General features: G+C 44.5%; 3 protein-coding genes across 6 annotated transcripts; 1 reads left to right on the forward strand and 2 right to left on the reverse strand.

The window, feature by feature from the left end:
- Nucleotides 1-5,431: 5,431 nt before the first annotated feature.
- PTEN (phosphatase and tensin homolog) lies at nucleotides 5,432-54,987 on the reverse strand. 3 transcript variants are annotated; one of them, XM_075717621.1, is made up of 9 exons: nucleotides 54,886-54,985; nucleotides 38,589-38,673; nucleotides 35,017-35,061; nucleotides 29,969-30,012; nucleotides 26,357-26,595; nucleotides 20,772-20,913; nucleotides 18,312-18,478; nucleotides 9,989-10,213; nucleotides 5,432-8,996 (listed from the first exon to the last, which is right to left on the reverse strand). In XM_075717621.1, exons 1-9 carry the CDS (start codon nucleotides 54,962-54,964, stop codon nucleotides 8,811-8,813), a joined length of 1,212 nt encoding a protein of 403 aa, XP_075573736.1. In that variant the 5' UTR covers nucleotides 54,965-54,985; the 3' UTR covers nucleotides 5,432-8,810. The 3 variants fall into 3 exon arrangements, with proteins under 3 accessions (XP_075573736.1, XP_075573734.1, XP_075573735.1); XM_075717619.1 differs by lacking the exon at nucleotides 9,989-10,213 and having other exon boundaries at nucleotides 54,886-54,987; XM_075717620.1 differs by lacking the exons at nucleotides 26,357-26,595; nucleotides 29,969-30,012; nucleotides 35,017-35,061; nucleotides 38,589-38,673; nucleotides 54,886-54,985 and adding an exon at nucleotides 23,600-23,630.
- Nucleotides 54,988-62,467: 7,480 nt separating this feature from the next.
- Nucleotides 62,468-80,931, forward strand: ATAD1 (ATPase family AAA domain containing 1). 2 transcript variants are annotated; one of them, XM_075717775.1, is made up of 10 exons: nucleotides 62,468-62,492; nucleotides 64,644-64,819; nucleotides 66,559-66,657; nucleotides 66,952-67,072; nucleotides 68,699-68,899; nucleotides 70,034-70,140; nucleotides 74,189-74,278; nucleotides 76,458-76,508; nucleotides 79,708-79,844; nucleotides 80,394-80,931. In XM_075717775.1, the coding sequence occupies exons 2-10, from the start codon at nucleotides 64,658-64,660 to the stop codon at nucleotides 80,512-80,514; spliced, it is 1,089 nt and encodes a 362-aa protein (XP_075573890.1). In that variant the 5' UTR covers nucleotides 62,468-62,492; nucleotides 64,644-64,657; the 3' UTR covers nucleotides 80,515-80,931. The 2 variants fall into 2 exon arrangements, with proteins under 2 accessions (XP_075573890.1, XP_075573891.1); XM_075717776.1 differs by lacking the exon at nucleotides 62,468-62,492 and adding an exon at nucleotides 63,122-63,140.
- An 8,483-nt stretch (nucleotides 80,932-89,414) lies between these two features.
- Nucleotides 89,415-106,369, reverse strand: PAPSS2 (3'-phosphoadenosine 5'-phosphosulfate synthase 2). Its single transcript, XM_075717358.1, has 13 exons — nucleotides 106,337-106,369; nucleotides 102,524-102,629; nucleotides 100,070-100,305; nucleotides 98,058-98,196; nucleotides 97,676-97,794; nucleotides 97,440-97,553; nucleotides 96,895-97,006; nucleotides 94,859-94,879; nucleotides 93,262-93,467; nucleotides 92,103-92,238; nucleotides 91,031-91,299; nucleotides 90,053-90,282; nucleotides 89,415-89,556 (listed from the first exon to the last, which is right to left on the reverse strand). The coding sequence occupies exons 1-13, from the start codon at nucleotides 106,367-106,369 to the stop codon at nucleotides 89,415-89,417; spliced, it is 1,863 nt and encodes a 620-aa protein (XP_075573473.1).
- Between the last annotated feature and the right edge of the window lie 22,166 nt (nucleotides 106,370-128,535).

Consider the following 128,535-nt stretch of genomic DNA (forward strand, 5'->3'; position numbering starts at 1 on the left):
ACCAAAGACACAAATACACAGGTCCTGACTTCTCGCTGTGCTGCAATCTTGCAGTCACCCACCAGAAGAGCAGAGGAGCTGGGCAAATTAACTGCAGGGGAGCTGATCTTGTTGACACTGGCTGGCATCCCCAATTTCAGTCCTTCGCAGCAAAGCAGTGAGGATCCGCTTCTCTCTGCTTGGTTAACATAGCAACTGGGCACCATGGGGCAACATTAACAACAGGCTGGCATAAAGTAATTTATACTTCCACCACCAGCATCAAATTGCCTTCCAGATATTGGTCAAGAGATGCTCTGCCAAAGCTAAGATTTTTATCAAACAGGCAGGGTTTTATCCTATGCAAACACAAAAGTTTGGCAGATCTTATCTTATTCCCCTACAATAAGATCTCCAGATCTTACTCTCCTAGAACGTAAGTTTGCCAGATGGAGCTGCAGAGATGAAAAAGGCAAAGTTTGTTCCCTGCAGCATCTTCCTTCTTTGCTTCAACCTTCAGGGGAAGCAAGGGCATCCCTCGCAGTGCTGCAGCACAGACCCAACCAGAAAAGGACACATGGACTTCACCCTTGGGTGCTGTCCCTTCGCCTGCTTCAAGGGAAGATGAGTCAAGAAGCTGGCAACCAGCAAACAGCCTCTGATGGGCAGAGAGACCTCAGATGGACTCAAAGCAGGAGACTATTCAATGAACTCAGGAAGAAAGCAGGGAGTCAAAGGAACAGTTCACAGCACCTTATCTCCCCGTCCCAAAGCTTGGTGCCTCCAACACAAGGAGCAGAAGTGAAGAAGCAGCAATGTTGGAGTCAAAATCCCCATGACAAAATCAGTACAAGGTATGCCATGCTCAGGAGCAAGCTTTCATCAGGGGACTACAGAGCCACCTCAGGGGCCCAAGACCTGCATTGCTCTGGACGTATGCCAACCTCTAAGCAAGAACAGCAGACACCTCCCAAGGAATGTGTTTGCAGAAGATAAATTGGCACAAGGGATGCTCAGGGTTGACTTAGCAGCACCGGTCACAGGGTATCTTTTTGGTGCACTCAAGCAACAAGATTCAGAGCTTAAGCTCTTGTTGAAGGATTGGGAAATGGCCATCATCTGGGGCGTGGAGGAGCCTCCAGGGCATGAAGAGATGTTGGAGTGCCACTGGTGAGAGAATGAAATTCTCTCAAGGAGCACATGGTTCAAAAGGAGGCCTTTGAAGAAGACATCAGAAGCCAAATGGTGACACAAAGATAGCAGCATGTCAAGAAATAATCAAGCAGCAAAATACTTTCCACTCAAGGAAAGCAACCTGTATGGCACCAGGTGGCATCCCTCCATGCTCAACAGGAAGAGGGGAGGACATAATCCTGGAGACACATTGCAAGAAGCAGCTTTCCAGGTTCATTTAGCAGGGCACAAATACACAAGCTGTGAGCTCGGGTTCCTGTACAAAGCTATTCCTTCCTTTCTACAAAAAAGAGCTAAGTTGAGCACCAAGAGGATGAACAACCCTCTGGGGTTAAAACAATCCCAACCTGGCAGAAGCACCTCCCTCCTCTTCTGCTTTTTATTGTTACTCTGTATTTTCCAATTCAGTGGCTCCCATCTGCTTCCAGCCCTTTCCTCTTCCAATGGGGCTGCAGTTTATCCAGGATGCCATCAGGCCCTCAGCCCTCTCCACCACGTCACAGCTGCAAGTTGGTTTGCCCCAGCAGCCCATCTGTAAGTCAGATCTGAGCAATACTGAACCTTCAGATGGTCAAAAAAAAAAATCACACACCAGAGCTACTTTACTGCATACCTGGATTTTGAGAAGCCTTGTGAAAAAGCCATGCCTTCTAAATATTAGCACTTGGGAAGAAGGGAAATGGCTCTCCTTTTCACTTGTGAGTGGATGTTATCAGTCTACTTTCACTCCTGTGTGATCTTTAACACAAGCTCTTCACCATCCTCCCACGCAAATGCCAACTTTTTCCTAAGCTGGTTGCAGTCCTACCTACAGTCTATAGCTGTCAGCCATCCTGTTTCCATAGTTTCAAACACCTTTGAAGCAAATGAACTCCAAGCTAACCCCTCGAATTCACCTCCCGCCTAAACTCAGCCCTCCAGATGCCTCTCAGGCACCTCTCATCAGGCGTTTTATACCATCTTTGCAGAACCTCAGCAAATCTGTCTAAACATGTGCCATCGCCCCTTTTCTCACAAGTTCCATGCCTCCACCCATGAGGTTTCTCCCTCCCATTACCAAATCCTACTTTATATCAAAGACTTTGCCTTCTTAGCCTTGAAACTCATTAATTTCCATTTAAAACGTTCATTCGTGCACATATTTCCATTACAGAATCCTTCCCAGTTTCTTCTGCCATTTTCCTTCTACCGCAAAAACATTATGGAGGACGGGGCACCCATGATATCTGTCCAGTCTGCTCGAATTTCTTAATCCAGCATTTCCCACCTGCTTTCAGCCCCTTCATCTTCCAAACCCCACATAATCCTGATACGATTGCTAGTTTGTCGAACGCCAAAAAAAAGCAGAGCCTTAGGCAGCCTGAATTACACAAAGGATAAAGTACAAACTTCAGCCTCTAAAATACCATCTTTTATCAGCTGAAAACTCTTACATGAGCAGGCTCTGAAGCAGGAAAAGGATGCCCCATGAAGGCAAAGTGCCATCTATTTTCACCATCTGGAATTAGCTATGGGACACAAGGTAAGTATCAAGCACAAGAGTCCTCAAAAAATAAAAATAAAACCCACTAGAACCCTCTTCTACTTTGCTGTAGTCAGTACAACCCATACAGAAACATTTGCAGCTGGAAAACATAGCCCAGCAGTTAATTAACAAGTTTTTTTGCACAGGCTGCTCATCACAAGTCAAGTACATGTGCTCATCATTCCCATTAGGCTGAATAAATGTGTGCAGGTTCATACAGCGCATCAGCAGCTCACTGAGGCAAACGCATTTGCTGAACTTGCACAACCCTGCCATTTTTCAGAGCTATTCTTTTAAGAAAAGCAAAGTAAAAGCGTTTCTCCTTACTATACTTTCAGAGTAAAGCTTTGTATACAAAAAAAAAAAGAAACAGGCAGAAAAGAATTACCTGTCCTATACTGTAACAAAGATAGCAGTGGCTAAAAAGTTTGAAGGCACAGAAGAAAAGCAGAAAATAATACACAGGAAAATAATGAAACACCATAAAAAAGCCCAACCATAAAAAGTCTCAAGCGCAGGGAGCAAGAAATGTCAAAAAGACAAAAACAACAAGTATGGGTGTTTATTCTAGTAGACACATCAGTTCAAAATAAATGGATTTTCTCATCTGCTTAGCACAAGACACTTTCAACTGTATGAAAAAAGGACCAGAACTACCAAGAAGGACAAATATGGGAAGAGGGGGGTTTGAGAAGATACCAAAGAATAAGGCTGAGAAGAAACCAAAGAAGCAGAAGTAGCAAGCCATTCATATTATGGTTTTGAGAAGATATATTCCAAAAACCGAGACAGATCGTTATTTGATCTGCCCTCCCTTCGTATCAATAATCTCAACCTGCAAGGCTGGTTTGTTGGGCTTTTTTTTGGTTTTTTTTTGGTCTGCCCCTCACAGGGGTCCGACTGCACCTGGCTGTGCCTCCTGGCTCCCACTACAGCCAGAAGACGGACACCATCAACCTCCCCGTGGCAACGGGCCAGGGATCACAGCAGCACATCACCTTAGGGAATCTGGTTAGACTAATATAGAAACATTGTCACTAGCGGATGTCATCGCTCATTTCATAACCAAAATGCCAACCAACTGCAAAAAAAAAAAGTGTTTTAAAAGAGTCTGCTACCAACATAATTCCTTCTTAAAAGAGCGTAATTTATAACTCTGGCTGCAGTTTTAAAAAAAGATGCAATTAATTATTAACAATCACTCCATGGCTGTCTAAAGAGAGGCCCACATAAACCGAGTTGCTGTTTGCTGCCGACGTCAGAGGTAGCAAAAGCTCACCAGAGCACCCGCTCCAAAGCTTTCAGCGGAAGACGTGGTCAGAGGAGACGGAAGCTGCAGGTGCAGGGATGAAGCACATGGGAGCACCCCCTGTACAGGCACCCAGCACCATCCTGGGAAGTGCAATCGTCATGTTAGTCACCAGAGCACTCATACGCATAGCCATAAATGGAAAAAATGAACATTTTTTTTTACAGAAGCAGCTTTTAGCTGCTAAGGACTGGAGCATGGGACTTTTAGTCAACAGGACAAGAGTATAACTCAAATACAATACTCTATCCACATTGCAACAGCACTTTTCACCTGTCTTCAGACTAGAATCTCTTTGTGTGTATATCTATATATAATTTATAGAAGCTACTCAACATATTGAACACTGTCCAGACTGTCTTCCCTAAAGCTTCCCATCCTTCCTTCCTACACCTTCCCATTCTACTTTCATTTTCTGGATGCAAAAGCAGCTTAGCCAAAAAAAAAAGGTGTATTAACAGATGGGGTAGTACCACCTGCTGTTTTATTGAAATGGTGTAAGCCCTTAACTGTGGTGTTCACCTGAAAGGGCCAGACACAGCCGGCAAACACCCATAAAGCACCAAAACTACTTTCCACATCTCTTACCACCAAAAAGCAGAACGGGCCACAGCACCAAACCTCTACTTGATATGCCCATTTTTTGGAGATGCTCAGCCAGATGTGATACAGGGCTGACATTAACACTAGTGGGAAGGAAGGAGGAATAACAAGTTACCCGAAGTAACCTAATTCAGCATCCCTGGGACACATGCGATGCAGAACAGCACCCTGGTTCCTCACCATCACTAGAAACGCAGAGGCTATCCACTGAGCTATCAGTCTTTCTTTCCTAGAGGCTCAAAGTGTAACCGTAACACAAAAGGAGAACGCCACGTATGTTTTAAGTAAAGTGCCATCTTAAAGTCTAGTCTAAAAATAGATGAGCAACAAGAATAGACGACATCCCAAACTACATACTCGATATGTGTTGAGCATGCTTTTTCCACTGGGGAAAAATGCATCTCATTGCCAATTTAAAACTACCTTAGGAAAAGACTTCTCAGGTTTGACTCTCATCTCATTTTGCTGGAGATGCACTGGTTGACATGAAAAATAAGGAAAGAGTTCTTTTACTTGGAGACTAAAAATGGTTTAGTGCCCCAGGAAAGTGCTCCTGCATCTCACTGCAACACCATCATGGTAAAGGGTTAGATGTCCCTGCACACAATCTGCACTTCCGGTACCTACACTTGTTTAAAGCTTCTGAACAGAAAAGGGTTTTAAGTTGCAGTTCTCTTAAAACCCCTTGGACACACAAGGAACATCCTTTGCTCTAATGATCATGCTCAAAATTTCATGGCTTACAAGCAAAATATTTTAGCTGACCATTTCCATACTCAAAATACTTCAATAAAACACCCAGACAGTGACAAGAATGAGACTTTAATCAGTTTTAAGTGGAGTTTTAACACTAAGAAATAAAGGGTTGTTAAACACAATAACAAACGGACATCTGATTTGTATGAGGCATTATCCTGTACATGTCATACTTGGTTTTTGTGTATTCTCAGTGCATAGCATTACACACAGAGCCACTGTTGCACAGCACAATAGTATTTGAAGAGGCTGAATCAAAGTAAGGCTGCTTAACAGACTGATTTTTTTTTTCTTTTAGTATCTATATATATATATGCTATATGAAAACAGACTGAAAATTTGAACTGGCAGAGAAAGGCAGCTCTGCCAAACACTGCAGTTGGAGCCCCTTTTAGTGCACAGTTCCACCCCATCCATCTGCATGCATGACACTTTCTAACAGTATTTAAAAGGTAAACGAGGCACTTTGTGGCAACCACAGGCATCGTTAACATATTGCACACATTCGTTATGACTAAACATGGAACTTGCACACTAGCATCTTTTTTTAAAAAATTTTTTTTTTTTTGAAAGCTGAAACATTTGATGCTGCATGTAAACTCCACTTCAGTTTACAATGTGTGCCACAGGAACGAATCCAGATGCTATTTGTACAACTGCCCTTTAATAGCTGTGGCAAATATTTTGAGTGGGGCTACCAATGACTAGGGGATGCTTCAGGGCCTAACAGTAAGCTCTTACCGAAGTGATGCCTTCAAGTAGTTTCAGACATGTAAGCTGTTGCACATCCAAAAAGGTTTAAGCATACAGTCCAGAAACTCAAGGAAAGATTACCTACAGAATGCAGTTCAAGCTAATTGTGAATACTGTCATAAATAAAGTTTTAATAAGGACTCAAAAACCTTTCAGTCATGGTAATTCTTGTCAACATCTATGGGGGTGGTAACTGAAATAAAGTATAGGAGAGTATGTATAATATATATTTATATATATATATAATATATATAATGCCATTTTTCCATTTCCAATGACTACACCATAAAATGTAAGCAAGGCTTCTCAAAGACATCGAAACATTCAAAAAAAAAAATCAAAACCCTCATTCCAACCTTCACATTCCAAAGGAAAAATAACAGTGCAAAAGCCCATCGCGTCATGATTTCCAATCCGGCCCTCAGCGTTACATACCGGAACCGCACCAATCCAATTTTTATCATCCAAAGTGGGACACGCAGCAGTGTCAATATCCAAATACTTTTAAAGCATGAACATTTTTGTTTATTAGCCAACACAACTTTCAACTGTTAAAAAACAGACAAGGTGAAACATGATTCGAAGGGTAAGAGTTAAACATCACGTCCCAAGGTAACCAGCTCCTGCTCGTCAATAACAGTGGGAATAATGAGCGCTGCAACCAGCAATCTTGATCCATTAAGCTATTAAAGTCTAATTAAACCTATAAGTCAGAAAATATTTATCAGCTTTGTTAGAAGTTAGAATCATGAATCTGATGAGCAAAATTGACCAGATACCAAAATAAAACAAAATAAAAAAACCCACAAAAGCACTTTATACCTTTGTTTACCAATAGTAATTACTGGAAGTCCTGCCTTGTCTCATTCAAATTCTCACCATTAATGCTGTTGTACAGGGCCCTTACAGATTCCATACACAGTTGTTATCTAGGCAAGAACACAGCTAATGAACTTCAATGTCAGCACCAATAAGTTAATTAAAGAAGGGGGGGGGGGGGGGGGATGTATTACATTCTAAAAAAAGTGTCAATTTGGGGACAGCTATTCATGGCATACTTTAGAGAGAACAATTTTGTCAGCTACTTCACATTTGTATGCAACAGTAGTTGTACTCTTAAGTCATCTGCAGTCTGGGCATACCAATTATATACCAAAAATGAATCTCAAGCCCTACTCCTGGCTATATCCCTCCAAATAATACAACACCGCCAGTTTAGAAATCTAATTTGTTGGGTGGGTTGTTTTTTTTTTTAAATAGCAAACAATACATTTGGGACAAGCTCTGGTTTTTAAAAGTACAAATCTTCATATACAGTGTTGAGAATTTACTGCAACACTGGTTTCCTCTATATCATGCCTAATGTCTGTTTTTAAAACATCGTAGGTACTGAGTATTCAAGTAAAATTCCCTAACAGTTAATGACATTTTTTTAAAAAAGTGTGCAAAACTGCAAAACTCACTGTAATAGAATGTGTAAGGTCAAAGGGGTGGAACGGCTGACAGAGGTTTGATTGAATAAATGCATCATAAATCCTCAAAACAAACACTAACCTGGAGAATCTCCAATCGAAATTTCCTGTGCACCATTACAAAATATTTTTATATTAATGAGAAAAAAGCTTGCAAGGCAGCACATGAAGTATTCACAGCAGGAATATGATTGAAAAACTAATAATATAAATGTAAGATGCTGACTGATGTATGCAGTAATAGCATCTGACTTTTAGCACTGGCCTTGATTACACAGGAGATGGAGCAGCCATTACAATTCAGGAAAAAAAACAACTAATAAATCATTGTCAAATTTTGTAACAATTTGTTTCAAGCTCGTATTTTAGTTGATAGCCTCCACATTTGTATGGTTAAGTCATTGTTGCTGTGTTTCCTTTCTGTGACCCCAATAATTTTTCTCCCTTCATTTGAGGGTCTTTAGGATGTTGTGAAGGTTCATTCCTGTACCCCTATACAGAATCACTCTCTCTAGCTGCCTTTTCTAGCACCATTACACTTAAAAAAATAAAATGCACAAACAACAAGCAGTGACAGCGGCGACTCTTCAATTGTCCAGGATGAATTACGGTAGCATGCTAAAGAAAGGTGCATGTAAATAGCCGGATATGGTACACAGGCCAAGCTCCAGCAGACTACATTCCTTTCTGAGCATTACTTTCCATCCCCCATACAAAATACATGCATTAGAATGTAGTAAAACCTTCTAGAAACATCTCTTAGCCAACTGCAGACTTTTCTGTTGCCACACAAGTGCAAAAAAAGGGGCAGGATGTGAACCTGTATATTTTCAAAACTTCGTTTGGTGACAGAACACAAAAGGAAAAATTCCTACGTATACACATTAGGTCTGTCTCCACTTTTATAAAACTGGAATAAAATGGGAAAGTGCCATGTTTATAGTTCCTAATTGAAGTTTTAATGTCCTTTTGACACAAAAAGGTATATACATATAAGAGCTACGTAACCTTTTTTTTTCCCAACTGGACAAGTGTCAAACCCTGTAGAGATTTATAGGGCAAAACAAGATTGGTCAGGAAAGAATTGTTCCTATCATTGGTAATCTGACACTATGTCCTTTTGCCATTTAAAAAGGTCCTTTTTTCAGTTTATTCAAGTTTGTCACTCTTCGTGGTTGTTTTTTTTTGTGTGTTTTTTTATCTCTGATAAAAAAAATATTCAGACTTTTGTAATCTGCGTATGTTGATCTTCATCAAAAGGTTCATTCTCTGGATCAGAGTCAGTGGTGTCAGAGTATCTATAATGATCAGGTTCATTGTCACTAACATCTGGCGTTACAGAAGTTGAACTGCTAGCCTCTGGATTTGATGGCTCTTCTACTGTTTTTGTGAAAAATAGCTTCACCTGGGAAAGGAAAAGACAACATTTAAAAAGGGAACCTGGACTTTAACCGAGCACAGGTAACAATGCAATTTTTAACAGCATGGCTCCTTTCACTGTACTGGATCACATCAGTGCTCCTCTCTCTACTCTGGAAAGAAGGAAAGAAACAAAGAGCTCTTCTGAGGTTAGCCAGCCTCTCCACTACCACCCCTGACAAAATAAGGAACTGGCAAGCAGGTTTTTCAAGCCCAGCTGAAGGAGCTCTGCATATCTGCACCAACCTCTGGTACTCTTGAGTTATAGCAGCAGGACATACCACTGCGGCAGGCCATGCCACACTAAGCTTTTTGACCGTCCTACCTTCTAGACCTCTGCGAGCACAAAAAGAGATAGCAGTAAGAGTGCGTAAGAATGAACAAAACACTCTATAACTGGTGACATGTGTGTGAAAAGTCTGATCCATGCAACACTCCAACAAGCAGCTATGACCATTACCTTCAAACAAGCACTGCTGGGGTGCAACTGACATTTTATGAGCAAGTTAAAAACCACTGAAGTTCTTAAAAATGCCTTTTTCATTTTTAAAAACAGTGCTGGAAATGTCTCATATTCCTCAAAGCTAAACTCACAGGTTAAGGTATTCCCGTGAAGTGGGCACCTCTGCAAATCAACTCAGCAATTACAGTGTAAAGGTCTGAGCTCATAGCAATGCAGCTGGTACAGGAAAGATGCTATCTGGGTCTCTGGGTCTCCTACTACTCATCTCTAATGGCTCTGATAAATACCTGAAATGACCTGAAGCCTTTACTCCCAGTCTCTCAACATCTATTGACTTCCCCAAAAGCAGATAAACTTACAAAGCTAGAAGCTTTGCTAAGTGGTAGCAATACTAATACATGAATTCAATTTCTACATCGACAGCAGTTTCAAATGGTCCCTCCATAAGGCAAGACAGACAAATCAAATAACATCATGCAGCTTTTCAGCTTTGTTTACACATAATATATACTGACCTTGAAGTTTGGAGAGAAATATCTGTTGGCTTTGTCTTTATTTGCTTTGTCTAGATCGTTTTTTGTTAACGTAAGGATTAAATATTCCTTATCATTATCTGAGCGCTCTGTACTGAAAATACCATCAAGTTCCTGATCTGCAACTAGACTTCCATTCTCTACTTTGTCTGAATTTTCATCCAGTCCTATGAAGAATGTATTTACCCAAAAGTGAAACATTTTGTCCTGGGGGAGGAAGAACACAAAGAACAAGCTTGCTTTAGTATTCACTAGTGGCACATTAATATCATCATAATATCATCAGCTAATATCATCAGCTGATCAAAACCAAACCGGTAATATCAGACAAAACTTGTTTGGACAACAGTACGTCATTGGTTACACTGCATGCAAAGACATTTTCACCAATTCTCCTAGGCAATATGCAAAACTGCATTAAATCAAACTCAATTTTAAGGAATTAAGCTGTCAGAAGTCACTCCTTATCCAAAGTTGGTTTTAAAACAATCTATCATACCTACAAAAAAAAGCAGATGACAATAAATTAAGCAAGAGTTAAACTTGGCATAAAACAAGGCATAAAGAGATTTTTTTTTTTTTGCTCATATCTCACCAAGCAGTAGCCAAACCCAACAGACAACCTGTGCGAACCAACTTAGGCGAGTAGTGTTTATCAACAAAGAACAACCTCCTCCATAGCTTCCCACATAACGGAACACTTTATTTTTACACAGAAATAGCGCTAATTGAGCAAAACCACCCTACAAATGCAGGACTCGTATCGGAGTGGATTAATTACTGCTTTACAGAGGTGGTTTCTACCAGTCAGATATTTGCTGACCAGTACTAAGAGGAAGTCTGACTCTGAAAGTGTCTGCTGTCATTCTACTCAACAGGAAGTTTTTAATGAGAAGATGAGGCATTGTGAGTTTAAGTATATTCAACTTAAGCCGAACTTGACAGATGACCATCAACAGCCAGAAAGGTACAAGTTAGATTATCCACTATAACAGTGCAAGACGTATACCTGTACAAGAGGCAAACTATAAATGTATCTGTGATTTTACAAAGTCACTGGAGAACTAGCTGGTATCAGCCAGTGTTTTACATGCTTATCATTATGACTAGCAGCGTCTATCTCCGTATGTGCTACTGAACAAGCAGCAATGTTTTGCTCTTGGCTAGTCAATCTCTGAAGATGATATGCCCAGGAACTTCACCTTTAAGCTCTCGGCTAAACAGCTCTGTAGGATGCACTGAATGCTCTTGTTTTAGTTCTCCATCACTTGCCATACTTTTGGCAGTCAAGAGTTGATGTTTTCAAGATCAACTAACATTAGCAGGTTGGTCCTGACAAGTACATTAAGCGCTTCAACTGAAACCGAGCTACATTTACTTCCTTTTTACAAATGAAACCTTCTATTTTATTCTTATTTGAGTTTTCAGGCAAAAGATCCAAAATGCAAATGGCCAGTCTTCCCACAATAGTCAGTATTTCTGCATTTCTGCTAAAGCTGCAGGGGTGACAAAAGCTAGCACACACCAGAATCTAACATTCCTTGATATTATACAGGACCAGAACACAAACCAACTCCTTCTGAGCTAATTTACACATTTTGGTTTACCAGAGAGATCTAATTCCAATTTCTTATGGGAAAATCCAGGTCCTGGCCCATCTTCCTAGCTATTCACCTCTGCTGGTAAGCAGGGGCCAAATCAGAGGTGGAACAGAAGTGGTTCCAGTGTGCATCATATGAGCGTGCCTCCCTGCTGAAGGTAATTTGGCACCAGCAAAATACCACATTTTCCTGGGCCAACGAGAAGAGCTGAACTACTATTTAACTTCTATTCTTCTTCCTCACAAATTAATAAAAACATGTGAGCACACAAATACTGGGAATTCAGAAGTGTCTGATGAAACAACTTCTACCTGCCTTCTCTACCAAAGGTCAGTAGACCCATTTTCAGTATTTTAGGTAAAGCATACAAAACCACTTCCAGCTTGCGTGCATTTCTAAGAGACCTAAGAGACCCCCAACCTGTAAGGAAGTGCAGCGGCAAAGACAAAAGTTAAATAATTCAGTCAGAAACACTTCCGGTTGTTAAGTTATCCACTTCAACGCTTGCCTCTCCAGTACCTTTGGGAATCAAGTTAATCTACCAAATTAACATGCTGTAATTAACAGTTGTCTTGAGAGACTAACATATGTTTGCCACTGCCACCAAGTCCCTTCAAACCATCACATCTATGAAGAAGCCTTGCCAGAGCCCATCCATACAAGGCAGCAGTCGGGAGGTTCTTGCCAGGCCCAAACTGTGCATACACTTAGCACCCTCTTCTTCACTAACACTACCTCAGAAAGAGTCTTAAAAATGCCTGCCCCAGGATCTGGAAGTAGAGGATGAACATCCTGGGCAAAAGGGTTTATTCTTCTGTAATGCTCAAACAACTCATCAGCCTGCCTGCTGATGTCTTATAAAGGAAGTGGCAGTAAGCAAAATCCCCATGAAGACATCTTCAGGGTAACCTGGTCCAGGCTTCTCCTATGCCCAGATGATGAGTCCCTCAAAGATACATAGTCCTCCAAGGGAATGGGATGGCTACTTCTGCTCAAACCAAAAGACCAGTTCAGGTCAAAACAGAAACAACCAATGGTATCAGCTTTCCAGCTACAGAACAGGAGGGATGTGGAGTCCAGGTGCCATCTGTAATAAACAGCAGGAAAAGGCAAGCCCGAGCTGATGTTTCTTCCAGCACACAACAGCTCTGTAAGCAGGTGGACATACCACCTGCAGTCTCACCACTGGTGACGAGGCCATCCTTCCAGCAAGGATTCGGAGAAGAAAGTGCATTTCCACACTATGATGACAGTTAAGGGAAATCCCACCTCTTGTAGCTGGGGTGATGGTACTACCATGTTTCATCCTTCAGGACCACAATGCAGAAGCACCAATGCATTTTGGTACTGGTCCTCAGTGCCACCCATGATACCTCCAGCGAGGTCCGCAGAGGGGAGGACAAAGCTGATGAACATGCCACAGCAGACAAATGGAAAATGGCTTACACCAATAGTGCTGAAGCAGCTTTGGAGGAAAGCAGTGCCAAAGCAAACAAGGCCACTGGATGTAAACCAACTGCCAGCAGAAGCAGAAGGCAGAGTCTTATCATGCCTCACCCTGAACTTCATCAGGTGGAACAGAATCAGGAATGATTTACTTGGCACTTAAGGGCCTGCCTGAACAAGCAACTGCGGGGACTCAGTTTTTACTGATAGAGTCTGGAGAAGACAAGACAGATGACAAACTTCTCACTAGACATCTTTTAATCTGTTTTCCTTGGGATAAATTTGCAGAGGTCTTCAGGGACTCAAACTAAACAACACAACTTGGCTGAGCTGGTCATTTATCCTTTTATCTCCCTCCAGCTTTTTAAAGCATCAAGTTATTTCCCTTCCTTTCCCACTACACTAATTTAATAAGCCTAATAAACTAAGTTAATGGGTACTGGAAGATGGCACGGCCACTCAAATTAAGGGAAGACTTGGTCATGTTTTTTGGAATTAGCTCTTAAGGTTGATAACTGTGTCACTGCTTTCACTGAAAAACAAAACTCATTATTCAAAGTTTGGATTCAGCCAGCTTCAGTTGAAGCGTCAAGCTACAAAATATTTCATGGGAGACAGCGAAGAAAGCTGATGTACTATGGGCCAAAGATAGGAATTTTAAAAATCAAGGCATGAACTGAATTTGGGCTTTATATAGCAAATCAGAATACCAGATCAAGTGCTCACAGGAACACAATTTAATGAATAGGCTTCTGAAAACAAGTATTAGCTAGAGGCTTTTTTGAATGTGTTTTGCTTCACTTCCAGTTACATCACAGGCATCTGCCTTAAAAAAAAAAAAAAAACCAACGAAAACACAACACATAGATGTACTTCTTCCCATAGCCAAATCTGTATCACAAAATCTACAGTGCAGTATCAGACACTTGAGTCAGAAGCTGATTTAATCACACCATTTTGACATACAATACTTATCCCTACCTTGTGCAGTTTTTCAGTTCTCAGACTGACAGAAAAATATACCTCACTCTAGAGCCGGTATCTGCCTCTAACTGCAGACTGAGATCCAAATCCGAGATCATTTAAACCATCAGCTAGGAGCTACTGTACCCTCCTGAGAGTTTAATTTTGCAGAGGCACTTATAATCACTTTGCAGCACCAGCTAAGGGTTTTGGAGATGCTATCCAGCAATCAGAAGATTGGAGATCATGTTTCAACCTGCTCCATGCTGGCCTCACAGCCTTCCTGTAGTCATGGCTGGTGGAACTTCTTGTACCATTTTCAGACCAACATTTAAAGTCTTCTGACATTTTCAGAGTTCATTCTTCAGTGTCTGCTAAACAGCAATTGCCCAAAGTCCTCTTGAACTGTGTAGCAGATCTTCTCATCTATACAGACCCAGGAGATGAAATGGCATACCCAACAGCTCAAACAATGCTGTCAGCCCTGCCTACACTAGAGCCTGGGTATAATACAGCAGTGCCTCTTACAAAAAAACCCACACCAACAGTTCCCTCTCATCTATAGGGGGAGGACTCCTGGAAAAGGTCTCCTTTACCCCCAGGCTCTGCAGGCAGGAAGATTCTGAGATCTTCTGTATTATTTTTAAACAAGACTCTCACTGAACCAAGTGATATAAGGATACTCTGAAATACTTCATCATGTCAACATCAATAACTGGAAGAAAAAGGTTTCACAGATACATGGAAGCAAACCTAGAGAGCCTACAGCAGCAGTCTGAGATGGAAGAATAGCCAAGCTACAAGTCGAGAAACAAAAACCTATGCTCAAAAAACCTACTGAAATTACTAACTTCTACGCATCAGAAATTCGTGACTCAAGCCTCAAGCCATTTTGTTCTCATATGAGCATGCATTTCATTCTTGAAAGGAAGTAGCTACATCATACTGAAGAAACGGTCCAAGAATAAACAACTTTATTAGACAAGAAAAGACCAAAAGTTGTGGACTTACTGATGCCAGGTGGCACAGATTATGGAAGAGCTGTAACAGGGTAACTTTTTCAAAGCAGTCACCCCCTCTTACCAACATCATCTCACCAGTGCCAATAATCCCCTGGCTGAGGTCAGCTCTCACTAGCCACTGAATTTGCTTAAATTAAGTTTTACCATTAAAAAAAAAACAGGACACTTGACTGCTTTAAATTTCATATTGACACTGCAACACTACGTGCTGAAAGTCACTTGGTCATTCAAGTTTGTTTTGTTTCATGCACAATAATTTTATCCAAAGAGAGCTTGATCTAAGTTGAGGAGGACCCTCCATACCAGACAGCTCTGCAGATAATGCAGAGGATTCTTCAGAGGGTTAAGAAATTTGAAAGCAAGTACAGGTGAGCAAATCCAAAGCACTTCAGCTGAGATCTTTGGTATCAAACACCAAACCAGACCCAGCAGGAGGACACAAAAGTTTCCTTTATCTCCAGAGACAAGACATAGCCACTTTCCAGTCTGAGACCCAGAATGGATCGAGAATTAAACTTTTAATTAATGTTGTTAGTTTTCTGACTAGGTTTCTTATGCAAAGTTAAAATGCAGGCTGGTAGATATGTGATGCCTTTAAGTGTGTGCAAGAAAACTTGTTTAGCAGCTACCTATAAACCTGCTAACAGAAAACCTTGGAAGAGCAAGAACCAGTGACGGGCAACAGACCTGTAATTCCAGCTTTCATAAACACACGTGAATAAACCAGAATCTCTGAAAGATAAGATCCTGTTACTCCTAATGATGCTGTTCCTCATTAATTAGGTGATCACTGCATAGAAGTGATCCTCTCCAAAATGCAACAGGTCTCCACAGTGGCAGGCCCTCTCTTTTGGGGTTTTGAGTAAACACTGTGTAGAGTCAGTTTATCTAGAAAAGGAATAGGCACACACATGAAACACCTGTACAGAGAAATGTGTTCAACTTTGTGCCAATGTAAGTTTTCTGCCACAAATATTCACCTTTTCCCTACTCCCATCTTAGTCACTTTACATAGTAAGTTGCCAAAAGGACTGTGTGGAAGGATCTCCTCTAGTGCCACAGCACATGTCAGAGATGAAATATTTCACTAATTCTCAATATGAAGACCTCAGCAGTGGTTTCATAAAACTAACATCCTTACATCCAAGAAGATCCATGGACCCAGTCCCAGATGCCCTCAATTCGTGTCTGCATTTACAGTAGAGCTAACAGAACTGTGTAACACCATATACCTACTTTCTTTTGCCCTCCATTCTTACACAAGTTTGAGGGCAATTAGACACTAGATTCAACAGATCTTCGAGCCAGATTATCAAGGTGGTTTCTTTACAAAAGACTTCCGCCTGGTGAAGGGACAGTTTCTCTCTCTCAGAAAAGCTTGCAGATGTGGAAAGAGCAGCTTTCACCATCTCAGCATTTCTTGGCCCAAGCAGTCCAAAAACACTGAGAAAAGGAGCATCTCTGCACTATCTGTAATGCACAGAACCTGAATAGTTAGGGTACTCGATAAGAATAGACAAAAAGAAAAAAAAAACCAACCAGCTACTCAGAAACTACAAAGAGATTCTTAAGAAATGAAACCATGGCTGATATGACACTCCGAAACGAAACTACAATATAGTAACACACTGCATTTTTACAGACAATTTTACACACTCTTGAAGACTGAATTTATACTACAGAAACTGTATGTGATAACGAGGAGCACTAGTTTATGCTGTCACTGGATCTCAGTGCTCTCTTATAAACAAATACAGGAGTTCATTCCTGGTGCTACAGAGCCAAGATCCAGCACCTGAGCCATGCACTGATATTTCAGGGGCTTACTCAGGGAGAGGCAGGGCAGCACAATGCTTCCTACAAAGTCCATTTGCAATTCACGTGTTACGGAAGATGGTAAAGAAATGACAAATTCACAGTTAAGGTAGGACAGAGACCGGATCAAACAGGACCTTGTCTCAGATGTTTGGGTTTTGTTTCATCTCCTCCCTGCATGCCTCATGTCTGGCCCACAGTACTTATCTGGGCGCTCCTTTACAAGTCCGTTCTCAAAACTGGCTCCTGTGCATTGCAGTTTTAAATGTCAATAATTTTAATGTTGACTTAAAGTGGAATTTCTACTTTTAAAATGCTTTGTTTTACAGTTCTCTGTACTGCATATAGCCACATTGACCAACTAAAACATCTCATTAAACAGGCACAAGAAGAAAATATTCCCTTTAAGAAACTGTTTATAAACTTATGCAGACATCAGCACATAGCAAACAACAGAACATGACATTTCCAGCTAATGAAATTACACCATTGAACTAGTTAACGAAGCCTTGTAACTGAACAAACCCACAAAATAGTGTGCATGTGTATTTACACAAGTATCTAGTAGGTACAACCTGCATGCACAGTTATAAGAGACTGTTATCACTTATGTTATCCACTGCAGTATTTTCTTATTTTCATGCTTTGCTTGTACACAGAATTCACTCAATGAATGCTCTTAAATTTTATAACATCCATTAAATAGTGAACAACTATTCGTAAAGAATTTTAAGTAGTAAATACAAAGGTAGCCTTTAATCAACATGATCTCATCCTCACCTTTCACTTTGGTAGATGCAAGCTAGAATTAATGCACCAGAATTAATGAAACTCAGTGACAAGGCATTCATCTTTAAGAACTCACTGACTTTGGTGTCAAAATAAGTTCTAGATTAATTTTTTCCACAACTGAAACACTGATAAAATTCTCAGTTCTGAGTGAATTCTCTAAACATTTAATGTCAAGGCACTGCAGCTGGGAACCAAGAGATGGCTGACTAGATTGCAGAGGTACTTTTTACAAAGTGCGTAGGAACTCAATTATCTCAGAAATTCAACCAAATTTGACAGAAATCAGCCAACAGCACACAGACAGGATCTTCTGTGCCTGTGCCTGCTCAGACCTTAGGAAAATTTAGTGAAGAAAACAGCTGGAGTTAACTTGCTCAGTATGCAAGTCTATTTTTAGAATGAGAATGTTTCTTCCTCAATTAGATTACTCACTACTACCCAAATGACTGCAATACATATCCAGTATAATTTTTATCCAACCTTTGTACTTAATCTTACCAACTCTCAAAATATCCAGCTTTCGTTTTGTGGTAGACTCTCTCCTTGGGAAAACTAGACATCAAAGAATTAAATACTGTGATTACACATCACTGAAGAATAACCAACATCCCAGCCCTGCATCAGGATTGGCTCAACAACATTTTCCAGAAAAGCGAGAAAACCAACCTTTTTCAACATCTTGTTCTGTTTGTGGAAAAATTCCACTTTGATATCACCGCATACTGGCAAAGGTTGAGGGAATTCAAAGTACATATACTTGTCTTCACGTCTTGAGGGTCCTGAAGGGGAGGTGAATATCTTTACCTTTAGCTGGTACACCACAAACTGAGGATCTGCATGGCAAAACAGAGTGTCTCTTTGTAAGAAATGCTTTAAAGTGTCAAAAAAGCACAATATTAGTATCAGAATCACAATCCTGAGCTATAGTATTTTCAAAGTTAAATAAGCACCTATTAAGAGTTAAGCACTGCAGGGCATCAAACTTTGCTAGAAGTTACTGGAAACAACCTAACATATTTCTGTCCTTTGTAGCCATACTCTCAGGCAACCATAGGGTTCCTGGAAAGTTGCTGTTTCTTTTTAATATCATAAGAAATAACTATATGAAGCAATAACTTCCTGACTTTTCCTTGCATATTGCCTCTAATCTCTATATTATATGGACCTAACTGAGGGGTTTTATTCTCTCTGATCTCTTCTTCAAATTGCAGAGGGGGTGGTCATGTCAGCACAAACTGATTTGTACTCTTACACAAACAGAACTGTTACACAAACAAAAACAAGGAAATTTAACATTAATATACAAGCCAGCCAGCACCAACAGACTATACAGACACAGACAGTTAAGTCTGTCCTGTAAATCACCATCACCAAAAAAAGTGCCTGCCATGGCATAACTTCCTAAATTAAATCTGCAGGGATAACAGCTGAAATGATGAGGGTCTTTTGGTGCAGCCTAAGCAGATTTTCTTTGGAAACTGCCAGACACCAGCATGAAAGCAAGAAATATTAAATGAAACTTATTCGAAGAAATCTTTCTGCATTTGCTCCTAACTTTTCTGTTAGTATCAGCTGCAGACTGCTCTCTGGACAATACACACCGAACCATACCCTGCCGTCGAGCATGTAGCCACCCTGAAACCACCCCTGCAGAGCTGTGGAAGTCCCTCCCGAGCATACCCAGGCTATCTTGCTGAACGGCCTAGCTATAAAACTGCTACTTATCTCCCCCAAATCCTCAGAGCCGTGAAACCCTGTCATCCCGTCATTTTGCCTGAGAGGCACGACTCTGCTCCGTCAGTGACTTTAAAACAGAAGGAAGATAACAAGGAAGTCAGATTTGAAGTTATCATGTGTTGGTAGAATTACTACCACCGCAATAGATAACATGACTAAAGTAACACAGACCATTGGTTTCACATTCTGAAAAATCACTGAAAACTCCACAGAAACGTAAAATATTGCAATACACAAAGATGCTGAAGTTGATAGTTACTCTATCTTTCTCAGATGCTTAGCAAATCTTTTGTTTATCCCGACATCCTACTGTGAAAACAGCATGCTAACAGCCTGGTAGGGACAAACAAGTTAACACTCACGCGAGCAATTCATACTTGTAGCTCGATTTCGCAAGTATAGCACAGTTTATCCAAAACATTAAATAAGTGGTAATTGCAGAAATCTGTAACCTCCACACCTCTACCCTGGAGGCAGAGGTTTTTTGGCAGAGGCTCCTCCCTTCCTCCTCCTCCTGTAAATACAGCCAGCCCGACAAGTTGCTCGATTGTTTCTTATGTGTGTAACATGTTCAGGTACTGTCTTACAACAATATTAACAGTGCAATTATAATCAAAGCCACAGGAGGCACTGGAATTAATTACACATTGCAGTAATCCCCATAGCAAAACCATTACAAAGACTTTTTCCACTAACAAAAAATTAACACGCAACACTAGGCAGTTACTGCCCTGTAACGCAGCCCACAGAAGGACAGAAGTCAATTCATATTTATACTTCAAAGTTCCAAGGAATCTGCTGTTCCTTACTAACACACTGTGTATCAGCAAACCAGATTAATCGTTTACAGGTGTATTAATACTCTGGAATAACCTTTTCTTTATACGGAGTCTTATAGAGTTAATTAGATATTTACCCAGTTGAACCGATTTTTTTTTTAAACGTCATGGGAAGAATGACATTGGTGCATTTGAAGCCAACACACCATTAAGCAAATGTTTTTCAGCAATTCATGTTTCCCAAGAGTTGCTACATTAAAAAAAAAAAGGCTTTTTATAAAAAAGTAAGGAGCAAATATCCAAATATATATATGGCATCATTTACCTTCAAACCATCAAATCCTTCCCAATTTAAAATTGTAATGAAACAACCACGCAAGTCCTTCACAGACCTCAACTTACTACACCTGGGAGGATGCTAGCAGATAGACCACACTAACCCAGCGCATTTTGGAATGTGAAGTGTTTAGGTATGATCTCCTCCATCAAGGTGTGCAGCTCTTCGTGACACGTTCCAGAATGGTAACCGTCACATAACCAAACCAAGTTCAAAGGCCAATGTGTTTCCTTACGAGAGCTAATGGAGGTTAATGGGGTGCTGGGTACTTACTGCAAGTTCCGCCGCTGAACATGGGAATTGTTTCAAACATCATCTTGTGAAAGAGCAGTGCCACTGGTCTGTAATCCAAGTGATTCTTTAACAGGTAGCTATAATAGTACACGTAGCGTCTCTGACTGGGAATTGTCACTCCCTAAACAGGGGGAAAACAAACGTCAAAAAACATCACGACCATTTATTAGCATCACTGACAGAGCTCCTGCCCGTTACCTCAGAATATAACTAAAGGCAAATAAACCACAAATGAAAAGGTAGCTAAAGCACCTGGAATAAACCATCGTGATTTATGCCGAGTATACTCCGCAGCAGCTACACTGGAGACCAGCACACAGAGTAAAGCATCTAAGCTGGCTGTACCTAGAAAACAGGGAAGTTCTGCACTGCATTCTACACTGCACAGAAACCCAGCCACACAGGTTTTTGGTACAGTAACTTGTGACAACCCTCAGCAATTTCTTCACTGCGGACCACCCTGGGCACCTTAAGGACTAGCAAAGATACAATAGACCTCCAAACCACCCCCAAAGACAGCTTCTGTATGCGTTCCCCTTTTCCTCAGACATGTGTCCACACCTCTTGTACTCATCCTGCAGAGTGTTTAAGAGGAAGCTGTTTGCACTCATTATCTAACACCAGGCAATTAATTACCAACCAGTCCCCAGCACGCAACAAGTAGGACACTGGTTTTCCAGTTACTTTAGTACGTATCACCAAACATCCACCTCAAGCAATGGGGCAAAGAATGCAGACTCTTGCATATCTTAAAAACAACCACCTCGGAGACCCTGAGGGCCATGTAAAAGATGGTTTCATGCTGCTGCTTATTTTTGGTGTGAGGAGTGTCAGACGTCAAGCAGGAGGTGCCTTGAATGTATGAATTTTTAAGCACCAATACAGAAATTACATTTCAACAGCAGTTTAAGTCAAAAGATTCTAATTTTGCTTGCTAATATCACTGTACTCAAGACTCACAATATCTTCTGTTACAAAATGCCCTTCTGAAATGTTTTCACAAAAATCAAAACCAGAAAGTTTCATTAATATAGGCTCAAGAGCCCAAACTGTTAAATGAAGGACTTCTCAGTTTAATTACCACTCTGAAGTCAACGCTTGCTTTGAGAACATATAACCAAAGAACATTTTAATTACTGATTTTAAATCAAACTTCAAGTAAGGGAATAGTTTTAAAGCTCTTACAGCTAATATTTTCAAGCAAAAGAGAAAAAGGTGAGAAAGAATTTAATTCCCTAGAAAATGCATTACATGGTTTATAACAACCCATACTATATATTTGCAACAGCATCAGTAAGTAAAATTTCATATTAAAACTAAATGTGAAATTGCAATAAACTGGAGATAACCAAAGCTTTTCATATACAAGTCTATGAGCATTTTGGTCACAAAACCTAGAACACAGTTTTTCTACAAACTGTTAGTGCTAATACCTGCTTCACCTTGCAACAGCCATAAGCTAAGAATGGCCAGAGTACTTTTAATTTAGTAAGCATCTATCACTTCCTGCCTTTATTTAAAAAAAAAAAGTTGGTAATTATAGCTCGTTACCACTTCAGCTGCTTCTAAATTACACAAGACTTTATCCCACAGCACTTGTACAATGACGTTCTTAAGCAGCCTTCTACAGAGACAACGGTTTTGGTTCAGATGTCATCTCAGTAGTTATCAGACCCACTCCAAAGTGGAGCTTTAAAGTTTGCTTTCCTGGGATCTGAGCTTCACAACTGAGAAAATCCCAGCCTCAGAACAAGCCATCAGTAATTTGCCAATGCTGCCAACCAGAAGCAAGCCATGTAGGTAAGGAAAACGCATCCTTCTCTGCTCATAGCTTCTCCATGCCGTAAAGGATGTGCCTGCCCCACAGAGAAACCCCAGCACACCTTATCAGGACAACCAGGGCTGGGACCAGAACAAAGGGAACACAGCTATATAAAGTGATAGTTGATCTCAAAGCAAAATCAGTTCTCAGCCAAGAGGGCAGTTTTATCCCTCCAGCCAGAGATTTTTACCCCCTGGAGACACAGCCTTTACCCTGAGATCCTAAGAACCAGCCACAATGCAGTGGAACAGAAAGTTCTCCGTTTTCCAAAGGTCTGATTTCAAAGCAGAACACTTTCATAACAAGCTAATATTCCGAGAGGTACAATCAATCCCCGCTTACTTTTACTGAAGAAGAATAAAGAACACGGAAGCAGTTTAAGTATTTCTTCCTCAAGAAGCTTACATTTCCCATCTATCACCATCATCAGTTTTTTAAATGGACTTTAGATAAGCTTCTCTAGTCCCTATGCCAGAGTTTCACAGAGCACTGCCGAGCTGTGTAGACATCACAAAAATTGTCAGGTGCTGCCTCAGGTTCTCCTCTCAACGTAGTGCAGGCAGTATTATGAAGAACAAAACATTTTTGGAAGTGACATTCCTACATTCATTTTAATAACATGCCCTACCATTAGAGCAAAGCTAAAGCTGCAGCCACAGACTAGGCTTACGGCATCAGGTTTAGCAGAGGTTGTCACCGAGTACATTGAACAAAGAGCCATCACAACTGATCAGCTCCGACACATCAGACATTGGATATCTACCCTGCTCAAAGAGTCATTCTGAGACTTCCTCACACAGAATAATTGGTTTCCATTTCCTGTTCCGTTACACCACTATTAGGAGCTGTTCCTAAAAATGCAACAGTATGATGGTCAAACAATGCTCCCGAATGGATCATCTCCAGCTCAAGCACTTGACTAGCTGTTCCCAGCTGATACATATCTATTGAGTAGACTACACTTCCTTCCAAGACTAATCCTCACCATAAAACCTTCAAGGCAGAAGTGGGAATAAATAAAGACCTTCTCCAGCTGTAGGAAGGTAAGTCATCAGTCTTCATCATCACAGTAGTATTTCAGTGTCCATCTTAAGGAAAAAACAGGTGATAAGCTAACCATTTCAAACAATGAAGCAACAGCTTTTTTAGAAGACCTTTAGGGGGGTTTACTTCTCCCCCAGCTCTGAAAACAGGCTGGACAATTACAGTTCTTTATGCAATTTCAGAAAACAGTTTGCCTCCCTTGGTTCAAAGAGAAAATAGAAATCAGTCCTGTTCTACTACAGTGCTGGTGACTGAGAGAGACAACCATTTAGCCAATACTTTCTAATCTTTATCATTCCCTTCTGAAAAAGGATCTTCCCACTATGATGAGCTACAGAACTCAAGAGACAGCTTATAGGAAAAAAAACAACCCCCCCCCAGTTTTTGGTCAGAGACAGACTTTTAGACTCAGTTCTGCAATGTCCTACTCCCCACTACCTTTCCCAGGACAACAGTACATTAACAGACTATCTAGGCACTGTCAGCCTCATCTACAACAACTCTCACTTGATATTGCAAAGGCCTCTGGGAAGCTTCTTCTCCCAACAGGCAGCTGGGAAAAGCTTGCTACAGAAGTACTAGAGGTTGTTCTCTTGACCAATTAGTCATAGTTCCTCTTGCAATTAGACTCACACTTCCTGCCGGCATGGACTAAACCCTCTCGAGAATCACTCTGCCATGCACATTAATAGCAACAGTGATTTTAGCTACACTATTCTGAGCAGCTAAATACAAACTGTAAACCTTGTGCTTGCTTTAAATGAGGAAAATTTGGTACCTAAAGCCAGTTTTCCTTCAGCATGCATATGTTGGTCCAGCAACAAAAAAAAAAAAAAAAAAGAAAAATGCATTTTCTTGTCCCTAGGGGCAAACAGCACTGTTGATGCCTCATTTACTTTGAGTTCAGGAAGTCAGTTATATAAAGGTGTGGTGAAGTGTCAAATCAGAGAGCAGCACTTGACACAGAACACCGAAATACGGGCCACAAGGGAAGAAAGAGCTCCCAGAACCTACCTGCACTGGAATACCTGTTTATAAACACTACTTTAAAGGATTATGTGACTCACATGCTGCCCACTGTCCACATAAAGATAACCACACTCAAGTGGAGCTGCGGAAAAAAAAAACTCTTCCAGCAAAGACATCAAAACCAAAACAAAGTTGATGGCTACAGACAATATTTACAGTGAAGCTAAACAAGGCTCTCACTATTTCTGTTTACTGAATTCCCTGTTACCTCAAACATGCCAGAGGTACCACTGGGGTACTGATGAACACTTAACTGACCTTACCCCCAACACACTAATGCACAGAAATACTTCCCCCCCCCCTTTTTTTCCCCCCAAAAGGGAAACTGAGGAACAACACGCTTCACCGTGTATTTGTCAAGCTTTGTAGTTCTCATGGTATTTTATCCAGCTCTGTAGATAATCTTTATCAGCAGGAGTAACCTACACTGTATATTCATCACACAGCTCATTCCTATTCACTATCATGCATCCTTACCAAAAGCCACAAAGGTTTGGTGGGAAACCTTGACACTGTCTCTGCTCTAGTATTACACCACAGCTATCTTCTCAGCAGTACATGGAGTAACAGCTCCATCTTGTAAAGAGAGCAAACTAAGAAGTTATTTGCTCCTTCCAGTGAATTAACAGCCAAATTCTAAAATTCCTTATGTCACACTTCTGCTCTCAAGAGCCTTCAAACATGAAGCTTTGCGTATTAGAGGTCTACACACTGTGAAATTAATACTTTACATAAATATTAAGGGAACACAGAGAGCTCTGTACTTCTGTAGGCTGGAAACTGGCCTGCCAGGATGACCCCCTGGGCTGCTCTACCAACATACACAAGGAAATGATGGAAGATGAGCAGGGAAGCTTGCTGAAGTGACCTTGCAAGGCACACCTTATTATATTTGGAGAAGATTTCAAATAAGGACGTTAAATTCCCATTAATGAGGCATAACCATGCCAGAAATGTCCAACATACAGTTACTGCTAAGTCTGTCTTTCCCACTGACAAGGTCTTAACAGAAAGCTCTTGTAGCCATGAACATCACTTCTCTGAAATGAGATCCTCCCATTTCTCCTCAGGAGAAGTACAAGAAACTAAATGGCAACACCTCATGAAGCAGGCTCTGAGGCCGCCAATGTCTGGGCTTAACTACCCTTTTATTGGAAAGGGGCACCCAACAACAGACTGATACACCCTTCCAGTAGGGATATTCAACTGTAACACACAGTCACGACTATGCACCTCCAAACACCACCACAGAAACTAAAAGAACCTGAGGAGCTGAACAGCTCATCCATTCAGGCAAAACAAGCTAGAATAATCCTCTTATTTGGTCCAAAAATGCTGAACGAGAAAGTTCACTCGTCAACCACCCATTTGATGCAACACACAGCAGAATGCTATTTAAAAGGCTGTTTAAAATAAACTGTCCAGATCTTCTTGAACAGGAGATGGAAAAACCAGACTGTTTTAGTGTTGTGACTAATTGCTACTGCTGCTTAGGAAAGCTTTTTCATTTAGAACAACTGCACTGATCCAATAATGTTAAAGCTAAATCAAACCAGATATCACAACTGACAGAAAGTATTTCTTAAGGGGCTTGACTATTCAAATTGACCTCAAGTAGGAAAAGCATAAAGATACAGATAGCAGAACAGAAGAACAGAAAATAGCTCACCTTCTTGTCTCTGGTCCTTACTTCCCCATAGAAATCTAGGGCTTCTTGAGCCTTTAAAAACTTGCCTCGATGCAACAAATATGCACATATCATTACACCAGTTCGTCCCTTTCCAGCTTTACAGTGGATTGCTGCAACATGATTGTCATCTTCACTCAGCCATTGGTCAAGATCTTCACAAAAAGGTTTGATAAGCTCTAGCTGTGGTGGGTTATGGTCTTCAAAAGGGTACTGTGCAACTGCAATGAGAAGAAGTCATTTATCAAAATCTCAAAAGGAAATTACACCAAGCTCAACTAGACAGGTCAACTTTGTGACAAGCATGCAAAAAATTAACTTTCTAAATAAAGCGCCCTGTCTTCCATGTAGATACGTAGTTTGTAGGTTTTTTTTTTCCAGTATTATTCAGCAACATACTGCATATATATGCATTGCAGACATTTCTCTAGTAATACATAAGCAAGCATCCTGCTACTTGAAAAGACTATTTCACACCACTACTGGAGTGGCACAGACCCTGTATTGTACATCATGAAATTTCTAGAATTTAAGAGTGCATTGGCACAAAGAGTGACCTTGTGAAAACCCATTACTCTAGCAATAATTAGACTACCTGCTGAGAGAAAACAGGGCCAGACCTCAGTCACTGATCAGACAATAGGAATTTTGCTGAAAAATTCTGAGCACAGTTAGGTCTACGTTGGGAACAAACTCACAGAATTTCCTCAAAGGGGTTTTGAAACAAAAAACTGCAATTTCCCTATTAAAAAATGGTAATCAAGAAAGAAATCTCGTGTAAGGCACTTGCAATACTTATGGGTTTTAAAGTCAAACCACTGAACGAAGTTGTCCTTTTTCTTACATGCACATAAACACTTTTTTCCATCTAGAGACGGAAAGAATTTCAAGTGAGCACGCAGGAAATGAAAGAAAACTCAAGAGAGCAAAAAATAAGCAATAAGCAGAGACAAGCACCCAAACCCAAACCTCTAACACCTCAGATAAGATGACAGACAGTGCCATGCTGACTGGCAGAATTACATAGGGCTGTACTAGTTTCACCAGGAGAACAGCACTTCATAAAGTACACCCTAATTCTCAATCGACAGACTTGGGATCTCACAAATACGAGTCTGGTTCATTTAAAAATTCTCAGCTAGAAACACCATTTCCTTTTCCAGTTCGAAAATGAATACATTTCATTTTTTAGCAAGTGTTTGTATTCGTTTCATAAGTGCTACTCTCTTGTCACACACGCAAGGCTCCTTTTGATGAATCCCCAGGGACTTAAAGAGCAGAAGTGAGGGATGAAGTTATGGAACTGCTAAATTACTGCAGCATAAGTCTGAAGCCTTTCAGAGGATCTGCAAGGACAGTTTATTCACTCACAGTACAGACCACCCACTTAATCTCCCAGAAGACCAAACATGGAAGCCCGATAAAGTGAATAATCTTTGCTAAAGAAGCAGCAAAGGTTAACGAACATGAACATAACACTAAAATTCTTCCACACGGAAGATCCAAAGACTCCCCAAATGATTGCTTTATGCGAACTTACAGAGATGCCACTTTTTGCAGCAGATGTAAATGAAAGGAGGAATTTATTTAGAAACCCCTAAGAGAAGAAGCTGTTAGAAGACACTGCGAATTTGTCCGTACAACTTTGAGTCTATCTTAACCACATCCAATAAGGTTCCCATGAAAAGGGGACAAAGTAGTCCTGAAAGAACAGCCTGAAAAATACCAAGTAGTAACAGCATGCTGAAGATGCTCTCCAAGATTTGGGATCAAAGGCAAACCTTGCGGTATTTTCTTCAAAGATGGAATGAGGAACAGATGAAATGGGTGCCCTGTGATGGTGCAGAGGGATTAAGAGTCAGAAAGCAACCTTAGGAAACATTAAGCTGCACAATCTTGAGCTTAGAGGGTGCAGGTCCTCCACAGATTTTGGTTCCTAATACAGCATGGAGAATGGGTTTGATTAGTCTCTCCAAGCTCCTAGACGTTGCAAGAAAAATCCCATAGCACATAAAGAGGGGAAAAAAAAAAAAAAGGAAAGCCTGTGGCAAAGCAGAATGCAATTTCCAGCATCGAAGTACTTCAGAAACTGCAAACAACCTAGATAGAAAGCTAGTGTCCAAAGAAGATGAAGAGCTTTCAACGTTTGGGTTTGAATTGGATGCAAGAGCATCCAAGTTGAATACTGAACTACTATGGTGTTTCATGCTAAGTGTACAAATAAGAAGTTCCCTTTGAAATTAATTCACTTCAGAAGATTCTGAAGTAGAACTGCTGTTCCTCTGCTAAGGGAAGTCTGGAATCACCCATTTGGTTATCTAAGGTAACTAACTTGGGGATGAAAAGGGAAAAAAATGGCAACACGAGCTCCTTGCAACAGTTTTGTCTTACACTGAGGAGCTGTGAAAGGTGCCGTCACAAACAACATTTTGGGCTGGGACTGACAGTGAAGGGATCTGAGCACCCCCATAGCATAAATTAAAGCAAGCGTATGTTCTGGACATACTAGAAGCATGTCCTTTTCATTTACACCTTTTCTCCTCTTATGCAAAGTATTGCTTAAGCAGATCTTAAAATACTTTTTTTTCTGGCTTGTATCTATTGAGTGAGGTTTCAGGACACTGTCATTCAACATTGTAAGAGCAAATCAGAAGTGAAGATGACTTCAAAACTAAAATTTCAGTACTTCTCTATTCAGGCATTAAAGCAGCCAATTACATTTTGGTCATGATCTAAACACTCTTTACAACTAGAGGGATGGTTTAAAATAATAATAAAAAAGAAGTTGAGCCCTTGCTATGATGTACTATTAGCCAGTAAGACCAAAAACTAAAACCTATGGATCTCCTACAATTACATACACACAAGTGCTCCTTCTCTACCCAGCCATTCTGAAGCATTGCATGAAGAGGAACTATAAGCTCTACTACTGTGCACAGAGATGTTCCTCTGCACAAAGAATAAAGGTAAATCTGTACTTATTTATTTATTACCTGGGGAGTTAATACTGACAAAACAGGTACATCAGCTTCCACTCACCAAGGGTCTGACCAAAAGGAGCCCCTAAAAGTTTCCCCACTGCTTCCGGTAACTCTGCAAAGTGTCTAAGAACCAACTCATCTCAGAGAGGCATCACATTGGATTTTTTTTTTTTTTTTAAAAGCAACTGAAGGTTTGTTCCAGATGTTCAAGAAGTTGTTTTATATGAACAGTGACAGTGGCTTAAGTGTTTTCTATTTTTATTCTCAGTGATGCTTCTGCATAAAAACCAGACTTCTCCAAGCTTCACATCTAAATTTTAGAATAAGTTTGCATACTGAATTGAACAGAAACTTCTGAATAACCCATTCTGCAAAAATTTTTGCAACAGTAGACTTCCGATTGCCTTATTAGATCTTGATCTAGTTAATTGTCAGGAACATACTTTTTTGAAAGCATCAATATAGCAAGTTTCTCCAATGACTCAAAGCAATCTGACATCATCCCTTGTGACCAAGTCTCCTGCATTACTATTCATCAGCTCCTCCTTTATACCTTCATCCAGAAACACTGAAGTTTAAAGAGAAGAACACATGCTAGACAGTGAAAACGTACCTCTGCAGTTAAATTTGGCGGTGTCATAATGTCTTTCAGCACATCTAAAAAGGAAAAATAGACAAGAGTTCAAGACAAGTCTCTGAGGCACTCCCAACATCTGTCACACCTTGGAACATACAGATCAACATACAGGAAAATCATGTATACCCATCATCTTTATGATTTAAAACTATAGCTAGAGGTTACGCACAGAAAAGCTGTTTTGTTGCAGATGTATAATGTTGCTCATTAAAATATCAGTTATTTTACTAAAAAACAATTACTTACCCTATGGTAACTGTGGTCCATCAGTATGTTTTAGTCTGCGTGACTCTCAATGGAGACATTCAACCAAGTGATACAATACACTATTATTTTTTAATAGTGTAGTATTAACAGCTCCAGCCACACAAGCAGCTTTATACTCCCCCACCACACACACACAAGAGAGTAGATGGCTATGACCTTCATCCAATAAACTCTGAACTCAAAACACATGTCAAGATGCCTCAACAACAACATGGGTGCTAGGGGCAATGGGGATCACAAGGACATTTCAAAGACCCTCAGCTAGTGCAACCTAAGCAAGCAATCTTCCTTCAGTTGCAGGAGCGCAACAAGGCCACCACAGGCAACTGAAAGCACTGCTGCATATTACAATGAAGATCACTTGTATCAAGCAGAGATTGCGATACTGCTGTCCAACTTAGCATTTGTTCTTGAAATCAGGTGGAACTCAAAAAAAATCAAAAGGCCAGTCAGCCAGTTTTCCTCTCACAGACCGTGGAAAATGGCGTAGCTGCTCTCTGCAGGCAAAATGATGCTCCTCTACACAATGCAAGTGAAAATGCAGTTCAGAAAGGAAAATGAGAACAATCATGCCTCAGAACTGTCTAAAACACAATGATTGGGAGTCATTTCAGTAGACAAAACACATCTAGGTCTTCTGTTCTGATTATAACCTGTACTCTTCGTAGGGTTCAAATACCCACACCAGTTTCAGGACTGGTACAAACTTATCTTTCCTTAGTAGGTGTGTTATGAATGCAGCCTTTGGAACCATATGGAACTTACTTGACCCTTTCAGACACGCAAACTTTTAAGCTCCTACTTGTACGACTGTTGCACATAACTGAAGCCTTGCACGTGCTGCATTGAGCTTTGTCCATGAGACTCATACACCAGGGACAGAGGCAGGTCTGCTGGGGTTGCACGTGCACTCAGCGCTTCCTTTTCTCTGAGTACCAGAGACTTCTCGACTCTAGCCTCTGCTAGGGAAAAGTCTGGCAGTTTTTACAGCTCTGATCACATTGCTGACACTTTCTCTGGGTCAGAAGGGATATGGCACAGGTTGAGCTGGCAGCCGGGACTCAAAAAAAAAAAAAACAAAACCAAACCCAAACCACCACACAACAAAAAAAAAAAAAACCCAACATTATCTGCACTTGAGCCTTTGAGAAGAAAGGTTAGACACGGTATGTACACCCAAGATGGAGTCACCACACCCGGAGCAGCCACCAGTGGTGCTGGGCAAAGCCTATTACAAACTAGTCAGCATCTGAACTTTGGAAGTTGAGCCTACTAGAAAGGCAAGCAGTTAACACAAAGCATCTTATCCAAGAAAGTTTCCTTCTTCCTTTTAAAGAAACACCCAGTTCAAAGGGGTAGTAAGAGATGAAAGTCTTCAAAACAAAAAATGTCCACATATGGGCAAAAAAAACCTTCAAATTTTGAAGTTTGAGAGGGCATCAAGCAGAATACCGTAAGGGATAAAAAATAGTTTTGTTGATACCGAGGATAGAAACTGAGCACAGAACACAGCTAGGTCACTCTTCATGCCCTCTTATGGGAGCTGTACACAACACAGGGCAAATGCAGAGCTCCAGAGATGGCTGTACAAAATATACTCCCATTTCATCACACAAGAGACACATGTGTATGCAGCAGGGATCCCACCGACACACACTTTGGAGGATGCCTCCATTGCTTAGCATTTCAAATGCATTTTTTTTTTTAAAACACTATTAGACCTGTAATACAGTCAGATCCCCAGATGAAACCTGAACATTTTTTTGGACTGGGGGGCATGGGTGGGGGGTTGTCATGGTTCTTGTAATCCTCCTTTAGGATCTAAGCGAGTTTAAAGCAACCCAGATCCTAAGTGCTGCCAGCCAGGTACCTTTCTGATCGTAACAATGATCATAACCATGATGACAGGACTATGGGCTACCAAAAAGATGGCAGCCTATGCCAAAGCTCAACGTCATGTACACAGAGGTACAGGAGTATGCACGTAAAATCCACATCGTTCATTATGTCTCCTTTCTTTAACTATCTGCCCGTAGGACAGTTAAAAGAAATATACTGGAGAAGATGGAGATTATTACAGTAGGGGAGGTAACAATTTGGCAGTATGTGAAGTTAGGAAATGAAAGTGGAAGAACATGTTAAAATAAAGAAGAATACTTAAGAAATAGCAAAGGGTTGAAGAAACACATGAGAAAACCAACACACAAGAAACAAAATGAAATTGATTGCTCAAACATTCACTGGGAGGTTAAAAGCCAAGATGTGAGGATGAGGCATAAATGACACAGTTTAAGCATCAGTTCAGAAAAATCTCTCTAAACACTTTTAAATAAAACTTCTCAATACATGTTATTATCAACTTCATGTAACAGCTACCTTAAGGGAACTCAAACCCCATGAGAGTGAAGTAATTCTGAATATAATCACCTAACTCCTCTGAACTCCCACCTCCTTTTAAACACAGACAATACGTTGATTATTTACAAAGGATCAGCTTAATCTAAAAGAGATGCTGTTCTCCAAAATACCTGAAGGCTGCACTTTCTTCTCATCTCATGACCAAACATTGCACTAATTCACCTAATGACATTTATGTACTTAATGTGTGTATAAATTTTGCCCACCTAAAGATAAAAAGATAACCTGGCCTCTCTAAGCAGAGAGATACAGTTTAAAAGCTATGCTTTCCAAGCTGTGCAGTAATCTCTTGGATCTTCATTTGCAACTGATCCATGCTTTGGGGAAGAAGAAAACCCATGCACTTTAACAGGACATTTTCTCCTGCAAAAGTTTTCATCTGAGGGTGAATATAGTAGTTTTAGGAAGTTTCACCTGTGATTGTTTTGAAGTTAGCAACAAGGAAAATCAATTGGGGGGGGGGGGGGGGGGTGTCTTGCACCAAAACCCAAAAGTTAAAGTTTTTATATGAAAAACTTAAGACAAAAAACTTTTGGCACACCTGGACAAGTTCTTTGCACAGTTGAAAATACATGTATCAGCAATGTAAATGTGAAAAGCATTTGTCTCATCACAGCTCTTCTCACTTAAGAACTTTAAAGTTGTTCCTGTGTAGGGCTGGGGGACCAGTTTTTGCTTTTTTTGTCTACAGTAAAATGAAGCTGCTAGCCTACAGCAAAGTGGAAACTTTTCAAGCACCACCTCGGTGCTTGAGCTACTTGCCAAGATGCACAGAAGTCTTACTAAACTCTTACTTTCTGACCAAGCCTAGAAGTTAACACACAGCAACCTACTGTTTTACCTGTGACCTCTCAAGCCAATTCAAAACAAGCAGCTCAGTATCAGGTGGCTCAGCAAACCCTGATCTTGTAAGTGATACCAGAGCCACACTTCCAGCAGCTGACAGCTGAACTTAGCCCCAAGAACCAGGAAGAAATTAAGGTGTATCTGTCCTGTTCTGCTTTGCTCCCCAAACCAAGCAGAAGCTCTCAGGAGGCTTCAGGGGGGTCTAATAAAACTACAGTAGTTACAATTTTACACGCTACAGCTCTCTAGTGCTGAATGCCAGAAGATTTCAAAGGAAGATATCCAGAAAGTTACCTCTTTGGAGAGCTGCATATACATGCAGAAGGAGCTACTGGCTATTCTAGGAAGCACTGTCCTTTCCACCCATAAGTGCCACCAAGACAGCATTTATTAAAAGGCTAACATTCTGGAGAGCTTCTAAGCTGAAGAAAACAATTTTGGTATGGAACTGTATGATAGGTGTCCAATTAGTTTACTTCAATGCATATTTTATTTACGTATCTTTTCCTGTCCCATCTTACCCCAGACTTTACAGACAGCTTCAATAATGAGTATTACCAATTCCTCAGCTTCTAGTATCACTTTGCTGCAACATCAGCAGAGTTGCTTGATGCATAATCATTCAACTAATTTAGAGGCATATTTAAATACTTATTTTTAACAACTGACAGATTACAATGTAATGCATTGCTTGGATTTCCATACTACAGTAATTTTTCCATTAACCGCAGATGTTGAGAAACATATTCATTTAAAAAAAAATAAAGCCTTAACAGCTCAGAGAATCAGCACATCTTCAACTTAGATTTCTGGGAAAAAAATGAGGTGTAGGAAAACCAGGACCTACTTTTCAACATCAGCTGACATCACCAAATAATTTATACAAATGAAATTAGCCAAAGCTAACACATAAAGATGATCAAGGAATAACAACAACAACAACAAAAAAAAATCCCTTCTGTAACAAGAACAGCTTTCTGCATAACTAAATTTTCAGAGGAAAATGTTACACTTACAAAAGTGAGAAACCACCACATTACCAATTGCTACAATAGCTTTTTCAAAGTAATAAACAGGGACAGTCAAGAATAGTGAGGAAGCAAACAGAACCTGGGTACCAATACAGCTTGATAAAAAAAAGAAAAAAAAGGAAAATATTCATTTGGCAATTTCTTCAGTGCGGACATTAATACATTAACAGAAAGCCTGCTGTGAATTACTTTTCACTTTTTAATCACATGGTACAAGCTCCAGATGGGCTAGATGCCAAGTCATTTAAAAGCGTTCAAGTAATATGAATACACACCAGCATTTCATTTAACCTCACTCAGCTCCACTAAATGAAGTAACAGTGCTCTCAATCAGGCTTAATTGTTTTAAGAAATATGCAAAACATCTCTAGCTCTGCTTCAGTACAGCAACAAGCCACTTTCACTGTAAGCTATTTTTAGAAGTCATTATTTTGGAAAATACATCTATAAGAGCATACTTACAGATTGTATATCTTGTAATGGTTTTTATGCTTTGAATCCAAAAACCTTAAATAGAAAAATAAAAGACACATATTAATAAACACTGCAATAATGGTGACCTTAATTTGCAGCATCATTAAAGCACCATTCAGCATGTGCAGTTCTGCATTCCAAGTCCCAGCTGGCCCTGCAGCGCCTCAAAGTCAAGGAGGCAGCGTGTTGCAAACCTCACTCATACAAATAACCCAGTAGTATGAATAGGACTACTTATGCAACTGAGGAGACCAAGATCTGACCTGCAACTGAAATATTTATTGTATGGACCAATCCGCCCTGATTTCTAAGATACCTGCACATCAATATATGAAGCTGAGGAAGGGTTGTTTCTTTTTAGAGCAGAAAGCATCGATTACACAAGGTATCTGTACACACTTACTTCCAATTTAATCACCTGTGCAAAATACTCTGCCATGGTAGCATTTCCAGTGAAAAAAAGCAGTTAAAACTTGCGTATTCCAGTTAGAACAGCCAGAATCATTTATTTTAATACCAGGTTTTTAAAATGGCCATTATTTGCCACTGAAGTCCGAGGACACTGCCCGATGATATTCTGGGTTCACAAAGGAGGAGGAAGACCACTATACTTTTTCATGCTCACACTCATTTCATTTTCATGCTCACTTTGTAACAAGAACTTCCCATACAAGCCTCGGAGAGCCAAACTGCAAACATGATTCATCAAAATTGCCGTGATTATATATGATGTGTCACCTGGCAATGTTCAAGAAGAAATAACATACAAATGTTTACACTTAACATCATCAACAGTGTGTATCTGCACATCAGCCAGAAGGAATTTAATTAGCCATGACAGAACATGCTGTTCAAATTGAAAAGAAACACTAGCTGCTAAAATCCTGGAAAGCTCAAGCAAAAACAAGCTCTGGTTATCAGTCACAATATTCCAGAAGAACCTAGAAGAACTCTGTGGTTAAACCAGTGTGTTAAAATAAGAACAGATGTGAACACTCCTCGTGCAGCATTGAGTATGAGATTCCAATTTCATCGGCAAAAATATTTCATGACTCCCACTGGCTCCCCTGTTGGCAGACTTGGAGAGATTGAGGAAGATGGTGGATATGGCCGTTTGCTTCAGGAGACGTCCCAGCTTGTTTAAAACACACTGGAGAGCAAGGAGAGCTGACTCCGCTTCTGCCAATAATACCCACAAAGCTGAGTATAAGCTTTCACGCAAGTATTTTTCTAAGGACAAAATTCCATCCAAAACCTCTCAAAGCATCAGCCACAGGAGACAGCCAGCAGTCCAGGTCATACTTCTCATACAGTATTAGCATTAAATTTGTCAGCATACCAGCTATTCAGAAAAAGTGCACTGGTGTATCCTGGCTCAATACCAATTGCTCCGGAGCTCAAAACACATTGAATTGCTGCCTAAAAAGCTCCTGGAAAAAAAATTCCACAATTAAAAGACGACAGGAGCAAATAAGGACCTGCTGACTGCAACATGCAGAATGCTGCATGATCATATTTTGTGCATTATTCTTGTTTAAAAATAGGGGGCAACAAACATAACACTACTTTAGCATCAAGTTCCCTACAGCCACTTAATTTATCTCTCTTCGTATCTTAATTTGGTTGATGACACTGTTTAGGTGATCACTACTCCTTTTGATCAGAGTGTTTATGGGCAACTTAATAATTCTATAGTCATTCCCTTCCAAAAGTCTAATTTACACATATCTACATACTTAACCAATAAAATATATTGTCCTTCATAGAGAAGCAACTGAAATCAATGCTGTCAGTGGAAGAGGGCCTTCAAAGACTACTGCCTATTATTATTTATTTGGATTATTCCCATGTCATTTATTCCAAGTCCAGCCTTTGCCCCTATCCTACAATTTCCAAAGGTGGAGTCCATCAGTCCATCAGGGACCGCGTATTTCAAATAGCGGATGCAATGCCCACATCAACTTCAAGAAAACGTGGCTCTGGCTGCTGGTAAAGAAAGATGGCTAGATAGTCTGAGTTTGTTGGACAGCCCTTAACTGTCCCAAAAGGACAGCAAAAGCTTTTTCTTGTGTGCAAGCTGTGTGCAATGACACGATTAGAACACACAACTTCACGCCTCTTGACAATTCTAGCAGATGTACACACTCTGCAAGAGTATTTACAGATTGCTATGCTGAACCTCGCTGATATGACCAGCTCTGGAAGAGTGACTTCTCCTCACTACCGCGTGACAGAACAAGGTTGCTTCTGCAACCCTGGTCAAATCCAGCCTCTGACATTTTCAGTACTATTCGTGGATAGCGAGCTTCATCATGATGGTTAAATATGCAAAAACAACCCCCCCTCGAACTCATCTGAAGCTAACTGCAGCTGTGCAGGGAAGTCACTGCCTCCAGATGACTGGTTCTCAGTTGAGGGTTACAATTCCTCCCAGTGTGAGAACCGAGGAGCTGCCTCAACTCATTTCTGTACGAACCTGGATGCAAACAATTACCAGTGAAATTCAAGCAGCGCTCATTCTGCCTGCTAGCGATGATGAGAAAGTTTCTGTGGCATCTCAAACCTAGGAGCAGCACCTTCTCGTTCAGATACACCTACTCCTAACTTCACTGCATAACCATGCACCTTAATGCATTATCCCCCCCATCCCCAAATATCAAGTCTCTTGGAGAGCTACAGAACTTATGACCTCCAATGGCCAAGATCTCAAAAGCATCACACATAACTTAAATCAGCATCAGGATCCTAAAAACACTAACATTTGGCAGCTTCTGCCAAGTATTTAGTTTTTAATGCAACCTCTTGCACTACATTCTCCAGGTAGGGTGTTGACTAAACAAATTACAACGATGCTCCTAAAACACTAAGTACACCATCCACTGTTGTATCCAGCAGTTCAGAGTAAATAACTTTATCTGATGTTGAAAATGACAACCTATAGGGGTTGTTTTGGGTTTGTTTTTTTTTTAAAAAAAAAAAAACACCAAACCAAAATATGCTATAAAGCATCACCCACAATAATAAATTTTAGCTGATTTTTCCTCCTTGTCCACAATTATTGAATGCAGCCAGATGTAAAAGCCTTTACCTAAAGTCACCTATATTTACTACTTTAAATCAAAATTAACTTATCAAGCACTTCATTTATCGATTGAAGAAAGGATACGGGCAAACAAATTCTGAAATGCCATCAGCTATCTGAGGAAACTCTCAACACAGTGAACAGAGGCATGGACTGACAGCTTTCTAAAAGCAAAGAACCTCCTTTTACTCCAACACAATTTACTGATGTCAATTTTTCACACTAAAAAGCAGATTACATGCATTTGAGATCAACCCAGAACAGCAGCCTGGCCTAAAATTCTTGAAAATATCATTTTCATTGTTTCCAACATTTTTCAGGAAAGCTAATAAGGCAAGATCTATGACACGCAAAAATCTTGCCATTTCTACGAGTCAGAACACACATCTTTTTCTTAGCAGAACACAAATGAGTGCAGAAAAGGATACTTAAGATTTACAAGAATAAGTTAAGGAAAAAAAAAAAAATAAAGCCTTACCTTACTACATCGTCAATGTTGTTCCGGTATACTCCTTCAAGCCTCTCCGCAGGAAAACCCATAGCAATTATGTTTGGATAAATATCTGAATATACAAGTTATGGAAACATGTGGAAAGCATATGAAATTTCTACAATAGCATTAAATGGGCATTAATCAAATGTTTAACTGTATCAAAGTCAGGGCAACAATTCTGACCAACTCCCATATGCAAACAATTCAGCTTTATATATTCAGGCTTATATAGGGATCTTTTCCAAAAAAAAAAAAGGGGGGGGGGGGGAATCAGGAGGGAAACTTTTGAAAACATGGTACTTTGACCACAGCCACTGTTACAGAGACCTCTTTACATCTCAGATAACTTACTAGATGTCTATGCTGTTGGGCAGCTGATGGTTAACATCCATCCATAGGAAGGCAATCCACTAGAAAAGCAGAGTCAAGTAATCCAATTCAATCGTACATCATCTCACTAGAATCACATAGATGCTACATACTGGTCTTTTGCTACAGTTTGAGTGGTGTATTAAATCCAATGGCAAACTACTAAAATAGTCTTGTGTGACTACATTGCAAGATGTTCCAAAGTAAAACCCACGTTCAAGTCCCCAGTGATTCCAAAATAGGTATACCACGCAAAACAGCACAACAAACAAAAAAGTGCATTTCAGGCATGCAAGCCCTGGCAAGGGTACATAAACACTCATGTTTTTATCACTTTCCATGATTTCTACATAACAGACCACTATAGCAGCTGCTAAGGTAGCTCTGAATGCCTAAACATAAGATACTGTAATAGATGGGAATGTGCAGATCTGAAAAGGATTATATATCCTGTTTATTAAAAAACAACTTTCCCACTTCTGGAAAAATATTCTAGTTTCTTATTCTGAACTACCTGTAATCCACTTGCCAAAAGCAACCCAAGACAAAGAACTTAGGAAGAGTACCTCTTAGCAAAACCAAATTAGTACTAAGGAAAAAGGCCAAATAAGAAAATTGTAAGTTTACATCCAGAGCTGACATAGTAAAGAATTCACAACAAACTGCTAGAAAATTACTGGTATATATTTTCCTGGTGGTGTAATGATATATGGTTTTGTTTTTTTTTTTTTAAATAGAACTCAAGAAAGAAAGTACTCCCAAGTTTTAAACATTATTAGAAATGATAATGTAGTGAAGAAGCTTCACTGAAAAGCAAAACAGAAATGAAACTAGCAGCTCAAAAACAGACCATACCCTACCGCATTAACATACTCCTCCTCAAACTAATTTTAGATGGAGTAAGAACAAAGCATGATATGTTTGAAGTTGGCCCTGCTTTAAACAAGGGGGCTGAAACAGGTGATTTCCAGAGGTCCCTTTCAACTTAAATTACCCCACAATTGTAAGAACTGTTTTTATTTTTATGGTTAAAATACAACAAAGCTCCAAAGAGTAATCATCAGAATGGAAGACATTGCAGCAGCTTCCAAGATATTAATATTCCAGTTACTTGTACACAAAGAAAAGCCTGAAGTAGGCTACAAACTACTTTACTCCATCCTTGCAGAATTTCCACAAGTGTAAATACTCACAGGGAAGCGGCATGGACCAAGGTCTGCATTTACACAGTTAACTAGAAGACTTAAGAAAAACATTAAGAACTGAATACACGGAAATAATGTTTTCGACTCTCGAAAAAAGAATTAGCACTTACTATGTTGTAATCCAAGTATTAATAGACATTGGTCCGCTTGGACTATTCAAATGATGACTTATGCAGACAATGAGAAAAATATGAAAGCTTTTGAGAAATCCAAATAAGTATCTGTAACTGCCTTAAATACAGACACTGAAAGGGGTTCACATCTGGTTTCCAATTTATTCTGTACTTGTCCATACCCTAAAAAAAACCCATTATCTTGAAAAAAAAAAAAAAAGCTGCTTAACTTTGAGAGCTTGTGATAACTTCAGATACTATCAAATCGCATAGATCTTAAACTTTGAACTTCACTCTGAATGTATTTTACTCCGCAAGCAGTCCACACCTCTGTTAAATTAACAAAAGGCACTATATAATTAGCAATGTATTTACTATTTTATCAGTTACTACTTACCATAAGCACAAGAAACTGGTTATAAATCATGTGCACCTGCTCTATGCCTATTAACAGTGAATTACCTGACTTTCAGCTAGCACACCACATCACTCCCCTCCTCATTCCCGATTTCAACGTGATTCCTACCTACTGCCAGTTCTGGCATTTATACTCAAAAACACCTCCTTTTCTGTCCTGCTCTGAGCAGCAGGGCTATATAAATTACCATAGCAAAATAATCCAGTATATTAGCCTGCTTTCCACAGCACTTCTCTGTCAAAGACAAGCATTCATGCTAGCAACAGGGGTAAAATAAATTCATTTTGACACACCACATCAAAACAAAACTCAGTTTCAACTATAGTATCACCCATGAGACAGATGCCTAAACTTCACCAAATTACCATGTAACTTGCTTGCATTTCTATTTGCAATCGTGAGCTTTACTACACATTTTTTTTCACACATTTCAGCCTGCAGTTTACGTTCAGATGCTTGTCTTCTGCTGTTGGCTTTTCCTCTCCGAGAGGCTAAGAAACAAGACACTTTCCAGGATTCCCAGCTGGTTCAAGATGGAAGCGAGAGCAGACAGACACCCCAAGCGAAGGGAACAGAACATCTTAACAGCAGCGTTTCCAGTTTGTAGGCTCACAGACTTGTCCAAACACCAAAGCCTCAAAACACGCAGGCAGAGATAAAAAGTTCCAAAATAACTGGGGCGGTCTCACGCTTTCGGAAAGCACGATCCCCTTTTGGCTCCCGCATCTCATGTGACCCCTCTCCCCCTCCCTCGCTTCTCAAGGGCGATGCACGAGCAGTACATGCACAGCTCGCATGCATTTCTTCTTTTAAATAGGAGCAAGCCAGCAGAATTGAATGCTTAAGCTTAACCGTGCATTATCACAGGTGCATTTTTAAACCCAGAGCTGGTATTGCAAAAGGTGTTCCACAATATGCCAGTAAGTAAAGAACATGGAAAAAAGACTTCAAAGGGGGGCAGGGAGAGTACAAATCAATTTACTGATGCCGATTCAGTAAAAGTGTATGCTCTGGGGCTTTGCAACCTGCGACAGCATAAAACCTGAAGTGTTGCTGAAAAACAAATATCCAGCAGTGAGCCGGGGAGGGGGGGCTGTTTATAGAAAAACATGATTGTTTTTTTTTAAACAGGCAAACCAATTTCTCCACCACCTATAATATAAGCGTCCTGAAGTACCTTACTTATTATCTCAAAGTATTAGACTGGAATGCGATTCACACGCCACTGCTGACTCACTCTTCTGTCTGCAACAGATCCGGCGTTAAAGGACACCGGCCACAGCGAGCAAATGACACCCTTCCACGGCACACATGCGAGGCTGCAGGCTTCACATGCACCGAAGGAAAGCAAGTGACAACTATGACAAATGCATTCGTATTGCCGGTGAAATCATTTTATGTCTTTTTAATATATATTTCTGACAAGCACGCTAAAGCAGCATGTTGCTTTGAAACTCTCTTTTGGTTCAAGTGACTGAAGAATGCCTTTTGCTTTAAGGAGCAATGTAAGATGGAAGAACAGAGTGGAAGTGCTGTTGCTGTTTGCACAGATGATCTAAATCTCTGAGCAGAAATAGCAGTTTCGTCACGTAATCAAAAGAGCTGCCATAAAACCCAAGCTCTTCCACCCTTTCCTCTCCTGTGAAAAGATGCCCCAAGATCTGCAGCAAGTGGGGGGGGACGGCTGTTACTGCATGGGTACTAGCTTGCTTTTTTCCTGGTACTGAGGAATGAAACAGTCGTCCTCAGGGACAGCCTACGATCACTGCATGGAAGGGTACAGAGCCGAGCCAGTTTACAGGAGCAACCGTCCACTGACCATCATCTTCAGCAAGTTCTTCTATCACCAGCCACGCTCGGTGGTTCAAAGACACCGCTTTTCACACCTCACTTCATTTAACTTTGATTTCCAAAGCTGAAATTAAGATAATGGCTACCAAGACGAGATTTCTTACAAAGGAGCTTGGAAGCTGGGCTTACATTCAAAGCAAGACTTCTGAGTCATCATGAAATTGGTAATGACACTGATAATTTTAGAAATCTGGAAGAACTGATGATTTAAAACGTGCAACAAGTTCATTATCAATTCCAAGCTTTTTTATTTTTTTTTAAAGATGGGCAAATGAAAATGGAAAAATCCTCAGTCATTAATTGAGGCAGTTCTACAACACATGCAAAACAAAGTTAACCAAATGGTCCTAACTACCAAAATTTGAAATGGACTTTCTAAAAAACGTAAAATAAACCCTGCCACATTTTGCCAAAGTAGCTCTTTCCTAAGAAACACATTCCCAGAAATGGTTTCAACAGTTTTTAAAGCACTCATTCCTTTTCAATCTTGTAAACATGGAGGCTGGGATTTTAGTTAGCCTTCATAATAAAAAAAAAAAATACATGAGACAGACTCATGATACACAGCAGCAAAACACTAAAATGCCATCCTCAAGTTCATACTTCTTACTAACTACAAAACTTCAGCTTTCAAATGAACAAAGACAACTATGCTATACCCAAGGAACCCTAAAATGAGAGCACCCAATAATTTGCTAAGTTACCAAATGCCACAATGAAAAAGCGATGCTCAGTCAATATTGAAGACATACCAAAGCAAATAATCCATACGCCACTACAGAAATGCCTTTGCTCTAATGCTGTTCACAGATTTAGCAAAACACTGTTCTTAAAGCCTAAAATCATTCCCACATGCTAAAGATGATAGTCTTTCCAGTTGCTATGAGAAAAATCCTGTATCATTATGCAAATCAGCAGTTATAATCACTTTCAAAAATAGCTGTCTATATATTCACATTATGCCAAGATCAAATTAAAGAATATGCAGTATACACTTGAAATTTTACATACATATACATATAAAAGCAAATTACTCGTGTTGGTCCTATAACTGATTCTGCTCACAAATTCAGCCTTTTTCCTAATAATGGAAGGTGGCCAAAAAAGCATACCAAAATATTTACCAATTGTTACATTCTTAAACAGCCACAAGAAAGTTGCAAAAATAGACAGCTATAGCCTTTCCTGCAATCATCAGCATTCTCAATTAATATCTAGAATGTGAGTCATTAGAATTTCTAAGTAATTTTATGAAGCCATATTTCAAACAAAGTATTTAATCCCTTATCCTCACTCCGCTCATGAAGGCGGCTATAACCGAAATACAGAAAGCAAATGACCTAATCTTCCTATTTTATAAGCATGCTAGAGCATGCGGTGCTTAAGAATTTACATACAGCTTTACTTTTTAAACCCAACACTGACAACAGATTTTAAATCAAAAAGCAAATAAAAAACAACTTTAAAACTATTAGCCCTTTACAATCAAAGGCTTCAGGAAGACCTACCAGGCATTAGATTTCATCTTTCTTTAAAAAGCAAATTTGAAACAAGCTGAGCGTTCCTGAAGCTGTGAATGACAGTCACTGTTCAAGTCATGGTTTGGAGCTAAAAGACTTACTGCAAAACCTGAACCTGACACCTGCAAATCAACGGACAACAGTCCATTTTTCCCGACCCTCAGTTTCCAGCTTCCAAACATGAATCTTATTTAACAAAGAACAGATTTAAATTGGTGGATCTATGGCCTGAAAAAAGGGTGACAAGCACCAGGAATGCAAATTTTCACTTCCAGTTCAGGCAAGCAAGGCATGTACTTGTTTTAATCCACTCCTAAACAGCCCACTCCTCATTCGCGCGCAACCTGCTGTCAGTTTTGCTTCACTACGCATCACCCATCACCCTCCTGGCTGCGGAGAGCCACAGCGCAAAGGAAACCAGCCTCTAACATGGGGCGGCCAAGCTATCAACTGCTAAATCCCATTTGATAGTGATGCCGAAGAGCAGAGGAACAACATGACTTTGAAGTCTCCGAAAGTTGCTTTGTTGTCTCAATTTGCCTGCAATTTTCAGGAACTCTGACTTCAGTAACCATGCAACGTGGTCTAGCAGCGCATCTGGCCCTACCAGCTGTGAAATGTTAGCGTGCTAACCTCAAGCCCTTTAACTCCAGCTTAAACAAGTCCGTATAGCAACAGCTAGGAAAAAAAAAACCACCCTGTTCTTGCTGTTCAACAGCTTGACAGCCTGAAGCTACAGGGGGAGTGTTATGAGAAGTGTCCACACTCCATCCTCAAACAGATTTAAGAGTTCTGACAAATGGCCAAGCTCTTATTAGTGCCATTTTCTCGACAGCATCCCTACCAAAAAAAAAAAACCCACCCCAAACAAAACCCACCCAAAAAAACCCAAACAAAAACAAAAAACAACAACAACAAAAAAAACCCAAACAAACAACGCATCGGAAAATATACCCAGCCAAATCTAGAAAAGTTTCCTAGCATATATACTGTTTAGCCTGCACACATGCATACCTTTTGGGGTTATTTTAAATAGGCAGCATTTCCATTAGCCAGCATGAAACGCAAAGTAAGTTTACTATTTTTCTATGAGTCTGGATAATCAGGAAGTATAGAGGAAATGAACAGGAAGAAAGTTCTTCAGAGCAAAGGAGGATTCCTTGTAGCCAGCCAGCTGCACTTGCCAACTCTACCATCTGTGCCTTAAAGAACAAGAAAAGAGACCAACTCAGATGTGGCTGAGAGAAACATTTTATGATGTAGAAGAAATGCATTTAACCCCTTAATGCTCAATATTTCAACTACAACCCTTTTTTTTTCCTCCTCCTCCTTCTTTCCTTTTTTTAAAATTTTTTAATCTTTCAGCTTGTAATTTAAATGCAGCAACCTAGACAAGGAACAGCAAAACTGTAGCTCCTTCGTATCCAGGAGGCAAACCTGTCCAGATGAGGTCAAGGGGCTATCAACAGGTCTGGAAGGGAACTCAAATTCCCACAGCACGAATTAGTAAATCAGAAGAAGCTTGAAGATGATACTGCCAGGTTGTCTCCGGAACCAGCTACATCCTCAACTCACTTCCATCCCATAGCAGTGCTTTTGGACCTGCTTACTGTATTGCATTTGGGAAGTATTCCCAGATCAAGAGTCTTTCCCTTCATCTGCGAGGTGTATGAAATGTGTCCTGGAGCTCTCAGCCATATGGAGGCTTTGCTGAACAGCTAATAGGATCAAGATTGGAAAAAAACCACACATAATCGACATAATAAGCAGACAGTAGGGTTTTTTTTGCAAAACACAGTATCAACCTCATAAACCTCACAGCATAAATACAAAAAATGGTAACAGAGAAGCACAAAAGAAGATGGTGTCTACCCTATAGAAGAGCTTGTTCTGACAAAGACTGAAAAAAAGATGCCTTAAACTTCCATTTCAGCATGGTTTGGACTCACAAAAAAAGATAGGGAAGCATGCAGATAGTGAAGGAAACATGAGCTTGTTGTGAAGAGCTGCAAATCCCTCTAAAATAGCTGATGGTATTACAGGGCACAAAAAAGCTACCCTTCCCATCAAGAAAAACCCAAGAGCAAACAGGAGCATAACAAATGATGCAACAGCACACCGTATTACTCGTATAAAAATTGACAGAAAGAACTCTTCAGCTGAGGAGTCAAAGATTGGGCCTCAACTCCTTACTCAACTTCAAGTCCAGGTCTACAGCACTGAACAAAACCCTGCAATCCCAACAAGTTTCTAGAAGTGAAAACATGCAGAGATGCAGTTAAGAAGGCTTTTTGTTTCTGCTCACGCTTTGGGAGAAGCCACATCCCATCTTACCATACCTACCCTGGCACCCCAACCAGCTGCAGCAACACACAACAGCCCGAGGCCAAGAGCTGCATCAGTGGCAAAGGACAACTCTACGAGCGAGGCTGAACATCTGTCCTCAAGGTAACATGTCTGCTGAGTGGATCTCTCAGTAAGAGGCAATGTATACAAGAAGCTTGACTGTCGCATCTCAGTTTGAGATTTCCAAAGCGGCAGATTTACCTATTTTAACCCACGAACCAAATTCAACATGCACTCTTTCAAGGCAGAGTACAGGACCTCCCTAGTACGTGTTCTCAGCACACTAGCACACTTCGCAAGATCTCCTTTAAAGAATCACCGATGTGTACTTAAGCATATCCTAACCTCAGACACCCACAGAAAATACAAGAATTTTATTCAGTAAAAAAGTCAGCACAGAGAGTCACTACTTTGATATTTACTGACAGGAAGTGAAAAATGGCTCAGTCTCAACTTTTTGCAAGTCTGAAAGGACAACCAAAACTTTCAGAGTCAAGGGAATTTAAAACAGCTATCAGGCTGGAGGACAAATATGTCACGCTAAAAAGCTTTATAAAACATAAGCTACAAAACCTAGGATTTGTATGAATTTATCAAACCTTGATTTGGGGGGGCAGGGGTGGTGGTGATCCAAGAGAAGATAAAGGCAAGCAGCAAAACAAGACACAAGGCCATCCTAATCGTTTCTCAACCAATGAGCCCCAAGTAGGTAATATTAATTTCATTCTAATGAGATCTAGCGTCTTTCTCCTCTAAATGTTAGTACAAAAAAAGGACATTACTTCTCTAACTCACCCACACAAGAAATTACAGAATAGAAAATACACAACCACTTCAATTCCAGCCTGATACATACACAGGCAATGCAATGAATTAAGCAAATTAATCATGCAATTAAAAGCTATTATTCTACAGCTCCACAAAGGCAGAATTAAGTTTATAAAGACATTTCTTAAGCACTTCACTACAAAAAACTGGATATTAAGCAGTTTTTATGCACTGCTGCACGTTGGGGCTGTGAAGCTGGGACTTCAACTTTAAAGGGAACAATGCCAGCTTTTGCAATAGTCATCATCCCAAACACAGAGCAGTTTAATTTTTTAGCTGCACAGTCAATTACCATTTGAATCACAGAGCCTACTACTTCAGTTACGTTGCCTAAAAATCATTATTAAGATAACCTAGATTTATGCAGCATGATACACAGCCTAATTGCACAATTATTTACTTCCATTCTCCAAAAATTCTTTTTTTCCGGGCTTTACAGGTGAGACAGTAAACGAGGCAGATGATGATAGGAGCAAAGAGGATGCTAGCTTGAATTAGAAACTGGAACAAGGATTTGTTTACATCTGAAATATCAATCTGGGACTAAGATACATTCAAAAACTAACAGCAATCTCTGAACCCAAAGTAGAATCAGCCACCCACAAAGTATTCGTGTTTCAGAAGAGATCCTACTCTACAGGGCCACTTATGAATGTTCCCATATTTTCAAATAAATTCCCTTCTTACAGTCCGGAAATCACCATCCCAGTAACTCGCACGAATGCACAAACATGCACAGCTTTAATCCCCAAAACCTTCACAGAAGCGCGCAATCAACAGAGCCCACAGCTACCCTAGTATGTAAGATGAGGCATCAGGCGTACCCAGCAATCACTACTCTCAACTCCAGGCTATATCCCATTTACCCCCCTGAAAATGCTATGCAATAATTAACCTTCAATATCCACCCTACATTAGGCACAGTAAATGAATACAAGTGACATGTAGCTCCAAGTTCCAGATTACTCGCTGGGTACTCGAACTAGAAAGAAGGTGGGCTTTAAAAAGGAGTTAGTTATGACTAATAACAGCAACTTTGGTCTGTAATGTACTAAAGGGATTTGACAGCTCAACTGCCTATTCCCTCCCTTTTCTTCCAGTTTGTCACAAGACAACTATTCTCCCTTAAATCACTATACAAGAACCATTTTCTTGTTTAAACACGTTGTCAGGGAGGACTCTAGGCTAAGGTACGAGGGGTATAATTTGTCAGCTTATGCAGTATTAATGTGGCAACAACGTTAATCCATTAAAAATATAATTTCATTTAAGAAACTATTCAGAGATGCACAACTGGCAAAAGCCGCTTGGTAGACAGAATCTTTATATATAAAATTTCAACTTTGTAGCCATTACATTCTGAAGTTTAGTTTTGGCATAGCTTTACATTTTTTAGCACAGGGGTTTTTAACATAACGTGTCAATAAAATACATTCTTTCAGTCATATTATTACTGAAAAAATTGTACCAATTGCTTCCACAACAAAGAGAATTTATGTGTCCAAATCATCCTACAAGGAAGAAAACCGAAAATACAGTCACATCTCTTCTGGAAGAAAATGAGAAAATTCTGTACTCCTCTACACAGTGTTTTAACAAATCGTTTAGCAAATACTACCTTCCTCTACAGCAGTCACTGTACTTCAAAACCTTTCAGTAATAAAAGTTCTTAAATGAGATGCATTAAGTGTAGGACTGGATAGCACAGGAAAACCACATTTTTGTCCCAAAGAAATCTGCTGACCACCAGCCCAGCAGCCATCAACAGCCAACTAATCTTTCCACATATATTATATCTGCAGCAATAATAGCCATTTCAAGTGTTGCATAAGCTCCACACTCAAGGCTATATCCTTTCCCTAAATATGCCGTAACTGCCTCATGAAGTCAGTGGAAGTCACATGTAATTATCTTGAGGACAGAAAGGCCTTCCTGACTTGCACAAATTCCTAGAAAGATGCAGTTCCAAATTCATCAACCTTCTTCAAGACTCAAGTTGGACCCAGTGTTGATGCATGGCCAACCAGTTACACCAAGTGCTAACCCAAGAGCTTAACGGGTGGGATTTTCAGAAGTCCTCAACACTGACCTAACCGCCCCCACCAAAGTCACTGACCAGCCTCAATAAAGATAATTTCTCAAGGGCCTCAAGTGCCAACACCTCATGAGTCTTACTGTAAGAGATAATGAAGATGAACTTGGATTTTTCCTTAAAAAAAAGAAACACTCAGACCCAGTCTCAGCCCTAGTAAAGCCTGCACTTTATTCAGCATTACCCTCTTAATGTTTAGCAGCAAAGCTCTGGATGTTCTGAAAACTACACACACTTAACTAAGCTTACAAACAGATTTCAGCGAAGATTAGCTTCAGTTGTGTTTCTTCTAAAAGGTCACTGTGTAAGAAAATTTTATAAAGTGTCCACATTAGCTGTACACATTTCTTTCCCCACCTTGAGAAGAACATATAGCCATCACTTCAAGAGCAGAGCTACATGAAACCAAGAATCAGTTTGCAGCTTTTGGCAATTTAAAAGTGTGCACAGGCAGTTATTTTTTAACTTCGTGTTTAGCTTGTGCAAACAGTCTCCAGCAACGCTGCACACTGATTAAAGATTTGTGATGATGCAAGATCAAGTAGTTCATTAGGAAGCCTGCACTACATTTAAGCGAGCGCAAAGAGATGAGCTGTAATTTGCCAAGCATCTTTTAAGTCCGTTTCCGAGCAAGTGCAGTCAAAAATAGGGCAGAAAGGGGCTGGGGTTACTTTGAATGGATGCAGCGAGGGTTGCACAACAGAGCGCTTGCTCGAATGGTGGGGGTTTTGTGCATAGGTGTCAGCTGTCAAACAATGCTATCCACAAATATGAACGTACTATGGCAATATGACAAAGGTTTTTTTTTTTTTTAGGTTGTGAGGAAAAGTAAGTGATCCAGCACATCTCTAACCCCAGAAGAGAAAATGCATGAACACACTTGCATCTATCACCACCTTGCTTTCTCCATCTGGACAATTCTTTATCCTTTGTAAGTGCAGAAAGATCAATCTTCTCAGGATCAAACACATCCTACAGCATGCAGGTAACGGAATCAAACTTGAAGAAGTCCCCAGCCAGTACCGTTTTACTGCTGCCTATTCAAACAAACTTCTTAGATGAATTCAGAGCAAAACTGGCACTAATTTTCTTGTCCAAAACCCAAGATCGTCCCAGCCTCCAGAAGCAAAACGAGTCTGTCAGGCTCTTAACACTGCTAAGTAACATGGTTTACTCCGGAACAAAGAAATACTTTTCCACCAATAAAATGCGTTGCCAGTTGGTTTCTTCTAGTTTCTTCTAAACCCTTACTAGCCCTCACTGCGCTTGTGTGCAAGAAAAAATTGTTACAAAACATCTAACAAACTTCAATTTTAAAATGAAACCAAATATTTTAAAACGAGTGGCATTTCCAACTCGGGCTCTATTTTTAAACGTGGTATGTACCTCATGCCACTAATTCATTTTTTTTCCTGGAAGCTGAGCCATTTTGAGTGAAGTCACATAATTTAAAGTTTCATTAAAAATACAAAGAGTTTTAGGACAGTGAATAGCATAAAGGAGTATGATATTCTAGAGAAGCTTCCACTCGCAATTTTAGCGTTCTCGGCCTTTCATTATACGAGATATTTACAAGTCTCACATGTAGTTTAAACTGCACCCAACATCTAATCTTTACTGAATATTGCTGCAGTTTATATGACTATGTAGGTCACGAGCTACACATGCTTCAATTAAGCATCAGGGTAGGCATGCCCTACCCTATACTCAGGCTACACGGCCATTTTCATGCATAACAGAAGGCCTGGGGAAAAAAAAAAAGTTTTACCAAAGCTATACTGGGCACAAGAAGCAGTTACAGGATTTCTTTTCCACTTCAGCCTCAAATAGTTAAACCACTTGCTAAACTGAGTTATGCACAGACCTCTTAAGGCAGAGGCAATCAATGCAACATGCAAGACTTGCATGTGAGCATTCTCTCTTCACTGCTCCCTGCAGTAAAATGGTGAACAACCAAGCTGCACAGTTTCAGAAATACCAAAGATTATAGTGCCTCAGAAAATATACTGGTCATTGCATCATAAAGAAATGCGGCCATCTTGGAAGAAAACCATTAATCCAAAAACTTTCCTTCTCACCCATTTGCACCAAAAGGTATCCAGTGTTACAGAAATGAAATAGAAACCCAAATAAATCAGGAATAAATACAATATCTGAAATAAATGATTAAAAAGCTGGTTTAATGTCTCCACCTTTAAAACCCTTTCCTCTTCTAATTTCAAAATACTTTTTTTCCAAAAGGTGCATAAGAAGACTGTTCAGAGAGAAAAGAACCTTTGATTAGATGAAAAGTAATGTCAATATGTTTTTTAAAGACACTGGTTTCATAATTAGCACATAAGACTATTCTCATATTGTGTACATAAAGCTATCCATTTTGAGAAGTCCCTATTTCCCTTTCCTAAAATCCTACATTACCCACACGGGAAGAATTCTTAACCAACTCGTCAGGAACTGAGAGTCTCAAGCACAATGAACTGGACCATACGTACATCAGTGCCAGTTTCAAAAGGATTTCACACAGCCCAACGGGGGGCAGGGGGGGAGGAAAAAAAAAAGAAGAGGTCCTCGAAGGGGACTGTGGCACTCCAGTGCCTAACCCAGCCTGCCTTTTGGCACTCAGGTGTTCCCTGCAATGCCTTGGGAGAATCAGCTGTGACAGAAATATAAAGACTGCCAGTCTCTGTCCACCTGGGACACCAAGACACAAACCCTCCCTCAAAGATGGGCAGAAGAAAAGGCAGACCACAGAATATGGGCTGGAGATCAGGCACCTCACCCGGATTCACCGTAGATTCATTTTATTCTACACCTCCCAAAGCCCAGGTAGTAATCACCAGCTACTGAGTATTTTGGAGTCACCACCACTGAACTACTTGTACAGAAATATTTCACCGCAGGAGGAATGCACACCTCCATTTCCCATATCCCAGCTAAATGCCCAAATCACTGGGCTATCCAACTTGCATCAGTCTTTCTCTTTGAGCTTGACAGAAGCAGCTACCCTGAAATAACCAGTAATCTGTAGCAGAGGACACTCCTACAGATATGGGTGCACAGGGAAGCAAAGCTAACCAACAGCAGAAGTGCAGCTGGTAGCTCGTTTCGGTCTCAAAATTTTAAGCTCCAGCACATGGTGAGAAGCACCTTTGAGAATTTAAACCCCAGGCCTCCTACCATGCACCACATGCCTTCCTGAACAGCTCACTTAGGTTTCAAGTTTTCTCTTTCTTCATCTAACATTGCATGGTTGGAGAGCTAACTCCCAGCTTGGTACTCTGTCTACGCATCTAAGAAATAAATAGGTTATTTTCCAGCTACTAGGTACGATAAAGCAACAATTCCATCAAAGCCCTGCAAAAAGAACATCACTGAGAAGCCTGCGCAAAGTGATAAAAAATATTAAGCTTTCACTTCTGTAGCAACGTCAGCCTTCAAGCAAAGCCATTATACTGTACAGGCGGCAGCCTTCATTAATTAATTATCTGTTCAAAATGTGCAGCTACCAAAAAAAAAAAAAAAGACTGTGAATATAAGATTCTTCCAAAGATATTTTTGCAGTCATGAAAAAAGAAACCACCTTTTCTATAAATTTCATTACAGAATTGCAGCCAGCTGCCCCTTTTAGGAAAAACTAGCCTAAGCCCAGCATTCAGCGGCCTACTTCTAATCTAAAATTCTAAGAATAAAATTAACGGACAAATAAGTAAAAAACAAGCAATAAACTCCATTTGGCATATCATTAGCAACCTTGAGCAAGAAAATCCAGGTTCATCATTCACCAATGTTCTTGCCAGGAGCAGACCACTAGTTAAAAAGGTCTGGTTAGCTCAAAGAAACCCCTCCCTACCAATGGCACATCTGGGCAAAGATACCTGAAACACCAAACTCTTCAACTGCGAAGCCAAAAGCTCATCATTTTCTCACCGCTTAACTCTTTTCATAACCCCAAAGTTCCCGGCAAACTCATCACTCAGAGAATCAAAAACTCTTAACTCAGACTTCTGTCGTTAAGTCAGCAGTAAGTGCCGTGCTGGCCTGTGTCAGCATTACAGCTGCCCTCGTCGCAGGCCAGCGAAACAACCGAGTGCAAATGTTTAAAAACGCAAGCCTAATATTATATTTTATTAGCACCACGAACAGAACGCAGGAATTACGTGCTGCTGCTTTTTAACTAAAACCTCAGCAGCCACCAGCTAAAGTCAAGAACCTTTTCAGGCCATTTTAAAGCCACCAAAATTTTAGGCCAAGGCTCGATGCAAAAGCACGAGCTCTGCGCCAGTTACAGCTGTTATCGGTTTTGATCCTGCCCAAGAACCAGATTTATTTGTAGCACTTGTTATGACATGAGTGTAATTGCTCCAAAAGCCAATAAATTTCACCCTGATCCTGCTGCAGACCAGAAAGAGCTCGCTCTACAGGGACAAGTCTAGCTCTGAATACTACTGTCAATACTCGATTTTTCCTAGGACAGTTCCAACTTTGAAGTGAGGGTCTCGCTCCAAAACCTCTCTAACACAGTAATGATCTTTCTCCACCATGAATACCATGCCTACAGCACAGCCCCCACATGCCATTAACTCTGTGAGGCGTTCAAAGCTAAACATCTGCCGGCCGCTGCTAGAGCACATCTGTCTGAAAGGCCACCAAAACGATACACTAGCAACGCTTCTCTACGGTTTGACTCATTAGTCATAATTGCATACTAATTACATATTCCAGAATTACACTCCTCACAATCCTCCTCGATGAGACCCAACGCGCTCTCGTAACACATCCTCGTGTCTACTGTAGCTGAGCTTATGCCAAATCGCGGTTCACGCGCTGCGTTAGGAAAAGAGGGGGTTTGGTTTTGGGGGGTTTTTTTGGATTTGGAAGAAGCGATTGCCACCTCTTGCCATCGAGAACCTCGCTGTGTTGTGCTGCAACCGAGCGGGAGCTCTGCCTTACTGAACGTATGAAAATCGGGGCAGAAGACACCAGCTTCGCCTCTCCCGCCGCGCAGGCTGAAGCAACCCAAGTAAAGCGATAGGCCCGCCACGATTACATTTGCAATTCAAGACGAGTTACTAGATCAAAAATAAAAAGTGCCCTGGACGGGAGTCACGGCGGGACAGCCTACGTGAGCCAAAAAATCGTCACGGCCAGAGGTAAGCGGCAGAGCCGCGTCGCTCCAGGGCAGGCAGGGGCTCCCCGGGCCCGGGGGGGGACAGCAGCTCCGCGACACGGGGGTGGCAGCGGGCAGGCCGGCCGGCTGCGATCGCCACGGAGCGCTAACGTTAATCCTCGCCATGGCGGCCGAGCTCCCGTTAATCTGCCCGGCAGCCGGGCCCCGGCTCGGCGGCCGCCCGGACAAAAGGAGGCCGAGGCGGCGGCGGCGGGGGAGGGCGCGGCGGCCCGGGCGAGCCCCGGCGGCAGCCGCCGGCCTCCCGGCGGAGCGGCACCGGGAAGCGCGTTAGGTAACCGCCGCGCAGGTCTGATGCAATAGCTGTACGTGCAGCGCCCGGTGCCGGGCCCCGTCCCCGCCGGGAGGAGGATACAGGTCAGGTCCAGGTCGAAGCCATCCTCCTGGTATCGCCTTTTGTTCCTGCTGACGATCTCTTTGATGATGGCGGTCATGTCTGGCAGCCGGGGGCCGCTCCGGGACAGCGTGCAGGGGCCGGGCGGCGGCGGGGCGAGGGGCCGGGAGGCGGCGGGCCGGCGGCCGCCGGGCGGCCCCAGGAGCGGGGCCTGCTGCGCCGGCGGCTCAGCCCCAGGCGGGCCCGCCTCCCCCCGCGGCGGCAGCAGCGGCGGCGGCTCCCGGCGGCGGCGGCTGCCCCCTCCTCCTCCTCCTCCTGCCGCCGCTGCGCCGAGCGGGGCGGGAGCAGCGGCGGCGGCGGCCGAGCAGGGAGGGTCCGGAGCCGGGCCGAGTCCCTGAGGCTGCCGCCGCCGCCGCCGTCTTTGAGGCGAGCGAGGCGGAGGCGGAGAGAGCAGCTCCCCGGCGCTCCGGGCCCCAGCAATGGTGACAGCGGCGCGGGGCGCCCCCCCGGCCCGGCCCCGCTCCGCCCCGCTCCGCTCCCCGCCCGGGGCGGCGGCGGCGGCGGCAGCGGGCCCGGAGCCGCGCGGTGGGGGCCGCGCCGCCGGGCGGGCGCTCCGCGGCGGGGCGGCGGCGGCAGCGGCGGTGGCTCCTCAGGGCGTGCGGGCCGGCGGCGCGGCCTGGCTCATCCCCCCCGGCCTGCTCCGCGCCCAGCAGCGCCGCGCCAGCGCTAGACTCCCATCATGGCTGCAGCTTCCGAGAGGGCAGGCAGCGCCGCCCCGCCCCCTCCGCCGCCTCCGCCGCCCCGAAAAAGTAGTCCCACACGAACGGCAGAGCGCGCCGCCGCCGCCCCTCCCCGCCGCCGCCGCCGCCGCCGCTCGCCCCCGCCCCCCCCTCCCGCCCGCCCCGCGCCGCGCCCCGGGCCCCGCCGCTGCCGCGGGGTGCGAGGAAGCGGCGGGCGGAGGGATACGGGCGGCGCGGTGAGGCGCCCCCGCCGCCGCCGCCGAGCGGCGGTGCTGCGACAGGTCACGTGGGCGGCCCGCTGCGCTCGCGACGGCCCCTCCCGCCCCGGGCGGAAGTGGCCGGGCCGGGCCCTGAGGTGAGGAGCGGAGCCGGGCCGGGCCCAGCGGGCCGGGCCCCGCCTCGCCTCCCCCGCCGGCTCAGCCCGCCGGGAGCCCGCCCGCACCCCGAGGGCAGCGGGAGCCGGGCCCCTTCCTGCCCTCTGCGCTGCCGCCGGCGCTCGGGGCCCGCGGACGGGGCTTTCCCCCGCCCCGAGGTGCCCGGGCCGGGCGCGGGGCCTGCACTTGGGGGGGGCGGGGGGGGCAAGGGACGCGGTGCGGCCCCGCGGGGAGCTGGGGGGGTCAGCCCATCCCCTCGTCCTCCCGCCCGCCCCCGGGCCGCCGTTCTGCGATTTAGCGTCAGGCTGAGCGGCCCGGGCTGGCTCGGAGCCGCTGCCCTCCCTCCCGCCGCGGTACGTGAGCGCCTACTGCCCCCTGCAGCCGCCCCGGGCGGGGGTGCGCGGCCCTGGGAGCCGCCCGCAGCCCGGCACCGGGGCAGGGACGGGGAAGCGCCATCCTAGGGCCCGCCGGCTGGCTCAGCCGCCGTGGCCGGGCAGTTTTCCTGCAGCTTTCTCTGTTCCCCGCCTTCCCCCACTGATGACATCGTGATGGGGGGAAAAGCGCTGTCTCTAAATCTCCAAATCGGCCCTTAAATTCCCGTCAGGCTTCAAGCAAATAAATCCCGTCGTGCAAGGTTCTTCGCCCTCTATGCTGAAAACTGGAAGTCTTCAGGAATTGCCGGTGTTAATGATTTGCAGGAAAATGACCATCGGGTTGCCTGTCGCAGCCTGAGCTGCTGAATATGAATGCTGGCTGCAGTCTCAGCAGTTTCTATCTTTCTCATCGGTTGGTAGGGCATGTTTTGGGGGTTTTTTTGGGTCAGATTTTTTTCCTTTTGTGTGCAGACAGGTGAAATACTAGCCTACTGAGGTAATACAAAACAAAATTTTAAGTCAGCTTGGAATGTATGACTTCTGTAAAGAGTCAGGAATGGAATCTGCTGGAGATCAGCATCTGCTCCAACTGCTAAGGGATCAGGAGAGAGCTTGCCAGATAACTCATTCAAAGAAACAGGGTTACTAGGCAAATAAATTTGGGAATTTGCCTTTCTCAAAAATACTGTCTTCATGTCAGACTCTTGTTGGACAGCGAGTAATGTGAGGGATATCCCATGGAGGTCAAAGATAACACACCTTCGAAGGAAGCCTATTTAAAGGGAGTGAGAAGGCAGTTGTTTGTTTTATAAAGGGGTGATGGAGATCTCCAAAAATCCGCAAGGAACAGAAACAAAAGGAAAATGAAACCGCTTCCTGTCCAACTAGAAAAGAGACACCGTGGAAAGGACCAGCCTGATGGAAAAAGGAGAACTCATGCACCCCTTTTTTCCCTTCTCTCCATGAAAAGTGGATGACATAAACCAGGCAGGTAGGTATCTCCCTAAAGAACAAACAGATCCTGGGTTTAGTTCACTCCACCTGGGTTTAATTAAGTCCACCTCAAATGTTTTTGAGGCTGGCAGGGAAAGATGCCTTGCCAAAGAGACTTTGTATCTTGCTAGACCCACCAGACCACAGTGAAGACGTCCCTCATGGGAACATGAGTGGGAAATCTCTCCGTGGTTTGCTGAGTAATTGCATGACCCAGGGAATGGCTATCATATGTTTGAGCAGGGCGACTTGGGGAAAAATAGCACTCACATATTGGTTGGATGCTATGGGAAATCAGTTAGTAAGCAAGTCTGGCAAGTAGGAGAAGTTGGATAAAACATAGTACTCTGTGTGTACGTGAAGATTTATTCAATATCAACTTTTGCATATAAAAATTAGGCAATACCTTACAAAACTTCTTTCCCTTTCTGAGGAACAGCAAAAAGGAATTCTGTGTCTTGTTTGATCTTTAAACAGCTTTTAAGAGAAGTGCTGAAGTCCGGCTGCCAATGGCTGGAGCAGGAGGAGGAATGGGAGGGTGAAATGCTACGCTTTGCCTTTAAGGGCTCAAAATAAACTGGAACATAAGGTGGAGGGATTTCCTGGGTTGCTGCAGCCTTCAGCCTTTGCAAATGCTATATTATATAATTCCTTTCATAAACGTATCAAGTTTCGTCTTAAGATCTTTTGCCACCATTATTCCCACCGGGAAGCTGTTCCCAGAACCTTCTTCAGATTTTCATGCTAAATATATTTGTGACTGGTCTGTGTCCATTTATTCTTGTGCCAACACCAGCCTTAAATAGCTCCTACTCCGTAGCATTTACCCTTTTTACCCTTTGTGCGCTCACAGGCAGAAGTGTCCCTCTTCGCCGTCGTCTGACTACGCTGAGCTCCCCTAACTTTCCACTCTCCCTCATCTCAGCGGCGACTTTCTGCTCCGGTTTCATTATTAGTTATTTCTTTTCATAAAGATGACCAGAGTGGCATGCAGCGTTCCCGAGGGTATCTTGCCGGTGCCAAGGACAATGGTGTTACTCCCTTCCAAACTCTGCTAGGAACGTTGCTCCCAAGACCTCTCAGGGCCTTGTTTTCGTGATCACATTAGCAGCGCATAGTTATTTTGGGATCAACTTGTGTGTGTGCAGTGAGATCGTACTGTTCCTTTACCAAACTTCAAATGTATGAAACAAACCCATGAAACCTACTTTTAGGTCCTGGACTCGGAGAGTATCCATAGAAAAATACAGATGGGGCTAGCAAATCAAGACCATCTTTGAAAACATTTCTGAAAGTCCTCAGGTCCGAAGACTGCCCCTCTCTTTCTAACATCCAACTACATATATGTCACTAGGAAGTTGAGATGGCTTAATTGAAAGCCCTTTTGCTAGATTCCCAATTCCAAGTCAGGCCAAGGCTAAAAAGTAGTCTGAGCAGTAGATATCTATCAGCGACCATTGTGTCAGCAAGGCCCGGGACAAATTTTCATCACACCATGCAGCGATGATCTTTGGAACAACAACCACTGCTGAAATCTTGTGATCCAACCTGCAGGACTATGCCAGCAACTGGTAGGACAGGGAAAGAGAACACAATTATGCCACCGTCGATATTCGCGCTGTGCCTCCATCTTCAACTCTGAGTATGGTTGAGGTCCTACTTTAAAAAATTGGCTAGAGGTCTATAAAATCCTAAGTTACTGAAGAGGTTGTCCAACTGGCTTGCTTTGCCAGTTCTTCAACATCAAATGTAGGTGTTCCAGATGAGACTAGCTGGTGACAGTTTCAAAACAACAGAGGTGGGTAGTGTCATGGCATGAAGTTAAACTGGGGGACTTGGCTACAAAATGCTGCAGATGCCCAAAGTTTCTGAGGAAAGAGTAGACAAATTCATGAAGAAATTGGCTATAAAATACCACGTGTCCTCTGATTCGGGAAGTCTTTGATCTGCAAGTTGGTGAAGCTCGGAAGAGTCTTCTAGGGAAAAAACACTACATGCTTTTGCCCAATTACGAAGCTGTTCCTAGGCATCCCCTTCCCTCCAGCTTGTTCTTTACTTTCCCATCTCTCACTCTGTTCTTCCCATACGCTTTGCCTTGCTTTCTATTTACCTCATTTCATCCCTGTTCCCTCTCTTTGTGTTTTGTGTCTTGCAAACCCCCTTCCTCCTTCCAACCACCACAGACCCTTCTGGTTTTAATATACCTCTCCTTTCCCATCTTGCTCCTGTTCAGTTGACTGGCAAAGCTCGGGTCAGCCTGCACTGACCGGAGAGTGAAGTTCACCAAAAATAATGTTTCATAGCAAAGCACCCAGCAGTCAAAAGCAGAACAGTACACATGCCATGCGGCCTTCATCCTACCTTCTCCGATGAGTTTTCCAACTACACTCGGTCCTTCCGGTGACCTTCCAGTCCTGTATTCAAGAGCTGCCATCTCCTAGAGTCCAACCAACTCATCCATACATTCAATTTGAAATTTTTCAAGTTAGGGGGGAAATTTGCAATCTCATTTTTCAATATAAATCAAAAAACCCCACCAAAGTGTTCCCTTTTTCCACAGCTGCAAAATGAAAATTGATTTAAAAGTATGCCGAATGAGTTTCAGCTTACGTTACTGCTTTCTAGATCTGTCCTTTGGTAGGGAGCATACTCCATGACTCAAGATAGCCAAGGCACGCCAAGCGCTTGGGGACAGCAGCTGCCACAGAGAACTTTTTTTCTCCAGCGTAAACCCATGATTTCCAGTACGTTTCAGATGGATACTTTTACTAGAAGATACAAATTGAAAACTAAGGCCCAATTCACATTAACACCAGAACGGAACAGTCAGTCAGCAGCAGGCTGGTAGTCTCTCCTGGCTCCTGCAGCTCCTGGTCAACCTGTTGCACGGAGAGCACAAGCGATTGCAAAGCAACAACTCGCCATGGCTGGGTCTGTGCAAACAGGGAAAGCTCCAGCAGTACCAGAGGGACGGAGACTTTACGGAGACTGCTGTAGGATCAGCTTCCAGAGTGAGTGAAGTCCTACATTGAGCCTTCAGCAATGTAAAGGTTTAAAGACTCTGTATTTAGGAAAGCAGGATGAATTTGGTGTTTAATTTAAAAGATATGCTTAAGAAATCTCTCAATATTTTGTGAAATTGGGACCCAACCCAATTCATGCACTCTGCATCAACCTCACCTTCAACCTGACCCTGCTCAGCTTCTGAAAAATTGTATCTCAAAATCTTTTAAACTATTTTTCAGCAGAGGATTTCTTTCAAAGGTTACCACCACAGCTGTGGAATAGCAGTGACAAAATGTAGGTTTCAAGCTTTTATTACTTGTGTGTGTGTGTGTTTGCATTTCTCCTTAATTGCAGCCAAACAGACGTTACTTTTTTAACAGTGGGAGGAAAACCAGAAGGGTCCTAAATGTTTTCCTACGGTAATGGTCATTCGAACACAACAGCGTTTTCCTAGTGTATGAAATGCAGACAGTGAAATGATTGATTATCCTTTTTCTATTCAAAAGGGGTGATTGCAAGAATGAGCATAAGCCTCAAACGAATAGCAAAAGCTGTCAGCATTGCTGACTATATCTAGTTCATTTTTAAAACATCCAAGGGAAACTGTTCGCATATTCTACACAGATTGAAAAAAAGAATTCTCTGGAAGATTGTAATCTTATTTACTGTCAAAGACTGGAGGACCAGCAGAAAAGGAAGGCCTTCTGTAAATCAATAGGTGCATTTAGACATTGATACGTCCATTTTCTGAAATACGCTTTTTATTTGGAAGAGCTATAGCACACAGAACAATAAAAGGGAAATACTGATTCGTCAGTACTGATGAAGAAGCAAAAGTTGTTTCAAAATTTTTTTTAAATTTGGGGGGGGGGGTGTTGGTGTATATTAATCCAATAAATGGAACTGAACCAAAACCTGCTGGAACAGCACTTTGGTAAAATTGCAATCACTTTGAGAAGGTGAGGAATTTTTTGCATGTGGCTTTAATGATGGAAGCACCGCGCTCCAGCGACGCGGGGAGGGATGGATACTGGTGGGTGGACAACATCCAGCTTGGGCGGCTGGAGAGCATGCCTGGGTTTTGGAACAAGCCAGACCAGCTGTGGGAAGGAAATTCGGTATCGTGTTCTCTACCTGAGGGGGTGTCAGTGGAGCAGGTACGGTGGAGAAATCAGAGCAGAACTGTGGATCTGCTCCCCAGGTCCTGGTCTGTGGCAGCCGGCAGGAGCTTCAGTAGGCTCCGTGGTGGGTGAAGCATCCCCTGCCTTCATGTACGAGGGATGGCTTTTAAAAATGCCCCGTAATAAAATTGGTGGTGTATAAAAAGCTAACTGCTCTTGACAAACAAATTACGATCCCCAGTGAGCAGGCTGAGTTGTGTTAGGAAGCCCCTGGACAATGTAGGAATTACAGGCAAGAATAAAAGTTGGAAGGTGCTCTCTCAAGGAGCAAAGCTACCTCTGAGAGGTTTTAAAACTTCAGCGGCGGCGACAGGAGGGCAGACGAGCTGAAGACAAGTTGCCAAAACGTTTGGGTTAATGACACTTATTACAGAGATCCCCCTCTTTTAACCTTTTCCCAGACATTTTTCTCTTGCTCTCTATATAGTCTGAAGTTACTGTTTTCATTACGAGTTGAAATCGGAAAACTATTACCTCAGTATCTCTCAGTAAACTACTGAGGAATTCTTACACTTCTTACACAATTCTTACACAGGTTTTCAGTCTGGCAGTTCCCTCTAGCACTCCAAATCCCGCCAAATTTTCCAGACTGGAGCCATTAACCTCTGAAATGTCGCCGCTTCCGGGAGAGGGGACGGAGCGGGTTTTAATAAACACGGAGGGGGTGCCGGGGCAGGCTCGACCTCGTGCAGCACCAGGCCCTGCGCCGGCGGGGAGCGGCCCGGGCAGCGGGGGCCCCGTCCCGGGCGGGCCGAGGGCCGGGGCGGGCCGAGGGCCGGGGCGTGCCGGCGGGCGGAACCTTTGTGCGGGGCGGCGGGAGCCAGCCGGAGGGGGAAGCGCAGGACGCGCCGCCGCCGCCGCCGCGCCAGGGCCCGCGCTGCCGCTGCCGCTCTCGCTCTCCTCTTCCTTCTCCGCCGCCGCCTCCCGTGCGGCCGTCTGTCCGGGAGGCCGTCCCGAGGGGTGAGTGATCCGCCGGGAAGGGAGCGAGCGGCCGCCCGCTCCCGCGCCGGCACCTGCCGGGCGGCGGGAAGGTCACGGGCGGCGGCTCCGGCCCGGCCCTCACCGGTGCCGCCTTCCCCTCGCCGCGCCGCCATGGCCGGGCCGGGGGCTCCCCGCGGCCCGCTCCTGCCCTCGCTGGGGCCCCGCTGCCAGCGCGGCGCGGCTGGGCTAGGCAGGGCGGCCCTGCCCCGGCCCTCCCGTCAGCGCCGGCCCCGTCAGGCCGCCGGCGAGGCGCTCGGTCCCGGCGGCCGGGCCGGGAAGCGGTCCCCTCCTCCGGGCCGCCCCGCCGGTGGCGGGGGCTGCGTGCGGGTGAGGCTGAGGCCTTGGAGGGGGGGCAGTTGCTGTGCTCTGCCCGAAGGGCCGGGGAGAGGCGGGAGGTTCCTGGCAGTGACCGAGCCTTCCCCCTCGCCCTGCAGCCGGCACCGCTTTTCCTTTCGGTTTCTGTTCAGCATTTGAAGCCTTGGCCTGCAGGCGGGCAGAGCTAGACCGAAATGCGGTGCCAGCCTCGCCGTGTTTGCTGCTCAAGTAACTCTGCTCGTTACCTCAGCGGTCTGCCTAGAAAAGAAATGCCAAAATTCGGGCAGGCTAAGCAGAACTTCCTTTAGAAAGGTTACGCTTAAACTTCTCTCCTGCTAAAGCTTTCTCTTACAGTCGCTGTTCAGAGCGAGGATTGCATGAGAAGTGGCTTTTTTCATTGCTTTGTGGGGCTTTTTCGGAAGCTTTTTCCCTTGTTCACCAAACGGATAGCCCTTTTATTTTAATAAATCAGGCTTAAGAGAACACTCAGAATCTCCTAGCTCTGTATTACTTGCTTAGATGCCTAAGCAGGCAAATTTTATTTAATTTCCAAGCAGGTATGCACAGCAACAGCCTTGATTTTAAAAATTCTAAACAGAGAATGAAGACTTAAAAAACAAAACACACACTACCACCACCACCACCCCCCGTTTTACTGATCCACACTGGAATATAGTAGCGAGCTGTTGACTTATTTTGGTAAATGTATCGCGGTGCTTCTCCTAATTTGAGTCTGCTGAATCCTTGTAAACAGAATCTATGGTATGGCATCGCCTTAAGTTGAATACGGCGCCAACATAACGTGACCGCTAGCCAAGCGAGGGGGAATTCAAGGATATCTTGGCTGTAGGTAGCCCGGCTTTTCCCTGGCTGACAGCTCAGTTTGGAGACCAGCCAGGGAGCGTTGGAAGCTGCCAAAGGAATTGCCACTGATTTTGCCCTTGCAATGGGAAAATGGGACAGTGAGCGAGGAAAGCGTTGGGGATTCTTAAGCGGAAACACCGCCACCTGAGGAGAAAGTAGATTGGGGAAAGAGGACCCTGATTTTATAAGTAAATTTTTCAGTGTTTTAGGAAGAGAGTTTTCCTCTCTGCAGCACGCTCCTTTAACTTGAAGCTGCTGTACTTTCTGTGTTTGGCTTGTACAGCAGCCAGCCTTTTCCCTTGATAGCTGTGTGCCACATCCAGCGTTTTTTGTTTTCCAGGGATATTAATAACTCAGAAGATATCCTGCTAGGTGCAGGCTTCAGGTCTTAACCTCATTTTATTCAAATACAAGTCGTCAATCGCTCCCTAATGTGGCAATTGGGTGCCTTTCTTTTAAACTTCCTCTTAGGGAAAAGAACTCCATGACTTAGCATACTTGGGTCATTAACAGTCACAAAATGTCAGTCTTAATGGGAATGTAAACTTGGCACAGAAATAAAGTAATCTTTATTACTTCACTAGGGTATTGTATAGCTGAAAGGAATGCAGGTTTCTTGAGGTAAGAGTGAAATCAGGACCTTTTTGCATGTAGTCAATCAAGGATTAAGGCCTCAAATTGTTGCTGCCATTTCTTTTCTGCTTACTGAAAGCGGAAATGAAACCATTGTTACACTCGGCGCTGCGTGTTTTAATCTTGCACGGTTTTACATGTTGGGGTCCTGCTGTTGTTGAGATATTTCATTATAACTTCATGGTAAAGCTTTATGCCCACTGTGTGCACGGAAAAGATTTTTTTTTTTTTTAAAATGGTGTTTAAAATGCAAGGCAGATGTTTTTTCTGCTTTAATTTTCTTTCTTTCTGTCCCTCCCTGTGCTTTTTTACATTTAGTGTTGAGAGGCAAAATGGTCCATGCCGAAGCATTTTCACGTCCCCTGAGCCGGAATGAAGTGGTTGGATTAATTTTTCGCTTAACCATATTTGGTGCTGTAACGTATTTTACCATTAAATGGATGGTTGATGCCATTGATCCGACCAGAAAGCAGAAAGTAGAAGCTCAGAAACAGGTAGGATTTTATTCATAGCATTTCACAGAAATATTTGTCTCATTCATTACCGTTCATCCAGAGAAATCTGCTAACTGAAAACTGGGCTTGCAATAACCAACAAAGTAATTGGCAAAGGCATGTGGAATAATCATCAAAAAACTGGAATTATCTTTACTAAGTCTCGGGATCTAGGCTGTTAGCATTTTTTTTTATATCTTTTACATTTTACATACATTTTACATTTTATAACAAGTTAAAATTTCTAGCCTGAAGCGGCGGAAAAACTGTTGAGCTGTAGTGCAATGTTGTCTCTAATTATCTGCAAGTGTGTGGTCCCAGTGCCGTTTCTGCTTCTGACAACTTTGCTAAGCAGCAGTCACATTAAATAATGCTCTCATCAGTCTCGGTTGCTTTTTAAAACCTTGAGCAGAAATAACTTGATTCTCTGCTGCTTTTTGGCAACTTAATGGCAGAGGCAGGGACTGTAGTTACTCATGACAAAGACAAACGCTGCTGTCCAAATGCCTTTTTAAGAATAGCTTGCACTTTGTCCCTCTCCCTCTGTTCTGCCCCCACTTCCAGTAGCAGTCAAAATGCCCTGGAAAGGGGAGAAAAATAGTGAAAAGCCTCATTCCTTATGTGGAACTAGAATGATTCATGGGGGTTAATGCTCTGGGAAAAGATTTAGGTGCATTTCGGAACCAGAAGTTAAATGTTTCCTCTGGAAAGTATTGAAGGAAATGTTGCAACTTTTTTATTTTTGTTTTCTGGCTGACACAAATTTCACAGATTCAAATGGCAGTTTTGAACAAACTAATTCTCTTTTGGGCGGTTTTTCTTTTTTAATGAAATCTTTAGTTAAAAAATTGGCCCCACTTTAAAAATCAGCTTTCACAATCTCTGCTATGCCAGCTATTATATAAGAGGTTGCAATATCCCAAAAGCATGTCAGGCTTAACCGCAAGTTTGAGTATAAAGAGAAACTGAATTGTGAAAGTGTGTTGACACAACAAATTACTTTTCCTTTTAAATTGGGAAAAAGAAAACATTGAATATGTAGGAAAAAATTGACTGGCTTCTGTAAACTTTTGTTCCCCCCCCCCCTTAAAAATATATTAATCTCTCCTTGGTACAGTGCTGTGGAGGTTTGGGGCGGGGGGCATGTGCTTTTTATAACAACACAGTTATATCACCCATTAAAGTGTGTGTGTGTTATTTGCAGGGTTGTGAATGAAGATAGTTAAGCATATGAAAGAACTCCAGAGTTCTATTTAATAACAAGTTTCACGCTTTTCATCTGAATCCTATAGAAAGTTTGTAAGGACTAATGGGCTTTTTTTTTTTCAAGTGTAACATACCTGTATCAGCTTTGGAAAATCCTGTAGAGGTTATGGAAACGATTTTGTACTGAGGTTACCTGTGTGTCTGCAGACCTGTTCTAAAAGCAAACTCTGTGTTTTAATGTTTATTTTGGTTGCTTTTCAGGTCATAACGTATGACTGGTGGATCTGGGGGTGGGAGGGCTGGTGTGACACTTATCTCATGGGAACTGAGACATATGACTTAGTTTCACTCAAGTGACAACAAGTCATTAGGAAATAGCAGAACCTTTTACTTCAGAAAGATTTAACCTCTTTTCAGATGTGACTTAATGGAGAAGCTTTTCAGACTCCGAATAGTAGTTCTTTAAAAACTAATTTTTGAATTAAACATTTCATTTATTTCTCTGGTTTTCTTGGCGTTTTGTTTCCCCCCAGGCTGAAAAACTAATGAAGCAAATTGGAGTGAAAAACGTCAAGCTTACTGAATACGAAATGAGCATTGCTGCACATCTTGTAGACCCACTTAGCATGCATGTAAGAAACTGATTTGTGTGTTACTCTGATGAAAGCACTTCAGAAGCGGAAGATCGTGATTTTTGACTTTGGATTACATTATTTGCCATAATATGTATATGTATCTATGGAAATACATAGAAAGTATTTCTGTAGTTTAAAACTAAAATTGCATTGTTGAGAGCAGAGGGTTTTTTAATCACTTGTTTTTTTTTTTTAAATTTTGAGGCCTTGTGCTACTTTTAAGCTTGTGGATATTTTTTGTTGGCAGGGACTATGATGATCATTTCTTCTAATACTGTTTTTCCTTATTAGGTAACCTGGAGTGATATTGCAGGCTTAGATGATGTTATTACAGATTTGAAAGACACTGTCATTTTGCCCATCAAGAAGAAATACTTGTTCGAGAATTCCAGGCTTTTACAGCCACCAAAAGGTAGGAAGGAAATGTTACAGATTTATGTTGGTATTTAAAAAAAAAAAAAAAAAAAAAAAAAAGTTACTGTTACCCAGAAAGGAAAGAGGAAGTCTGTTGCCAGTCCAAAGTGCAACCATTAGGACTGGTGCCAGGGAAAACCCTCAGGTTTTTCCTCTTCACTTGCCATGAAATCAAGTTCTAGAAAATAAGTTTCATCTTAATAATGAAGTGATAATTGCTTTTCAGTTATTGATGTTACATTTTGGTGCACTAATCTATATAGCCCGCATTTTTAACTGCTTAAATTGTTGATTTTTTTTCTTCTTATACCCCATCTTGTCCTTTGGCAGAGGTGAGCTGTAACTCTGCTGTGCAGCTTTGTACGCTTTGTTAATATTTCTACAGTGTCATAGAAACATAACTCATAAACATGAGACGTCAATGTAAGCTAATCTTGCAGACATCTCTCTGTTTTAGTAGTAGAAATTCCAGTCATTCAAAGAAACAGAGATCCCATTTTTATTCTGGAGATCCCTTGATTTTTCTCTTGGAGCTGAGTTGCACAGTACTGATGCAGTAAGGAAGCCGGCAGGTGACAAATTAACTTTCCAGCAGTAAAACAGAAGCTGGACTCTCTGCTGGAATGCTTACAGCCGTATTTGCTGTATGTTACTGCGAACAAGCAAAATTTGAACATAAAATGTTGGACAGAATGCCAAAGTTTATCTTTACTGCTCTGATCCCTGGAATATTGTCTTCTGAAAGTTCTCTGAAAACTATTAATTACTGCTTGTATCTGTGACCATCTCGGTTTTGTGTCCTGAGTGATGGAAAATGAAGCACTTTTGTAACTGGCTTATTTTTTCCAGGCTGCTTTCTGTTTAAGTCACAAATTGAAACTGTCTGGAAAATTACTTTAATGTCATGATCTAATAAGCGGAAGGAAAAAATTGTTTTTTATTTATCTTTTTAAAGCAGACTTTCCATATAGGGCAAGCTCCCCGGTTTTATTAGTGGCTTGCACTATGTGTTAATAGGAAGTCATTGCTTCAGAGTAATTATGTTTGTGGTTGTCAGTCACATAAACAGAAAAAAAAACCCAACGTAGGAATTCTCTGTGTTTCAGGTGTGTTTGACTTTTTTTTTTTAAATTGTTTTCTTTACAACTGTGTATAGAAAAAAACACTACTGTGGATTCCTTCACTATGACAAGCTTAAAAATAATATGAGATGTCATATTTAATTGTGGGTAATTTGTTAAAAATGTTTGTGGGCTTTTTTTTTTTCTTCTACCTCCTCTGTGCTAAATTTTATTAGCAGTGCTGAAACTGCCTATAAACAAGGCCTGTGAAATTCTTATAGGAAGTAAATAGGGTTTTAGTTTTATGTAACCTTTATAGTTGCAGTAATAAAACAGCCACCTTTCAGACAAATGTCTCCCTTCAGTTTCACTGTATCTGCTTTTAGATTTTATAATAATGATATCTTAAATAACTCTGTATTTGATTTGATGGAGCACTGTGCAACTTGGTGTCTTATCTTTTAAAACCTGGATAAAATACAAACCTGGACACTCAGGTCTGTCATACCAAAGCATATTTTCTGTACAGCAGCCAGAGAGCACTGACACTGTTACTTTTTCAGGAGTACTTCTCTATGGCCCTCCTGGTTGTGGCAAAACGCTGATCGCCAAAGCTACGGCAAAGGAAGCAGGTTGTCGATTTATTAATCTCCAGCCTTCAACACTGACAGACAAATGGTATGGAGAGTCGCAAAAACTGGCTGCTGCTGTCTTCTCCCTTGCTATAAAGCTCCAACCATCCATCATTTTTATTGACGAAATAGGTAAAAATCTATCTTTTTTTGTAGCAGAGTGACGTTAAACTGTGGGTTCAAGTTGATGGGTATATTGATCTACTGTCATCTTTTCCTTAAAAAGAGTGATAATGGGACAAGGTTTTGTAATATAAATAGCACTGTAAAGTAACAGTGGCAAATTAGGAAAAACAGTGTATTTCTTCCTCGTGTTAGTGGAGGAAGTTACAAGTAGAACGAGTTGCTGCTTATTTTTGGTTGGGCTGAGGTGGTTCATGAGGAGAGCTTTTCTTCTGTCAAGAGAACTACTTATTCAGGAAACCCATCACCAAATACTCTTCTAACGCTTCTGCCGTGAGGGTGCATAATGGAAAATAAAATACAGGTTTAGGAGAGCTCCGGAATAATAGTTTAATAAGGCTGAAGAAGTAGGAGGGGAAGTTCAGCTAGGAAGGCAGCAAAGGTGCCAGTTGTTCAGTGCATTTGGCCTTGTCACATTAGTGTTTAAGTCCCTGTGGACTTGAGCAGTTCAGTTAAAATTGCTCGTAGCACTGGTGCTTCTTAGAGCGAGTTGTGCAGTTTGCAGAAACAGAGCCTGATGAAGCTTTTACCCTTCCCACAGTTTAGGTTTATGAAGGGGCTATGTTCTTAAGGTGCTCTTTCTCCTTTTGTATAGGTGTGAAAAATGTGGTATTTTTCTAGCTGTTGGAAATTCTTTAGGCAACCACTAGCAGAATTAGAGCTCTGCATAACAAAGTGTATAGCCTACTTCACTTAAGTTCTTCAGCTTGCTGTTCTCCTGTGCTTTGGTGTCTTCTAGCTTGCCAGACTCTGAATGCTTCCATCTCTGCATGAGAAATTAAGGTGAAAGTTACACTTTCCGTGAATTCAGGAAAGTGAAAATTTGGAGGACAAGATTTGGGACAATCTCATGTCATAGGTGCAGACTCATGTAAAGTAATTTAAAAGATATGCTTAAAAATATGGTGAGGTTCCGCTTTCCTATTCTTCATTGTAAGAAATACTTCTCATTGGTTGACAATGTTTATTAAAAAAAGGATTTATAAGATAGAGAATAGCACAAGTCTGCACATGAGAAATCAAACAGCATGGTTTCTATGGCAGGGTTGAAAGTAAACTGCTTTACTGAATTCTTTAATACAGATTCCTTCTTAAGAAGTCGATCGAGTTCTGACCATGAAGCTACAGCTATGATGAAAGCTCAGTTCATGAGTCTGTGGGACGGACTGGACACCGATTATAACTGCCAAGTAAGTACAGAGGATGACGAGAAAAGTAATGTGATTTTTTTTTTTTTTTTTTTTATTATTTCCCCCCCTCCTGATTATTGTGCATTGAGCCATTTGGGAAGAGCAGCAGATTGTGTGTAGTAATCATTGCCAAAAGAGTTTCTTTACCTGTCAGTGTTAGTGATTACCAATATATTATGGGAATGAGATGAGTTATATTAATAGATCATTTTTCTTCCTGAGAAGACTCTTTTTGTAGGTATTTTGGTTTTAATTAGGACATGTTATTTTCAGAAGTGTCTTAAGTCACAGTAATATAGCTCTATAGTTTGAGCTGCCAAAACTGGGAATTTTGAAACTGTTTTGAAAAACATTTTGTCAACAATATTTTCTTCAGGTGAAGTGAATCTTTGATTTCAGGAAGGGTATTGAAAGATCTGAGTATTCTTCCCAGTTGCAGGTTGGTTGATTTGTTTCCAGAGAAGCATTAGATAAGCACTAGACTCTGGAGTTAATCTGAAAGGGTAGAGAAGTTGATGTTATCAAAAGACAAATTCTATTAAATGGAGCCGTGCTTTCATACTGTTATTCCTGTATGCTTCTGTCCCCCTCCCATAATCTCAACAGAAGTATTGTATTTTGGAAAGGGGGGGGGGGGGGGGGGAACTGCTGGTGCGGTAAAAACAAACAAACAAAAAAACATTTATGAAATAAATGACTTGAATGTAGCATAGATGAAAGCCTTCTTGGTATGTTTCTGAACTGTCACCTGGAGCAGTCTTTTCAAGGCCTTTAAAAATTATTCTTCAATTTTAAAATTTTCAGCCTTTTTAATCTGTATTTTTCTGTGAATGGGTTCCAATGCTCTGACCTCCTTTAGTTCTTTCTTTGTAAAATCTGCTTTTCCTCCTCTCAGACTTGTGCTAAAGGTTTTTTTTCCCCCCAGTTGATTTTTTAAAAAAACTGACTAGAACACAGTGAATATATATACTGAGGAGTATAGAGTCATAGAATCATTTAGGTTGGAAAAGACCTTCAAGATCATCCAGTCCAACCATTAACCTAACACTACCAAGTCCACCACTAAACCAAATAAGGGGGGAGTAGCAATTTCATTTTTCCTGGCTTGGGGGCTAGATTATTTAATGCAAGTAAAAACTAGGAATCATTAAGATTGGAAAGGATCTCTAAGATCATCAGTCCAACCATCAACCCAACACCCCCATGTCCACTAAACCATGTCCCAAACTGCCACGTCCACATGTTTTTTGAACACCTCCAGGGATGGGGATTCCCCCACCTCTCTGGGCAGCCTCTTCCAATGCTTGACTACCCTTTCCGTGAAGAAATTTTTCCTAATATCCAACCTAAACCTCCCCTGACGCAGCTTGAGCCCATTTCCTCTCGTCCTGTCGCTGACTACTTGGGAGAAGAGACCAACACCCACCTCACTACACCCTCCTTTCAGGTAGTTGTAGAGAGCGATAAGGTCTCCCCTCAGCCTCCTCTTCTCCAGGCTGAACACCCCCAGCTCCCTCAGCCGCTCCTCATAAGGCCTGTGCTCCAGACCCTTCACCAGCTTCGCTGCCCTTCTCTGGACACGCTCCAGCACCCCAATGTCTTTCTTGTACTGAGGGGCCCAAAACCGGACACAGTATTCCAGGTGCAGCCTCACCAGCGCCAAGTACAGGGGCACAATCACCTCCCTGCTCCTGCTGGCCACACCATTCCTGATACAAGCCAGGATGCTGTTGGCCTTCTTGGCCACCTGGGCACACTGCTGGCTCATGTTCAGCTGGCTGTCGACCAACACCCCCAGGTCCTTTTCCGCCAGGCAGCTTTCCAGCCACTCTTCCCCAAGTCTGCAGCGTTGCATGGGGTTGTTGTGACCGAAGTGCAGGACCCGGCACTTGGCCTTGTTAAACCTCATACAGTTGGCCTTGGCCCATCGGTCCAGCCTGTCCAGGTCCCTCTGCAGGGCCATCCTACCCTCCAGCAGATCAACACTCCCACCCAACTTGGTGTCATCTGCAGACTGTATATGAACTTTAAGTGCTTTAAAGCGGAGTCTTTGCTTACCATTAATAAGAGGCCAATGGTATGAACGCTTAACTGGAAGCTAATATGATCTTGCAAGCACACATCTCCTCCAGTGTTTGAATGTATTATCTTTTTCTCCAATATGCTGACAACTTCTTGGAGCAAGTCAAGTTGTTCCTTCCCTGCCGTAAGACAGTATGTGGTCTTACCCATCTCCAGTTCAGCCTGCAGAGCCTGAACAAGTCACTCCGGCCCTTTACTCGTATACTTCTGCAGGGTAGGGAGCTGCCAAAGTAAAATGCAATGCAATTGGCTGGAGACACTGCAGGGGTTGGTTGATGCAGGTTTCTGGAGAGTTTTTTCAGCAGGAGTGTTTTGTTTTGATACCGTATTTCAGGCTCCTCCCCGAGGTGTCATTGCAATTCAGGAAGTGTTCTTTAAGCAATGGTTTTGACATTTGCGTTGTCTCAAGTTTTTGACAGCCAGCTCGCTGGGCTCTTGTTAATTACAAATGTTTACTTGGGAGCTTTGGGCTGCTTGTCTGATTCTTGCCAAACAGATTTCCTTTGAATAAGGATTAAATTTGGCTTTGGTTATGGTAACAAAAATTCCAAATGCTAGGAGGAAATTGAAAATAAGTGTTGTGGTGAAAGTAATTTGTTCCTGTGTTGATTGCACCTGAAAAGTGTGTTCAGCTTTGGGCTAAACCTGCCAAAGATACAGTCTTGAGTCTGTCAGGAACTTGGGGCACTTTGAGTGCCTGGAAGACAGAGCTGTGCTGCTTGAAGAGACAATTCAAGTCTGGAAGCCCTGGACAGCCACCTCTGTGTCCTGGGCGGGGGGGGGGTCCCACTTTTGCAGAACCTGCAGACAAAGCCGGTTTTGGGAAGGCTCCTCAGCTCTGGTAGCACAGAGGGAGCAACAGTTGGGGTCCAACGTTGGGCCTTGATGCAGAGCCCGGGGAAGCACAGCACGGGTACAGTGATGCCCCTTTGCAAGAGGCAGCTCAGCCAAACATTAGCTTGTGTTTGGCACGCAGGCAAGCACAACACACGCATAACGCTTTCTAGAAGGTGAAGGCTGCCAGAGCCCTGGCAAAAAAATGCGCCTTTTGGCTTTTTCTGTGTGCAGCAATTTGCCACCGTATAATTAAGCCTCTAGGTGGCAGGGTGACTCTGCTCTGGGACACACGACCCAGCCTGGCCAGGGGCTGCTGGAGCTGCCAGGGCTGGCTGCGGAACAGTGACCCCAGACAAAAGAACAGAAGCACGTCAGGAAACGTTATTGATAGGAGACTAATTTCCCTAACATTTTTCACTTTTGTGACTGGGTATTTACAATGTACATAACTTACAATAACAAATGAGAAAACAAGGGCGATGCCAATGGGAAGTAAATTGGTTCTTAAACTAATAACTGGAATGCGGTCAAATGAGGTAAATACTCTCTTTGTGTTGGAACTCTGCTTGTACACATCTAATGCGCTACTGTTACAGTATACCAGTGCATATATGCTCTTACTGACTTTTAATGCTTTTTTTTAATGCTTAAAAAAAAGAAACAACACTTTAGCACATGCAAAAGCTGGCAGTTTGGTTGTGCTGGTGAACCGATTGCCTTTCTCTTTTCAACACAGCACAGACATGCCACATCTTTTCATACCTTATCAAAACATCTCCTTTTAAGTTCCTTCCAGACCACTAGGAACTAAAGAGACATCCCCAAGACTTATAAGCAGAAGATATGGGTTACTGCTTAGAGTTTGAACTTTAAAATTGGGCTCAGAAGGCTTCAGACTGATGTCAAAATCTCCACCCAGATGGTACGCTGTGGTACCAGTGCTCTCTTAAGTGGCCTTTTTAAATCCACTTGCTGAAATCAGTACCAAGAAATCTTATGTAACTTCTTTAAATGTTGATGTTCTTGATAAGTGTAGACGAGTCACATGTTTGGTTTTGAAACTCCCAATACGGTGATGTTTTCAAAAGCTGGTTTCAGGCTGAGTAGTTTTTTCTGTTGGTGTATACAGGTAATAGTGATGGGAGCCACCAACCGTCCTCAGGATCTTGACTCTGCAATCATGAGAAGAATGCCGACCCGGTTTCACATCAACCAACCTGTAAGTCATGCCTGAACAGCGTGCCTAGTGGCTGAGCTACGGGCAGGTGCCTTATCAGCCAGGAAATGCACGTCTCTTTTTTTTTGTTTTGTTGGTTTGTTGGGTTCCACCCCCTTCCTCGAGAAATAATGTATTACTTTGATCTGGTTTTAGTTCTTTAGAAGCACATATGTAACTTTGTGTTTTAAGGTGAAGTTTCTCACAAAAATCTTGATTCCTTGGGTCTTTTATCTGAAACAACTCCATGTGCTCTGAGAGCTTCCCACCCATTTTCTTCACCTGTAAGAATGGAGTGGCTTAGACACTGCAGTCTGGAAGGAGCTTAGTTTTAACTTGAAAACAATCACAAAAAGCACAAAAGTGACTGCACACACTTGCCTGTGGGGAGGGTGGCACCCAGTTGGATAGTGTCAAGAAGCAGGTACATACTGACTACCATTTATGCCTTCTCGATACACAGTATTTAGTTTTCAAGGAGAGAAGAGGGAATGAAATCTGCATACCAAAGCCTGCATTCTTCTCGAGCCTTTCCACAGTCAGGCACTGCAAGCAATCTGGAAAACTGTTTTTATTCCACTTAGGATTTATGCCAAAAAGGCAGTAATTAAGGTCTTTATCAATGATGCCAGCCATCACAAGGTTACCCTGACTATAAATTTTGCTATTGCCATCCTTTTCAAGGTATTTTAGTGGCCTTTGAACACTTAGCAATATCACAAGATGGTTTTGTATCAATATTATAAAGAGTTCAGTCATGGTTGTCAGTATTCCCTTCTGGCTACAGAAATACCCTTCATTATTCTTTTTTTGCAGAAACTTAGAGACAAAACTGGAGGAGTAAAGGTTGTGCAAGAGAGCAGTCATGTTCCCAGACCCATCTTGTTTGAACTGGCTTTCACTCCTTGTGGGTGGATGCTTTTCAAAACAAAGCATTTATAACCTAGTAACTGCTCTTCTGCAATGCGTGCTCATAGGGTTTCATACACCTTACTCATCATCAAGTTTTCCTTGGATTAGTAAGGGACAAGGATGCGCGTTTTAGTGCTTTATCATGTCTTTCTATCAAGAACCGTCATTAGAAGGGTGAATTATCTACAGGTAACAGTGCCTCAGGATATCACAGGGGTTGGCTCCCTCTCCCAGGATCAGAACTACAACAGGAGGCGTCATTTAGGGCACAGGCATGTAACTTTCCTTACCCCGCTATGGCCATCTCATGAACTTAACCGCTTGTCTCTTCTTGTTGTCTGTGGTACTTTGCGATACAACCACGCTTGGTTACAACTCTTTTATTGAGGGCCAAGATAATTTATGTGCTGTGGATTGGAAGTGTGCACAGGTAGTATCGCTGTAGAGTAGCTAAAGCCCTGCAGATTTTATGACTAAGTTCAAGATTAAAATGCCCAAAATTATTCATAAGAAATTACCTACAAGGCAGAGGGAAACAAGTATTTTTTGAGACAGAGTATCAACTGCTCAGCTGCCGGAGTATCTGTGGGGTAGTTTTTTCCCTTTCTAACAACAAAAGTGAATTTAGGACAAGTTTGGGTTCGGGAGACACAAAAAAGAGTCTCCTTGTTGCCTGTGTTTTACCTTGCTATTAAGGATATGCTCAGGGCTTGGCTGTTTCTTCCAGTAACCTTATCGCAGTATATGATTTATGTTGCTTAAAATTTCCCAAGCATCATCTGTAGAATTAAATTTACTATTTTTTTTTTTTTTTAAGCAGAACAGTTTATCCTCTTCATATGATTTAGCAAAGTATTGAAAGCATCCCCTAGATCCTAGAGAGTCTGCCCTCCGTTAAAGATGATGGGAAATCTTTGGAGACAGCTGCTTTCACTTAGGGCAAAGTAAGACTAAATGTCGGTGCATTTTCCTTCTCCCTGTAGTTAGTGTAAATGTATATGCTCAAATGTTTAGTTTCATGTGCTCCTGGAGTCAGAGTACCTTAGATCTCGTTTTGCTGAGTGATTTGCCATCAGGTATGTTTCCTTAGTGTGTGTCGCATCTCCAGTTTGAGGGATTAGCTTGTGTCACTGAATTGTGACTGAAAGCCCACACCATACAAAATTGAGATAGATGTTACATATGTTTATTTTTGTACTCTAGTAACTTTAATCTCTTGTTACATATGTTTATTCTTGTACTCTAGTAACTTTAATCTCTTTTGTTCAAGGCTCTGAAACAGAGAGAAGCAATCTTGAAGCTAATTTTGAAAAATGAAAACGTAAGTAGGCTTCTTCTAGTGGTTAATTTGCTGTATTACTGTTTTTATGAGTGCAAGCGCTGGAGTTGTAGAAAACATGTTTTATAATTGACTGTCTTGCAGTAAGGTAGAGATTATCTAGGAGGGTATTTCTGATTATAACTTAGGAGTCTTTTGTGGTTTTAGGTGTGGCGTTAAATTAAAGCAGTAGAGTTGCCTGCTGGTTTAAGCATGAGCCCTCAGTCAGAGCAGCAGTCTTGGATTTTGTGGTGAATCACCGTCTCTGAGGAAAATTACTTAATTTCTCGGTCTCCATTTTCTCGTTATATAACAACAAGATAAATATATTTATCTCTCTAAAGATGCTGAAGGTGAATCATGTTTGGAAATCCATTTGATCAGCTAAAGAAATTTCAAGACATCATGAAGCAGGGAGAAGAGATGCTGAATTTTTTTAAACTCTGTACAGTCTATTGGCTCAAGTCAAGAAAGGAGGAATGATGTTTTTTGACAGCGCTGCTTTTTGTACTTTGATCCATAGTTCATATTTCCTTTAGAGGAAAACTACTGTAAATGTTGTTACTAATATTGTATGGTGTTTGTGTCGCCATCTGCATTCCAAGATGAGGGGAAGCGTGTTATTGGAGGTTCCTGCCAAATTTAGTCTGCAGCACTAATTGTCTTGAAGTTAATGTTGCAAAGTGTCTGTTGTTTGAGGTCTATTGTAGTAAGTCAGGGGAGGTTTAGATTGGTTATTAGGAAAAATGTCTTCACGGAAAGGGTAGTCAAGCATTGGAACAGGCTGCCCAGAGAGGTGGGGGAGTCACCATCCCTGGAAGCATTCAAAAAACGGGCAGAGGTGGCACTTGGGGACATGGTTTAGTCTAGTCTACCCTTGATTGGTTTACTGTGGACTTGGTAATGTTAGGTTAATGGTTGGACTGGATGATCTTAAAGGTCTTTTCCAACCTAAACGATTCTATGATTCTAAGTATTGTTCATTACTAAAACCATCTTACATTTTTTTTAAGAGTCCTAAAAATCACAGCTCATCATTGTGAATGGCTGAGATATTGGGGAGGTTGCTTTGTAAATGGTTATTTTGGATCATTTGTGTAGGATTAGAATATAGGTTGGCTTTTTTGCAAAATGGTAGTCGTAGATGTGAAAACGGAACCGCTACAAAATGCCAGAGGAGTTGTGGAGGAAAAGCTGACCTATTTGCAGAAAATCTCAAACAAACAAAAATGTCTCTTGCAAGTGGTGATTTCTGATTCAAACTTCTCTTCAAGAGATGTTAGGGAGGTATGCCAAATAATAGACCTTTATACAGGCTCCCTGAACATCTGCAGCCACGCAGCCCTTGCACGCAAGTGGACTCTGTGGCTCCTTTGCCTCGGCAGCTGGGCCTGGGAGTTACAATGCCTTGGCATTAAGGCCTTCAGCAAAAACTTAAATTGCCTCCTTAATACAGACCTGAAAGAATGCAAGGTATATCAAGCATCTGGCAGTGAATCACAGCCACACAAATAACATTTTTTCGGCGGCGGGGGTGGGGGGAAATCAGCCTGTATTGGTTATCCCATAGGAGGAAGAATTGGCGCTCCCAAGCCCAGCTTATTTTCAGCTGGGGTGACAAACTTCCTGGCAGTCCTTCACATGACAGGTGTAGTCATGCCCTCTGTTTTCCCTGCCTGTCTTAAAATCTTGTTTCTTCTTTCTTACTGGAAGGGAAATGCTTGTTAATGCATGCTACACAACATGTCCATGTTCTATTTATTCTCGGCCAGCTGTGCCGCTCCATTCAATTCTTGATGGCCTTCAGCCCCACATTGACCAAATACATTGTGGATCCACAGCTGACTGTTACTGGCTTTGGTATTTGTGTGCAGGATCATGCTTTAAGGCAAAGCACTTCAAGACAGCCAGGCTACAGTGTCTGTAGGAGGCACTTTGGTGTAAGCCAGCTGCCCTTTTTGCCTTACTTTCCATGCCTGGCTCCCCACATGGCTTGCTCCAGACCCAAACGCGAGTGCTGCGTGCTGAATAGTAGGGCAGGGAGCTGGGGCTCAGGTACAAGCTCAAGATCTGAGCCAATGGGACAGTATCGCCGTAACCCTTTTCCTTCAAGAAAAGTGGGAGGGGTGTTGGGGAATTGGAAGGGTGCTCAGTGGATGTCAGTGTGCTCTCAGGTTATCCTGGGGAGAGCACGGCTTGAAGGGGTAGCTGGAAGCAGCAAAGATTACACCTGGGGCTTTGCCTTCATCACCATGGAATAGTTTCCCTCTTAGAAGAAGTCACCCCTTAAGTTCACCCTTTTATTGGCTTTAACTTTTTGAAAATAAAATACTGATGCATTGGAAGATGTGCCAGCAGGGGCTGTTATCAGAGGTTCTGTAAACAGACTGAATAAATATGGGGTCCTGGCTGGAAAGAGTTCAGCCTCTGATCCAGTGCATGGAGTTAGACACGTTATTTTGCCTCAGAGTTCCCCGTTTCATGGTTGTATAAAGCAGGAGCAGTTGTTCAGTAACTCGGCAAGCAACTGACTTCCTGAGAAAGCAAACAACTACTTTTGAAGTTCTTATTCTGCACTGAGAGGTGGCAACAACAAAACATAAATGTGAGAGGAACTTTTTCCAGCCTTGCTGTCTTACTGGTCAAAAGAAGTGCTTATGAAAACAAAAGGCATTCTTTCAAATAATGTATAAAAAAAGGGCTGTGGCTGTGAAAGGAGACCCGTTGGGTGCAGTGTTCATTGTCTACAGATAAAGAGATGCACATAGGGTCTGATCGCGTCCTTTACCAAAAAAAGCCGTACCGTTGCAGGAAGCTTGCACGGGCATTTGGGAAAATAGGTCATTGTTTCTGTGATCCAGTTTTTGCCATCCAGTAGCCTTCCAAAACCACACAGGAGCTGTGTCGGTAATAGAATATACCGATATGATGGTTCACTTTTGGTTGCCTGTTCTTTTTTTTTTATCAGCTACGGAGTTTTATGAGGTTGAGGCATGAGTTTCATTTAATGAAATGAACTACTTGGAGGGTTCAGACTGTAAGTTAATAAAATAATTTGCTTTTAGCTCTCCAAAAAAAGTCAAGACTGAAAAAGATCTTCTTAGGGCAGGTAAAAATACTTGGAGGTGACTGTTTCTTGTCCTTGGTGAACAAAGTAAATGACTTCAGAGTTTTCACGCTCTGACCTTTTGTTTTTTGACAGGTGGACAGGCGTGTAGATCTCCTAGAAGTTGCTAAAGAGACCGACGGCTTCTCAGGCAGTGATCTGAAAGAAATGTGCCGGGACGCGGCACTCCTCTGTGTCAGGGAATACGTTAATACTGCCTGTGAAGAAGAGAAGTATGTGTCTTTATTCTGTCTGTTATGATAGCTGAACAGCAATTGTGAATGCTCCTGGTGCTACACACTGCCCAACTATTAGTTTGTATCTTCTGGTTTGAATTGCAAGTTTATAGAGGTTTAAAAAACCTTGCTATGATTCACAGAAAGCAGGAGATTCTCTTTTCTTGACAAACTGCCACTATACAACAAAAAAACCCCAACAAGTAAGTTACTTTTATTCATTTTGACTATGAAAATAAGACTATTTGTTCCAAGGTGTCCAGCTTGAGGTGGCATGAACCGACAAGGCAGTGGTATTACTGCACTATGTTACCAGCCTTAAATGCTGGTAATGCTCTTGCATGCACGTAACTGCACTTGCTGTGGTGTTCCTCTGATTATCTCCCATACTCGCAGGGAATGCGTGCATGGACAGGGGCGTGTTTCCAGTGTAATGCTGGCTCCGTGTCAAAGCTGCTGTTTTCGATGATTACTTCTCATTGTTTGAATAGCTGTTACACAGCACCTGAATCATTATCTTGCTTTTTTTTTTCTTTTCTTGTAAAGCCATGATGAAGATGAAATTCGGCCTGTGCAGCAGCAGGATCTCCACAGGGCAATTGAGAAGATGAGAAAATCGAAGGATGCCACGCTGCAGAATGTTTTGATGCACGTTAGTTTAGATTAAGACAAAAGAGTGTGTTTGCAGTTTCTGATGTGATTTAGTTTGACTTCTGTAATGAGTTAGCAAAAACAATGTCAGGCGGTGGGAGCAGGGATGTTCCTTGAATAAGGGAGTATCTGGAATTGTTTTTATACAACAAATTCTAAGTTATTGAAATTTCATCACGCGCAACTACAGGTGTAACGATAGCTCATGAAGTAGAACAATTATAGCCCAGACCAAGAGCAACTGTCTATGTCTTGTCCCATAATCAATATACGGTAGCCTTAAAGCAGGTTCTAACCTCCTACTTCAAACCCCAAAAGCCAGAAGGATGGTGAGGCCCTGCTTTCACGTTCTGTATTCGTACCAAAAAATCAAGATCAAGTGAGCTTTTGCCCTTCTGCTCCGCGGGAGGTTTCCGTCCTCCCTGAGCTCGCCTTAGATGCCTGCGTTAGGCTTTGATGGGTGTACCGCCCCAGGCAAACTCCCCACCTGCCGCTGTCCCCGGAGCGGGTCGTGCCTGGCCTGTGCTGGGCGCTTGGCACCAGAAGCGAGAGCCCCCCTTGGGGCTCACCCCCCCACCTCACCGGGTAAGTGGAAAAAATGATCAGAGTAGAGGTATTTCACCGGTGGGCAGGTCACCCCGCACCACCGAGCGCACACCTAGCCTCCCACTTATTCTACACCTCTCATGTCTTCGCAGCGCCAGACTAGAGTCAAGGTCAACAGGGTCTTCCTTCCCCACTGATTCCGTCAAGCCTGTTCCCTTGGCTGTGGCTTCGCTGGATCATCTCATTCATGCATTCGTGCGCGTCACTAATTAGATGACAAGGCATTTGGCTATTTATTGAACATATGTAAAATTACACATGTTCCTTTTCCGGGTTAAGTAAAGGTGGCCTGTCCACTTTGGTAAAGACCAGGTTTTTTTATGTCTTTGGCAGGAATTTGGATGACGTGTCATGATGACTGAGCCCATTTGTTCCTTGCGTACTATCACACCCTATTAAAGAATCACCCTTTCGCCCAAGCTTTTATTGCCCTTTGGCACTCTCCAGTGGGGTCCAGCTCCTGCCATAGATAGAAGAGCCAATTTATGAACAGTCAATTAAACCGATTACAATTCGAATATGCTCAGATCTTATAAAAGTCCGAGATGGGCTTGCAAATGTGCACAATGTCCGCTGATTAAAATAGCACTCAATTTGATAAACGATGAGCAACCTTTTCCTATCGGGAGCTGGACAGTCCCATATTCTTTCAGTAACTCATAATTGCCTTCGTACCATTTTCCACGTGCTCCTAGCGGAAATCTCATAAATTTAATATTGTTGGTGTTCCTCGTTCTTGAATTTGCTCTTTTTAGATGTTGATATTTCTTATCTTTCTGCTGCATCTGCCAAAGATGCTGATTTGCTCTCATACCTAACCATAATATCTACCACTAGGGCCTGGTCTCCTGGACTACCAGGTCTGGCTTATATAGCTGCATTTTGTTTGTCCTTCAGCAGCAGCTCCCGGACTACTACCCATTCCTTCTTTTTGGCCTCATCCCCCAGTAATACACATAGTTGGTTATGTCTCTTAATCCTCATGTCCTGTACTGGTGGGCAGTATCCAATAATATGTGAATAGGTCTCATTCTCTGCCTGACAATGTCGGCATGATTTAATTTGAGTCTCTTGTCTGCCCCTCGCTAAAAAGTCTCTTGTGGGGTAGACATTATCTCTTAGCTGTAAAGCTGTGATGAGCTTTCTGTGGGGAATGTCTCTATAAAATTCGGGCCATTTGTTACTGATTTTATCCTTCTCAAACTTGGAAATTCCATGGCTTTGGGATACCAGCTTGGTCCAGTTCACAATTTGTTTTCGCTGGTTACAGGGTCTCAGAAAGATGACTTTTGGAGCAGGCATCTCCCATTCCGAGGCTGGTTCCTCACCGCCTAATTCCTCTGATAACTACCACTATAACTGCTCTTGGGTCCCAAATAGATGGAATTTCATCCTTATCTCCTCCTGTTGTAATCCACAGTCTTTCAAATTCTTTCTCAATGCCTTTCTGCCGAATGACTGCTCTTACCATTTTGTCCGAGGACTGTGCAGTTCTGTGTAGTCTTTGGGCCTGTACACTGGGAATCAAACCCGAGAGCCTGGTAATACCTAAGCCTCCATCCCAGGTGCTGGAATTCAGGATGGCATCACAAGTACTTGCCAAAAGATGTAGCCATTCCTTGACGGCTGCTCAGATTGCCAAGTCAAGGGTTTCTAGGTAGGTAGCTTTCATGTCATCTTGATCTGCCGAGTAGATCAGTCATGGAACGGTATATCCTTCCAAGACGTCAACCTTCTGAAGTGGCTTTCATGCAGCCTTCCCAGTTCGTTGTACCCATCCCTTCACTTTCTCCAGTAGTTCTGGTTTTGATATTCCAGTCCACGGATCAATATATAAGCCCAGGTACTTTTCAGAGCTACCACGTTCAATCATACTGAGGGGAGTGCCACTAATCGCCCCTGAACAACAGTCATTGATCATGTACAAGTCTTTTGTTGGCTGGATGTAAAAGCCATGGCACTTCTCCCCTTGTGTCTTGAGGCCAATTAGTTCGCAAAAGACCTCCAAAGTTTTGGTATTTTTTCCACATTCCATCCCATGATTCACTCAATGGTACCAAGTTGTCTGCAAAAGCTACAGTTGTTCTATTTCTTGAATGTTGTTGGAAACCACTTCCTTCCTCCTCCCAACTTGCACGGCAGGGGGTCCAGAGATGAATTAAATAAAATTGGGGACATTGGATCACCCTGTTTTACGCCGATCCAGATCCCGATGGGATCTGACTGTTCATTGTTCAGGTCAGTGCGAGTACTGACATTATGACACAAGTTCGTGATTATGGTGATAATGTGATTTGTCCACGCCCTTCTGTTTAAGTGCCAAAATGATGTGAGTGGCTCATGGTGTCAAAGGCTTTTGCTAAAGCAAGGAACACCACCCCCAGGGCTCGATGGTCCTTTTAGCATGACCAATTAAAAGCTGTGATAGTTTCAAATTTTCTGCACATCCTGATGACTTTACAAACCCCCTTTGCTGTGGATTGATGGGCCATGCCTTAGTCAACCCTGCTGTTAAAATCCTGGAGAACAACCTTAAAACGGTCAATCCGATGGTAGTTGGCCACCAATTACTGCTGTCAGTCTGGCACTCTGGCAAAGCAGATTTTGGTATTAACACGGTCCGACATTCTCTTACCCTGTCTAGTATAATGGGGTCAGCGGTGTGGAGGGGAAACAGTCCATTGCCAGGTTGTGTATATATGTACGAGCGTGCGTGTATGTATTAAATGTATATATCCACACTTTTTCTTTTTTTATATCTAGACATAATCTGTAGATAACTTGAGTATGGAAAATCTTTTCTACTTACTGAATCAAACCAAATCAGAAGATGTATAGATTAAAGATTCGTCGATACTCAGTTCACATTTACTTCTTCCTTTTAGGAGCAAATAGGAAGGTAGAAATCCTGCTTCTAGAATAACTTTCAGGCAAAATTTGAAACGTTACTGATTTTTCTTTCAGATGACCACTTGAAACCTGGTGCCATTTAGTAAAGATAGTAAACTACTGAAAAAATGTTTGAATACTTTTCATTTTGTATCAATTCTGCTTTTTAAGGCTTTTTAAATGAATGCTGGTTTTATTTTTATTTTTCCCTTGATGTGAGCCATTAGAGTAGAATCTTAACCGGTCTTTTGTAAAGCCCCACGTATTATAAGCTCTCTGAACCTGTGGCATTCTGATCTCTTATGCATCGTCACGAGGGCTTGCTGCTATTTAATTATTCCCCTGGAAGACCCGCTGCTGCACTGTGGCCTTGTGCCATGAAGCATCATACGCGTAGCTCTAAGACGCGGGGGGATTTTTTTGTGATGTTTTGCTCTGTCACGTGCTCTGATCTGTGAAATTGAAGAGAAGAGAATGGGTTTTAGGTTTATGAACATGATTTAGCAATGTTCTGCTGTACGTGCTGGTAGCAGTTGTAGTAAATTCATGTAACGTTGCATAGTGATAAAGGCAAAGGGTTAAAAATGTAAGCGGCAAAAGTGTTTTGGCAAAGTTACTGTCAGTAGGTTTTCAACAGCTTGATGAATTTCTTCTTGTAATACTACAAATTGTGCACTAATTCAAGACAAATATGTAACCGGAATTGTTCAAACCCCCAGGGTGATAACGCTGTGTCACCGCTCTGCTAGCTATCGAGGGAAGGTAAGCACTGAAAGGAAGATAAAGATGTAAAACGGAATGCGCTGCAAAGTAAAATAAAGACAGCTGGAGCCAGCCGTTGTACGGTATCAGGCGCCGATGGTGATTTCCATTAAGCACGGCTTTCTCACTGGTGTTCTTTTCTCTGGCACGCTGGTTGTGTCATGCACCAGGCTGCACGAGGTCTGGGTTTGACCCAATTTCATCTCCTCAGGTACTGAACGTGTGTTGGGGGGTTTAATAATTTAATGATTACTTTGCTTTTTGATATGGGGGGGGAGGAGGAAAGGGCTATGGTAAATGCTGTATCGCTCTAACACAAGGGCGTAGGAAATCGGGCACAGCAGAAGACACTGGGCTACGGAAATGGGAAAGTCTGGGGTACGGAACGCTATTCCACCAGACACGCTAGTCACAGGGCAGACGGCAGCGATGTAAGTCAACGGAGTGACGTAAGTCTCTGGGAGAGCCCAAGGTCAAGGCCTAGCCTTCAACTGCAACATGTGGATAGATAAAATGTGACTTACTGGAAGCTGGTTTCTCGGCAGGTTTAAGTCGCGCATGCACCGGGTGAAGTTCCCCGGCTGTTCAGTTTGGTTTTGGTGCCTGCTCTGACTGAAGCTCTCCCAGCCCCTCTCAGTAGCTGTTACACCAAGAAGTGCCAGGCTGCTGTGGTAACGCAGCTTGTCCTGCGTCTCCTCCTTCGTTCAGGGTGCTTCCTACTTGGGAAAGGTCCAGTGCAGGCGGCTGAAGCATACCGTCTTAATCAGTTTTAATGGAGCTGGCGTAAAGGTATCCTCAAAGCGCAGGAACGAACCCTTGAGTGTGGCAGATGCCGGCGGCATCCTCCAGTCACCAGCCGAGTGCTGATCTCTTGCCGTGTTTCTCCAAAATCCTGGCTGTTTGCGTGCTGCCTGGATCTTGCCTTTACCCTGTGCCCATAACGCGTTGCCGCAGGCTTAAGGGAGCGATTTGAAGAGGCACAAGGGGTTATTTGTAATTGCCCCCCCCGAGGATGGTTCCTGCAGCTGGAGCATAATTCCCACTTTTCCAAGGACTTTTCCATCCTTGCTCGCTCCTGCTGCCCCTTTGGGAGGCCTTGTCAGAGCACAGACCCTCCTGACGGCTTGCTAGGGAAGGCCGCGGTTTATCGTGCAGGAACGTTGGCTGCTTTAATTCCGCACCTCCAGTGGTTTGCTGCGGGCTCCTCGCCGTTTGATCCTGCCTCTCCTTGAAGCGGGGGCAAGGCTAACCCCTCTCCCGTGGCTTGCCGGCCAGTTGCTCAAACCCAGTGTTTCAGAGGCACGAGCTGGGGGCCGATCCGCTCACCGGTACCGAGCTCCAAGTTGCAACACAAAGTTTTGTGTGAGAAATGGGTCTGTCTTGGGGCGGGGGGGGTTAAAGGCCAAATCCTCTGGCAGGAAGAGGCATAGACAGTCTCAGCAGGCAAATAATTTGGCTGGGACCTGTTCAGCCGCAGCAGTCACCGGGCGGCAGCACGCACAGTACGGACCGTACCTAAATCATCCCCGGGCTGTAAAGCAGCTAACCTTGCCAGTCCGATAGCAAGTGCAAACAGAAACCTTTGGCATAGTCTTAAGTAACAGGTAAATAAACGTGTTTGGGCTTTTGGTTGGGTTTTTTTTTGTTGATCTGGTTTCTCTAACCTTCACCAGTGTTTGAATTCTGTAATACCAGCTTTTTGGTTTGTGGTGGTGTTTTTTTTTTTTTTTTTAAAGCCTGGCTTGGGCCAGGGCATCTTCCCCCGGCAGCAGTGCTGGGGCCTCCATCCCCATCGGGAGGTGCGGGCTGCGGCGCGCTCCAAGCCCCACTGCCCAGTGACAGTGGGTCCTTGGGGATGAGACCAAGCGATGCAGCGTCATCCCAATTTCCACAGGCTTTTAGCAGTGAGAAGGTGCTTCAGTGCTGGTTGACCAGCACAGAAATGCAGGGCAGCAGGAGACAGTGCTGTTACTACGCTTGTTAAACATGACTTGTGCAACACGATGCAGCCCAGACGGCAGGAAAAAAAAAAAAAAAAAAAAAAAAAAAGTAAATTAGTTGAGGTTTCCAAAAGGAAATGCGCTCTGTGGCCAGCCTTGCTGCTGGCTGGCGCAGCCCTCGCCCTGCCCAAGGCACGGGGGGGCTCCTACCACTACCAGACCCGTCACAGCCACAGATGAACCATGTGGTTGTAATTTTTCCCGAAAAAAAAAAATGAGGACGTGAGAGTTAGTTACACATATAAATATTTATTTGTACTAAAAGTGAGTGTTTTGTAGTAGAGTATCAAGTTCAGAATATATTAAATCATGAGATGCATCAGTCAAGGTACAAATTCCAGTCTCATGTCTTTAATAAATACACTATATAAAAAAAAACCACCTAGTCCACATATTCTATTTAATCAGAGGTAATCAGTACACTACGCTATTTTAAAAGGATAATAAGACATTTGTGTTTTGCTGTAACCATTGGATTTACTGCAGGGTTGTGGTTTTTTTTTTAAAAAAAAAAAGTTTGATTATTTTAAGATGAGCAGCAACAGCACTAGTTCACTACTTCAAAATGACAGCTCTTGCAATCATAAACGGGAGTATTGGTTTTTGTCTTCCAGGTCCCTGCCAGAGGGCCCGAGTGTAAAAGGCACTGGTGCTTGTGTGCTTTCAGCTGCTAACGTGGGCATTGCCGCATTTTTGTTGAGGTATAATACAGCTTCGGGCTCTTTGCTCAGTACTTTAAAAAAAAAAAAAAGACCCCCCCCACCCCAAACAAAACAGTTGATAAATGGAAAAAAAAAAAGCCTTTTTGCAAAAATATTCCCAATTGCACACATAGTCTCGGACCCTGTACCATGGCCACAGCAAAACAGGTTTTAGCTTGCGATGGAGCTCACTAGCCTAAGTTACCAGCGGAAGCGTGATTGGTTTTGCTGAGCGCAGATCCATTTGTAATTAAAACCAAAGTACAAGAAGAGGAGAATGCTCTTTCCATTTAATTTGAAACACATTCTGACTGGTCCCGGGGCATCTACTAAAAGAACGATGAGTACAAAAATCATCAATTCAGGTTGTTGCAACAACTAACAAGTGCATAGCTGTCTTCCTCCCCTAAAAAAACCCTCACACCTGAGCACAGCGGGGCCACGGGATCACCCCTTTCCCTGGGAAAGCCGCTGCTGAGCGCAGGCAGGACGCTGCGGCGCGGGCTGAGGGGCTCCCAGGCGTGCGGGGTGTTGCCCTCAAACTTCAACCACCACAGAGACACGTGACCGGTGCCAGCGGGATGTGCGTGGGGCGAGACGCAGACAGGGCCAGGTAAAGCTTCAGCACCGAGTCACGCTGCTCAGAAGTCACCGCAAGAGCTGTGAGTCGGGGGAAAAGCCTCGCACACGACGGCAAAGTCCGCGGCACGGGGGAAAGAAGATAAGGGCTGCAGTAACTTTCCACCAGCCAGAGCTGGGAGCAGCACCAGCCACTGGCTCCTGGCACCGTCACCCCACGCAGCTGCGGCGGACCTAAGGACTTTTCTGCTGTCCTCCGGACGGCCCCCAGCCGGAGCCAGTGTCACCATCCCACAGATACGAAGTAAAATCGGGTCACCCGTACCCACGCGGGGCCACGGGTACGGATAAGGGCGAGCGCTTGAGCCATCTCTTGCCTGGGTCAGCGGGTACAGCTGCTCAGCCCCACCTCGCACTGTGATTTTGCTGTTTTGCCTTTAATTCGCCTTTCAGACAGGAGGAGCACGGGCAGAGGAAACGCTGATCCGGTCCTGGCAGGTGGGAAGATACCACAAAAGCACGTAAACAGCATTCCCTTTTTTTTTTTTCTTTTTGCTTGCTGTCCTGAGCTTTCTGAGTGATCTTCCGGGCTTTACGGTGCCTCCCAGGCTGGGAGCGCAGGGATCACCATGGCAGAGTCCCCACGGAAAGCTGAACTCGGAGCAGCACCAGCAATGCTCAGCCCAGGTTTTGTTTTGACTGGAGAGGTCAAGCAGGAGGAAGCAAAGAAGAACAGTGAGCAATCGACTTGGCCACAAGGAACTGGCGCTGGTCAAGGCTAATTAAAAAAATAATCCTGTTAAAAAAAGGGCACTTAAAAAAAAATCATGCTGTTTGTTAGCAAAAATTGTCTAAGGCACAGCCTGGAGGGCAGCGACTGGATCCGAGCATCGAGTGCCCATTTCCCTCTCCCACCCCAGCAGCAGCAACCGCTCCTGGCTTCAGCGGCTGCTCCCGCTTCTTCAGGCAGCACCGGAGAACGGAAAGGCACTTCTTCATTTCTGCTCCACGCAGGGGACAGACGCGTTTTTATCCCGGTGCCAAGGTCCCAGCTCTGCACTGGGGGCCAGTGCACAGCTCTGGCAGCACCAAAACGATGCGGCTGGCCCGTCCAGAGGCCGTGCCGGGCTTCCTGCAGCCACGCTCAGCTGGGAACGAAGGGCCTGCTGCCCTCCCCTTCCAGCTCCACAGGGACGCTCCTGGCAGGGAGAAGGACCAGGCTCAAAGTATTTCTGATTAGTAAAAACCACTCTGACCCGGGTAGGAAAATCCTGACTCGTCAGAGCACTGGAAACACCAAGTAACTGATCTGTGTCATAGGGAATCAATCAATCATCGCTCACTCTTAATACAAGGATTTCTAGGGAGGAGGAGTAGTGTTAATTCTTTTTTTCCAGCGACTGGTAGTACTCGGTTAGGACTTTCCAAGCTTTGGGGGCCATGAAGCCGTCCGGTGGGTTTTCACCTTCGCGAGCGAGCTTCCTCATGCGTGTTCCCGAGATGAAGTCAAAATCGTCGTGCCTGCAGCAAAAGAGAGACAGGGGAGAAATCAGCACAACTGGCCGGAGTCATCCGCAGCGCAGCTCTTCCACCGTACCAAGCACGCGGTCAGAAACCTCCCCGCACCGGCAGCACCCGTCTGCAGTTTCACGCCCGGGTTTATGATCGGCAGCAATGGGGTTGCTCTTTCAAGAGGAGCTGGGGTTGTACGTAACACACTTCTCCAGCTGCGAGAGGCTGTATTTCTACTGCCACTTAGTCCCCAAACTGTGTTTCTTATCCTCGCTGGTGGCTACAAAGGTGCATCTTTAGTTTCGTGCGACCCATCCTCGACCTGGTGTCAGCTCTTGGAGGGGAAAGCTGGTGGCTTTCACAGGTTCTTCCCCCGTTCCTCTCCTTAAGAGGAACAACGACCGCTTTTCCCTCTCCCCTGGCAAGCTGCAAGCCAGACGCGATCTCAAACTGCACACTTCAGCTGCACAGGCTGAAGAAACAGCGACGCTGCTGCCCGTGTTACCTTTTCGGGTCATAAAAATCCATGGCCCTTTTCAGTTTATTGTAAGCAGCCACCCGGAAGGGGATGATTTCCACTGAGGTCAGGCCCGGCGCCATGCTGAGGACCTTCCCACCCTGCGTGGGCTCGTAGAGGTCCTTCTTGGTCTCGGGGTGAGGCATGCCCGCAGGGTCGCGCCCCACGATGTAGAAATTGGCCCCGGCGATCATGCGAGCTCGGCAGTGCCACTGCACCTGAACAGGAGAGACACAAGAAGCGCTGGCTGAGGGCTGAGCAGCAACTGAGCCATCTGCCCTGGGCTGCAAAAGAGATCCTGGCAATCCACACGCAGAAAGGAAGGAAGGAAGGAGACGCGTCAGCAGCCTTGCTGCAGTTTCTCATAGTGATCAGGCTGCCCAGACTCGTCTTCCACTGCTTGGACTTGACGCAGCATCACAGTTGTCCTAAGGACACGTATTTCAAGGGAAACGCTGGGGATGGGAACTGTCGTGTTCCAATTTGTCAGCAAACGGAGGTAGCGGTTTGCTTTTTGAATGTGCAAAGACAATGCCCACCAGCCCTTGAGCCGCACACAGGCAGAGGCTGCCCACGCAGCCCTCTCCTTCCTCCTTCAGGGGAGATTCAGTGTCTACTGCTTTCATCCCACTGATTTAGGGGCAGAAGGGAAACCACTGGGAGAAAACAAATGAGCGTCCCTGCCCAACAGAGAAAAAGGTCACAGCGGTAAAGTCTGTTTCTAGCCCCCTCTCCCCAGCTCTCCACACAGCTGGTGAAAGCGCAGGAGCCCACAGAGCCGAGTGCTGCCAGGAGACGGCTGCCGCAGCAAGCTGCAGGCGAACCATCGAGGGAGCTAACAGCGAGGCAACGGCTACCGACTGCCTGCCCTGCGGCTTTCTGCAGCTGTGTGGGCAGGCTGGCAGCCGGCATCCCCACCGACAGGCTTCACGCCTCGCTGCAGCGAGCAGCCGATGGCTACGTTACCTCCGTGGGGCCGGCATAGAGCATAGGAGAGGGGAAGATGGCAACGATGGTTGACTTGGGGTCCAGGACTTGCTCCTCCAGCACCGCTGCGTGTTGCTTCATCCGCCACTCCAGCAGAACATCGTCATCTTTGGTCCATCCTCCCAGGGGATGCAGGAGAAGCACGGGGTTTTTGTAACCCCTCTCCAAAAGCTGGCGCCGCGTGTCCTGCATGAGCAGGGCGTGCCCATTGTGGACAGGGTTGCGCAGCTGAAATGCAAAGACAGCATCTGAAAGGGAAAGATTCAGATGGTCACAGGCTTGCACTGACCATCAGACCCTGCAGCTTCATTTACTCACTCTACATTTACACACAGTTATATGTACATCGTAAGATTTGTGTCTTGTCTTCACCTGAGCAAGACCTTCAATACCTTAGATGAGTGTTTCACACATGTACAGTGCCTCTTCAGCGCTCTGCCAAGTTGATTTTCATTGCACATCCTTCTTTTGGGGCCAATTTCAGACCTATCAGCTCTCCTACAATGTTTTTAGATGTCACCGGACACCTTCACCCAGTTCCCTGACTTTGTAAGTGACCTGCCACGTCTCCAAGCTCAATGGCACCTTTAGGAAGGCCAACGCTCTCTCCCGAAAGTGAGGGTAGGGGTCTGACGCCTGCCACCCTGCCAGGATGGACACCTGGGAGAAGACACCTGAGCTGTCCCCGACGTGTGAAGGCCAAGCACATCTGCACAGCTTTAAATGTGGGAAGAGAGGCTCTGACCTGCCAGGGAGGACACGAGCAGGACGCTCGATGCTTTCCAGTCCCGCGCTCGGAGAGGCCCGTTTAGGACACAGCCCACCACAAGCACTGTCCTTAACCAAGGAGACCCCGTGCCACTTTTTGTGTCGTGCCCTGCATCCCTCGTACTGCTCCCCCCACCCGAACAGTCCCATTTTGGGAGCACACAGAAGCAATTTGGCAAGTGCTGTGGGCTTGAGAGCAAGTAAAATCACAGATCACAGAAACCTCCTGGTGCCAGGTAGGGCAAGAAGAGCCGTGTTCCCAGTGCTAACCCCGGGCACTCACCAGCGTTCATTTCTCTGAACTTCTGCTTGAGAGCGAGTGGTGTCAGGCGGTACTGGTCCAGCCCGTCGTTCCATTTGATCTTCTCCAGCACAAGAAGGTCTCCACCAACCAGCCAGTCTCCGCTCTCCATCACCATCTGTGAATTACACACACGTGCATTACGGAGGGGACAGCAAAATGTCTCCTTTTCCCTTTCCCAGTCTCCTTTGAAAAGCGTTAGGCTTGACTCTGCTTGTAGGGTGACCTTCCCTTCTCGTTCAGCACATCGTAAGTGGAAAACATACTTACAGCGACCACGTCAACTGACTGTCATGAGCAGCGCAACCCCGTAAAGCGAGGCATCAGCCACCGAGACCCTACTGCTGCACCCGGCTGGGTGCTGGACCTCTCTGGCAGCTGGGGGTCTACAAGTTACGGCACAAGACCTTCCTCCACCTCACTCTTTGCTCTTTCCTCCTGGGAATACACAGGAGAAAAAAGCCTGGTGCAAGGTGAGCAAGTGCTGCTGAATAATTAAAAGAGTTATTTTACATTAGGGGAGAAGAACTAACATGGCTTTAGCCTTGTTAAGCAGGCAGCTCATGTCACTTGGTGTAACCTGGAGCTCTCCCTTTCTAAAGGATGATGTTCTTTGTACTGCCAGAGAGTAAGTGGGAAGAGATAAGCTGTAAAAATATAACACCCTTGTTGGCTGTCTGTACAAAAGAGCCAAGCTGAGGAGTAAAACACAGCTAAAAGGAGCATGAGCCTGCAATCTGCAGCATTAACGTTTGGCAGCATCACGGAGATCGTCACACCCCAAGCGCAGGAAAACTTTGGGGGCTAAGTTGGTGGTCGTGCTAAAAATATTTGGATGTAGGCACAGCAGTGAAGAGGAGCAAACGAAAGGAGCAGCTCCTCAGCAGCATGCTCATTTTCCCTTTCACCGGGCGCTTGTTATCTGATGCTCCTGCAAAGCAGCAAGCGCAGCATTAACTCACGAGCCTAAAAATTCAGTCCTGCCTGCCTGGGACACGATGGTTCCCAGTGAAGAGTTGGAGTTGGAGAGCAGACAGGACACCCATGGCCCTCAAAACCTTGGAAAGGTTCAATTCTCCAGCCCCTGCCCACACTTCCCATCCTGGCCAGGTTTCCCTGAGCAGCAAGGGGACAAACCTACTTTGACGTGCGGGTGCTTCGCGCAGGTGGTGCCCCAGACACGGGCGCAGCGCTCCTCCTTCCTGTGCTCGAAGTACTCGGGGCTCTTCAGGACCGCCACCCTCCGCCCCGCGTAGCTGAGCGCCAGCGCCTCGCAGCCCTCCAGCCGCTCCTTGTCCTCCGTGGAGATGGGCAGCACAATGGGGATGCTCAGGTTGACAACACCGTCTGGCAAGAGAGGGGGAGGATTTTAATGTCCTCCAGCTCGGGCACGGGTCTTGGGCACCGAGTAAACAGAGGTTTTCAGAGGCACACGTCCTCCCTTTGGAAAGCCAAATTTTCCAGGACTAGCTCAGGGATTCACCATCAGTCATGTAAATTTATTCACAGCCCCATTTTTTTCTGCACTGCTAATAGATAGCGATGTCAGTGGAATACGAAAGCGCTTTATCTTTGGGCCAGAGATGTCTCAAAGACACCTGGAGCATTTCATTACTTTCTGCACTATCTCCCTGGAAAGACTGGTTCTTCTCCAGTTAGCTTGTTGTAAAGGCTCTTCGAAAAATTTAAACGTACTTGGAAAATGCAACCCTGGTTATAATCCCCATCTCCTCTGCCAGAACAACCTCTATTAAGACAGCTCTGGCTTGGTGTTCCCCGGGGCATCTCATTCCCCATGCACCTCCTGAACTGCCTCTTCCCAAAGGGAAAACACCGTCACACTTTGCTTTCTCTGTTTTTTTTTCTGGCTATCTCTATACTGTTATTCCTCCTCCTTTATATCTCTGCAGAATCCATTTTTAATCTCTTTTCTGTGTGCATACAGCGAGTCTACATTTGCACCTGTAGTTTCTGATTTCAGTGTTGGCCCTAAATACCTCGAAGTCATGTTGGTTTAATCCCCACTCCCCTAATTTCCCAGTTCACTGCTAAGGGCCTCTCATTTCTCCTCGCATATCCCAGTATTAATATAGAAGAATCAGTCTCTCCCGTGGGTTTCCATTCACAAACAAGAATGAACAAATCACTGATTCAATTTGTTCTGATCTGTCTGAAATAATTTTGGACCCCTGAGGGTCTTAATTTGAGGATTTTGGCTATGATGTAGATTTTTTAAAAATCTTTATTAAAATGTTTGCATTTACTTTTAATTCACAACTAGGTATCATTCGTCTGCCAGACAGCAATTTTCAATCACCTTCATGAATTATCATAACTATAGTCACAAGGGAGCCAATCAATATCAGCTTCATACATTTAAATTATATTAACCAGCGATCAGTCAATAAAGTCAGCATGGAAAAAGCTCATTTGATGCTGAAGCTGAAGATCTCCATGCTCCATTTCCAAATGCAAGATGCAGAGTTGAAAAAAAAAAACCCCAAAAATCACTCCAGCAAAGGTAATTACAAAATTACACGACTGGGATTTTTGTGAAGACCGGTCGGTAGGACATGGGGTGTGTCATACCGCTTTCTAACCAGCCGAATCATAAACAGGACGTGGTTGTGTCTAGTCTTAATAATTTTTTTTTTTTGTAATCTCAAAGAATTACTTTATAGCAAAAAAATCTAAATAGAAGTGATTTCTGTACAACCTAAGAACAGTTATATACATACCAGCTACAAAGCAATTCCTTCCTGGGAGAATACAAACACAATTAAGATAATTAACACTCATGGGCACCAGTTACAGTAGTCATTCCAAGAATCAACGCCGCTCATTTAAAACCTCTGGCAAGCGCTGCCTAACCGCAGGCAGGGTGTCTGCTGGCGTGGCCGTGGTCCTCCACGGCGCTGCCCCAGCGTCTCCAGCGCTCACCCATCCAACACGGGTCGCACTGGCCGGGAGCAATGTACAACACCTACGCTTTTGCCGTCACTCAGTCCCAAGAGAGGCACGCGTCGCTGGGGCAGAGGGCAGAGCGCTGGAGAGTCTGCGGTACTCCTGCCCTATGACGTGCAGATCCACCTTTCTTCCTGGTGGCCATTGTGCCCCTAACACAAAGCACCTCATCCACCCAACTGTTGGTAGTATCAAGGTGGGATTTGCTGCTCAAAGTCTGAGCAAGAGGAGCACTAACTTGCACAAGTCCACCAAAGCAATCGCAGCCCTTCCAGGCACAGCTGGAGCTGCCAAAAATATCACCCACGCCCCAGGGTGGTGACCAATGACCCCAGGGCTGGACCGATGACTCTGGAAAGACCAGCCTCAAACCTCTCTTTCGCAACACGCACTCCAGCCTCGGCACCATGAGATGGATAGCCTCCACCATTTCCTGAAGCTCATCCAAGCAAAGCAGGGATGTTCTCCTTCCTGCTCAGATGTCACCCTGCGGACCTGACCACACAGATGTTGAGTTTGGAGACCTCCGTGGAGACAAGGTGGACCAGGGACTGATGTTGATGCCCTCTACTACAAAGACTTTGCTCTGGAGAGTTCATCCCTAAAAGCAGGTGTCCTGGGCTTTGTCCCTGACCCCATGGAGCTCTACAAATCCTGACCATACGCCTACAGACCCCAGAGGAGCTGTGCTCAGTGATGCCAAGAGGTTTGGGGGAGTGCCACAAAAACAGATGCTTGCTGAGACAAGCCTCCAGCGCAAAGTGCGTTGCTCTGGAGCAACGTGGTCGTTACGGGGCGCCTCTGCGACCTCATCAGGCACAACAGGCAGCTCAAAGACCACAGATCGGGGTCTGATAACAAGGACACGTGCTTTTGAACACTGTTTGCACACTTGGCAGGAGGTGAAAGGCTACGACGTGTCTGAAAGCAGAAGCCCCCACACAGACACTCCTCTGGTCCAAACCGAGCAGTCCCGAGCTTTGTATCTGTTGCATGGTGCCCAAATCCTAATAACAACAGCAAGTCACTGCCCCACGTGACCATGGGATCCTCTAGGAGGGCAGCACTCAAAGGGCCTTGCTCACCAAGACCCCAAATCCCCAAGGCCAGAGATCACTATCAGGTCTACAAAACCCAAACTGAGAGCCCTGCATGCATGTGAAGTCACAGCGACGGCATCTACAGCTGAGAAACGGGACAGAAATATTTCTTGCCCGGGTCTCAGCTGTAGATGATCACTGCCTGAATACTCTCCGCCTTTTCCAGAGATGAAGCACCTCCAACAAGTTGCTAATGAATAGATAAATCTGATTTAGTTCAAGTTACGGTAATGGATAAGCAGGAGAACAGGAAAAAAAAAAGTGAAATCAGGCTCTGCTCCTGTTTCCAAGGAACAGCTGCCTTCTCCTCCCACCTCAAATCTAGCCTGGCAGCCTCCCTGCTTACTTGGCTTTGGGTTTGTATCTTTATTTACCCTGCTATAACTGAGCATGAAAAGAGCTACACAATGGCTGCCAAAATGTTTGGTCGGCACCGTGTGAGACGTCAAAGCCGTGAGCCAGGGCCCCCGGCACAGCACGGTGAACTTTGTCACTTATTGTACCCTTTGGTGCATCTCGGAGCACGGCTTCCCAGCCCCCGGGGCCCTTTACAAGCCCTTGCATTTAACACGCAAGAGGAAAGGAGGAGGACAAACATGGCCGAGCGTTAAGCTTTTCCGTACAGCTGCCTGCCAAGACACCGCAGGGTAAGCATCACATCCCGCAGCGGCTTGCCGGCCAGCGTTAATGCAAAGTGTGGGGATTCGTACCATTCAGCAGGGTGCCAAAATGGATCACTTGCAAGTACTCTGCCTCGCGCATGAAGCCGGTCAGCGGAGTGGCCCAGCCTTCGCTCAGCACCTGCACCCACTGCAGATCCAGCTGCAAAACAAACCCAAATGGCACTCCTGTCACCAGGTCACGCTCAAAGGTTGCTTTTCCTTCCCTTCCACTGCAACAGTGCTCTCATTTGCTTTTCTTCAAATACAGGACATTCATAAAGGGGGAGAAAGCCACAGGGGGGTTGGTTTGGGTTTTTTTTTTAAGCCAAACTCATGTACTTTCATAGCATGACTGCTTGCGGGGCTGTACTAACCCGACAAAGGACACTGACGGCCTTGGCTTGCTACAGCACAGGGTGGAGACATGGCTGAGGATCAGGACCACGCTTCAGCTCACCATAAACCGCAGCCACAAAAGGACACAGCCATCAGAGGAACAGAGCCCCCTCTAGCAACATCCCCGTCGAAACTTCTACCCTTCAAACAGCTAAACAGTGACTGAATCACAGCACAGCACCTGCGCACAATCATACCTTAGTGATCTCTACGGATGGCAGCATCTCCGCTTCAGCTCGGACACTATTGAGTTTATTTTCAGGTACAAACAGCTCAAGAACATCCTTAATCGAGCCATGGGGCACGATGTTCTGAAAGAGAGAGACAGACAGCAATTGTAAGTAAGATGCTGTTTTCTAAATGCACACCAAAAAGTCAGTATCTGAAAGCAGGTTTACAAGCTGCCAGCAGTGGTGGCATAAAAATGACCTACTTGTGTTTGGAGGAGCTCCACAACCTGCTGAATACATTCGGACACTGACGCAACATTCGTTTTCAACACTAGTTCAGGTGTTTCAGGCTTCTCGTACTCTGAGTCAATCCCCGTGAATCCTACAGACAATTAAACCCAAACTAAATTTATTTAATGTAATACTTGGTGCCCTAGAGCAAACAACACTGTACAAACAACCAGCAAGCATTCAACTGTACTGGGTACTACAAGTGACAGTTGCGACAGCAAGACCAGGGAAACAGGATACTCTTGAGCACTACAAAGAGCCTTTAGTAACCCACCTCTACGTGCAGAGCTGCAACAACACGCTATCCAATGCTTCGGAAAGCAAAATGCAAAATAAGAGCTCACTCTTCCATACCTTTGATCTCTCCAGCTCTTGCCTTTTTGTACAGGCCCTTCACATCTCTGCTTTCACAAATATTTAGAGGAGCATCTACAAAGATTTCAAAGAAAGGAAGTCCAGCTGCCTCATGAATTTTCCGTGCATTTTGACGATCCTGTTAGAAGAAAGAGGGGAAAATCATATGTGTCCAAATTGCAGCAAGCACCTTAGAATCATAGAATCGTTTAGGTTGGAAAAGACCTTTAAGATCATCCAGTCCAACCATTAACCTACACTACCAAGTCCACACTAAACCAATCAAGGGTAGACTAGACTAAACCATGTCCCGGAGTGCCACGTCTGCCCGTTTCTTGAACACCTCCAGGGATGGGGACTCCACCACCTCTCTGGGCAGCCTCTTCCAATTCTTGACTACCCTTTCCGTAAAGAAAGTTTTCCTAATATCCAACCTAAACCTCCCCTGATGCAGCTTAAGCCCATTTCCTCTTGTCCTATCGCTAACTACTTGGGAGAAGAGACCAACACCCACCTCACTACAACCTCCTTTCAGGTAGTTGTAGAGAGCAATAAGGTCTCCCCTCAGCCTCCTCTTCTCCAGACTAAACAACCCCAGCTCCTTCAGCCGCCTCCCATCAGCCCTGTGCTCCAGACCCTTCACCAGCTTCGTTGCCCTTCTCTGGACATGCTCCAGCACCTCAATGTCTTTCTTGTACTGAGGGGCCCAACACTGGACACAGTATTCCAGGTGCGGCCTCACCAGCGCCGAGCACAGGGGCACAGTCACCTCCCTGCTCCTGCTGGCCACACTATTCCTGACACAAGCCAGGATGCTGTTGGCCTTCTTGGCCACCTGGGCACACTGCTGGCTCATGTTCAGCCGGCTGTCAACCAACAACCCCAGGTCCTTTTCCGCCAGGCAGCTTTCCAGCCACTCTTCCCCAAGCCTGCAGCGTTGCATGGGGTTGTTGTGACCGAAGTGCAGGACCCGGCACTTGGCCTTGTTAAACCTCATACAGTTGGCCTTGGCCCATCGGTCCAGCCTGTCCAGGTCCCTCTGCAGGGCCATCCTACCCTCCAGCAGATCAACACTCCCATCCAACTTGGTGTCATCTGCAAACTTACTGAGGGTGCACTCAATCCCCTCATCCAGATCATTGATAAAGATATTAAACAAGGCTGGCCCCAAAACAGAGCCCTGGGGAACACCACTCGTGACCGGCCACCAACTGGACTTAACTCCATTTACAACTACTCTCAGGGCTCGGCCACCCAACCACTTTTTTACCCAGTGAAGACTATGCCCATCCAAGCCATGAGCTGCCAGCTTCCCAAGGAGAATACTCCTACTACGTGATGTGCGCTGCAATTCAACACAGGTAAATTCACCTCTGGTATAGATTTATTAAATTTACACTAATTCTAATAAGGGTTTTTCATCTCCCTTTCCCCTTTTTCTTTAAAGATACTTTAAAAAAAAAAAATCTACAACTCTGATCTGTTTTCAGCTTCCGAAACATCAAGAAGATCTCTTTGTTAAGCAGGACAGCAAAATTTTAGAATGTGAATAATTATCTGCCCTGTGTTGAAAAAAGGAACTGCTTGCATCGGCTTGATAACGGCAGCTACTTGGTATTCTCAGGAAGCATAAAAACACAATCAATACTTCTTCAAACAGAGCAGTGATAGCACTAAGACCGGCTACTGTTTCTATGCCTCTTTTCTGCCTCCTAACGAGTTAACAGTAGGAGCCTCTGTAGGGAGATTTTAAACTTCTCAGCTTTTAATCAATTTGTAACATTGAATATATTCAAAGAGGTCACGTCAAACCACCCTCCAGAAATTTGTACCCATTGCGTGTAGTTCTGTGTCTCGGTGGTGTTTTACCAGAGAATAGAGAAGTTGTTAAAAGGAGCATCTGATGGCATATATAGGAAGTCCTCTACATAAATTTCTCTTCTCTAAGAACAATCATGAGATCAAGGCTCTTTCTGCCCAGAAAAGAGCAGAATATGATGCAGCAAGTTTACCTTTGTGAAAGGAGAAATAAAACTAGTTATGCAGACGAGCCCAGCGTCAGCAAACAGCCTGGCCACCTCTGCGATGCGGCGGATGTTCTCCTCGCGGTCCTGAGCCGAGAAACCCAGGTTTTTATTCAAGCCATGCCGGACATTATCACCATCCAGGGAATAGCAAGGGATGCCATGAGAGACCAAGAACTCTTCCAGAGCAAAGCCAATGGTTGTCTTGCCAGCTCCAGAAAGGCCTGTTGGAGACAGAAAAGTGAGGTTCAGGTTTGAGGTCAAAAGAGTGAAAATGACAGCGTAACACAATACCTCCTGGGACGCTGGCAATGAAACTCCTGTCTGAAGCTGCTTTAAGGAAGGAATGAGGTAGAGAAGTTGGATTAATCTTTTTAGCACACAGTTACCACCACAGAGCCCTGGTCAACCCTTCTTATTGAAGGGATGGAATTAAGGCCATGAGAAAAGCTGCTATATCCCAACCTCTGGAGGGGTTCAACCCAGCAGCGTTGCAAAAGTACCTCTTGTGGGGCCATGGTGGGACAAATAGCTACCAGTAAGTAGTGGAAGCTTGAAAGGATGCTGTTGCCTGTAAGTCTCTCAGCATCTTCCTCCTCCTGCTCCCTCTATGAACAGCCAACTGCTCTCCCAGACTGAACCCAAGGAGAGGTTCTGGCCTCAACTCTGTGGGGTGGGACAGGCTCCAGCAGTAATTGCACCTCGGCATCCACGGACACCTCCTTCTGCAAAAGCAGCACCCGCAGATCTGTGCGAGCAGGAGCAAGATGGTTATGGAGACAAGCAGCGACATCTTCAGCTGCCTGTGTCTCCTGGAGTCATCAGCCAGAAAGACAACAATTGAAAACGAGGTGGCTGCTTCCCAGCTCAGCTCCATCCAGTTGCACAAAAAGCACTTGCTACTGGCCGTGTCAGAAAGCGGCAAGTGCACCTGGAGCTCCAAACTCCTCCTTGCCCTTGGGTGGGGATCCATGTGTTGAAAACTCCTTGAGATGGAAGAGGACCTTGACTTAGGAGAGATAACACCTCCAAACACCACACCTGTCTCAGGAAACAGCCTTGGAGAATCTCCTATGGAGACAGCATTGCCTGCTCACCCGTTTTTATACCCTTTGCATGACACCTACTACTGACTGCTCATGGAGACAAGACCCTGGGCGAGGTGGACTTTCAGTCTGATGCAGAGCAGCCATGTTTGTGCTGGAGAGGAAACCTGTCTGGGCAGAGATGAACGCTGCTGGCTGTGCTTTTGTTTTCTGTCATACAACAGACTAACTGCTAGTTCTCCTGAGCTAGCAGTGTAGGGCATTCAAATGCCCTTCCATCTAATCCATCTAATCCACGCAATGAAATGTCCTTCCATACAGTCTCTCAAAATTAAATTGATAGAAAGTTAGGAGACCACTGTCTATTTCAAAGAGTAATCATTAGCCAGAGAAGCTCAAACCTTTCAGACACAAGATTTTTGAGTGATACGCAAAAAAGAAGGAAATTGCCTTGGGTAGGTTTTTTTGGTTACAGAAATGATACTAAAGCAGATTAGGCATTGGCCTTCTTTTTGAAATTAAGAGAGAAGAACAAAACAGAAATGTGTTTTAATCCAACATCTAGCACATAAGCTGATATGAAGGCAAATCAGAATGGCTTTACAAACCCTTCCAAGTACGTTTTTCAACACCCTTCCATGTACGTCTTCCAGCAGTCAAAGAAAATACCAATACTTAACAAGCAAAGAAACAACTGACCAAGTGGCAATAGATAGAGTTGTGCAAAAATTAGTGGAGCAAAATAAATGCAATTATCATTTCTAGCAGCCTCTAATCCCCAAACAATGAGTTTATCTTTCAAAGCAGAAGAAGAAGGGCAACACATCAGAAGGCCTACGAAATGAGAAATAACGTAAGAAACCCGCGACGGCTGTGCAAGGAATCGCTTCCAGTGCGACTCACTGCCTGGGAGTATTTATTCTTCAGACAAGACGATTGCCTTGTTGTGCTGCTCACGAGGTCACTTTAAACATAGTAAACCTAGGTGTCCCAATAAACTTCCCACTGACCCAGAATGAAAACATCCACACTCTGTTTTGGACAACCCTGGGCACATTTTGCTGCCAAGGACTGGCCAGATTTGAGCCAAGGTTTGCTCAGCCACATACTTGGGAACAAGTGTGACCCTTAGGGCTTCTGACATGTTCAAAGGAGCCTGATAACAGCTGTGAAATTCATAAAAACACTGGTTATGGGCAGAACCTGCCAGGGAGAATATCTTGCTGTGCCAGCACCGCATGTTGGGTTTTTCCCACGTGTAAATGTTTTGCAATTCCCAGTTCACAAGGAATGCTGATGTTTTCTGTGGATCCCAAATCCCCACCTCCGAGCCATACTCATGTATGCAAGTGGGTGTCACACGTGAAGCCATGCTTTCACGCCCAGACAAAAATACCTGTTAGCCAAACTGTGCAGCCTCGAAATCCACCCCTGGTACCGACAACTTGTCCTCTCTTACTCCGGCTGACGTGATGGGCTTGGTAAACCACATTGGTTGATCCCTGATGAACACAAAGCAAAACAAAACACTTTTGTTACCTCGTTGCTCTCTGTACAAAAGAAAATCTCAGCTGAGACCAATATAAGGGAGAGAAACGCAAATTCATTAAAATTCTGCATGAGCCATTGCGGCGAACTCCGGCAATTTGGTACAAAAGGGAAAACGGCAAAGAAAATAGTTGCCTTTGGCATAAGTTGGATTTCTGCCTGAACAGCACAGGCTCATTTTTTTAAGACAATATTTGCCTCTGCTCAGAGCACTTCTGGTGGCAATGCCTTCGCGTCCGCCGCTGCCGGCAGCGGCAGAAGGTGACTTGTTTTGCCGCAGGAGCGCTGCCAGGTGACTGACACACCCGCAGGCAGGGGAGAACACGGAGTCCACGCAGAGATACAGGCAGCACACTCCCTGCCTCTTCAGCAGGCTTGCCTATTATTTTCATCACGCTCGCAAAACAAAAGCAACTTAAGGTGCTAATTTACTTGCCGTGTTTAACATAACACGGCCGCTAATAATTGCAGCTGGGGCAAGAAACGGCGACGTAGCAGGGCTGAGCTGAGCGAGGCTGGGAAGACGGTGGGATAAGAAGCAGAGAAAACAACATCTAACTGGTAAGCGTGCACTTCCCAGTGCAAACAAGGGACTGGCACGATGCTGAGCCAGAGGCCTGAATATTGGTGCTTCCTAACGTCAACCTGCTGCGAGCAGAGCAGCCCCAGCCTCTCCGCTGGGACGTAGACCAAAAAGCCTGTCATGCAGCTCCGGCAATGGTACTTCGAGAAAGACTTTTTGCACATAATGTATCTACAAGACCTTTACAAGACCATATTAATTGTGAGGATTATGTTTCCAACCGAGACAGCCAAAGGAAAAGTCTCGAGAGGGAAAGAGGATATAAATATTTTCTCCCCAGCCGGATTCTTCACAAAAGTAGGTTTATCCATTTCGTATCATCAGTACATGAGCAGGTCCGGGCTTTCCCATGATTTACATCTTGCTATATAAATATTTCTATGTCTGAAATCACAGCAGAGAAGTAATCATCCTTCATTTGTCCAAGAAAAAAAATCTGTCGGGGGGGGAGGGGGAGAAATGGAAGAGACAATAAAGTAAAAGGCCACTTTTAAACGTCAGCAAAATAGTCTGATTTTTTTTTTCCTCTTCTTGTTGGGTCATTAACACTTTAACATGATTCAGCAAAGGCATAAGCATTCACTGGAGACTTGGTATTTTGTATGCAACAGAGGGCTCTGCTTGCACAGAAAGCTGGGTGAAAATTACTCCGTAACAGAAGAGAAAAAATATCCTCCTCTCCTCACCTGTTTTTATTATTATCTTTCAGAGAGGCCAGCAGAGACCGATCTCCCACCACAGTGTTTTATAACCATGCTCAGAATTTCATGCCCATTTTCAATTCAATTTTAGTGAAAGGCTCTGAAATTAGCTTCTTTATGCCTGTAAATTTGCCATCTGCAATTGCTTGCGTGCACACTGAACAGCTACCCCGCTCCAGAACATTTTAACGTACTGCTAAGAATAGCTGTGTCCAAAATAATCATAATAATGGTCATAAATCTTGACTCCAAGGTTAACTCTCAGCAAGCCTCAACATCGACGCCACAATTGTGAGACTGCACAGGAAGCAGCTCTGGGAGGGAGAAGCAATTCCTCCAAAGCCGGCCCAAGGAGACCAACTCCCACCCCATGCCGCCACCGTATGACTTGACGGGAAGTCCCGAGCTAAAAAGGTTTTCAGGGCTGTTGTCTCAACCACCTCCAGCAATGCATCTTCTCGCTCCAGGACTCTCACTTCCCATTTTCATTGTAGCAGCTACCAGATCAGGTCCCTGACATCGCTTCCGCCTTCCGTAGTAGTAGCATAAAATCAATTATTTGGGGGTTGGAGTGCAGGGGACGGATGAGATGCTGTATGAAACGCAAAGCCTGGGTACTACAGTACAACAAAAACACAAACCCAAAACCTCTCTAGACCTAAACCTGAGAAAGTGATTGAGCCCAACACATCCTGGTGACTCAGAAAATAAAAGGTAAGCAGCTCAAGATTTGTTTTTTGTGTTTTGTTCTGTTTTTGTTTTTTGCAGGGGGTTGTCAAAAGTCTGTTTGAACATTTTGAGCTTGCAAAGGTGAGACAGCACCACTGTGGTTTAATTTTCACCCATCCCCAGGGGTTTGGGCTTCGGCTGTGAAACTAAATGAGCACACACAGAAGACCCAGCAGCCAAAAATAATCCCTTCTCCCAAGACGCACGGGTGTGTTTCTGCTGTGTTTACTCCTGGTTGAGCCCTGGCACCACTCTGAAATTATGTGTCACCTGGCCAAGGACCCTCAGCAAAACACGAGTGCCCAAACCTTCCCAACAGCTTGCCACCACTCACCCCTGCAGCAAAACCTCCCCTGCTGCAGTGTAACGCCTGCCTGGTGATTACACGCTCCTCAAGTGCAGCACTCCAAAAAACATAAAGCAGGTATTTTGCAATTTGTTTGCAAACCGCAACAGGCAAGATGGATATTTCTGCGTGGAGAAATGAACCTGCACGCTTCAAATCTCTCTTTCACACCCTCTGCATCAGTAGGAACTCCAGCTGCACGCTTGTTTTTGCAAAAACGCTGATCTCTCGATCTGTCCTGCAGGAGATGAACTACGATAAGGTCCGTGCCACGGGAAGATGCAGGAACTAACACATTCCTATGTGGCTGACGTAACGAGATTGTTATGTTAATGTTAAAAGTACATGTTGCTGTGCCGTAAATCTGCGCTGTGCATGCATCTCACAGCTTTTAATTTGCACGCTGGCATCTTTTTGAGCTTGGGAAAGCATCACTGAGGGCATTTTCGCAATTCAGCAACACTGTCAGACCTCTCCTACCTGCCGGAAGCTCCGAACGGTACCAAATCCCTCTGATTTTTCTGCTACATTACTAATCTTGCCAGTAAACTCTTCTTAACCCTGCACAACTGCCTGCCATGCGCTGACTCAGAAATTCTTGTCGCCAGCTTTGCTGAAAGTAAAAAAAGGCAGAGAGAAACGTGAGCACACAGCGGATGGCTGGTCTGGCAGCTTTTTTGGCCAGGAACGGGCTGCTCAGCAGGAAACACCGACTTCCCACCTAATCAACCACCAGCTGGGACACAGCTTGGGAAGCCAGAGCTGAAGCACGATCCAACAGAGTGAAGGCACCACCAAAAATAAGCCTCAGTGGCTTGAGAGCACACCCTGGAGAGATTTCATCCAGCATTTCATACTGCAAGACTGTTGGGAGGCAGAGATAAGCAGTGGATGGGGTTTAATCCGATGCGAGGCTGACCTACTGATTTTATTCTCATGGTTTTAACCTCATCATCATAAACCAAGCATGTTTAAAAGAGATAATCCAATCATCATCGCAAACACACTCATGCCTGAATGTTGGGCCCCATGGCAGGAACAATTTAGGGACACTGGTAAGCATTTCTTGAAATAGTCTAGATCAAAGAAGTGAGGTTTGGGAGAGGAACTTCTTACCTATAATTCAGCCCCAAACAAGGCTCCAAGCAAGGAAATAAATGACTCAGCAGTGTCTCCAAAGAAGAGCTGTGCAGCCTCTGCTGGCCAGATAGTTCAGGATGCTGCCACGCTCTCTCCTTTCCTTGGAAATCTGCTGTTTGGCCGCATCTGCATGATCTCAGTGCTCAGCCCACCCTGGCTTACCTCATCCAGGAAATGAGACAAAAATAAAGACATGGCTCCAAAACTTGTGCCAAGGCTGCAGCGGACCAAGCAGCCAAATCCTAGCTCTGCTTTTGGCCTTCCCTCCTACTGAACCTTTCCATGAGGTTGACAGACTGGGAGACGCCAAGATCTCAGGTGTCTTTAAGATTAGGCTTGACTGAGCCACCTGCCAAATGTCTCCTGGCTCGGCTTCCAAAAGAAACAAGTTTTTTTGGCCACCACCCTGGTGGGACAAGATGCTCCCCTGCTTTGTGAAAGCAGGTTGCAGGCAGAGGCAGGAGGCTTTTCCTTAGTGCTCCTCCCGAGTAAGAGATGGGACCTCTGAGACAAGAGAGTCCACCATAGCACAGACCTGCTGGAAATCAGGAACCATCAGTGTCCTCTGCTCTGAGTGCTACCGCTTCTCAATTCATGGCATCTGAAAAAGTAACCTCAGCTCTTCCTTAAGCATTTGGCCCTGAAAGGGAGAAGCTGTGCTTGCCCACATAAATTGAGCACCCCCAGGATAGGTATTATCAGAGGTGTTATCTTCTCCTCTCACCAGAGAGCTAAATGCACCATATCTGGGGGGCTTCCCCCAACCATGGCTGACACTTGTTAGGAGCAGAACCACTGCACAATTAATAGAAAATGCACTAGACAAACAACGTTTAGGGTTGTCCCAACGAATTACATGGATGATTTGCCACATTCCACCAGAAATTCAGGTATGTATAAACTCTGGACCTTAGGACACAAGGCAGCATCTCCTCCTGCCCTCACCTACCCATTTCTTTAGGCAGCACCTGAACGGCTGCGTAACGAACAGGAGCAGGGCAAGAACCAAGTGCGAGTGCCACGTGCCACAGCCAAGGGGTGGAAACAAAGGAGGAGAGATGGGAGCTGAGCAGGACATTCAAGAGATCCCCCAAGTGCATGCGACATCCTCAGGCCAACCCTTGCTCAACCATCCACAGAAGGCAGAGCTCTCCGATGTTGCAGGAGGAAAGACTTGTTAGAAAGCAGTGCCAGTCATCACGAAGTCCGATAAGGTCTAAACCAATGTCCTTATCGTGCCCTTAATTCCCCTCCGCTGCTGCAGGAGTACCTCTGCCTGCTGTAGCTGGCACAGGCAGGGTGCTGGACGCGGTCCAAGAGCCACAGCTCATGCCAGGCTGCAGCAACATCCCGCTCCGGAGAGGGACTCCCTCCTGAAAACACAGCACAGATCAGCCCAAGAATGATGCCAGTGGAGAAACACTCTTGCAGCACAGTGCTATTAAGGGCACGTTAGTCACACGTCCGGCTCGCTTAGCGGAAGGGACAGCCTCGTACGAACACGGTTAGCATCCAACTGGCAGCTGGCAGCACTTACAGCCCCAAGGAAACCCTGACCCAGCAGCGAAGGTAGGGTCAGGACTCCCCCAGCTGCATTTTTATTTATAGGGCTATTGCACATCATTAGCAATATGATTCATTTTTTTCCAGTCAAGCATTTAATACATGCCCTATTTTGGTACTGCAGCCTGGACATCTCTCCAGGAGAAAAAACAAAAAAAGAAAAAAAAAGAAAAAAAGGGAGGCTTTCAAAATGTTTTCGGCTGATCATATTGCCAAATGGTAAAACAGACTTTTAAAATTATAAAATGATCAAGCAGGCTTTCAAGTTTGAAGTCAAATACTTGCCTAAGCCTCCAGAGACTGATCTACCTTATTGTTCAAAATCCCCTCCCAAATCCTCCCATCTTACTAAAATAAATGAAAAAAGAAAAAAGTCTTTTGTCTATTCAGTTGAATTTGATGCATAAAAATTAAGTTTATGGGACATTTCCTTCAAAAATTATTCTTCTACCAGGGCAATTCCCATGGCTGGTCTTGCAAATGGGCACGCTGACCTCATCGAGAAGATAAAATGTCCATCACCAAATGGGGGAAAAACCTTCTGTAAAGAGTAATTTGCTGCAGAAAAGCAAAACTATTATACTCAAAAGTAGGAAGAGAGGGAAGAGGGGGGTTTTGCTTGTGGAAGCAAAGATTTGATTACAATCATACTGAAGAATGATGGAGAAATCTCAGAGTCTCCGAAGTCCTGATTTAGCTCTTGTAACCCTAAACCTATAGACTTTTCCCAAACTTGAGTTTGATTCATTGAGTGGACTAAGGCGGTAAGTACTTCAAAATCAGCTCCACTCTTTCCCAGGGAAAAACCCCACCAAGATGGAGTTACCCTGGAAATTTTACCCATTTCACCTCCCAGGATCCCACCATCGCAACGTGGAGCCTGGCTCGCAGGTCTAGATGGGGAAGTGGGACTTCTCAAGCACCCGCCGCATTACCACGCCACCCACCTTCCTGCTTCCCGTGCTGCTGTCCCCTCCTTCCCGCACACGGGACTCGTCTCCTCTCCCACCACCCATACGTGAGCAGAAATAATGTTGTTTTCTTTTTAGACTTCGCTGAGTAATAGAGTCATGTGTCACCAAATACCCTGCTGAGGTTTCAGGGCTGGGGTTGCCAGCATTCCCTCGCACCAGGCAGGATGCTGAACTGGGCTCCCTTTCTTCATTCAGTGCTCTGAATAAACCACAGCAGACCTCACTCGCTCCTTGGCACCCTCTGCTTCTGACGTTTGTTCCTTTTGGCATCGCTGCCTCGGCCCCTGTCCCCTGCCAGGAACGTAACACAGAAGATCTTAAGGAGACCAGCAGAGACATCCCAGTTACTCGAAACAAGCAGTCTTTCAGCTTGGAGACAGATGGTTGGAGATGCCAAACCCCACTAACACACAAGGTTTTCAAGGTGGTGTTAGCTAAAGTGTTTTTTCTTAACCCGCAGGAATTTCTGAGCTCTTAGCAAGGCCTTATTTTTGATCGCAGCTAAAATATTTTTCTCTTGGTATAAATGTACATGTTTTAGGTTGCCACAATCAAGTTTTATACAACCCTGGCAAAAAAAAAAAAAAAAACCCAAAAAACCAACAAAACCAGGCTCACATTCCAGTCACCTTGCAAATCAGACACTCATTTCTAGACTGTGCGACTTCAAACTTGGGCGTTAAAATCTGCCTCTCTGAAGGCACCCAGATCAGGCATTTTTTGATCTCTGAATTAGATGATGTCACTACTCTAATTTCCTTGACACAAGAAAACTAGTGAGTCATCCTGCACTCCTACATTTTCGGGATGAATTTGCAATGCCGAGACAGATGTTATAAAAAAAAAAAAATTCCCGTCTTCATTCCAGAAATCACAAGGGACAGTTGCATGGGCAGCAAATATCTGACAAACAAAGCATCTTGTCAGCCACTGACAAACTAACAATTTAAACAAGAAATCCTTCCATGGTTGCCCTATTTTTTATATTCAGAGCAGTCCTGCTAAATTACCTCCCCCAAATGAACCCGTTTCAGCAGTTTGGCTCATGCTCATTTTTGCAGAGAGTAGGTTTGACATTGCAAAAGAAGAACTGCTTTGCCTTGATGCCCAGGGTCTGTTACAAGGCTGCTGTGGATCATGCCACGACCGCGGGACCACCAACAATGCAAAAACCGGTTATCTTGCAAAAAGAGGGCACATAAATGACGTTCTTACTGCGGTATGGGTAAGTTTTGGGATTGAACACCCATAGAAAGCCATCAAGCACACCTATTTAACCTCTGAGAAAACCAAAAAGAAGGGAATTACGTGACCAGAAGGTAGGTGACTAGTTAAAAAACGCGGAGATGGTGTAGCCCGGTGACCTCCACCGGCAAACCCAGCACCCGGCCATGCACAGAGCCGTGGCTGACAGGCAGCTGAGCTGCTTTGCACGGTGCAATGGCATCTGCGTGAGAAATGCTGCACCAAAACAGAGCGGCACACCACCGCTCCCCTACCAGGAAAAACTACCCAGTACATACGGCCATGCTTCTGTATCTTCTTTTGGAGAAAAATATGAGTTTACAGAAATGGTAAACTGAGTATCAGTCTCTCAGATTTCAGGCACAAGAGGAAAGGAGGACAAGGGTACATATTTTGACTACACATTAACTTCAGTATAAAAAAAATTTCCAGGGAAGAATTGTATTTATATGTAATAATTTCTTTTCTGGCATATGAGATTTATGAATTTAATTAATGGGTTGTGGCTCTCTATGGCAAATAAGCCACCGAACATGTCCCATCTCTTACTGTGTCAAGGCAGGCACCTTATCCCTTAAAACAAGCAAGACAGACAGCCAGGACTCCTGCACCAAATACCATGCAAAGGAAAACTTGCAGTATAGTGTGAGGAGATAGTCAGCTGAGCTAAATTTTGTTCAGTTGTAAGATAAAATCAAAAACACAAGCTCTGCTGTTCAGAGATGCCACGTGGCCCAGCTTACCCTGAAGGTCCTCCAGTGAACACCAGGAGCCAGCGTGTCAGAGCGATATCCCATTTCATCAAAACCATTCCCTTTGAGAGCTCCAGAAATTAGTTCAAGAAACCAGGACCGCTGCTAACTGCCCTTTAAAAGCTGAACTGGCGTGGCAGCACTGCTCTAACACAAAACACAGCGAGCCACATTCAGCAGTTTCATGTCCCTTTTGACTCAGTATGCAACAGGTTTTCAAACTTGGAGGCCAACAGCTAACCATGGCTATGAGCAGGCAGGTGGGAAGCCAGCTCCATCTTCTGCTAAGTAAGAAAGCGGAATCTCCTTCCACAGCCCTAAGCTAGCACAGGTTGAACCAAGCCCATCTTGGAGCTAAACGATATGGGGACAAGATACCTGTTTTTACCATGTCCATCATATCCCTCTCAGGAAAGAAATCCTGTTCCTTCTGAGAAGCCCTAGTGATTTCATAAGCAGTGGGATGTACAGAGGATCTGCATTTCAAGCAGCTTCATCAGGTTTTAAGATACACATACATATTTCCATAAGAGAACTAATCCTTTTGCATCACTTCTCCTCTACAGGACATCACGGCAGGCTGCTGAAAGAATAAAGCTGGACACAAGCCCAGGCTGGTGGGTGCTCAGCGTCACGGCCATGCGCTGCGTCTCCCTGCCTCACTCGGTATCCAGGATAGATGCGCAGTCTTGAACCTGGCATCTTGAACCCCATGCACTTGGCTTTGCAATGGTCAATGGTCGCCAGCAGGCGACAGGAGATCTCTCTCCACCTCAGCGACTTTTTTAAGGTTTGCAAAGTGCAAAAGCAGCAGCCGGAAGGACTGCAAGGAAACTTGGCCAGAACCACCACGCAGGACACGGTTAAATGGGGGAACTCCGCTGGGCAGACCAAAAGTTCACTTGGCTGGAAAAAATCATTAAGATGAATTCATGGAAGGAAAGTTCATCAAGGACTATCAGGAAGAAAGGCATGGCTTCTGGTATCTCAAGTCGTAAATCAATGGAAGCTGGGACAATGCACCATAGCATCCCAGACATAAACTGGCCCCCATTCTCAGCTGCTGCTGGAAGCTACAGATGGGGTCAAACAGACCTTCCCCTCACTCAGTACCTCCTCAGTCCCCTCAGTATTTCTGTTGGCTGAAGGTGAGCTTGCTTTCACTGTAATACCACTGAACGTGCCACTCTACACAACAAGCTGCATGAGCCAGGTCCAAGCTGAGGACTCCAGTTTGGAGACACCAGGATGAAGGTTTCCTGCCCCACCTACCTGTGCATCTGACCCATACAAGCTGCAAGACAGGCTTTTAATTACGTGAGTGCACACAGGGTTTCCTAGACCCCTGCCGAAGTCAGCACCAAGAACATTGTACTCTTCTTGAACGAGTGGCTGTTCAGCATTTCCCTCACCCCTCCCTAAACCAGGTGTAGGCACAGGTCTTAGTCATTACACGCTACTCAAAGGCTAGTTAAAGGACAGTTACGCATTTTCCTTGGGGATTATTGTTATTTGGTCCCTCAAAAGTTCACGCAACTTTTACAGCCACAGAATAGTAGCAGAAAGTGAGGCAAACAGCAGATGAAGACTTGAGCTCCTGCAATATTTGAGCCCTATAAAAATGACACGTTTGAAGAGCAGCTCCCCTGGACTTCAGGCTGCACCTCCAAGAGCTCAGTGCTCCTCACATCCATCCCCATGGTCTCAGACCAGCTTTGCAAAGACAGGGGCAGATGCAAGGAGCTGCCCCAGGCACGGCTGAGGTGACTCGTCCAGCATCGTGCCCAGAGCCTCTGGCAGAGGCAAGCACGCAACTTAGCACCCTGCAGCAGCAGCCACCTCCTCTAAAATGAGGGGTTTTTTCCCCTCTTCCCACACCCGCTGGCAACACAAACAAATGATCTTCCCATCAGAAGGGCTGGGCAGGCCTGAAAAATGACCTCCCGCCCGATGCACTTTTTTGCACCACAATGGAAAGCTGAAAAACAGTTTGATATCGAAGAAAACATTTTGTTCTGCCAGAGAGGCCGCAAAGACCTCAAGGTCAGAAAGTCTTGGAAATGTAGGTACAAATGGTCATTTTCCGAAGATGCATGCACAGAAAAGCTCATCTCAACAAATCTGAAGTGCTGCATTTGAAGAGAAGCCATGGTAAAAAAAAAAAAAAAAAAAAAAAATTTACACAAACCAGCTCCTTTCTCAAGCTCTGGTCTTCAAACAGACCAACACATTTTGGCACCCACTCAGTAGATAAAACTTTCGACACACATAGTTGTAACCGAGCCAAGCTGTAAGTAAATGAAAAAGGACCGCTCTGCGAGGGACGGAAGACAGCACTAGCCCTACAGGCAAACCCCTAGCTTCCCAGCATCCCATTTCATGACGCACATCCACGCCGAATGCCTTGACCAGGCTTTTTTTGCATCCCTCCTTTTGTTAATGATACACTCCAAGTAAATTTTCACTTGGAAATGATCAAGCTGTGAGACCATTAAGGAACTATTTCTCACTTCCTACAGCTGCGACTCAGAGCTAAATCAGACATAATCATTAGTCACCTCACTCACTGTAAGTTAATAAACAGTAACCTGAATTACATGCTGTTTCTCTTAAGATACCAAAGTGTACAAGCACTCTGACCAAAGTACAAGTTCAAGCCAGGACATACGGTTAGGAACATAAATACGGGCCCTGCACGCCACTTATCTTTTGTGGGTGCATACAGTTGCAAGTTTATCTACAACACCTGGTTTCAGATAGGCAAGGTATTTTCATTTTTAAAGGCTATTTAAAGACACCCTCCAGGATCAACATCAGCCCAATAATGAAAATAATAAATGAAAACCCTCCAGAAAAACAAAATCCCTGTGGCCTAAATCTAAGCTGCAGCTGCAGTGCATATGTCTGGGTAGCATAGGGTCTTCAAAATAGTTCACCGTCTTGCCTAAAACCACTTGTAGGGGCTGCCCAAAGAGAGCATGGATGGAACCCTATGTCTGAGTTACAGGTTTTGACAGAGATTTGTAACTGGCTGTGACTTAATCAGTGCAACCTGAAAGCCAGACGAGGCTGGAGTCTGTATTTGTCCAGGAGTCCAGCAGCAGGACAGGAAACAACACGCTGACTCAAAAGTGCTTTGACTCAGAGCTGGAAAAATTACGGTCGGGTTTAGGTGCCCCGGCCCCCACCCCAGACGGCACCCACCACACCGACCACGATCAGCAGCAGCGGTCCTCAGCTACGCTCCTCCAAACGAGACCCCTGGGAGATGAGGAGATATCCAGAAGAGCCACTAGTCCTGTTGGGAAAGCAAAAGATTAACCTCCGAGCATGCCTGCAGGGATCAGTCCTGACCCACCCGCCTCTCCCTTTGGAGGGAAGGGGTGTTCAGGCAGGAACCACCCTCCCCAGCAGAAAAACTCTTCCACTTTTTCATGTGCATGCCTTTCTACAGCCCCGGGAGATGCTCTGTCCACGTAGCCTCCTGGAAAACATACCCTGCTGCTCCTTCCACCATGGCACTACCACGGGACACCAGACGAGCCTTCCTGCACTTGGGGAAGGTCCACCAAGGTCCCCAGCTTACAGCTTCTGGGGCTGGACCGCACCGAGCTGATTATTTCCTTCCCCATCCCCTGGAGAGGGCTCAGCCTCCCTGAACCATGGAAACAAAGAGGCATTCGTATTTAGGAGCCTACAACTTCTTCTGGCTTTTCTTCCTTCAAATTCCCCAAATCGAACATCCCTGCTCTTACAGAGCAAAGTATGGTTAATAAACACGGGTCTGGCACGCTGGCAGCCCTGCAAAACAGCGCAAGTGAATGAAACAGCAAGGTGGGGGCAACAGACTGGAAAGGTAACTTTTTAATAGCAAAGGACTTGAAATAGGGAGAAAAGGGGAGAGAGCTATAGGAAAGAATGGAAGTCAACATAACAGTGTATCGAGATAGTTCATCTGCTGTCCCTTCCGTGATCTTTGAAGAAAAGAGATAAAAAGCAAAAAAAGTGATGGAAAATAAAACAAGAAATACTAAACACGCGATGAGCAACTAGAAAACAATCCCCTTTTACTGTCAGGGTGCAATGAGTTAGGCACTGTGTTTCACAAAATAAATCACAGCTGTAAACCCAAGACTTTCGAATGGCTGGATAAAACATCAGAAGCACTGTCTTGAGTAACTCAGCCCAGACCAAGCCACGCTAATTCCCTGAAATCAGGGCTCTGCTGCCTGCTGCGCTGTCACCTGTGCAAGTGTCACTGTGATGAGCTACCCAGAACTGCTTTGAACACAAACGTCCTTAAAGATGTTTTGGTCTTTATGTAGAATAAGCGTGCAGGGAGATGAACACATGGTTTGTTTTCTTTTAATAAGCATTTTATTTTACACTGCTTTGCAATTAAACTGAGGAAGCTGTACATACGTTACTGCACAGCCTGTGGTATCACTCAGTCCATCTGAACTCTGCCCTGTGGCTGCAGTTTTTTCAATGTAAGAATAGTTTTTAGGCAAGGAAACTAAGCCTCTTCATATTTCCTCAGGGTTGGCATGTGATCTTGTGGGGTTTTTCCTTCTCTTTAAATAAATTAAAAAAAAAAAAATCTAAATTATTTTTACATGTTAATTTATCTTCAGATAAGACCACATAATGTGCAACTGTGCACATAAGCCCTACATGAGCAAAACTGAACTACCAGAAGTTACAGCTTTGTGACCCACTGGGCTACAGGAACAGCATCCTGGTGAAAGCAAGGGATGCCACATGCCACGCCGTTCAGCTTCGTGGAGACGCTGTTACCAGACCAGAGAGATGACAAAGCTGTAACACTTACCCTGGAAAAGGCAGTTCCAGTACGGGGCTCTCATTCTCCCTAAGCACCTGTAAGGACATCCAAAGAGAAACTCACTGAAAGCAGCCAGCAAGGACGATGTCCGCCCGCTGCCAGGGGCAGGACTCGCAGCCGGCTCTGAACACCTCCATCTCATGATATACGTTGAGCTACATTTTCCACACACCCACGGGGACATGCAAGCCACGCAGCCAGTCACCCCGGCAAGGGGCCAGCCCTTCCAGGGCAGGGCCGTGCGGGTGGGTGTGGACTCCGCTGGCAAGCTGTTTCCCTGGAGCACACTGCACCATCTGTATCCTCCTGCTCGTTATGAAAACGCTGCTCAGCAAGGAGAGGTAACGAGCTGCGGAAATACCAGCGACACCGCAGGTGTAGGGAGAACAAGCTCCTATTTCGACGGGGCTAAAAGAACCGCTCAGCCCTCCTGAATGCCATGCTGTGCAAGAGCCCGTACAATAAACAAGGGCAGTCCCACAGCTCCACGCTACTCACTGCAATTACTTTACGGTGTACTTACTCCTGAGAGCAGGATTTCGCCACTGGGGCACACAGGAGGCCTGTGTAAGGAACATGAAGTCTTAAAGGTTACCATTGAAGACCGTTTGTGTCCCCAGAAAGTCAGTCCTGAAACTGGTCAGAAAGAAATGCTTTCTGTCAATGAGGCCTGTGAACGGAAGGACGCTGCCCGGCACGTAGAGGACTTCACGCCTGTTGCAATGTCATGAGCAGAAACGAAGAGAGCATTTCCATACCAACCAGCCAAAGAGAGATTCCTGCACACCAAGTCTTAGGTCTTCAGCAGAATTAAGGAGCCTTGTTCATTTTTAAGGATAACATGCGCAGAAGTAAAAAGATTTTAAGTTCGCATCTTTGTACCTTACCATAAGCTTCTATTAATAAATGGGTGTGCAATGAAAACATCCTCAAACTCCAGAGAGCATTCAGGCTGAATTTAGGTTTTAAATCCTGGGCTTATAATTATCCAATTTCCAAACAACACGGCTGGTCTGTCTCACAACAGCTAGCCCTACTGCGCCTTTCAAAAGCTGACAGCTAATCAACATCACCTGCGAAACCCATTTTTGACTTATCGTCGGATGGTGAATAATGCTGGAAACATCCAGCCTCACAAAACCTTGTCTGTGGGAGAAAGATTAATACATCACCCACACTGTGAAGGAGTGGGAAAACCTGAGATTTTATTAGCAATAAGGATTTTTATGAGCAATAAGGATTCACGTTACTGGGAGAATGGAAAAAACGGGATTAAGTAAGGGGCAACAGAAGGACGAGCTGCCGTACTAACAGGGATCTCAGCAGAGCAAATTATTCTGTGCATCCCATCTTCATTTTCTGACAGAACCGTCTTGGCTGTCGCAGCTGCAAAAGGTGTCATGAAAAACTCACCACTGTATTAAAACTGCTCTGAGCTACAACATTTAGGCTGCTAGCTGCGGGAGCACATTGTGCTGCTGCCTTCTCCTTCGTTAGGCAAAATCTCTGATGCGCTGCCGATGCCCGACCCTCCCGAACCGCACCGTGTCATTGCGCTGAGACCGCACGCAATCGTCCGCGTGCGTACGCAAATAATTGTGCCACTCGAGGGACTCCGTCACAGTGAAATGCCTTATCCTGTGCCTTTGATAGCGACTCGAGATGGTTGAAACTGAGGAGCCGCTGAGACCATGTTAGGAGCAAGAACTTCATCTACGCTCTGTGCAACATCTCACTGGTGACAGAGCAGGAGGATCACTAATGGGATATCATCGCTGTTTCATCATAATTACCAAAAACTCTTGTAATTAGTGAAATCATGCCTTTTCTCATTCTGTGCCATACCTGGCAGGTAAGCACATGAAAATATGCCTACAACTGTCAACCAGACAGCATGTTTTGACAGTCACGGTATGAAGGTCAGACGCTATCTTGCTTATAAAGGTCATTTTTCCAGCGCAGGGTGGAGGCAAAGGAGAGGATTATTCTGCAAGTTCACTAATGTCCCTCTCCCGTCACAGCAATAAACAAAACTCCCATACATGGCTCACGTCTTGCACCTCCCCTCCCTGAAATAATCCTTAAACCACAGGTTTTCGCGTTTCCAAGAACGCCCTGCCACACAGGCACGCTTTGTTACGCGTGGTTTCAATTGCATTCCTATCTGGACAGATAACCAGTGTGTTCAAAATGCATTAAATCCATCTGAAAAATTCACAGTGAGGTAAAGAGAAAAAAAAATCAACCAGCAAAAGCAGGCTGAAAGACTTACGTCAAGATGTCTTACGGCTCTGGTTTAAAACCTGGAAAATGTATGCGCAGCCAGAGGGACCCAGACCTCACATCCTAAATCCAGAAAGTAAGGGAGGGCGGCCGTCAAGCGGAAAATGATTTCTGGCTGTGACTGTGATTTGCAATTTTAATTTCTAACTGAATTACGCTCCGGCTATTATTATTTTTCTTTGCCGCCTGTTTTGGGTTTGTTTTGTTTTTTTTTTAAAAAACTGGCTCCGCAGCAATGCCGAAAGCGGATCGGTGGCGGCGGCGGCGGCGGCTGTCTCACCAGATTCTCCTCCCTGGGGAGGACCGGGGCGGAGGACACCCGAAAAGCCGCGAGCGAGGCGGTGGCTCAGCCTCCTCGCTGCCTCAACCTTCGGCCTCGCCTGGGAGGCCGCCGTGGCGGCCGCTCTCATTACCTCCGGCAGGGCCAGGCGGGACGCGTGCGGGGTAGCCTATCTGCCACAAGCCGTCGGAGGGATGCGTGACTCACCTGCGGGAGAGGCCCTCGCAGGACGCGCACCTTCGCCCACGCGTTGGCGGCGGGGCGGCGTGGCGAGAGCCTTCATCCTCAGCACCGTAAGGTGATGGTTTTACCTTCCTCCTGCGAGGTGATGGGCGCACCTCCAGAGGAAAGCTTCGGGTCTGCTGCCGGCGCGGAGCGGAAGGCGCCCCGCGGGGTCGCAGCCCTGAGCCAAGGGAGCCCGCGCCTGCCCGGCGCTGCCCGCCCTGCTGCGAGCCCCCGCGCCCCTGGGGAACGCCCGGGATTTAGGGAGGGGGTTTCCTCAGGGAGCCGGCCGCGCCCCGCAGCCCCCTCCAGCCCCGGCCCCCGCCCGCCCGCCGGCCCCGCGGCGCGGCCCTACCGTGGGCTGTCGGCTCGACATGGTGACGGGCGACGGGGCCGGGCCGGGCCGGGCCGGGGCTATAAGGGCTCCCGCGACACGTAGCGCGTCCCTGGGCCGGCCCCCTCGCCCTGCGCCCGCCCCCGCCGCCTCCTCCTCCGCCCCGGCCCGCAGCGAGGGGAGGCCGGCGAGCCCCGGGCGGGGAAGCGGGGCCGCCGAGGGAGCGTGGCCCCGGGCCGGCGAGGGGGAAGCCGGGCCGCGGGGGAAGCGCGATGGCGGCGCGGGGGCCGGCGCCCCCCCGAAGGCGTCGCCGCCGCTGGCTCCCAGAGCGCTGGCTTAACGGTGCCGGCCGCAAATTCCCTTAAAATTAACTCCCCGGGGCTTGGGCTCAGCTATGGCACCCTGCCCGCGGGCACAGGCAAGCTGGCTCCCCGCCCTCGGGGGCACAGGCCAAAACGGGGGCGGTGGGGAAAGGCCCGTTTCGTCTCCCAAAATGTGGGCCTCGGGCCCAGCTGCACCTCCAAGGTAAGAGCCTCCATCCAGGTGAGGATGGGTCCTGCTCCCGGCCAGGAACCACATGTGCCTTCAAGGAGAGAGAGGAGGAACGGGATCCCAAGAGAGAAGAGGGACGGGATCTCATGCAAAACACGTCAAAAAAACCACCTCCGGATGACAATAATAATGTCTAAAACCAAGCAGAGCCGTAGGCTGGCCCCCAACCGTTTGGCCAAAATGGCAAGAAAGTTGGGAAGAAACACACTGGAATCCACTGGCACATAAAGCTCAGCAGGTGAGGGGAACAGAAACCCATGCCCGACGGCTTTGCCAAAAATCCTTAATTTTTCACTGTTGGAAAAGCTCAAATCCCAGAACGTTGCTGAACCGGAGGACAGGCAACGTCCTGGTGGAGGGAAGCCACGCTACATCCTTGGTGATGAAGGAAGTGATGAAGGAAGAAACATTCCCCATGGGTGTGTAATTCTGCACATGACGTTATTTGTGTGCATCTGGGGCTGCACGGCCCAATCCAGCATGGCACCGCTTTTCTGACCACTTCCTCCTCGTCCCTACCACTCCACCAGTGAATCCAGCCCAGGGCTATGAGGACAGCTACGCAAACAGTGCTGCCTCTCCTCTAGGAGGAGATAACTCGCTTCTCGTCATGCCCGGAAGAGGAAGCGCTCTCTCTAGGTCCAACATGAAGAGCCTGCTTTGGGCATGGGAGTTGTGGGCATCTCCTGGTACCTGTTCATCACACGATCACCAGCAGCCATGCATGTCCTTCACTGTAAAAATACTCCTGTTCCATCTCTGCCCTTCGTACTGGCAGAGTTTAAAGTGGTGGTGCCCTAAATGAAGCCCCTTGGTGGAAAAGGAAAAAGATGGTGGGATTTTGCAAAGCTCCCTGAGATAAGTGGGAGGAGGACCCTTCAAACAGAAAATGGGAAACCCCAAGGCAGAGATGAAAGACAGTGGAAAAAACGGGGTTCCTCAAATGAGGTCTCACTGGAGGAGGACCAGGGCCCAGTGTGGGGAAGGAGGAGCAGGGATGATGTGGAGGTGAAGGAATGGGGCTGGAAGGAGGCAAGCAGCACCTGTTCAACTCCTGAAGCCAGGCAGCTATTACAGCGCAGTCAGCTATCAGCTGAACTAATCCCCAGAGTAATTCCAGTTAAACCCATGGTATTACATTTGGGATTAACTCAGCTAAGTAATACCAGGGTCACTTTTTAGCATCTCCCATTTCCTTAGACTGTTTTTTTTTTTGATTGTCCAGCTGCAGATTAAGTTCCTGCCATAAAAAAAAATATAGCATGGTTGGAAGAACAGGCAAACAAGCCTGAACATATTATCCCTGGGAAAAGCACATTCTGGTATAAGGAACCCTCCCGCGACCGCTGCCTAGCCGGGACGCAGGCTACGCCTTGTCTCCTGGGGGAGATCAGGAGAAGGACACATTAAATGACTGAAGGTCTGGGGGTGCACAGCAAAATGGCATAGCTGCTAAGCTTTCCCGCAAGCACGGTGGCATCCAAGTGTTATCTGAGGCCGCTCAGTCTGTTTGGCTGCTGCTCAGAAGCGGCTGTATGCCGTGCCCGAATCACGGCACCCACAGTCAGCATCTCGTCTTTTATTTGCACATGGATTTGAGTAAATTTGTTAACCGTGAGAGCTTCAGAACTGATCAAATCAATATTGACCTGGCAGGAACAGTACGTAAAATCTTGGGGGAAATACAGGCGATTACAGATTAACCATAGTTGTCATTGTATTTGTGGCTCTGCTCTACAGGAGCATAGAAGAGCCTGTTATTATCTCTGATGAGTTAATTATGCATCTTAATTTCTATAAGTATTATTTTTAGGTGTGTGTGGGGGGTTGGTTAGTTGGATAAAAACATTTAATATTCTCCTCCTGTGGTATGAATTTTAAATTCACATCTTTCACCCTTATCATGTTACCTTTCCTTTGTGTATCTTCAGTAAAGAGAAAGGGTTGAAAACGCGCCCAACAGACCAAAGCAAGCGGGGAAATACACTTACTGAAGAAAGAGGAGCAGCAAGAAGGGGGCTATGTAAAACAAAAGGCAGAAAGAGGGGCTTCCGTAACCATAGACCACTATAAACCATTCTGGCCTGATATACAACCAGTTCCATCGAGGACATTTTTGAAGGAAAAACAGTTCTTTCATTAAAAATGAACAATAGGAAGGTTGGTGGAAAGACAGAAAACTTTCAGACAGAAAAAACAGAAAAAATAGCATTGACAGCATGTAACACCTCCATGTTTCCCCTAGATATCTATCAGTGAGACAGAAAATGAGTCCATGTTATCTCCATTTGTTGCATCATTCTTCATTTTTTACTTTGTCAAAGTTATCTCCCTTCTAGGAATTAAATTGATGGCTCATAACCTGCCTGGGAATTTGAGCAAATAAGAAACATTTTGTGCATAAAAGATCAAGGTTTTTTTCTCCTCTACCTTCCCCAAGCACAATGCAGAAAATGGTATGAACTTCTGTAACATTAACTTCTAATAATTAAATATATATGGCTATTGCCTCGAGTTTTAATTTGTGTGTGCATTTCAAGGAAGTAATGGATGAAACAGAATCAGAAATTAAGCAAAAAAGAAAAAAAATCTAGTTGCTTACCTCAAGAGACATGCAAATTAGCGACACTCAATTAATTTTCATTAAAGAACTTCTCGGGCTATTTAACAAGCTCTAAGAGCTTCAGCCTCCTGGAGCTGGGGAAAGAAGCAGCACCACAGCAAAGCAGGCAGGGGGTCAAAATCTCCCCAGATGGAAAAAAAGAGCACTTGGGCATCCTCCCTGCTTGGTAAAAAGCAGCTTCAGGAATGATTTGGCAACTTTCAGGCCCTATTACGTATGCCACAGCATTACAGGGAATATTTTTATTTATGGGTATTTTCACTCTGCTTACAGGATCTGAGACTTTTGTTCCTCTCGTTACTGGGAAGGACAGAAAAAAGTTATGCCCCAGGTACCTGCCCTTGTGCACACGTAACGGGGATTATTAAACCCTTTCCCTTGGAAAGTCTGTATTGCCCTGACACCCAGATCTCAAAGAGGCAATAAATCTCCAGACAAAAAGCTTTCTTAAGAGCTCATTGTGCAACCTACTGTTCCACTAACAGGACCCACAGAGAGCAAAATCTATATATAAACTCCACCAAACAGGCCTAGTGAGCAGCTGTTTGTGAGGTGTTTGCTACAGCCACCTTCCCAGTTCAAAACCCACTTGCAGCACCTTCCTAATCAAAAAACCCCTTCCCAGCATAACCCAAGAAATTACCCCAAAGTGCCAAGACTCACATGAACGCTTGCAAGCCAGGCACAGCTGCTGGTGTCCTCAACAGCCACCTCGATGTGCCTAGTGTAACAAGTTCACCAACAACGAAATGTCACTCGCAGCCCCCTGCTCACCTGCAAGGTGGCAGAGGTGGAAATTAAAACAGTCCTTTTTGCTCATAGGAGTATCAACCCCAGAACTGCTGCAGCCTTTTGGTAAGTGTCGTGGAAGGTGAGGGGTGTCCCTTGCAGTGTTCTCCCACATGAAAGACATAAAGGGGGAGATCACCGTCCCTGATTTTGCACAACTACGTACTCTTAAATCCTTGCACAAATTCCCAGTTGGAAAAACGTCACCCAAATTAACATCACAACCTCAGGAGAAGGAGCCTGAAGATCAGCTGCGATGTTATTAGTGACACCATTCCCTCCGCAGCTCCACGTTGCGTTGTACGTTTGGCAAAGCAGGAGCAAAGGGTGGAGGAAGCAGGAAGGATGGCTGGGCTTGAATTTGTATGCCATGGAAGCCAAGCTCTCCTGCGTGCCAGGGCTATGCCAGCTGGATGAGCGATCCTCCCTGCACTCAAACTACTCCACTGCTAGACTGTCTCTGCTCTGTTTGCTTTCCTAGTGTCGGGGAACCTGCAGATGAATGCTTCAGCTTCACTGCCTTGCTTAGTTTTTCAAGCAACAGAAAAAAAGTTGTCATCTTCAGCACCGTTCCTTCTCATCTTCTCCAGCTTTGTTCGGATGATATTTTCCTACACGATCAGCGAAGCGCCTGCACTTCCACACTCCCCTAGTCCACAGCCACGACAGCATTACTCTGCAAGTTCACTCACCACCTGCAAGTAGTGAGGAAGAGATCCTACAGAGAACAAACAGCCTAAAAAGACAGCTCTCAGGAGGGAGCCCACAGGGGAAATCAGTGGAGAAACACCTAAGAAAGGCAGATCCAGGCTCAGCAGCTTTTGGTTGTATGCCGACAACAAAGTCCCGGGGGAGGCTGTCACCCCAGTTAATGGAGTGTCCTTCAGTCATCAGGACCCTAACAAATTCTGCTTATCAAACACTGAATGCATTAAGAACGGTACCTTTGAAAATTAAATATTCCACAAATTAAGATACGTAATACCTTTGGCATCAGCCTGCAAAGATACCAGCTCCGATACTGAACTGCCCCAACAAGCAGTTCCAGCTTATCTACCTCACCTTTCACCCATGACTTTTCACAAATAGTTTTGAATGCCGTGTATAAGTCAAGTCTGGATCTGCAGCCCTAAAACCTCACTTATGAAACATCAAATCAGAAAGTTTTACAAACTACAAAAGCAAAGCAAAGCACAGTACGTTGGAAGTACCAGAGATCCAGGCTGGTAGGGCACTAGCTGTTGGCATAAACAATTAGGCCTTTTAACGAGAGCAGGAAACATTCTTTTTTGCTCTCCTTGTTCTATAATTCAAACACATGGATCATCCCCAACTTTTGGGAAGCTGTTGGAGATAAACAAAAGCTCCAGAAGTGACAACAAATCAGCCACAGAAATCGCCAGTGCTGGCAACACCCGCTGCTGTTGGGGACTGCTACAGCCAGCCAGAAACTCTTAAGTTCAAAACCAGTTTGCCAAGATTTCACAATGGGAGAAACGAACCCAAGCCAGGAACAAGCTTTGCACCGACCTGGGTCTTTGCATCTTTAAAGCACCATCCTGAAGTCAGGAGAACAAAACACTGCCCTCTTTATTCTAAAATGAGGGAAGGGAGAAGAAAAGAAGAATATCATAGTAATCAGTGTCTTCCGATCACCAAGGCAGGAGATATATTAAACTTCAGCTTAAGCTCTCAAACATCTTTGCATCCTTCTGTAGCTCACCACCAGACAGCAGGACAAGAGTGAAGAGAGCTTTTACCAAGCTGCTATCTTCATATCTATCTCCACCCCTAAGGACAACTTAGTAGCCACCTTTGTGCTCTACACAATTCCCATTGATGGGCACATGGGCTGCCCACTATCCACCTACCCACTTCTCGTATCGCTTCAGAGCTCACTTTAAACAACCCAGAGCTGGGATTTCCAGGTGTATTTTTAATCACTTTGCCTCGGTGACACAACCACTAATGCTCACTGTCGGGCTCTTACTTTCCTACATACCCTCAGGTCTGTATCTGGCAGCTCTGAAGGTTTCCAGTGCAACTAGTCCAGCCACTGGGATGGCATCCCCACACAGCAAGCCCGTATGTAGCAAATCCCCATAATCATTAGGGAAATGGTAATAATTAAAAACATACAATCACACAGCTGTTTCTTTCATTCTCCTTTTTAGAGCGGGTACAAACATTTGCCCTATCCTTTGAGCACCACTCAACACCCAGATCTCTAAGTTCTGACAGGGGTCCCTGATTTTTTGAACTCACCTCTTCATTCTTATTCTCTTTTCCTTATTCATATTTCTCTTTTTTCCTTTGCCTGCCCTTAAAAACCTACAGTGCCTTAGAGATTTCTCTGCCAGCCCTGCAGAGGCCAGAGCAATCTCAGCTGCGTTTTGCAGACAGACTGCACGCTCTCCTTGTGTTTGCATGCCACAGCTACAAGAGCAACAACGGGTGATGCAACCAGGACAGCAAACGACTTCACTCCATGGAGCAGCCAATTCAAAGCGCATTACAAACCCAAGCCGTCACCCAGTTGGGGCAGATGTGAGGCTCCAAACCACGAACTGAATGGCTCGATGTCCCAGTGCGGACGCTGAGCTGTACATGCAGCTTCAACTAGTGAGCTAGCAGGAAGATGATCAAGCGATAGCTCCTTTCACAGCAGAGGAGCTGGTGTTCACTTCAGGACACAGACACGCAGGTTGAGGTTTTGAAGACACAACGCAGAGACGGTGCAGGCGATGCAGCAAAAAGCCATTGGGCAAACGCAGAATGAGAACTGAAAGGGCTTTTATTTGCCTGAAGGCTGCTGGCACTGCCTCATCTTTAGGTTGGATCTCAGCAAGACAAGTATAAAATATATCCCTACTGGGGCTTGGATAACATTTCTACAAGGAAAGGACTATTTGTCAGGAAAATGGCAGCAGAAATAGCCAGCCATTTCTGTCTGACTGATTTCCCACAGCTGGTCAGGGCAGCTTGTAGATCCAAACACGGAGGAGTTCAGCCAAGGCATGTCTTTGACGCTGCAGTTTGCTCTACTCATAAAAATGTGCTGTTTTCTTTGCACACACCTTGAATGATGAATTAATAACATCAACTTTACAAATGTCTTTGGAAGCCAGGCAAGGGTTCATATCTTTTTGTGGTGTGTCATATTGCAGTAAAGATATTTATTTATTGTGTGTAATTTTCTGCTACAGATCCATTGCCTTTGCCCTACGTGATTTCTTGTCCCTATCACAGACTTTGGCCCGTATCCCCACCTTGTCCCCTTTACAATACAGGAATAGATCTCAGTTCCGAAAATTACCCCAAAAGCTCATTTTCACAGATTCACTTTCCCTACAGACTGCTGCAATCTGGGAACTCAGGAGAGGAGATTAAAAGCCACATACGTCGTCTTCCAAAAGCAGGTTAGCACAGAAAAAGGCGTAAGATAGCCAGCCTGGTATCTTTGTAGATAAAACTGTCGTCAAAGCAGTCACGATCGAAGGAGCGTCAACAGAGGTTAAGGGAGCGCCAAGGAAACCCAACCTTTCTAGGGCCAGGTAGTGTTATAGCTGGACAAGCACAGGGAGGTAGCAAAGTCTGCTCCTATCACAACATTTTGAAGTCTAAGTTCATCTTAATCCTCTTGCAAAGAAACCAGCACTGCACGAGAGCAGCTCCTACCCGTCACTCCCTCTGTCTCCAGACTCCGGGCAGTTACGAACATGAGCTCTCCCCAGCACCAAGCACTTTTTCAGCCAGCGCGGTGAACCACCCCATGGTATTCACTGGCTTTGTTGTTCACCCGTTTTCATCTCTCTTTACACCTCTGCAAGGACAGATGATTTAGAATCTGCAATACACTACTGAATTTTAGCACTTTTTCCTCTGTGCTGTTTCCTAGTGTAATTAGTTACACAGGTCACCAGGCAGGCTGTGCCTGGTGACAGACAAGACAGACAGACAGACATACGTTGCCACCAACTAAGATAAATGACGATTCCTACAGGAAGCCATGTAAGGAAAAGTTTTGGGAGATCTCAGGTTTGGTGAACTTTAATCTCAAGTTTGTAAGTTTTAGAATAATGTAGAGAAGTCTTTTTACCATTCTCCTGGAAAAGCCATCCTTAATTATAAGTGGTAAGCTTTAAAAAACATCAGGGCATCATTTACTAGTTGTGAAATATGTTGGGTGCTTTATCCAAACACTGATTTTCTACATGATAAGTAGTGTCTTTGAAAATGCATATTGCATACAAGGAAATACCAGAAAATAACGTTTCTTTTCTTCTTTGCTGTTTCCTTCAAGTCACTCCATCATCTATCAGCAGTCCTGGTTAACAGGGGAGGTCCCGGATGACTGGAGGCTTGCCAACGTGACGCCCATCTACAAGAAGGGCCGGAAGGAGGACCCGGGGAACTACAGGCCTGTCAGACTGACCTCGGTGCCGGGAAAGATTATGGAGCATTTCATATTGACTGAACTCAACAGGCAAGTGCAGGTCAACCAGGGGATCAGGCCCAGCCAGCATGGGTTCATGAAAGGCAGGTCCTGCTTGACCAACCTGATCTCCTTCTATGACCTGGTGACCCACCTAGTGGATGATGGAAAGGCTGTGGATGTCATTTACCTGGACTTTAGCAAAGCTTTTGACACCGTCTCCCACAATATTCTCCTTGGGAAGCTGGCAGCTCATGGCTTGGATGGGCGTAGTCTTCACTGGGTAAAAAAGTGGTTGGGTGGCCGAGCCCTGAGAGTAGTTGTAAATGGAGTTAAGTCCAGTTGGCAGCCGGTCACGAGCGGTGTTCCCCAGGGCTCTGTTTTGGGGCCAGCCTTGTTTAATATCTTTATCAATGATCTGGATGAGGGGATTGAGTGCACCCTCAGTAAGTTTGCAGGTGACACCAAACTGGGTGGGAGTGTCGATCTGCTGGAGGGTAGGATGGCCCTGCAGAGGGACCTGGACAGGCTGGACCGATGGGCCAAGGCCAACTGTATGAGGTTTAACAAGGCCAAGTGCCGGGTCCTGCACTTGGGTCACAACAACCCCATGCAACGCTGCAGGCTTGGGGAAAAGTGGCTGGAAAGCTGCCTGGCTGAAAAGGACCTGGGGTTGTTGGTAGACAGCCGGCTGAACATGAGCCAGCAGTGTGCCCAGGTGGCCAAGAAGGCCAACAGCATCCTGGCTTGTCTCAGGAATGGTGTGGCCAGCAGGAGCAGGGAGGTGATTGTGCTCCTGTACTCGGCGCTGGTGAGGCCGCACCTGGAATACTGTGTCCAGTTTTGGGCCCCTCACTACAAGAAGGACACTGAGGTGCTGGAGCGTGTCCAGAGAAGGGCAACGAAGCTGGTGAAGGGTCTGGAGCACAGGCCTTATGAGGAGCGGCTGAGGGAACTGGGGCTGGTTAGTCTGGAGAAGAGGAGGCTGAGGGGAGACCTTATCGCTCTCTACAACTACCTGAAAGGAGGGTGTAGTGAGGTGGGTGTTGGTCTCTTCTCCCAAGTAGTTAGTGATAGGATGAGAGAAAATGGGCTTAAGCTGTGCCAGGGGAGGTTTAGGTTGGAAATTAGGAAAAATTTCTTTATGGAAAGGGTAGTCAGGAATTGGAAGAGGCTGCCCAGAGAGGTGGGGGAGTCACCATCCCTGGAAGTGTTCAAAAAATGGGTAGATGTGACACTTCAGGACATGGTTTAGTCTAGTCTACCCTTAATTGGTTTAGTGGTGGACTTGGTAGTGTTAGGTTAATGGTTGGACTGGATGATCTTGAAGGTCTTTTCCAACCTAAACAATTCTATGATTCTAAGAAAACGCCCAAGCTCACACTATCAACTGTGTGCCAGGAGTCCCTTGGCAAAGGAACAGCAAGTGGTATCTCCTCCTGTGAACCTCAAATATCAACTGAATC

Source organism: Pelecanus crispus, chromosome 10 (genome assembly GCF_030463565.1).
Source record: "Pelecanus crispus isolate bPelCri1 chromosome 10, bPelCri1.pri, whole genome shotgun sequence".
Lineage (NCBI taxonomy): Eukaryota > Metazoa > Chordata > Aves > Pelecaniformes > Pelecanidae > Pelecanus > Pelecanus crispus.

Excerpts from the sequence above, each read along its gene's own strand:
- PAPSS2 (XM_075717358.1), bottom strand. The coding sequence starts at position 106,369 with ATGTCTTTATTTTTGTCTCATTTCCTGGATGAG. Across the intron at positions 94,880-96,894 it reads TTTTGGCACCCTGCTGAATG|GAAGGAATTGCTTTGTAGCT; the intron begins GTACGAATCCCC and ends GTATTCTCCCAG. Across the intron at positions 90,283-91,030 it reads TCTATGCCGGCCCCACGGAG|GTGCAGTGGCACTGCCGAGC; the intron begins GTAACGTAGCCA and ends TCTCCTGTTCAG.
- PTEN (XM_075717621.1), bottom strand. The coding sequence starts at position 54,964 with ATGACCGCCATCATCAAAGAGATCGTCAGCAGGAACAAAAGGCGATAC. Across the intron at positions 35,062-38,588 it reads AACATTGACGATGTAGTAAG|GTTTTTGGATTCAAAGCATA; the intron begins GTAAGGCTTTAT and ends TTTCTATTTAAG. Across the intron at positions 20,914-26,356 it reads TAAGGACCAGAGACAAGAAG|GGAGTGACAATTCCCAGTCA; the intron begins GTGAGCTATTTT and ends CCCCCTGTTTAG.
- ATAD1 (XM_075717775.1), top strand. The coding sequence starts at position 64,658 with ATGGTCCATGCCGAAGCATTTTCACGTCCCCTGAGCCGGAATGAAGTG. Across the intron at positions 70,141-74,188 it reads ACACCGATTATAACTGCCAA|GTAATAGTGATGGGAGCCAC; the intron begins GTAAGTACAGAG and ends TGGTGTATACAG. Across the intron at positions 74,279-76,457 it reads GGTTTCACATCAACCAACCT|GCTCTGAAACAGAGAGAAGC; the intron begins GTAAGTCATGCC and ends CTTTTGTTCAAG.